This window comes from Lygodium microphyllum, chromosome 12 (assembly GCF_053477565.2).
Source record: "Lygodium microphyllum isolate KBCC chromosome 12, Lygodium_microphyllum_v1.1.10, whole genome shotgun sequence".
Taxonomy (NCBI): domain Eukaryota; kingdom Viridiplantae; phylum Streptophyta; class Polypodiopsida; order Schizaeales; family Lygodiaceae; genus Lygodium; species Lygodium microphyllum.
In genome coordinates this window covers 11539026-11683204 of record NC_141146.1, presented here as the reverse complement: position 1 = coordinate 11683204, position 144179 = coordinate 11539026, and the positions used below count along the sequence as shown (strand labels likewise).

Below are 144179 nucleotides of genomic sequence, written 5' to 3'. Positions count from 1 at the left end.
ACTGTCAAAGCATTTGTTCTCTGATTCAGATTTGCTATATATATAGGCAACTAGACATAGTCATACGAGTACAAAACAGTGCATATCCAGCAAGTACAAGTGACATAAATTTGCTCACAGATTGTATACAACCAATAAACTATCAAACCAAGATGTATTTCAGCCCAAGAGATCCTCAAGCCACTTCATACATATGCCACTGTGTGTAGGGATCAATACATAACCATACGGGCATTCACAAACTCTCTATCTTCAAGAAGTAATGTCAAAAAGATGCCAATACATTGTCAAAGCATTTGTTCTCTGATTCAGATTTCAGTTTTTTAAGAGCCTTCAATGCTCATAGCATTCAACAATCATATCCCATACCATATAACTCCCTATAGGTAACAAAAGGCATGTATTTCTTCAAGTCAATGAGTGTATGATGATGACAGTTTTATGACAATTTTCAGCCTGTCATAAAATTTCAGATCTGAATATTTTATCAGTAAAATGCAATCCAAATGCATCAAACTCAGTACATATGATTCCTGAATGAACCCTCACTTCAGTAGAGCTCAAAATGCTCATCAAATGGCTTCAATGCTTCAAAGAGTGATTAGTGTATGCTGCCCTGTTTCAGTTTACAGCAACCTGCCTTCAATTTTAGATCTGTACTTCAGTATTCTAGCTCATTTATCAACTCCAGACCAAGCATTGACATGTCAGATCATTAATATGTCTTCCCAAGCAAGCATACAAGCTCTGGATCACTCAAGTAGTGATTTATGTCTTCAGTAGCAGCAAGAAATGACCATTCAAGATCAGGCGCAAACACGCCAGCAGCCCTAGGGGTTTTAGCAGCAGGTATACTCCACAAGGATAGTTGATGCTTGCTCTTGAGTGCTCAATGAAGCCTCTACAATGCTTCAAACACGCCAAGACAACCCTCTTGTATAATGACAACCCAAAATGACAAAATGCATACCTTCACAGATACAATGACTGCCTGCACAATGACTGCCTGCTTCTCTTCAACCACTGCCTTGAGTCTTCAGGCTATAGGTCTTTCTCACAGTTTCATGCCTTCAAGAGCCCATCCATGATGGCTCTGATACCATGTTGGAAGAAAGAGGGAGAGAGACAATGTAATGGAACAACAACCTAACCTTCAGGTCATTCATCATCTTTCATTATTTCATAGTCTACTAATATAACATAAGTGTATACAATAGTACTAAGGTCCATAGGACCATAAGACCACCGACTTATTTAATGTCCCACACTTGCTGATACAGCTGGACACAACTAATGTCAGTCATACATACTGACAGGAGAGTAATGGGAGCTTGATATTCTAAAAAATTATAGAAGTGTGCTTATGCTTACTTCAAAGAGGACATCCTTGGCTTCGACTTGAACAAAGAAGTAGGTCAATCGGAGCTCCCTAGCTCAAGTTACGAGCAAAATAGTGAGTGGGGGTCTAACAAGACTGCACTTAGCCATGGCAGGAAACAGGGGAAAAACTAAAGCAAATGATGACCTCCAGCAACAAATAAGGGATGCACGCACCCCGAGGGCTGAAAATAACCCTAAGGTGGAAGATGAAGATTACTTTCATGACATGGAGAGCCTCAGCACGCTCACTAACACCCTCAATTCACATGAGACAATGCATGTTGAGAGGCATAGAGAATTGATGGAAGGCATTGGTCAAATGAAGACCATTATGGACACCATTGCTACCCAGCTCACTAAGTGGATGGAATTCCAAATGAAAGGAAAGGAACATGAGGATAGGTCGGGTATGCATGTTGAAAGAGTGACTGGCCCATCAGTGAATGCAGTAAATATGAACTCCCAAGGTATTTTGGGGAGAGTGGGTATTCCTAACAACACTTTTGAACAGGAAGAGCCTTCACATAGGCAAGAAGAGCCCATGAACAATGCAATGAGGGGTAATTTCCAGCCATCGCAAGGGCCCATGGCATCTATGCAAGTTCAGCCATCTTTTGGCAGAAATTACTCTAACAATGGATCATTTTTGGGCAGCCACATGGATCAGCCTCAGTTTGGATATATGGGACAACCACCTAATCATGAAAGAGAGCTGAGAGAGACAAGCTTATTTTCTCAAATTTCAATGGTCAATTGTCATCTCTAGCTGAACTCGAAGAGTGGCTTTCCGAGCTTGAGGATTATTTTGGCATCTTGCCCCATAGATATGTGACCAAAAGATCCATTTTGCAACCATCCACTTGGAAGGATTTCCACATACATGGTGGAGGTACATTAAAGGAGAAAATCAGCAAGTAGACTCATGGAAAGCCTTCAAGGCACTCATGGTGCAAGTATTTGTCTCATCGGTGGAGAAAGAAAAGCTTTCCCACCAATGGTATGGCCTTGAACAACGAGGTCTTGCTGTTAGAGAATACACCAATCAATTTCTCAACATTACCATATATGTTGAGTCGATTAGTGATGATGCCAAGTTACACAAGTATGTGCATGGGCTGGATCCCCAACTCTCGACTGATGTTTCAGCTCAAAATCCACTAGATTTATTCAAAGATATTGAGTTGGCTGAGAGGTACTCTCATAAGTATCACCGAGATGCTTCATTTCATCATGGTCAGCAAAGAGGGGCATCTTAGCCAGTGTTTGGGCAGCAAAGAGGACCTATGTAGTCACATTTTGGGCAGCAAAGAGGTGCTCTAGGGCCAGGACAGTTTGGGGCAAGTTATGGTGGTGGTAACATGCCATTTAGCACTCCTGAGATCCACACATACCCCACTATTAATGCCTCAAGACCACAAAGTAATTTCAAGACAGCAAACCACCCGAGAATGGATAATAGGCAAGGGACAACAAGAATAAAAATGCTTCAGCCTTTTGGCAATCCAAAGTCCATTCCCATGGATTTGTATAAAGAAAGAAATGAAAAAAGGCTTTGTTTCCAGTGTGGCGAGAAGTATACAATTGATCATGCCTCAAAATGTGCTTTTAGAAATGCTAAGGCACGGGTTCACAGCATGTTGGTATTTGAGGACTCATAGGAGGACCCTGAGGATGCACATGGTTTTATGATGACTACTAAAACGGATGATGCTGATGAAGAGTTTGGTCAAGAAGAGTTCTTTGACCCTGCTGACTCTTTTCCTTTTGACCCTTGTGGTCGTATATCATGGGAAATGGGTGGAAAGAATGAACCACATGCTGCCACTATTTATACCATATCTATAGATGCTTGGACAGAATCCAGAAGCCCTAATACATTGTGTATTAAGGAAAAAATTCATGGAAAGGATGTGTTTATACTTGTAGACAATGGTACCACTCATAGTTTCATTAATAGAGCAGTCATGGAAAGTTGAAGTGTTTTCCCACTAATTTACAACAACCATTGAAGGTGTAAGTTGCTAATGGGGATGAAGAAATTAGCACTCACGTATGCCCTGTTGTTTATATTCAGCTTGCTGAAAATTTTGGACAACAAATGGATTTAATTGCATCGGAAATGGGGCCTATAGATTTTGTCTTGGGTTGTGATTGGCTGAAAACATTGGGCACTATAACCATGGATTTTTCCTTGCTGTATATGGAGTTTGTCAGTGCACGACAGCTCATTCACTTGCAGGGAATTCAAAACAACATTGAATTTCAGCTCATTACCATCAAAAAAACTCAAGAAAGAGTTTAAGAGACGGTCCCAAATATTTGTATTGCTGTGAAATCAAGAAAATTTAGATAAATCCACTAAAACAATAAAGAATTCAGCATTGAGAGCTCTTTTAGAAGAGTACAATGACCTCTTCCGAGTACCTAGATCACTACCCCCTAAAAGGTCGGTTGATCATTCCATAGACCTCGAGCCTCAATCAAAGCATGTGAACAAGCCACCTTACATATTGGCTAGGTGTGAAAGAGAAGAAGTTGCCGAACAAGTCAAAGAATTATTGGACATGGGATTTATTGAGCCTAGTTCTTCACCATATGCCTCCCCTATGTTATTGGTCAAAAAGAAGGATGGATCTTTTAGGATGTGCATAGACTACAGGGATCTTAATAAGGTCACCGTGAAGAACAGGTACCCCATTCCACGCATAGGTGACTTGCTAGATGAGCTCAAGGGGGCTAAGTACTTTACAAAGATAGATCCGCATGAGGGCAGGGGATGAGGTCAAAATAGAATTTCGGACTGATGGAGGGCTTTATCATTTCTTGGTTATGCCTTTTGGGTTAACTAATACACCGGCCACCTTTTAGAGCTTAATGAACAAAATACTTTAGCCCTTTATTTTCAAATTTGTGTTGCTTTGCCAAGGAGACAAAATGTTCTTTCATGCAAACAGAAGTGGAATACTTGGGGCACATTGTTAGTGAAGATGGAATTAGGGCTGAACCTAACAAAGTGCAATGTATAAAAAACTTGCCCACACCCTCAAATACCACTTCACTTAGAGGATTTCTTGGTCTCTCATCATTCTATCGCATATTCATTAGGCATTATGCCACTATTGTAGCTCCCTTTGATAGGCTTAAGAAAGAGGCCTTTTTCTGGGATGCCATAGCTGATAAGAGCTTTAATCAACTCAAGGAATCGCTTATCTTAGGTCCCGTCTTGGTATTCCCAAATTTTTTGAAAGAATTCACCATTCAGTGTGATGCCAGTGGTAGAGGCATAGGGGCTGTAAGCATGGGGTTATAGAGTTTGAGAGCCGCAAACTTGTTGAAAATGATATGACCATGAATGTATATGACCAAGAGATGTTGGCCATCCTTCATGCCATTAAGAAACGGCACCACTACTTGTATGGCAGATCAGATTTAGGGTCAAGAGCAACCATAGGGTCCTCAAGTCTTTTCTCTCTCAGTCTAATGTGTTTCAAACAATGCACACGGGTAGCTACATTGCAGAACTATGAGTTTGACATTACACACACGTGAGGAAAAGACAATGTAATTGCTGATTCGTTATCTAGAATGTGGGCCTGTAAAGTTTTAGCCATCATTGAACTTCATAATGATTGGATAGAAGAGCTTCAAGAGGCCTATTTGTTAGATGTTGATTTCAGCCACATTTTTCGGAAATTACAGCAAGGGCATGTGGAAGAAAACTCTCCATATCAGCTTAAGAATAGTCTAATGGTTTCAAGGCAAGATTGCCATCCCATACACTTCTCCATTCAAGAAAAAGATCATGCAAGAGATGCATTCCTCGCCTACAACTGGTCATTTGGGCATATTTAAAACCTATGACAAGATTTCTAAGAGCTTTCATTGGAAGGGCCTATGGAAGGACGTAAAAGATTTTGTCTTGAGCTACGTGCCATGTCAGCAAAACAAGGACAGAACCTTAAAACCAGCTCGTTTACTTCAGCCATTGCCTATGCTCGAAGGCAAATGGACACACATTACTATGGACTTCATTACCGGCCTACCGGTGACCACAAAAGGATGGAACAACATCTATGTAGTTGTGGACAGGCTCACCAAGGCAGCCCATTTCATTTTTATGAAGACTCAATATAATGCTTCTCAAGTAGCCAGCCAATTCATGGAACATCTTTTCAAATTATATGGCTTACCACAAGTCATTGTGCATGACCAGGATGCTAAGTTCATGAGTAATTTTTTGCAGGTATTTTTTAGCTCTATGGGCACTCAATTAGCCCCTTCCACTTCTTACCATCCACAGACTGATGGCCAGACAGAGAGGGTTATCAAGTGTCTAGAAACTTACTTGAGGCATTTCTGTCATGATGTGCAAGACGCTTGGGACTCATGGTTGCATTTGGCTGAGTTTGCCTATAATAACTCTACACACTCTAGCATTGGAGTTTCACCTTTTGAGACATTGTATGACTATAAGGTGCCCATTCCCATGGTTATCTTCAATGATACAATAAACCCACAAAAAGCAAGGAGGAGTTGGATAGAATGTAGGCCTTACTTCAATAGTGTAAAGTCAACTTGAAGAAAGCTCAGGATCAAATGAAGCTTTATGTTGATGACAAAAGAACGGATGTTGAGTTCCAAGAAGGGGATTTGGTGCTTTTGAAGGTGTCCAAATCCCAATATGCCACCCTTAAGGATGGGTCGAGCAACAAGTTAGCTCACAGGTTCTATGGGCCATACCGGATTGTCAAAAGAGTGGGAGACTTGGCATATCGGTTGGCATTGCCCCCATCCATGAAGATTCATAATGTCTTCCATGTGAATCAATTGAAGCCCCTCATTGGATCATCAGTGGATTATGTTAAGGAGCTACCACCGATAGATGAAGAAGGCATCATTCAATACATACCCGAGCAAGTCATAGGACAAAGGAAAAAGAAGCTTCGCTCTCGCTTCATCATGGAATACTTGATTAAGTGGCAAGTTTTACCACTTGAGGAAGCTTCTTGGAGGCCATCTTAAGTTTTGGAAGAGTTTCCATACCTACTAGAAGCAGATTTGGCTAAAATCTAGCTAACTATGGTCGTGTTTTCTCTCAAATTGACTACAGACAACTCTTTGTTTCAAAGCAGATTTTATTATGTACTATGGACAGCAATGGACATCATTACATGGACTGAAAGTACTCCTCGCGAGCTCCATTTTGACATATGGCACACCCTAACCGGATTCTTCTACAGAAAGCTATGATAGATTTACTACAGCAGGTCCCTGTAGTAAAAAACAGCTTGATGTCCACTGTCTACAACTTGCATTTACTCAAGATGTTTGGGTCAAATTTTCATTTTTATAATTCCCCAATAAGGCCCATGTATCATACATACCCCAATGACCCATCATACGCAATAATACCTCTTCATTCATTAGTATACCCTTGTAATAATGCAGCAGAGTAGTACTCTGATCTGCTCCTGCCTAATTATCATAAGTGCCCAAATTGTTTTGAGGGCAAAAACCTTTGGGTGAGGATGGAATATAAGAGAGGGGGATTTAATAATGGGCAAATACTAGCTACGCTGGTTGGTATATAAGGTGTTAGGGACTTGAATTTTGAGCATCAGATAATAATACAAGTCTCCTTTCATCTTCACTTCTCTCTCTAAACTTTCATGGCTTCCTTCTCTCCCTTCCTATCTTTCTCTCTCCTTTCCTAGTATTTCTCTCTCCTCATCGCTCTCTTTCTCTCTCTTCATGGAGTCTCTCTCTTCTGCACTCTCTCTCTCTCTCATGTCCTCTTCTTGACACACATGTGTGCACACACACACATATGATCACATTTTATACCAATTGCACATAAATCCAAATATAACTTGGAATTTAAAGAAACATATAAACCATTACCAACTTAACCACAACCCATAAAAGATTGGTTTCAAGCCTTTAGATTAAATCACCTTGTTTGCAACAAGGAACAACACCCTTAAATGTGTGCACATACACATCCTTGCGCATTTTGTACTAGTTGCACATAAAACCAAATATAGTTGAAATTGAAACGAAACATATAGACCATTACCAACTTAACTACGACCCATAAAAAATTGGCTTCAAGCTTTTAGATTAAAGCATCTTATTTGAAAGGAATAACACACACATATACACATACATCGTTGCACATTTTAAAAAACCTTACAAAATAATGACACTAGTTCAATGGAGATAAAATGTGATATGGTTAATAGTTTGATATCCAAGTTTATCATGGAATTAATCACAAAATAGCTATCAAAGGTTCATAAAAATTTCTCAATGGTTCTAGTGACTATGAAATTTTCTAAGCGTTACCTTTATTAAGTGCATTATGATAAGCATTGTGGTCTATGATGTAAATATTAAGATATGATTATTTGCACTCATAAACCTCGTGTATGCATTAGAATACTCACCAATGTTTGACATTTACTAACTAGAAACAATTTATAGATACAAAATCTTCACCATAATATAAAACATGACACAGTGCAAATAGTGAATCTCAAAACTTGAAAAAACTATCAATCATACAAAACAAATTGTGAATGAGACATAGACATGAAATCTTGGAATAATTACTCCTAAAAGTTAAAATCAATTAACTAACTTAATCTATAGGCAAAGATTACGAGTCCCATTCCATGGAGTATAGAGTTTTACGAAGTTGCCAATATTTTCAAGACATGTTTAGATTCACAAGTCATGGAAACTCCAAAAACTGATAGATTGTTTTACAAAATGCAAGTAGAGATTGTAAGAGTCTGGTGACTCAAAAGGGGTGAGCTAAGATAGGACCAAGCTATACATAGAGTCCTAAATAAATGTGATAGTCTCAATTCTCTCAAAAATAAGCATCAAAGAGAGACTATCACATTTATTTAGGACAAAAATAGATGCACCTTTATTGATGACTAGGATATGCTAATGTTTCCACAAGCATCTCTTAGTGCTAGCAGAAGTTGAGCCCAAGAGTGTTGTTGATTGGTCCTAGTGTGTTGGTAAAATCTTGGATGTGGAAATGGAGAGAGTCCTTGGCACCTTGCTAAAATTAGCTTGCCCTTGGATAAACCATTCATTGAAGGGGAGGTATTATTTGTGCTGAAGTCTATGAAGAGGGGAACTCCCTTAGCATTTATAGGTTTTAGGTAGAGCTCTATCTTGCTTTGCAACTTTCAAGATGCATGCTTCAAAGATTTGACTAGCTCAAGTTATTGGACCATGAGTACCTCAAACCTTTTGATTCTAAGAATTGTGTATATGTATGTATGAATACAAGAGTAGATGTAATGTTGAGTAATGTGTGTGTGTGGAGGGGTGTGTGTGAGTCATGTATATGAGTATGTAAAGAAGGAGCAAGGATAAGTAGTACGTGACATGTGTCTATATATGTACTATGTGTATGAGTACATATGTACATGTGGAAAATGTTTATGTATATATCCCATTACTTATAAATACTATGGTGAATTTAATATATTTCTTTTAATATTTGTTTTGCATGAATGGAAAAAGAGCCTCCAAAATCTTGATATACCTTGGAAATGTTGGCGAATAAAAAAAATTGGAGTTATAACTCAACCTACTTGAGTTTCGAAAAATATCTAAAAAAATAAAAGTATATCCATTTGGCAACATATAGCCACTAAAATCATCTATGTTAGACACATCTTTTTAGAGTGTCCAGTGAACAAGACTTGTTTAGAGTAGACCTCACACTGTATTGGATAGATGACATAGTCCACATCCTAGAGAATGGATTGCCTGAATGACCCATAGAAAAAGCTAGGTTAAAGAGAATAACTTTGAAGACCCAACCCTATCAGTTGATTTCCTATCAATTATATCGATTAGGAAAAGATGGACTCTTAAGGAGATGTGTCTATGAACACAAAATGCACGATGTGCTCATAGAAGCACATGGTGGGATTGTTGGAGGACATTTCAATGGAGACACCACAACATGCAAGGTGCTCCACTCTCAGGGTATGGTGGCCTATGCTATTCCTCCATGATGCAACTAAGCTTGTGAAGCATTGTGATGAGTGCCAATGGAACAAAGTCCCTATTCGTAAGGACAAAATGGAGTTGGCCCTAGTGATCACATGCCAATCATTTGAGAAATGGAAAATTGACTTCATTGATCCAATTAGCCCTGCGGCATAGTACTCACAAGCGAAGTACATTATTGTTTCCATAGACTATCTCATCAAGTGGGTGGAAACTCGAGCAACTTGCAAAAATGACGTTGGGATTATAGGCAAGTTCCTTTGGGAGAAACTAATCTCACGGTTTGGTTGTCCATAGAGTTGGTTAGTGACCAAGACATACACTTCATGAATGAAGTGATTGGTGACTTGTTATCCACCTTCTTGATAACCCACAAAAAATCCTCATCATATTATCCTCAAGCTAGTGGTCAAGCTGAATCCACAAACAAGATCTTAGTGAATGTCCTAACAAAGGTAGTCTCTGCTTCATGTAGTGATTGGAACAATACGCTCATGGTAGCTTTGTGGACATATAGGACAACCTATAAAATGGTCGTAGGATAGGTCCCATTCAAATTGACCTATGAAACTGAAGAGATTCTACCAATGGAATTCTTTGTTCCAAGCTTCAGAATAGCGGTTCAGAAGAAATGGGAGGTCAAAGAAGCATGGACAAATCATTTGATAGAGCTAGAACGCCTATCAAAGACTCATCTCATTGCAACCCCTGCCCTAATCTGTGAAAAGATGTGATGCAAGAGTTGGTTTGATAAGCACATCAAATAACAATACTTCAAGCAAGGAGACCTAGTCTTATTGTACTCTATTAAGGGACACTAGCAGAATATGAAATTCAGGGGATTGGGACCTTTCAAGGTTCACAATATCATTAGAATAGACAATGTAGAACTCAAAACCTTAGAGGGGGAGGGCATAGTCTTTTTCAAAAAAAGTTACATTAAAAAGTATTATCCTCCGTCATATCGACTCCATGAACCTCCAATGATAGAATCACCAATGAATGTGAGGGTTGCAACTATCACTAAAATAGAGGATGAGGATGATGAAGCAATAGCACCAGCCTACGTGCATACAATAGTGAACGTTCAAAAGACATACACCTTTGATGCTCTAATTGATGAGGGAGTTGACTATAGTATCTTAACGTATGATCATTGGACCACTATTGGTCAACCCCAATTGCAACCAACCAATGCAAAACTGAGCCCATTTGGGAGGCAGTCCTATCCACCCTTGGGAAAGTGCAAACTAATGGTTTCAATCAAACTAAGAGCCTACCCATCATCTTTTAATTACTATCTAACAAACAAAGTATTGACAAGGAATCACTATTGGGTCATGTGTTCAAAAAACAAGTCCACTATAATGTTGACTATGACTTGCAACACATTCACCTTTCCATAGGAAATGTCAGAATAGTAACGGCTTTTAGCAAGGGCACCACAGCTATCCAAAAGCCTATAGTGCCATCAGTAGTTAACTCTAGTGTCAACCTTAAGGAGGGGGGTAGTGCACCACAACGTACACCCATTATGAAGTTCCACTAGCATCTAAACACCACACCCAAAGCTACAGATCCAACAATCAAGTGGGTTCTCAAGCATAGACCATAGCCTCACAAAATTCAATCATTAATAATTCATAGTTTTCATAACTCACACTCTTGAACTAAATGGAAGATTTGTCACTCCTATGGTACACAAGTAACTAGGCCATGCTACATCCCAAAAGTCTATTGCATACCCAAGGTTACTATGAAGGTAACACCTTGGTGTGGATACCCAAACTCACAAGTGGCATGTACACCCCTCAATCCTAGGCTCCAAAAAATAGTGCCCAGAAACATAAATCAAAATAGGGTAAGAGACAAGCCAAGAGGAAGGGTGCTCAATCCATGAGTGCTCCAATGGTCTATCAACCAAAAGCTCAATCAATCGTCGTCGGTGAGCAACCAATCATCAATGAGCTCCCATCTAATAACTCTGATGTGATCACCACTACACAATTTGATAGAAAAGCATCAATGAAATGCAAACCCAATCAACTTCTCAAACCATGGTCACCAAACCCGATGAGAATCCCAAAGTAGAAACACCATGTACCAATCTATCCTATCCAATTAAACCAAAGCCACTAGTAGACCTTAAGCCATCACAACAATGATGATCCATTCTTGAATTAGCTTTCAACATGGCCATGGACACAGGAGGTGACATAGTAATGTGCATCCGATGATTGGACTCAACTTTCACATTGTTTGCTAGAAGTTATGAACGCTTAGACCTAGGCCTACTTGACAAACACATAGCAAATGAGGTATGTTCATTGATGTGTTCTTAAGAAGAATACAAATTCATCTCCATAAAGGCTTCCACCATTGCAAAAGAGTCAATTGCTAATGAAATTTCAAGAGAATTGGCATTGAGCCAATGCTTAATCACATCCTTCAAAAAGAGAAAAATTTCCATGCCACCATAGGAACTTGTTGAGCTCCAACAGTTAATTGAATCTGAGTCTAATCTCTTGCATAAGTGGTATACTTTGCGCATTTAATGGGAACAAGAGGGTTATTAAATCATGAACAATGTGGAGCAACGATGTGCCATCAAAACTTTCGAGTGTGACCAAACATATGTGGCCCCAACTTCATTTAGGGTATTAGGAATGAAAAGAAATCGACCATTAGAAGACAATATCATGCTACATACCTACTTGTATAGGATCTAACAATAGAGAAACTCCACATTGCAAGCCAAATCAACTCAAGTGACCTCTTGCTTGATGTATTGACTTATATCACATGTGGGCTATCATGTTAGGATATGGACTGTGGTGTAGCACTAAAGTATAATCCAACCTTTTATGACTGGCTCTTGAAATAGTGAGGCATACCAAGGATGCACTAAAGGCCCTTACAACTTTACTTCCACAATTCTAGGAAGGTTTTTCATCATTTCTAAGGGGAGGGGGTAAAGTGGAAGGTGAATCAAAAGTCAAAATTGGAGTTGAACTTCAAAAGAAAATGATGAATTGAATTTTTTTATTCTTTTAGTAAAAATTCTCCATGAAGTTCTTGCATGGAATGTATGGATTGATTGATGTGGAAATTTTCAATTTTTGGTTTATATATATTACCATTTGATAGTATTTCTTTCTAATCACTTTACCTTTTATGCAAGAAATGTCCTTCAAAGAGAGAACTCATTATGGGCTGTTGTATGGTGACAGGAACCCAAATGATAAGGCAGCAAGATAAAACCAACAAGCTCCCATTCTTGGAGAAAGAACATAAAAAATATAGCTTAGCCATTGAGACAAATGTGCTAGCAACAGTTCTAAGGGCAACAAGAGGAGAATCCTTAGCTAGAATAGTGGAATCAAAGGGGGAAAAAACTGCATCCAAGGCATCAACTATAGGGTTTGAAGGGGTGTGGACGGCCATAATACAGGCCATAATACAGGAAGTTATGGGGGAGATAGAAAGAGAAGAAGTAGCAGAGGAGACCCCTGAATGATCACTGACCCAAGAAGAGAATTGCTCTCCCACTCCAGTGAGCCCTCCCGCTTCATTCTCAACAAGGAATTTGGGGGAGGAAGAATGCAATAGAGGTAGAACAAGCTACTAAGAATAGAGAAGCCAACCGCCTAACTTAGCATCGAGAAACTTCAAGTGAGAGAACAGTTAGTGAACATGGGGAGTAGGGTTCTGCACCGTCAAGCCAAGGAGAAAGAAGAAGAATCATGTTGAGAATCCCAAGTAGAAAGACCGAAACTATAACAAAAGGGGACAAAGACGTAGAAATCACCTAAGAAAAATCAAGGAGACTAGAAGAAGAATGCAAAAACAAGCAGAAGGAAGAAGATGAGTGCTTTCGCAGAGCAGAAGAGGAGTCATAAAGATCTAAAGAAGAAAATGTAAAAAGAAACAAGAGGAAGAGGAGGAAAGGTTGAAAAGATAAGAGGATGAGCAGATAGCTCTTGCCATTGGAAGATCAGCATAGCAACCCTCTCGATCTTAGGATCTAGCCATGATGAGTCCCACATGTGAGGATGTGCTTAGCACAAGTGCTGTCGCAGAAGAGGCAGAACAAAGGCCTATGGTAGTTGGCAAGGGAAAGGCTCCCATGCATACAATCGCATTAGTCATGGCACTGATAGCCACGTCAATGATGCAAGGAACCACATAAGGGGTAGTCACCAATTAGAGTAATGTCATGGCTTGGGTGTAGTATCTCATAAGCAAAGTGCAAAAGCTTGCACTTGGACTAAGCGAAAAGGAGCTCCACTCTCACAGGAACCAAAAGGCCAGCCAGTTGATGTGGAATTATGCCAAGGGTCGAAGGTACCTTGCCTTGAAGTATCTACTACTTATGTTTCCTCAATAATGTGCAACACAAAAGATTGTGATGAGCTAGTGAAAGAACTTTAGAGTCAATATGACAAGATGAATGAAGAAATAAAGGCCACACTTGTGATGAGCTAGATGAAGAAAGGAATGCCTTTGCAACCTACCGACTAGAAAAAATGAGGTAGATGAACATAATAACCAGGGAAGTGATGGCATTAAAAGAGGCCTTAGAGGCAAGGTAAGGCAAAGAAATTCTAAAATACCTGTGTGATAAAGAAAGGGAGAGTTGCATTACTCTAGAGGCATAATGCACTCTCGCATCTTAGGACAAGAGATGCCTTGAGGAAGAGGTCAATAGCTTGAAGCAACAAAGAGAATAGCTATCCAAAGAACTACAAGAGGCAAAGGCACATTGTGAGAAAGAAGCAAGGAGAAAGATGGCAAAGCTACACAACCAAATTCACGTAGCTCTGCATGAGCAGGCCATCCTAAGGGAATAACTAGAGCACCAAAATTGAGAGAAGGAACAAGTGAGTATATTATGGTTAGAGCAAGAGCAAGTAATCACTATCCTCACACAATACCAAAACCAAGGATTGGAGAAAATGAAAGGGAAAGTGGAAGAATGAGTAGCTAAAAATGATGACATGATTAAAGAATTAGCTTACTACTTGGCACATTCAAAGAGTGAATGCATTATGGCAGAAAGCAAAGCTGAAGCTATTGAATTAGAGATGCTTGCGCAGTAAAAAACCTTATTGAAAATGGTACTAAATGTCACCTAAACAAGAGAGGAAGAGACGATCAATGGAAATTAGAGTTGGTAAGGAGAGCACTTAAACATGGACTCCATACTAAGGTGCCCCCAACTTAGGTGTGGAGGAACAAAGAGCTCATTTGATCATGAATGGATTAATCATGTAGGAACTTTGGGGAGTAAGAGCTGAGAGAGCCAATACACAAAGAGGGGCCAAACTTTGAGCAAGACCATGATGAGGGAGAGCAGCCGCATGAACTAATTCCCCCATTGCAAACACAAGAAAGGTGAGGAAACCATGCCCCCAAGAGAATGGTGGAAATGAGGCATAAGAAAAGAGAATGGATAGAGCTAGAACAGATAAAACTCCAAGCCAAGCCACAACAAGTTCCTAACATGGCCATTCCTCAAGGAGAGGAGTACGATCCTATAATCGAAACAATGAACTTATAGTATGAGAGTAGTGGGAGAATCACAACCAATTCTTTGAATTTGCCTTCACCTTCCCTCAAGTACTAGAAAAAGTATTATCTCCAAGGTAGTGGAGGAAGTGATAAAGCGCTCAGCAAGGCCATGGAATCAGACCAGAGAATTAACATCCCACAATGGGAACCTACTGACTATTGGGAGGACAAGGTGATGGAGGTGCCCAAGAAAGTGGAGGGGTATGAAGTACAACCAAAGTAGCGAAGAAACATTTGGAACTATAACTAAGATTCTTGGATAGATTCTATAGCACACTACCATGCAAGAGGAATAATCCTACCTACATGCCCTATCAACAGAGAATTGGAGTTGATTTTAACCAAGAGGTGCATGATAGATATGATTTTGTTAAGATCTACAATGTAAATGCTATGTCTCTCTAGAGGAGTGCTTAATCTTCATAGAGATTGGACCTCTGCCCATCCATAGCACACTTCCTCAAGGAGTTCTCTTCTTGCCCATATCCTACCTTCATCACCACTTTAATTATCTCTGCCTCTCTTGATAATCTTACTAAAACAAAAGCCTATTGTAGAGGAAGAGCAATTACCACCCCTCTTTTTTGACATTAATACAGGGATGGATAGCTACATAATAATCCACCTCATGATGAGAGCCCCCCCTTGTTAGCGTTCTATATGATCTTATTAGAATATATAAGTAATAGTATTTTTACTTGGTGCAACCATCCATTTTTGTCCACCACACCCCTCAATATGAAATTTAACTTGAAGGGCTATATGCAAAGCTGACCTTTCCTAAGAAAATCCCTCAAGTCTCCCTATAGCTTGACCTTTGCTTATGAACATGATTCCACTTAACATGCTTTCTTGTAACAAGAAATTTTATACAAAAAATCCATCCATTTGTACTCTATGAGTGTCACAACCATTGCGCCTAGAAACCACCCTAGCCTCTCCCCCACTTCATAACTTAGGGCACACCAAGGGGGCAGGACATTTTGATAGACATGTCTCTCTAAGTCACACAACATCACCCTTTACACAAACTGGGTCCTCAAGTTTGGAGGAACAACACCTTAGACTATGGTTCAACCCATCTCCCTAAGTCATACACAACACTACCCTTTACATGAACTGGGTTCTTAAGTTTTGGACAACACCTTGTTTTGACTCATCTCCTAATTCCACCATCACTTGCATAGTACACTGCAAGAGCTAGGTTCTCAAGTGTGGGACAACACCTGAGGCTTGCCTATCCATCTCCTAGTTCTACCATCACTTGCATAGTGCACTGCATGGTAAGGTAGACACATCCCCTATTAGGAAGTGCGCTCATTTTTCTTTTCAAGTACATTGTGCAGTGGTGCAGCAAGCCAACAACTGCAAAGGCCTTCTTCAACCACCAATATATCTTTGATATCAATAACCTTAAAACCTACTTCACAAAGCATCTCCAATATGACCAACCTCTCCACAGGAACCAAGAACCATTCGACACCAGCCCTCAACATCTTCAGCATGTACCATCAAGTGCCATGGGACAAACACTCAACTAGGAGGTGGGTAATGTTAACCCTTGTCAAACCAAGATGGAAAACTCATTGGAAGTGGAAGAAAATCCTAAGGCAAGAAGAAGATGGAGGACAAAGGCGCATAAGAAAAATTTGAAGACACAAAGTGCAAAAAAAAAATTATAAATGTGAGAGGGAGGTGTACAAGAATAAGCGCACCTTAATATTTTTGCAAAAAGAGCACCATGCACATTGTAATTTATTTTGTAAAAAAGTGATGGGCTTTCTCCTATGCAAGTTATAAAGAATAATAGGCACATGTTAAGACCATGCTAATGGGAAAGGAGGAGGAAAAAGTGTGGAGGAATGGACAAAGGCTGGGACCAAAAAGGGGATGGCCATCCAAGGAGGAGGTAAGGCATATATAAAAGTCAAAAAGTGAATGAAGAAGCTCATTCTTTGGTATGTGGCCAAACTTCCTCTCCTCTTTTTTCTTGCTTTTTGCTTCATTATTGTATATGAGAGAGGGAGAGAGGGAGTAAGAGAGAGAGAGAGAGAGAGAGAGAGAGTGTGTGTGTGTGTGTGTGTGTAGTGAGGGACTATGGAGAATCTCTTCTTCTCCTCTCTTCATATTTTCCTTCTTCTCTTCTCTTTTCTCACATGCATGGCTATGGAGCTTAGAGATGGAGTTTGCTTGAAAGTGCATCTTGGATTGTGGAGCTACCAATGGGTTAGTGGAAGATGGTGATTCAATCGGATTAAAGATAAGATCACTGCATGTGTATGAGAGAGTGTGCATGGATATATGAGAGGTAGGCATAGCTCTCAACTTGAAACACTTGAAGCAATAAGTGGTCCGTGGGTCTTGGTAGTGTGCTTGTGAGAGTGTTTACACCTTGATTCTTATGAGCTCCTAGAGATAGTGCTAGTGGGAATTGACCCAAAACCACAATCGACCCTCGATCCATCAAATTCGAGTGTGATGATTTCTTAAAAATTACAGATCTTCTATGAGCTTGGAAATGAAGGAACGCAAATGCACTTTGTGCCTTAGTTACAAGCTGTTCTGATAGTGTTTTGACTTTGATTTAACATACAACCAAGGCCTCAGAAGCATGGAATGTATTGAGAAGTCAGTACAAAACATGAAATCAAGCAAGGATTCAAAAATTGGAGAATAAACTAGTAGCATATAAGTTTTCTAAAGGAGAGATTGTTGAAGCATTCATCACTCGGATTAAGAATCTATGCGATCAGATGGCTAGCATTGGGATACAAAAGACTGGAGCTAGCTTGGAGGTGTCTTCCAATCTGTCCACCAAAGTTTGATGGATTGGTAAATACCCTTGATACTTAGGAGACCTCAAGCTTTGACTTTTGAGGATTTTTGTACATTATTAATGGAGGAGGCTCCTCTACCAAAAATGATGGTGACAAAAAGAAGGGTGGTAAGAAAACTCTCAAGGAGAGTGTTTCTACTACAAGAAGAAAGGACATGCAATTGTAGATTTTTGTGTAGTATAGAAGGCAGATGAAAAGAATGGTACCCTTAAAAGTAAGGGGAAGGAGAGAGTCAACATGGCTAAATCAGAGATGAATTTATTCATGGAAACCATCGAGAAAGTGTGTTTTTCGACACAAGAAGAATCTACCACTCATGGGTGTTGGATATGGTGATGCATCCTCTTACATGACCAAAAAGAAATGTCTAACTCTATGTAGCCTCTACAAGAATCCGTTCACTGTGACAATTGGAAATGATGCAAAATGCCTTGCTACAGGCACATGTACTATTGCCTTTGTTGTTGCAAATGGTGAAAACAAAAAGCTTTCAAATGTTTGTATGTTCTAGAAATTAGAAGAAATCTATTGTCAACTAACATAGCTGATCTTGGTCATGAAGTGAGATTCAACAAGACATGTGCAAAAATTCTTGACAGTGATGGCAAAGTTGATGGTAAAGGAGAAAGGAGGAACAACTTATATGAGCTAAGTGCTCTTACAACCACCACTAGAGTGGACACAAGTAAGATTTGGTATGAAAGGTTTGGACACATTGGATTTGCCGTTTTGAACGAGATGCATAAGCAAGGTATGGTTTCTCACCTACTTGCAGTTTTATTGAATTGAAGGATCCATGTGAAACTCATGTGATGAGAAAGCAACAAAGAAAGTCAATCCCACAAGAAAGCAAGAATAGAGCAAATGATCCTCTAGAGTTGGTACACGTTGACTTGTGCGATAAGATGCCTACACAAGCCTTGGGAGGATCTTCTTATTTCGTGTTGATCATTGACGATTACAATAGGAAGATGTGGGTGTACTTCTTTCGTGATAAGATTCAAGCTTTTGGTCAATTTAAAGAATGGCTAAAACTTGTTGAGAATGAAATAGGGAAAAGTGTGAAGAAATTTAGAACAGATGGTGGTGGTAGATTAACTCAAAGGATTTTGAAAACTTTTGCAAGAGCAAAGGGATCAATCGTCAATTGACAACATCTCATATACCTCAATAGAATGGTGTTGTGAATGCAAGAATCACACCATTGTGGAGATGGAAAGGTGCATGCCAAAAGGCAATGGATTATCAAACCATTTTTGGGCCAAAGCTATAAATACTATAGTCTACATTCTCAATCGAAGCTACACAAAGGCTTTCAAGGGAAAAACACGTCATGAGGCTTACATTGGTAAGGAACCATCTATCTCACATTTCAGAACTTTTGGATGTGAATGCTATACACATGTTCTTGATGAAAAAACAAACACGTTAAAACCAAAAACCAAAAAATGTATCTTCTTGGGTTATAATGATGAGCAAAAAACTTACAAATTGTATGACCAAGAGGCAAAAAAGGTCGTAATGAGCTGTGCTATGCTGTTCAAGGAGCATCCGCATACAATGGGGGAGGAGAAGGTAAGTTCTTCCACTTTATCATCAAGCAAAGAAGTAGTCCACTATGAACTTGTCCCAAGAGCTACCCTACCCTTAAGGAGGAGGAAGAATCATCTTCAAATGATGAAGTGAAAGTTCACCAACCTAGCATCACACCATCGAAAAATCCATTTCCGCGATGGGTGAAGTAGCTCCATGACCAAAATAATTCTATGCCCACATCTACTAAGGAGAAGCTGGATGGACCAAGGAGGTCTCAAAGAATAGAGGAGCAAAGAAGGGCTTTTGCTCACATAATCAACATGGTCTTGATGACTAAGATTGTGAGAGAAGTAAAGGAGCTAGCTCACTTGGAAGAAGCACGTGCGGATCCAACATGGAAGTTAGCTATGCAAGCTAAGTATGACATCATCATGAAGAATGACACTTGGGACCTAGTGGATGGGCCACCAAAGGAGAGAAAGATCATTGGCACCAAGTGGGTCTGGAAAGTCAAGGACAAGGCTGATGGAACCTTAGAAAAGTATAAAGCCAAACTTGTTGCACATGGATTTTCTCAGGTTGAAGGGTTTAATTTTCAAAATTCATTTTCTCTAATTGCCAGAATGACCACTTCACAGTACTTGCAGAGTAGCCATCCACAATAAGTGGCCAATTTACCAAATGTATGTTAAATCAACATTCTTGAATGGTGACCTCAAGGAGGAGGTGTACGTGGTTCAACCACTAGGGTTTGAGGCCCTGCATTCTAAGAACAAAGTGTATATTAAAGAAGGCATTGTATAGGCTGAAACAAGCCCCTAGAGCATGTTACAAGGAGCACAACAACTTATATATAAGTTTTTTAGATTAAACTTCAAAATATGTATCTCAGCTACTAACTTGTATGTCTATAGGGATGGTGAAAAGTCTATAGTTATTGCACTATATGTGGATATTATAGGTGACTATGAAGATATGATTAACTAAACTTGAAAGGCATTGAGATTCATGTTTGAAATGATAGACTTGGGCTTGTTGCACTTTTGTTTGGGGATTGAAGTCTGCTGGCAAGAGTCAAGAAAGATCTTCATCTCTTAGAAGAAGTATACATGGGAGATCTTGAAAGCATTTGGTATGACTGAGTGCAAGGAGATAGGTACACCTATGGAGGTCAATGCAAAGTTATCAGTTGAGGATACAACACTAGCAAACATTGGGAGGTATAGGAGATTGACCTACTTATGCAACACTAGGCCACCAGATATTAGTTTTGTGAGAGTCATTGGAAGGCTAGGATGCAAGTGCTCAAATACTTGAAGGGAACTCTTGATTATGGTATCACATATAGTTTCGGTACTTCTCTTGTGGGGTACTATGATTCACATTAGGCAAGAGATAGTGATTCTAAAAAGTCAGTTTCTAGTTATTGTTTTTCTTTAGGTTCAGGAATTTTCTCTTTGATTAGTAAGAAGCAACCAATAGTGGCATTGTCTTCTACCAAAGCAGAGTACAAGGTAGCCTATTTTGTTGCATATGAAGTAGTATGGTTAAGGAGAATATTATGGCATATGGGAGTGCAAGATGAAGATTTGACTATGCTAAGGTATGACAATTAGAGTTACATCCCCATTGCCAAGAATCCAGTGTTTCATGCATACACAAAACATATAGAGATCTAGTATCACTATGTGGGTGATTTGATCAAGGATGGGATAGTGGAGCTAGTCTACTGTTCAACAGAGGAGAATGGAGTAGATATCTTCACCAAAGCACTCTTAAAGGATCTACTTCAAGTTCATCTTCAGAGACTTGACATTGGGCCAAGGAGTTAGTTCACGTATAGGTGAAATTTGAGGGGGGGTGTAAGATATGCTCAATGCCCTATCCTCATAAAGTGCCACAAATGATCCATGATGCTCAAAATTGTAAGGCCCCCATTATGCGGAGAAGCCATGTGTGAGCCTAGATAGGTCCTGACTTGTATGTAAGATGAGCTCTATGTGATTGTATGGCCAAAAGGTGATTGTTGCGGGTCTAGCCTTTGAGTTAGACAAAGTAGTTAAAGCTGGTAGGAACTTGAGGCACATCACATCAAGTTGCAAGGTAAGAAAGTTATCAAGGACCCTGGGTTTGAGGGCCATGAAAGTACCTTCACATTGGAAGCATATGGGATAGAGCCATTTTTGTATTAGCTTGTTTGGAGTTAAAGAACATTTTTATTCTCCTCTTATATGCTATGTACTCTCTTTCTCTATCTCTTACTCAAATTCTATTCGCTGCACTGTGTAATCTTTATATGGACTTCATATATCTCAATATATGTCCCCGGCTGTATCCAAATGAGGTTTCTTAGGTATCTACATAAGTTAATTCACAAGTCTAATAACATAGCTTAGGTTTTACCTTATGATGGTCACATAGATCAAACTCCCTATAGTAGAGTTTTTATCTCATCCCCAACATCAACACTCAACTTTGCATTTTGATCCAATAGCACTAAAAGAGGCTCACATGCCATCATACCATACTTGGATAACATATCCAAGCCATATATCCTCAACACATCTAATTGCCTCAATACCAAGAAAGTACCTTAGTTCACCCGAATCCTTAATCTCAAACTTTTACTTCAAAAGGCCCTTGACATTAGCAATCCCACTATCACTATTACCTACAATAATCAAGTCATCCATACGGATGACTATGACAACCAAACTTACACCCCCTTTCTTCACGTAAAGTGAGTGATTTATATCAAAAACATAAAATCCAATTATGAAAATATACTCTTTGATCTGGTTAGACCATGCTCTAGGTGTTTGTTTTAGCCCATAAAGCATCTTCTTTAACCTGCAGACATATGTGGGATGCTCTACATCCTCATAACATGCTGACTACTCTATATACACCTCATTATGCTTTATTTTATAGATCCACTAACAAAAAATAGCTTTTTTGCATTTGGGCAATGGTACTAGATCCCAAGTCCTATTGGTCGCTAATGCATCTATCTCCTCATCCATCACTGCAACCCAATGAGTATGGTAATAACCTCCTCAAAAAAGTGGGCTCAACATCCTCAACTACCTTACCATAGAAGCATAATGGTGAGTTGCATAAACCTCAAAACCAAATCTTCTAATAGGATATCTCACCTTGCTAGACCTATATACCACTAGATCACTCAATCAAGTCTTTACAATACCATGTGCTCTCTATACACCTGATGTCCTGACTGAAGGAATACCAGCATTATCATCCAAACTCTCTAAGCCACTAGAATCACCATCAATAATTGCATGACTAGTAGATGCATTATTACCATCTTACACTTTCTTCTCTTTGTCATTATTGCAACACTAGTAGATGCACCTAAAGATGTGGGATTGCTTGTTAGTCTCCCAGACCAAGGACTAGATGTAGATCTATCACTAGATGATATCTTTGGTCCACTAAGAGTCTATGATTCTTTCTTTTCTATTTGCACATGATTATCATGGTCATCAACATCATCCAATGCATCTCCACTAGATGCATGTCAATTGCTCATCTTTAAAAAAATGGCATCCCCGCTGCTTACTTGAAACTCACTACTAAGAGGGTTATAATAGCAATACTCATTCTACTCAATATAGTATCCAATGAAATTACATTTATCAATCTTGGGGTCTAATTTCTTTCTTAACTTATCAAGCATATGAAATATGTAATATAACTAAATACTTTCAAGTATGATACATTAGATTTTTTTGTGTATTAAACATTCTTTAGAAGTCACACAATGAACTGTAGCTCTACAGAATATATGTTCATAATGTAGACAACAGTATGAATAACCTTAGACAAAAATGCTTGGGCATATTCCTTTTAGCCATAATACCCATACAACTTCGATAATATATATGATTTTTATTTCTAGAACCCCATTTTTTTGTAGAATATACCTATATGTAAATTATTGCTTTATCCCATGAGATCTCAAAAAATTGTTGAACTCATTAGAGATATATTCTTCCCTTCCATTTGACCTCAAGTACTTAACCTTCAAGCATGTTTCTATTTCAATAATATCCTCGAAAGTTTTGAAGTGCTCAAATACTTCACTCTTTTCCTTCATGAAGTATATACCAAGAGTTTTCTAGAGCAATAATCAATGAATGTAACAATCTACTTATACCACCAAGAGATACATTCTGGGTAGGCCCCTAAACATCTGTGTGCAAAACATCAAGTATATTCTTGCTTACATCTCTGCCATGCAAAAATGATTACCTTGCATGGTTCCCAAACTAATATGATTCACAAACTTTATGTAATTCTACAACTTTTAATGTAGGCAAACAACTCTTTTGATTGCATTAATATCAAACCTTTGTAGATTTGTATGCCCAATGCATTTGTGCCATATTTCAATGTCTGCAACTACACCTTTGCCTTAAGCATATATAGTGGCATTTTTAGCAAGAATTCCAGCATCCAAGGTAAAAATGCAACTAACTCTACATTCTTTTACAATCAATGTGCACATTATTAAAGCCTCCAACAAAGCATCCCTTTACATTAAATTTAATATGTAGTCTTTGCTCTATCATTTGACCAACAAATATGGCACATATGAAATATCTGACAAATACTTTGTTTGACTGTCATGGACAAATGAACTTTTCTAATATGTGAAATCAGATGAAACGAATCATCACCCATCTCTACATAACTTGAACTTTGTAAGTCTTACATCTCTCCAAACAATTTAGTATGGTTGGTTATATGATTAGATGCACTTGGATTAATATATCATACAACATCACATGTCCCCTTTCTTACAACATCATTCATCAAATGCAACATAACAAAAAATTACTCATTTTTATCAATATTTTATCTTGAAGATGATACATGATTACCTTGTTGCAACTAGCCACTACAAATGTCATCCTTCTTATCAAAACAATGGGTTGCAATATGACCTAATATTACATAATGATGATAAACACTACTAGAATTATTAGAACACTATTCCTAGGGGTGCACCTTGTAGAACATGTAAGATACCACATGGGTGGCCCTAGCCTTCATCAATTTTGTCATATAATCCATGGCCATAATAATGTACAAGCCTGCAATATTAAGAAGATGGGATGATAAATCCCATGAAGCCACCTTTTCCAAGGATTTGCACTTTGTTGTTGGTCCACTAAGGTGTTAGATTGGCCTTCAAGAGTTGAGCTTCTTGATGAATATGGAATAGATGAACATCAGAGAGTTAGTCATCAACTCCTATAGAATTTTTGCCACCACTAATCAATTGTGATAAGTGGTCTGCCATGAACTATCGTTTTCCTTTCCTTATAACAACATAAAAATAAAATTCTAGTAATAAGATAAGCCAATGAGCAATGTGGCTTGTAGCATAGGGTTTGTTCACAAGATAAAGTAATGCTTGATGGTCCACAAAGAGCATAGAACATTGATAAGACTTCACATTCTATAGTCAAATAATTCATCTCAATCTCAATGAGCTATCAACTAGCAAAACTCATAGGGAAATCCATGTTGTGTTCATCGAGCTGGCACAACACTACTCCAATTGCAAGCTTGGAGAAGTCAACATATACATGAAATGTGATTATCTAGTTCGGGGCTCTTAAAATAGGTGATGCCATGAGATCCTTCTTCAATGCTTTATAGACAGCTTAGCATTCCTTTGTCCATGCCTAAATGACTAGTAGCTTATAAATTGGTTGAGCAATTACGGCATAATTGAGTACAAAACAACAATAGAACCTAGTATAGTCAGGAAACATTAGACCTCTTTTGGATCGATGGGTGGAGAGAGGTGCATAATAACTTTAACCTTAGCTATGCTAGTGCAAATTCCATTTTTTGATACAACATGTCCCAATATGATGCCATGCTTTACCCAAAATTGGCATTTTAGAGGATTCATGGACAAGTGATACTATTGACATCTCTCAAAGACAAGTTGGAGCTTCTCAAGGTTCTCCTTCTAAACTAGAATGGGCACAAAGATCATCCCCACGAACACCTTGATCCATTTCCATAGCATGTCCTTAAAGATACTGCACATGAGTCATTAGAAGGTCACAAGGGGATTACTCATCCCAAAAGACATGACAATATATGCAAATATTCCCCACTTAGTGGTGGCAAAATGCAATTTTTGTTCTATCATTCGAGTGGACTTAGACCTAGTTATATCCTGAAAATTGGTCTAAGAAGCTATAAGCATCCTTTCCTACTACCACTCACTCAATCATATAATCTATGTAGCGTAAGGGGGATAATGATCTTATAATGTTGTGGCATTTAATTTCTTGTCATTTATGCATACTCAAATTTGGCTATTTTTCTTGAGAACCACAACAATCAGTGATACTAATCAGTATGATCTATTTCATATGTGAGTATTGCTTTTTGCAATTTCTCAATCTCTTTCTTGACATAATGAGCATACGAGGATTCGTGGGATATGGTCTTTGCTTGATAGGCTTGGCATCATGCTTAAGCGAAATGGTGTGAGTAAGGACTTGAGATGGAACTCCCTTAAGGTCAGAGTAGCTCCAAGTGAAAACATACTGATATTCTTTCAAATTTTGTTTAATCCATACTTCATCCTCTTCATTGAGGCCTTTAGCAATATATATGGGTTTAGGGGATTCCCTAGGATATGCTATATTCACCTCTTTGTTGGTCCCTCAATGGGTTCACTTGATATTTTTTCACACTTAGCTCCAAGCAATACGATTACTTGATCGCTTTACTTAAATTTTGTGAAATGTGAAGAATCCCAATGTCCTTAACTACCATATTGTATAATAGATCTGGTTGTTACATGCAAAAAAACAATAGAATACATATCTCATCATTCTCAAATCCAAAATCAGACATAACCATAGAAACATTGCTTTTAAAACACTTCATAACATATGTGATGCATAGAGTGTTAAGATGTCAAGCTCAGCAAATCACTTGGTTTTTTCTAACTACGAGATTCTGATGTAGTGTTGTTGTGTGTCTTGTTCTTCAAGCATTTTCTTTGCAAATGGAATGAAAGTTTGGTTTTAGACTGCACTGATTGGGTAGGTTGGAAAATTTCAAGGTCAAAATTGCTATCACCTTGTGTATCAGAGTCAAATCTTGCTTTGGTGGTCTCTTGGACTTTTTGGTTATTACCACTTTTTGCAAGAAATATCTCACGGTTTGGACATGGATTATTACTATGATGTCCCATTTTTTCATAGTCCAAATCTTTAAGATATTCAAGCCACAATTTGGACATTACTTTGGCAACCCCAATATCAACGAGCAGCTAAGAGGGCTTCGGGTCCAAGTAGATTTTCTCAATGGTGCAGCTATCAATGTTGTAATCTCTAGTGTCGAAATTAGAATCTTCATTGTTTTGAATTGATGGGTCATCCTCATAGTCACTTAGTTCCTCAACATCAACGCCTTGGTCTTGCATTAGCAAGATGAAAATATCATTGTGGAAGTTAAATAGGACTTGGTGCAAGTTAGTCCATCACCATATGGGGTGGGTAATGAGCTCTTCAAAGATAATCAAATTGGTATTATTTGATTTCGAAAGCATGGCCACCATTGGCTAAGGATATTATGCAATGGAGCATGTCTATTGTTTGATTTGGATAGCCCTTGAAAGTGGTGGTGGTTGAGTCAAGGATCATCATAAAAAGGGGCACTAAAACAAATTCTATTAAAGGTTCGATTATGAGAGCTATAGTAAGTGGTGCGTATTTTTGACTCAAGTGTTCATGGACCAAGTGATATTCTAATTCCTCAATGAATGTCAATTCAAGGGTTGCAAGTATATGTATCCAATCTTGCTCATCTTCAAGGGAGGGAATGTATTTGGTCATTGGGTGTTTGGTTGGAGAGTCATTAGAGTCACCTTGTAGTAGTGCAAAGATATTGTCCAGTTCAATGGGAAATGCTTTCCAAGTCTCCATCTCAATGTATACTACCTCCTTCTAATTTCTAAGGACTAAACCATTGCCCCAATCATCAATGAGATGTGCATTGTGCATCCAAGGTTGATCGAGCAACATATCATAGTCTACACTATGATAACAAAGCTCACTTCAAATTATACTCTACCAATTTTGACTGGCCAATCCCTTTAGACTCCCACAGCATTTCATAAGGAGACGATCTCCGCCACACTACAAACACTACATGTTTTGCCGATACACTTTTGAGATTTTTAGGGAATTTGCCATCCTAAAAAATTCCTAATGTTTTTTTACATCGGCCATTAATTGTAACATCTCTTTATTATTTGTATGTGTTTGTCCCACATACATAGCTTTCTAGATGGGATCCCGTTGTTTGTTTGTCCCTATTGTGCTCTCTATGAAGGTCATCCACATCATTGATTATAGATTGATTTAGATCAAAGGTTTCAGCTAAGGTCTCATAAATCCTTTCATCACGGATGACTTTAATGAAGGGTTTTGTAACTGCCTCGGGTGAGGGTCTCTTTACTAGGGATAAGCGTTTAAATAGGCTCTTGACTTTAGAGATGTAATCTCTCATGCTCTCCTCTTTGTGTTCTTCTACCTTTATTAACAAGATAATGATATTATCTCCATAACTAGCATCAACAAAACACTTGATAAGCAAATATTTTAGTAGTATAAAGGAGGGGTTCTTTGTAGCATCTAGACCTATGAACTAGGTGCACCCTTTTTCACCTAGGCAAAGCCCAAATGCTTATGCCTGCTTGATTTCACTTAGGAGATTATTTGACTCATTAAATTACTCAAATTTCTCAATGGAATTGTAAGGGTCATCACCAACATGGTATTTGTTTGGCTACTAAAGAAATTTTAGCTTGGTCTGTATGGGTCGGCGCATGTTTCCTATCTGAAACAAAATGGTTTATGTGATATGAATTCCAACCTAGAGAATCTCTAATGGATCAAATAGTCTTTGTTGTACCAAATAAAAGAGAGAGTCTTGTGATGAGCCGGTTGCTCCTACGTTGAACAACATCCTATGGATACTATTCATTTATGCTTGCATAGTGGCAGTCTCATTATTGAGATCAACCAAGCGGTTAAGGCCAAGCATTCTTTGCCCCTCAATTCTATTAGCTTCCATTATAACACTAATAGCTTGCTAGAAGCTATCAATTGTGGCTTAGAAGTCATTAGAGCTAACTCATGAGTTATCCATACCACTTATGGCAGTCCTCGTCCTCTCCAATTGACTAGATTGATTATGTGATTAATAAGGTCGTGCACATGTGTATTTCCTACGTCAAGAGTATGTCTAGGGCTTGGGTCCATGTTGTTGATAGCTAGAATATGGAGCTCGTTACCATTTCTTAAGTGCATGCACTCTTGCTTAGGTTCTAGTCCATGGGTTAAGAATGTGCAGTGGTAGCTATCATCCATGTTAAAATGTGTGAGTGCTCTATCAGTTTGTTTTGTTCTTTTTTTTGTTGGTTTTGTGGTTCTTTTATTATTTTTTTGAGTTTTTTTTATTTTGAAGAAAATTAAAACAAATATTCCTTCCAGAACACTCCCCAATTATGATGTGCAACTTGCAAGTGTACTTGTGGGTGTCGTGCAAAAGGTAGTTGTGGGTTAGTGTAGTGTTGTGCATGTTCCTAGGTATGTAGTGAGTCTATAATGATCGTTCATGGTTATGTGTGCAAATACCTATGTAAGCACAAATTCTCACAAGGATATAAAAATGCACATATGCAATCATGCATATGATGCTCGCTCGTATTTACTTAGTGCTTATGAATGCACCTAAGTGCCCATATGTGTGTAGGGTACTATATGTGAATGTGTAATTGTGCGCCTTGAAACTCTAGTTATGCAAGGTGTATGCACAATGTTTTTGGGTACTTAAGGGGTACTTAATGAGTATGCAAGCATCCTCATGTGCAGTTAAGGGATGTATTCAATTGTGTTCACAAGCACATTCTATTATCCACAAACATGCACTCATGCAAAATAGCATGCACATTCATGCACATGTAGATTCTAGTGATTTATTGTGTTCAAAGGTGCACATCGAGTGTGCAATGCATCTAGCTGTACCTATGTTGTTGATGTGTCTCCTACTATGTGTGTAGCAGTTGAAGGGTGCATCTATGTGTGTTAAAGGAAGGTCCCTATTGTGATGCAATGTGAATGCCTTGTGTGTGCATAGGTGTGAGTGTATGTATCACTATATGAGGTATTATGGATGCATTAGGTGCACTAGTTGTTCTAGGATATGTCTAGATTTGAGTGTACTTTCATCTATGTCTAGCCTATGTGTGCTAAGATGAGAAATGCTTGATGGGTGCACAACCAAAGTATGATATGTTTAAGCACATATGCATAAGTTCAACCTAGGAGAGCATCGAGGGTACTAGTGTACTAGGTGCAAGGTGTGTACATAGTCTAGCTATGTGTGGTGGTGGCTAGATGCACGAAGTGAGGGTCTGTTTTAAGGTGAGTGGAAGTGCTTGTTAGGTTGTGTGAGTGAGATGAGCACTGTGGTGGGAAATCTTGGGTGTGGCCTAGATGCAAGGACTTACACTAGCAATTTGATGTGTCTGTGTATATTAATGTGCTTATGTGTGCACTAGAGTGATATGAATGCACGTGTGTGTAGTACTTATGAGTGAAGTTAGGGTGTGCAAGGTGTTTGCAAAAATGTGTGTATACATGTTTTTCACAATTTGTGTATGCATGTGTGGGGCTAACCTACTGTGATGTGAGTGTAGATGTATCTATCTGCGAGCATAGTGTGCATGTAAACATGTTTGTGTGTGGGGCTATAGTATACCTGTGCAACGCTCCACATGCATGTGTGTGCATAAGTCTATGTGCAAGGATGTGTGCACATGCATGTGTGGGGGTATACGCATGGGGTATTGTGTGTATGCTTATGTGCAAGGAAATTGCATACAATTGCACATGTGCAAGGGTATTATGTAAGGTCCTAATTGCAAGCACCTACTTGTGTGCATGCACATGTAGGGGACTATGTGCAAGTGACTACATGTGTGTAGGGGTCCAAGTATATGGGGTTATGTGCACATGCATGTGTGCACATGTGATATTTTATGTGCATGTGTGACTACATGTGTGTAGGGGTCCAAGTACATGGGGTTGTGTGCACATGTGATATTTTATATGCACGTGTGCTTATGAAAGTGTCAGGGTCTATGTGCAAGTGTACAAGGGCTGTGTACAAATGTCTACATGTATGTGTCTATGTGCAAGGGTACATTGTGTGCATGCCTATGTGTGTGTGCCTATGGATGTGCACGAGTGACTTGTGCAAGTGCAAAAGGTTGTGTGTGTTGAGATATCGAGCTCCATTCGTGATATGCCAGGGTGACCGTTGTGCATTTATGTCATCGACTTGTCAGTTGTTGCAAATGCGGTTGGTACACCGCCCATGAATAATAGCTAGATGACAGCTATCATTATCTACTCTAGTTCGTGGCTCAGTTAGTATGCCACCTTAGTTAGTTGAGTTTGGTTTGAGACCCATATATAGGGTTCTTCTATTTCTATGTACTTGAGTTCTTTTTGGCTTACACAACTAAGAAGAGGAAAACTGTTTTCAGCCTCCACCCTTGTGTGTATTCCCCCATTGTGCAAGCAAGAAAGCTACAAGTGAGACTCCTTCCTTCTCTCCCACAATCTTGACCTGGTATCAGAGCCTTATTCGTGGTAAGGAGCTCAAGAAAGCAAGCCAAGTCCGCGGTGTTCTGGTAAGAGGACTAGTGTTGCTTTCATTTTTCTGTTTTGGGAGCAAGTCTCTGCAGGTAGCACATCCGAAAAGTGCAGGAGTGCATTGTCTCAGATTGAGACGCCCTTCGCGGCGTAGCAAGAGGGCAATATATGTTGCGGGAAGGGCTATAGCCCTTGGTTTCTCTGTTTTTTTTATTTGAGGCCATTTCGGGGCCTGTTTTGGAGACGGAAGTTTTCTGCATGCACTCAGGAAAAGGCCCAGCTTTATGCTGTGCGACCACTGTTCTACAGGTCGGTGAAAAGTTACTGTAGAAATTACATCGTATGCCTATGCGCAGAGACATTGAGAGTTATAGAATCATCCTTGTTGCTTGTTGATGCAAAATCGTCACTAGGAAGTGACTGTGTGGTCAAATACCACTTTCGTCAGTTTTGTAGATTTGCCCTTGTGAGGGTGAAGCTGTGTTCTTTGCAGTGACAGAATTTTTTGCAGTGTTCTGTAATGGCGTCTGATTCTCTTTCACAAATTGTCACTGAAAAGCTTGACAAAAACAACTTCCAAGCATGGAAGTTTAGAATGACGAATTTCCTTATGGGAAAAGGATATTGGGAATTCGTTGCAGGAAATGAAGAAGAACCAGTTCTTCCTGATGTTCCCAATCAACAGCAAATGCAGGCATTTAAAGCATGGCATGAGAGAGCCAGGAAAGTTATGTATTGGCTGTCTATTAGCATTTCAAACTCTATGATTGTGCATATTCAAGATGCAAGTACGCTAAAGGAGGCATGGGATACTTTGTCAAAAATGTATAGCATAAATACGCAAGCCAGGAAAATGCAACTCAAGCAAGAGTTGCACAATGTGCAAAGAGAAAATATGAGCATCAATGACTACCACATGAAGGTGAAGAAGATTGCAAATGCACTTGCTTCCATTGGGTCGCCAGTGGAAGATGATGATTTAGTTTATGTGACCTTAAATGGTCTAGGAAAGGATTATGCACAGTTCCAAACATCCATTTCCGTCCATGAAAGATTTCTTGATTTTGAGGAGCTGATTGCTCTTCTAATTTCTGAGGAGCAGAGAAATGGTGGTGCATCTTCTTTAGGAGGAACTTCAAAAGAAGCTGTCTTCTACTCAAATGCTGGAAGAGGTAGAGGTAGAGGTAGAGGAGGCCGATCTGGAGGCCGTGATAGAAATCAGAATATGCAGTAAACTCAAGAAAATGAGTCCTATGGAGAAGGATGTGGTAACTCTAGAGGCAGGGGGAGCCAAAGAGGTCGTGGTGGATGGCAAAGAGGCCAAAATGCAAACAGCAATGTTGAATGCTACTACTGTGGTAAAATAGGTCATATGGCTAAAGACTGCTATAAAAAGCAGAATGACATCATAAATAGAAAACTGCAACAAGGGAATTATGCATCTTCTAGTAGACAGGGTGATGACAGAAATGAGCATTTGTTTATGGTGCAGCCTGTGACAAGTGTAGAAGAAAGCAACGATGTGTGGTATGTTGACTCAGGTGCATCAAACCACATGACAGGTCATGCAGAATGGATGCAGGATGCAAGGAAAATGGAAAAACCAAGATTTGTGGAGACTGGTGATGATACTGCACATCCTATTGTGCAGATTGGAAAAATTACTTTGTCTATGCAGGATGGGAAAAAGAAATACATGTCGGATGTATTTCATATCCCGAATATCACCAAGAACCTAGTTTCTGTTGGTCAAATGGTTGAGCAGGGCTTGCAGGTCAGATTTAATTCTCATGGATGCTTTGTTGAGGATATGAAAAATAAAGGTCGCTTGATAGCAAAAGGAAAGAAGAATGGCAGAATGTTTACGTTGGATGCAGACATGCCTGAATTGAGTGCAACAATGTTTGCACATGGGACCATGTGTAGTTGCAGATATTGATATCTGGCATAAACGCATTGGTCATGTTAATGTACAGCGACATAAATCAATGCAAGCCCAAAATATTGTTGCAGGATTGCCTAAATTCAAGGTTGCAGAAATGCATAAGGTATGTGAAGCCTGTCAGTTTGGAAAACAGGCAAGGAAACCATTTCCTAGACATGTTCAAGAGAGTAAGAAGCCATTGGAATTAATCCACTCTGATGTGTGGACTACTAAAGCTGCATCTCTTGGAGGCTATCATTATTTTGTCACTTTTATTGATGACTATAGCAGAAAAGTTTGGGTGTATTTTATGAAAAAGAAAAGTGAAGTTTTTGGGCATTTCAAAACTCTTAAAGCTATGGTTGAAAAAGAAACAGGCCTGCAGATAAAATGCCTAAGGTCAGATGGAGGGGGAGAGTACCTGTCAAATGAGTTTGCAAGGTTCCTGCAGGAGCATGGCATAAAGCAGCAATATTCATGCAGTCATACCCCACAACAAAATGGAATTGCAGAAAGGAAAAACAGGCATATTGGAGAGGTGACTCCAGAGGAGAGGTATACTGGTAGGAAACTAGATATTTCTCATTTGAAGATTTTTGGTTGCATTGCCTATGTTCATGTGCCAGATGAGTTGAGATCCAAGTTGAATCCAAAAGCTGGGAAGTGCATCTTTATTGGTTACTCTCTGCAAAGCAGAAAGGGTATAGATGTTATAATCCTTCTACTCGTAAGTTTACAATGAGCAGAGATGTTGTTTTTGATGAGATGAGTAGCTGGTATAAACCAGTAAATGTGATTGATGATGTAGATGCACAAAATGGTAATGCTGTACAGAATTCACAGGAGCAGTCACAAAATATTAGTGGACATGGAGCGTCCTTTAGCAGTGGTTCACATTCTTTGCCATGGACAGGCAGATTGAGATCAGGAAAATCTTCTCAAAGCAATGCAGATAATGGTATTCAGGTATCACAAAAAGGAAAAGAGAAGGTAGATCAGCCCATGTTTGATGTGAATGCAGGTCACTCTTATGTGGATGGTGAATCCAGTGGCTCAGAACAGAGCATTGATGATGAGTTGGGTATTCCTTCTATTGTTACACCTGGAGTAAGGAAAACCAGGGATGTTTTGAGAGCACCTGGGAGTGAACCTACTCTGCGCAGGTCTATCAGAGCTAGGTATCCTGTGGATAGGCTGAAATATGATGGATTTACAACCATTCACTATGCCTATATGGTCAAAGTGATATAGGAACTAGAACCCACTTCTTTTGAGAAAGCCATGGGAAAAGAAAAATGGGAGAAAGCCATGGATGAAGAAATGGATGCCTTGGAAGCAAATGCTACATGGGAATTGGTACCTTTGCCTAAAGATAAGAATGCAATTAGTTGTAAGTGGGTTTATAAGGTGAAACACAATGCAGATGGTTCTGTGAATAGATACAAGGCAAGATTAGTAGTCAAGGGGTATGCACAAACATATGGACTTGATTATGAAGAAACATTCAGTCTGGTTGCAAGGATGGCAACCGTAAGAGCAGTCATTGCTATGGCTGCATCAAAGGGATGGTCTTTACATCAGATGGATGTAAAGAATACCTTCTTGCATGGTGATTTGCAAGAAGAGGTCTATATGGAGCAGCCACCAGGTTATGTGCATGATGTTCATCTTGAGTTTGTTTGCAGGTTGAAGAAAGCATTGTATGGCTTGAAGCAAGCACCTAGAGCATGGTCTGATAAGATAGGACAGTATCTTGTCACTATTGGCTTTCAGATTTCCAAGGCAGATTTCTCACTTTATATGAGAAAAACAGAGAAAGGTATTATGCTACTTGTCATTTATGTTGATGATTTAATTATGACAGGTAACAGTGATGAAGATATCCTTCATGTGAAAATGCTATTGAAGCAGAAGTTTGAGATGAAGGATTTGGGAGAGCTGCGTTATTTCTTGGGCATTGAGGTAATTAGATCACCAAGTGGGATACGGCTCTTACAGAGGCAGTATGGATTGGACATGCTGTCCAAATATGGGATGACAAGCTATAAGTCTATTTCAGTTCCTTTGGAGCAGAATGTGAAGCTGAGCACAGATGCAGGTGAGCTTCTGGAAGACCCTACTATGTACAGACGCATAGTAGGAAGTTTAATTTATATGACTATTACCAGGCCAGATTTGAGCTATGATGTTGGATTGGTAAGTCAGTTTATCCAGGCTCCAAGGAAACCACATTTGGATGCGGCTAGACGCATACTCAGGTATGTGAAGTCTACATTGCAGTATGGACTATTTTATGAGACTGGGATTCAGATACAGTTGCATGGATACACTGATGCTGATTGGACTGGTAGTATTTCTGATAGTCGATCTACCAGTGGATATGTATTCTCTTTTGGGAGTGCTGCAGTCACTTGGAGCAGTAAGAAACAGCCTACAGTTGCCTTGTCGAGCACAGAGGCTGAGTACAGGGGTGCAGCAATGGCTACATGTGAGGTAGCTTGGTTGCATAAGCTACTTTATGATATGAATCAGTCTACAGATGGGCCAGTTGTCATTTATTGTGACAACATGAGTAGTATACACTTGGCAAATAACCCAGTCTATCATGCTAGAATAAAGCACATTGAGGTGCATTATCACTATGTGCGGGAGAGGGTTTTACTAGGTCTTATTGATCTAGTTTATGTCAGCACAAAGGATCAGGTAGCTGACATATTCACGAAGGCATTGGGCACAGAGAAGCTGCGCAAGTTCATAGACCTGCTTGGTATGCAGGAATTGGGATTGAGCTTGAGGGGGAGTGTTGAGATATCGAGCTCCATTCGTGATATGCCAGGGTGACCGTTGTGCATTTATGTCACCGACTTGTCAGTTGCAGATGCGGTTAGTACACCGCCCATGAATAATAGCTAGATGACAGCTATCCTTATCTACTCTAGTTTGTGGCTCAATTAGTATGCCACCTTAGTTAGTTGAGTTTGGTTTGAGATCCATATATAGGGTTCTTCTATTTCAATGTACTTGAGTTCTTTTTTGCTTACACGACTAAGAAGAGGAAAACTTGTGTATGTGCACATGTGTTGGTCTATGTGCAAGTGATTATGTGCATGGGTCTATGTGCATGTGTGTGTGCATGTGTGTGGGAGTCTATGTGCATGTATGCACATGCATGTGCATATGTATGTGTGAGGATATATTAGTATCTAGGTGCCAATATGTGCATGAATATATGGGTACATATCAAGATCTTATATGCAAGTTTGGGATGTGCAAGGTATCTATGTGCTAGTCCCAAGGTGTGTATGCAAGGTTACTGTGTGTGCAAGGATATGTGCACATAGTTCTATGTGCATGTATGCATGGACATGAACAGTGGTATGCAAGGGTGCTAGTGCGTGTGCATGGGTATTAGTACAATGAGTCACATGCACCTATGTGGAGAGTGTAAGTCTTAATTGCACATGAGAGGGTTTGAAAGTGTGTAGTGTGTGCAAGTGTCCCAGGAGCATGTGCACATGTGCATGTGTATGGGTCATAGTGTAAGTGTACTAGGGTTGTGAGACATGCACATGTGCACGTGTGTAGGTGTACGTGACTATGTGCGATGGTCTTATATCGACAAATTAGAGACTCACAATATTTGTTAAAAAATCATGTATCTCTCACTACCTTACATTAATTACTCCACCACCTCTTCGGACTCTCCTCTCTCTCCCACCACTATGGTAGGATTATAGAGAGCCAAGTGTTGAGATCCCGAACTCTACATGAGCTAGCATCTAGTATGTGCTTTGTTAGTGTGGCAAGATATTATTCACTCACATGTTAGGTGACTATTGGGACCAAAGATGGGCTGGGACTTTGGCTCTAGGTTTGTAGATAGGCTCCTATGCCCATCAAACCACCCTCATGGCCTCACGACCAGGAGCTTTTGGAGGCTACATATTGCTCTAAATAAATCATGCATTTGTATCGATTTGTAGTCCAATGATTTTTCCCATCCTAACTATGACAAAGGGAGTATCCCATACATAAAGGTGACTAACACCTCATTGCACACATATACAAAGCACCCCCAAGCCGATCGTTGTGGCTCCTACAGCTCTTCTACACCTTGAGAATTGGCCCTATGATGTGCCATCTCAAATATAAAATAGAACCATAACATTGTCCCCTCCTTTTCCAAGCTGCACATTCTAGGAGATATTTTTGTTTCCTCACTTAATCAATCCCAAAAGAAAATCATATTATCCTACATCTCAAGGATTCTCACACTTTCATCGTTAGTCAATAGTTTTAGCAACCAATTACAATGCATCTAGGAGACTTCCTCTTTCTTGATACTATGTATAAGAATGTAAATGCAAGGTGTAATGCCATATAGTGCTCAAACAAATTAGCCACAAATCAGCCAACATGTCACGTGAAAACCATTCTTTCACACCATTATTTCACTAACTTCCTTTCTAACGTATTACTTCATTGCTTAGAAACAACACAAGACTAATCCACACTATTGTCCCTTTAAACTTAAACGAAGTGAGTCTTATAGATCATGATATGCATGGAAATCGGAATTTAATTGATACTTAACTTTTCACAACCCCTTTTTTCCTACCGTTTAGGTTTTGGAATCATGCACCGGTTTAAGAGGATGTTTTTGTCATTTTTCCCATGTAGAAAAGCAGTAATTACACACTTTCACATAAAGATGCAGGTAGGATAAGGCAAATCTTCATGCCCTACCTTCACCATACATCCATACATATATACCTAATTTATGGTAACTTTTAATGCATAACATCAAAAAATCTATTTTTTATGATTTTTTATCATTTATTTTAATATTAATTTTTTTTCTTATTTTCATATTTATAAATATTATATGGATTGTGATTGAGTATTACAATCAATGTAACTCCATAACACCATTTGAAGCATAAAAATCCATGAAATTATTTATTTTTTTACTAAATCACGCATTGCAAGTTTTTACGCTTTTGATATGAATTATGTGATTTACTAGAAATTGCTAGTTATTCTATCATTTTAGACATATTCAAATATTTTCAATCATTTTTTATAATAAGAACAAAAGATTCATCATAAAATTCAATAAAAGATCACTTACTTTATAAACCGCATACACATTCCATCGTATTTCCAAAACAAGAAGTCATTGATGCTCTTTTTACAGCCACCACTGATGTCTCCTTTGCACTTCCTTGTTCCATTCCTTGTATCTCATCATGAACCGATGCCCATTCTCCCTCATCCTCTAAGTCCATATGAATAGTGATTATAGCGAGAGAAAGAGTGAGAGAAAGACTGAAATCTGAACTTTTCATACAATCCATCAAATCTCTTGTTGTTTCTTGCGATGTGGAGTGAAGAATTCAGGGACCTCATCCCAAAAAATTATTTTTTAAATTAAAAAATGGGATGCCAAAAAAATGGCACCCCACCATTCATTGAGTTTTATGATGTTTAAGCTCTTCCAAGCATAGTTAACACATAACTTGCAAAAAATTTGGTTCGATCCCATAGCGTTCATACTATTCGAATGTAGTTTCGATTCAAAAAAAGTGGAAAACGACCTCGAATTTACAATCCAACACTGGATGAGCAGCTTTCTGGCATCAAAAAAATTACCCTGGCCTTGGTCACTTACTTTGTAGGTTTCGGATCAAGTAGCTGCTTCATAATGCTAAACCTTGCAGCCATTAAAGAGGGGGTCAAACTGACTCTGATCAACAAACTGACACATGCATTGGATTCTCGGTGCCAAATTACACCTAGAAAAACTCCAACTCCCCAATTTGTGATATATTCATTTTTTGCCAAAAATGTTGCTTTTACGGCTCACTTGTCACTTTTGCACTCTAAATTTTAGCTCTCATTGGCAACCATGGGATAGGGCAACTCAACCTTCAAACCCACAAATTGATCACAACAAAAACCATAAATAGCATAAGCTGCTTCAATTAAAAATTTTAGCTCTCATTGGCAACCATGGGATAGGGCAACTCAACCTTCAAACCCACAAATTGATCACAACAAAAACCATAAATAGCATAAGCTGCTTCAATTAAAAATATACTGGATCATAAAACACAACTCTCACCCTACCCCTTGACAAAAATCCCATGCATGAATTTCACGAGGGATAGGCCCAACATACAATGAAATTAGAAGTAAACCGCCGAAGTTGTAGGGCATTGTTGAATGCCTTATGGATTTTGGGGTACCAAAGGAAGTCTTGGCTAAAGAAAGTGACCTCTAGGATCTATTCAAAATTGAAACGGCCTCCATTCCATCTTGGTATGTTGCCATAATGCACTATCTATCCATAGGAGAAGATGGAGCCGCTTTGTCGAAGGCTGAAAAGAGGAAAATTGAGCAACAAGCCTTGAAATTTTCCTTGATTGCAAGAACATATATCAGCAAGGGGTTGATTATGTCTATCGCCGATGTGTTATGCTTGATGAGGTTCCATTTATCTTGGAATAGTGTCATAACTTCTCTTGTGGAGGGCACTTTGTTGGGGTTAGAACCCCCTTTTACAGACCTAGGTATCTTATATATATTTCAAGTATATTCATTGTTTTTTTTCTTTTTTTTGGCAGGATTCCTTAGCTACCTCACACTAACATGGATTCTTAGAAATAGTTGTTTAGCAGGCTAGCAAAATAGGGTCACTAGAACTACTACCAAAACCAGCTCTTAGAGTTCCCAATAATGTATTTACATGAGACGGACAACTTCTCAATCCTCCCTAAACACACTTAACCTAACCCTATGTTTCATACCTTGAATGTCAGTCCCCATTAAAAGAAAAATACCCCACATACATATACATATACAGCATAAAGGGAAAGAACTCCTAAAGAAAGGATATCACCTGGACTTGGCTACAAGGAGCTTCTGCGCAACAAGAGGCTCCCTCTAGGTGCTCCATCGAACCTATTTAGTGCAACACTAAAACAAAACCCATTAATGCACCCACACAAAACAAAAAATGTCCCTCTTGGCCTAATGAAATGTAACCATAAATCACACCATTCGTCAATCTACTGCTTGAAAGCAAACCCTTAGTCCCCACATAAACCTTAGTAAAGCAAAAAACTAGACCAAGGGGATGGCCATTCAAGCCCTACACTAAATGCATCAAATTATAAGCTAACCCCTTGCATAAATGGCAAGGAGTGTCTGAAAAATATGCCATTGAATATTCCGATGCATCCATGATAAAATAAGAAGATTTTCAATTGCTACCTGGCAGCTCATAAGCCATACTAACCATGAATAGCCAAAAAATGACATGTTAGCAAGCAGTCCCCACAGTAGCCCTGGACTAAAATTAGGAGGTAATTATAAAAGCCCCTCAAGATCACAGTTAAAAAATACATCTTCAACAAAGGTATAATTAGCTAGGGATTCTACAAAGTAATTCCACTAGTACAGAATCAACTAGCAAGTCACTGCCTCAAATATCTCAAGGATATTCAAGGTTGCACAATGGTACATCCTTAGAACGGGATCCCTCATAGCACTAATAACCAACAAATACCACCACGTCTAGCTAGGTTATTTCCCATAAGCAAGGCCTTGTACTCTACCATGTTATTCATAAAAGTAGTGCCTAAATACACTCCCATTTTTAAAATCACTCAATGACAGGGAATCTTTAAAGACAACCCCTACACTCACATGCTTAGCAAGTCTTCGAGAAGCTCCATCAAAATATAATGTGTAAACCAAAACTTCATTGATATAACTTGCTATAATGATCAACCTAATCGTAATTATGATAGTAAAAAACTAACCTAGAGAGAGCATGTAAGAGAGATACAATTCCTTCTTCCTTAGTAAACTCAATAGGGATGCTAGTAAGAACTCGATGACAATGATGGCAATAGACTCAAATATCTCACGTGAAAGAGACATATTGCCACTCAATAATGTAATAACCCTTACTCCACCAAATCACTTTGCCTTGTGGTAACACTACTCTAAATATGGATACTCAAGATAAGGAATGTCTTTTTCCATCCAATAGTCTTGGTACCCTCTACATATCTAAGTTGGATCCTTAAGAACTTGCAAAGGCACCAAGTCCAAATTAGTCTCTACACATAATAGGGCTTCACTTTATTGAAGTTTACTTTAGTTTTGAACTCTAAGCCTTGCAAAACCGCTAAAAGCACTATATAGCCATGCTTTCCTATGCGAACAAACTTATAAGGACTATCCCATTTGGGTTGCAACTTGCCTAGAAAGAGCTCATGAAAGGCATCATAATATAGGACCAATCAACCCTTAGCAAATTTATACTTCTTAGTTTGAAGGTGATGAAGCTCTTTCATTTGCTTCTTCTCTACTTCCTAATGTAACAAGGCTTGTAACTAGATCTCATCAAGATGTGCAAGGGAAGCGAGCCTTTCTTGCAATGCTTTCTCTTCACCCAAAGAATGAGTTAGAGCAACCCTTACTATAGGCCCTTACTATAGGTAGATCAATCTCCAAAGGTAAAACACACTCTTCCCCATATGCTAACTTAAAAGGGGCATGGCTTATAGCTCTTTTGAATGTCGTATTATAAGCCCAACAGCCACATACAACTTATTATCCCAATCACATTGGAGGTAAAGAAAACCTAGTATCTTTCAAAAAGAGGCCTCTCTCCACACTAAAAAACCCCCCTTGCCCCCACCCACCTTTGATACAAGCTCCATCATATAGTAACATCTAAAATCAATTGATGAACTAGACGAATCTGAGAAAAAGATCAATATACAAATAGATCAATAGTTGATGTAAAAAGTAGTATGGCTTAGACACCCATAATAGGTTTACACATATGTTTCTATCATGTTTGTAGCATGTTTATGAATGTATGTCTATAGTGTCAAAAACCATTTAGAGTGTTGGGGGTAAAGGCTCCTATGCCTAGTTGCCCATGTATTACTACACTTATAGTACTCGCACACCTGTACACTACAGGTGGTGAGCACCCACCATCACTGTCACTTTATTCTTTATTCTTTCAGTGACATTCGTTGTGATTGTTAGAGTTCCCACATCTTGCATTTCTCTCTCTCTCACTCTTGCTCTTTCCACTATAGCTCTTGCTTCCTCTTGCATGCTTCCACTCTGAAATCACTCCCTTCAACTAGTATCAAAGCCAACCATTCGATGATTTTCTTCTATTTTGCTTTAGCTCAAATTTAAAGCTTCAACTTAAGGTTTCGTGGCAGCCACTGTCTATTTCTCTCAAGATATGCATTGAGTCTTTCCTTCTTCCGCCTTGCTCCACTCCGTGCTTGTTAAGGAGCTTCCTAAGGCTTAGTGGAGCCTTGTTGAGTGCTTATTGAGCTAAGGAGCAATCATTTTATATATTTTAAGTGGATATAGAGCATGCTATAGAACTCATGGATAGCTATAGCAACTTGATAGTAGTATTGTATTTTGGCCATAACTTTTGCATATAGTATGGGATTTAGGTATTATACAGCTAGAAACTAAGAGCAAGATGAGAGCTACAAATATTGGCACTCATAGAGCTAATTCTCTACAGTCTTTTATTCTCCATTTCACGACTTTTGCTTCAATGGGAGCTACTCAAGTTTATGTACTGATTGGCACTTGGATGTGCTACAAGCATTTGGTTTATGCAATTGAGCTTGAGCTTATCACAGTGAGACAATGGCACTCATTGACATGTGCATGCTCTCTTTATGTTTGTTTGATGCAGTTACCCTATTGTGGGCTGATTTGATCTCTTGGCTTGGACCTGGAATTTATTTGTCAATGGTATTTATATACTTCTGTATTGAGCTTTTTCTCAGTGGATTATTCATCTGTAAATTCTCTTTATTTACCCTTGAGATCTACCTTGTGCATGATGCATATGCCTATTGCATGTATGGTCTCTAACACTATAGTTGTAACTGTCTTCAATGCCAATTGTTTTTAGCTTCTTCCTTCTTGGTTTCTCACAGTTAGTTATTAGCATATTGCTTCCATTTATTAGAGCATCTTTCCATTTCAATTTAGAGCATTCTATTTGAGGGCAATCACTTAGACTTGACAGTTTTTTGCTTACAATTTGTGAACAACTCATTACTTTGGTAGTATCTCCAGTCTTCCGCTTGATTTAGTAGTGGTTTTGGGGCTGATTTGTAGGGTATTACAATAGTCCGATTAGCTTGCCCTTCTTTGTGTTTGCTTGGTTTGGTTGTGGCTAGTGATTCTTGCAGCAGTACTACCTTTAATATTGAGAAATTAGATGGATCAATTATAGCTATTGGAAGACCTAGTGGCAAGTTTAGTGCAAAGTTGCAGGTTAGACCACTAAAAAATGTAGGTGCCAAACCTAAAAACATTGCAATCGAGGATTTGGATGAACTAGATGAACTATGCAAGTCCATAATCATTTTATCACTCTCTAAGTAGGTTAACTACAATGTTGTAATTGGAAATTAGACTACATATGAGCTTTGGACATAGATTAAGAATATTTATGACAAGCAAAGTCCTACATCTCAAATGTATTGGCTAAAATTGTTAATGGACCTTCGCATGAAGGAAGAGACTTCTAAGTCCACATACTTGAATTAGTTTCACTCCATCATTAGCTATTTAGCTTCGCAAGAGATTGAGTTCAAGGATACTTTGCATCATTTATTTCTACTTGGTACTCTACTTGAGTTGTAAGACACTTTCCATATGGCTCTATGTGCTAAGGATAGGCTGAAATTGGAGGATGTTGAGAGTGCCCTCTTGATAGAAGATGTGAACAAAAATAATGTGGATGCTTCCCCTTTTTTGGTGATTCCTCATGTAAGATTACCCTAGGAATCTTGTTATTGCACATGGTGCTAAGTCTAGTACCCTTTATCCTTTGCTTGTATTTGCGCCAATTGTTCAACATGTATATTTTTGGCATCATCACCTTAGGTACATCTTTGAAAGAAATGAAAATGCTTAACGATTTGTAGTATCTTCTTTTCCTAGACTATAAGTGTTTTAAGTCTTATGATCATTATTTATGTAGCAAACAGACACATAGTACACATAAAAAGTCTAACATGAAGTGCATGGATGAGCCTTTGGCTCTCATTCATTCAGATGTATGTGTTCCCATGCCTTATCAGTTGTTAGGTGGTGCCAAGTACTTTGTTACATTCATTGATGATTACTTACATAAGGTCTTGGCTCACCCTATTAAGTAAAAATGAGATATATTGTGTACCTTTCACCGTTGGCTTGCTCTTGTTGAGAACTAATTTGGGTATAGACTAAAATGCCTATGATAATGGGGATGATTATGTCTTGAAAGCTTTTGAATAGTTTTGTGATGAGCGAGCGAGGTATTAAGTGTCAGTTCACTGCCTCTTACACCCCTACCCAAAATGGTATTGCCGAACTCATGAGCAGGATGATTCAAGAGAGAGTCGACAATATTCTTAGCGAGGTAGGCTCACCATAGCACTTTTGGGCTGAGGCAGTTGCTACAACTATACACTTGATTAATGAGTCCCCTTGCATTGCTATTGATTGCCAAGTTACAAAGGAGGTATGGACCAGGAAACCTCCATCATATGTCATTTGCATATCTTTGGTTATGAGGCATTCTACCATGTTTCCAAGGACAAGTGCAATAGGGTAGATCCTAAGTCCATGAAATGCATATTTATTAGTTATGGGGATGTAAATGAGATAGGATATCACCAATGGGATCCGCATGCTTATAATATTAGCCATAACCATGATGTCACTTTCCATGAGGAAAATATACATAAGTAGCTTGAGCAGGTGGTTGAGGTAAGTAGGGTGATCTTTCAAGATGAGTCTCCTACTCCAATACAACTAGCTAGACGGTGTGCAGCAATAGCAAAGTAGTTGATGCTCCAATGATCCAAGCCCCACCTATTATGCAGGATCAACCTACTTTGATATACTCTACTAGAGATAGACATCCATCTTTGAGCATTTCATGCCATCCATGGATTATATTATGGTGAGACATGTAAGTGAGCCTCTCTCTTATGATGAGGCCATGTACAGAGATGATAGTCACTCATGGGATAGGGCTATGTAGTTGGAGTTTGACTCCTTATAGAACCGTATGCAGAATTTGGTTCCTTTGCCTAGTGGTAAGAAGTCACTGCCATGCAAGTGGGTAAACAAGCTGAAAAGTATCCCTAGATTCCCCAAGCCCACTTATAATTCTAGATTGGTATCTAAGGGTTTCAAGAAGAAATATGGTGTTGACTTTGATGAAGTCTTTTCTCGTGTGATCAAAATGGCAATCATATGCTTGGTACTAGCATTGGTTTCTCAGCTAGATCTGGACTTTTATTAGATGGATATAATGATAGCTTTTTTACATGGGAACTTGCATGATAATATCTATATGTAGTAGCCTAAGGGCTTTGAAGAACAAGACGGGGAACACCTAGTGTGCAAGTTGAGAAAGAGCCTTTATGTCCTTAAGCAAGCACCTAGGGAATGGTACCACAATTTTGATTGCTTTATGCATTCACAAAGATATAGCCATAGTGCTATTGATTCGTGATTATACACGAAGAGGGCTCGTGATAGTAGCCTTATGATTTTAGTACTCTACGTGGATGATATGCTTATTGCTAGGAGTGCTCATGATGAGCTCAATGCCTTGAAAACCTAGCTCAAAAAGAGATTTTAGATGAAAGACATGGAACCAGCCTCTCATATTCCTGGGATGTGCATCATGTGTGATCTCTCTAAGGGGACTCTTTATCTATCATAGAAGGAGTATATCCAAAAAGTCCTTGAGCAGTTTCATTTGCAGGCTGGTAAGCCTACTAGATGTCCTCTACCTTCTCATGTGAAGGTTAGTTAAGTTGATTGTCCATATTCTAATAAGCAGAAGGTTGAGATGGCCAAGATCTCTTTTGCATCCACTGTGGGCAGTTTGATATATATCATGATAGGCACTCGACTTGACATAGCATTTGCGCTGGGAGTTGTGGCATACTATATGGCTACACCAAACAAATAGCATTGAGATGCCATCAAGGGTATCATGAGGTACCTGAAGGTCACAATAACTATATACATATGTTATGGTGGCCAAGATACAGGAGTCATGGGGTACATTGACTCTAATTACACAAGGCATGTAGATAATAGGAAGTCTACCTTTTGGCTATGTCTTCATCTTTCCTAGAGATGCTATTTCTTAGATGTCCATGGTGTTGAAATGCATGGTCCTCTCTACTATTAAGGTTGAGTATATTGCAACCACTAAAGCTTGCAAGGAGGCTCTCTAGTTAGGTCAACAGACCTTGGTATTACTGATGTGGTCCCTACACTGCATTTGAAATCTATGAGTGTATTTAGTTAGCCAAGAATCTCATCTTCCATGCGAAGACCAAACACATTGAGATGCATTACCACTTCATCAAAGAGGTCATTGAGGATAGGTTTGTTGACATTGTCAAGATCTCAACCAACCAAAATCCCATATATCTACTCACGAAAAAAGGTATCTCTACAGAGTGTTTTGCCTTTCTTAGGAAGTTGATGGGTATTGGATGAGATTACGTCTTTCCTCGTCCTACTATACTTATATGCATTTTTACTTTGTCACTTTTTTATTGTTCTCTCTTCCCTGGGGGCACATTTGCCTTTAAGTGGGAGGTTTTTGGTAGTAAGGGCATCTATACACAAACAATACCTACACACATGTACACTGTAGGTGGCGGGCACCCATCACTATCACTTCATTCTTTATTCTTTCAGTGATATTTGAATACAGAGAAGGTTAGTCATACATTATGACTGTTGGAGTTCTCACATCCTCTCTCTCTCTCTCTCTCTCTCTCTCTCTCTCTCTCTCTCTCTCTCTCTCTCTCTCTCTCTCTCTCTCTCTCTCTCTCTCTCTCTCTCTCTCTCTCTCTCTCTCTCTCTCTCTCTCTCTCTCTCTCTCTCTCCACTTCCACTATAGCTCTTAATTTCAGTCACATGCTTCCAGTCCAAGATCAATCCCTTCATAGAGCTTTATGATGTTGCATTTACAACTACATGTAAAATATCATTTACAACGTGTTAAAATAGGTCATTTATACAATAGCTTAATAACATGTTTAACAAAGTTTTTACATTCTCTAATATAGATAATTCTCTTTATGTAGGTATCAAGTAGTACAAATTAAGAACCCTAAAGAATGAAGAGCACCATGGATCTAGATTATTCAAAAAAATAAAAAAAGTTGTAAATGACCAAAACAAATATATGCAAACCATAGATTCTCAAGACATTGAAAGCGAAGCAAACCTTGAATGTTTTGAGCAAAGGTATCTCTCTACAGCCTTGGGTATGAGCTCCAACACCTGGTAGCACCTTGGACTGGCTCTCTTTTTCCCTCTCCTACTCCCCTTCCCTTTGCATATTTGCTTTTTGTTTACTACGAAAGTTTTTGTTTTTTTGGCTTTTTAGAATGCCTAATTTCAATTAAGGTATTTTAAATCATTGTACCTTAAAAGCATGTGAAGTAAGCATTTAATTCATTGTTTAAAATCACATTTTATGGCATGTTTACAAGAGCCTTGAGGGGGTTCACTCATAAGTGTGTAAGCATCTCATGTGGGTTCAAAAGGATGGATTTTTGAAGTATCAATTGTATACTTTTTAACATACAAAAGGGCACCATATAAAGAGGTTATCGACATATTAAATTAAAAAAGGGGTGCTTTACTTAGAAAAAATCACAAATAATGATATATTTAAATAGGCCCTGAACACACACGATATTAAGGATTTGCATATAGTACATCCCCCAAGATAGGAGCGACTTTTGTTTTCTTTGTTTTGCAAGTGTAACTCATATAATATTTGCAAATTTTAATATGTCCACTTAAGTGCATCTTGCTTTTGCATCTCTACTTCCATTCTATTGTAGTATTGTAGGTAGCCCTTGTGATTATTTTTTTGAGATAATCAATGCCTTTAAGAGTATTTTCAACAAAAACATGGTTGAGATATTATAACCCAAAAATGCCCCATATAGAGGTGTGTAGCTTGGATATAACTTAAGCATTATATCCACCTTTTTGATTTCTCAAAATATCTTAATGTATTTAATAGGACTTTCAAATATCATTGGGGAATTCACTACATATAAACCCTCTATATCACATGCATTCAAGGCTTATTAAAATATATGCTTATCTATTAATTTTTCCTTTTTAAAAAATAAATTGTTTCTCTTCAATCTGTGAATGATCCCTTTATATGGCACCCTTCTATATGTTTCAAAATGTCTAAAATAGGTATTTTAAAAATCTCTTCTTTTGATCCTACAAGAAATATCGTGTGTGTTTAAGGTTCATTTAGAAATACTCTTATCTATGAAACTTTTGCTAAATAAAATACTTTTTTTTCTAGTTAATCTATGAATAAAACTCTATACGGCACCCTTCCATATGTTAAGAATGTGTAGAAATTGTTGTGTTAAATTTTCCTTCTAACCCACGTGATATGCTTACATATTTATAACTAATCCACCCAATACCATTTTATTGCATTCATAATATCATGGTTCCTTTCTTTAAATAAATTCTAAAATTTCTTGACTTTGGTACCCAAGAAGCCTTACTTCCAAATAGTTATATTTTTTCAAAACTCTAGTTATCCATTTTCACATTTTCTTGAAAGTACATGCATTATTTATAGAACCATAAGAGATACCTCCATCTTAATTAGGAAATATAGTGATGTGATCAAAAGAGACTTCAATTGATATTAGTCAAATACTTATCAAACTTTCCTTCAATGTCTAGATGTATGACATAAAGACAAAAGCTTATTGAGATTGGCATAGTTAGGGCCTGCAAAATCTACCTTTAGAATATCATTTTCAAACCTAGAAGATGTGGAAATCAATTGCATAATTCATATTGAAATCAAGCTACAATGCTCAACGAGAATTCAATCCAACCCTTAATCCATACAAGAGTATATCTAACAATAATACAAAGAGAGTAGAAATTCATTTTAACATAAAGGAAGTTTGCGTAAACATTGAACACAAATATTTGCTTGATATATGCATCATTCTTCACTCCACCTTCTCTTGCATGAAAAAAATATTCCCTCCCCAAAATCTTCATTTTCTCTAAAAGCTTCAAGTTCCCTAGTAATCCATTTCTTGTAATAGATGGGTAAACATAGCAAGGCTATACAACTACATTGATCTTGTTGTGACCAATCTTAAGCCAGTCCACCAAGTCAAAGATTTACATACTTATCGTTTTCCCTTCATCGACATGGCTTTTGAACCTTTGTATTTCTAAAAATTTTCAACCTTGTTCAATTATCACTATCATTCTATGTTTTTCTATTTTAGAATGGTTGGCCATTGAGCAACCTTCATGAAGCAATAACAATATGGAAAGCTTACTAGTTTGAGCATAGCTCAAGATGTATTTATGATTGAGTATTCTAGGTTTTTCTTTTCCATTGCATTATTATTTTGCAACTATGTACACCTTGATGGACAATAACTACATGGAGAGGCTATGAGCTTGGTTGTTTCTCATTATTATTATCTGTAAGTCAAGCAATGGTTAAGTCTTTTTTCCCCCTTATATTTGTCATTTAGTTTGAGTATCACATCAATACATAGAGAAAATAATGGTTTATTTTGGTTTATAACAAGAATAACTACATTCTCATTTTGTTAATTTCATCTTCTTACACATATGCCACTTGAATGGAGAAGTCCTCGTTTAATTTATTAAAAATTCCAAAATATCACAATTATGCTTTTCACATAATTGTGGTACCTCAAATTATATGTTATGTGAAATTTGAGATAATGTTTTACTCCAATACTAGATAAGATATGTTGATATAATAATACATTATTAATGGCAATAGGATAACCTCTTTCCTATGAAAGTTGTATGTTTTTTAAAGGTTGTATCTTGCTTATACATGACAATGGGATAGATGGACTCTTATTCTTTCAAGAGGTCCAAGCTTACTTCTAACTTCAAATAACTCTTACATAATTGGCTAGTACTCTAGCTTCAAACCATCTATGCCTCTCCTCTCACTCCCATGAAAGTAAGAAGTAAAGGTAGAATATGAAGTTGTAGTAGACTAATCAACCCTTACCTTCTCACCATTGTAGTCCGAATTGAAAAGTTTTGGTGGCCTCATAATCCGAGTGGTGCTCCTCAAAGTTGCTACCTCACCTTCTTCCAGTGGTGGCAAGCTCTTGCAACTCCAAGTTAAGAAGAAGAAGAAGAAGAAGAAGAAGAAGAAGAAGAAGAAAAAGAAGATAGAGCAAAGCTTCTCCCTAACTTGTCCCTCCCTCTCACACTCAACTCTTCCTCTCACTCATTACAATATATAGACCTAATACCAAAGTTTAAAGCAACAAAATTAACCAAATAGAATGTTATTTTTGCTATTAGAAAATCATTGCTATATGTATTGGTAATAGCATTGGTATATGCATCACTATATTCATCACTATATAGTGATGCATATAATGACACACATATAACGACACTAATAGTGACCATTGTGGCAAGATTTGTGATAATAGTTACAAACAAAAAAAGGGTAGCAAGGCAAGAAGCCCTACCACCCTTCTAGCCACATGGGACCAATATCCTTCCATAATCCATTTACAAGCAAATATACAGCTAAGTTTCAAAGATTTTACAACATGGTTTGCCAAAAACAAGTAATCCATAGATTGAGTATACAAAGAAGTATAATGATAGCATCACAAACATAGTACTACATCAAGTGATAGGGAAGAACAATAATAGGGAAAATGGTTGCGAGCTACATACAATGAAGGAAAAATGTGTGTATAAAGAAAGCTAGATACAATCAATCGAAAAAAGTATGTATGGAGCTACCAAAGCTTGGCTTGTTTTGGGTCTTGTCCACCAATGGTTGCATGGTTGTATATTTCTCTTCTCTCCTAACTTCTTAGGGGGAGGACTGTCCTTTCTTTTAGGGGCCCTCTATGTAGATTGGTTCTCAACATCTTGTTCTTGCTTTGCAACCCTATGTGGGAAGCCTCTCACAAAGTTTCCCATTTCATGATAATGGTGACAGGAATCAAGGAAAAAAACAAACTTGACATCGACTCTGATTTCAAGGCCATGGGCTTCTTGAACTTCCAAGAACTCTAGTGTTTCTTTCCTCTTATTCCACAACATACATGCTTTCTTCTCTACTCACCCTGTATGTGTGTTGCAACAAGTAGATACAAAACCTTGTTGAATGCTTCAACCAACACATGCACTTCACTATCCATCCAATCAAGGAGATCAAGTAAAGTAACCCACACTAGGAGTTCATGGGATAGGGTTTCAATAGGAGAGGAGTCAAAGGAAGCATGTAAATCAAGTTTCCCTGATAACCCACTGTTGATCCCACTATCCAATTCCTTTCTTGCTTTGAACCCACCAATGCAAACAAAAAACCTTTACCAATGAATTTGAATAGCTGCAGTGGTGCCCTTCCATAATACATATGGAGAAACCATCTCCCAAACTCCTCCTTCAAGGGTATTCTCCACATAAAGAAGAAAAAGACGCAAGCGGTTGAAAAATATGCATACCTATGCTTGAGCCGTTGGAGTGATAATGCCATAGGTGTCTTGAGTACCTTCTTTTAGCATTGGATTCGTGCCCTCTTCGTCTTTAAAATTTTTCTGAGCTCTCATTTGACCCCCTTTTTTATGGGCTACATGTCAACCCCCTTGTTCTTCACCACCAATAGGTAGTCAAGCTCCATAGCTTCTACATTCTTTCCTAGCTTCTAGGACAAGCCATCCTGATCATTCAGTTTTTCAAGATGGTTGTCATATCCACTATTAGGCCATGTGGCAGTACCTACAAGTAAATGCAGTTAATGCCCTTAATAGGCATTTAGATCCCGCATAACTCTCTCCAATCACCTCAATTCCAAGGGTTGAATTTTACTCCAATTTTTGCTAGATGAGTGCTAACCCCATGGCACACCACATTGAAGTAGTAGCATGGAATGTAGATTTAGGTGTCATGGAGGTACATGAAACTCGATAGATGGGAAGGTGAGATGTGGAGTGGTAGATGTTAATAAAGGACATATGGATTGTCATTATTTATTAATCCAAGGTGTTCCTTATATGTATCTCAAGGTACATATAAAAATAAAATGTCATGCTTTCCATAGGGTGTTCCCATCTAATCAAATAATAGTGATGATTGTGCAAGTGCAACTAAGAGATGGTTCAAACACCAGGAGACCAACACTTCTTAGGTGTGTTCCAAGCTCCAATACTTGGGGTGTAATGGGATAGATGGATACAATGACTTTTAGTGTGACAAGTCTATCAAGCAAGCCCATGATGTCTTTCCCTTGATGTGCCCTAAAGTTGTGTAGTGGGGGAAAGAGTTAGAGGTTTAGAGATGGAGTTGCCTGATCAAAATATATGGTATCTCTAGATTGAGAGTCATTGGGTATAATGAAGTGCGCATCTATTCTAAAGGTGGAGCTTTTGCGCAATTTTATAGTAAATTTTTAATTTTCTCTTTTTTTCTTTCTCTGATGAAAAATATCATATCTCAAGGAAGGGTTGTAATTTTTGTGACAAGTAGATTCTACTAAAGATGGACTCCTTGAAAAAAACTTGCATATAAAAAGATGGCTATGGGAAGAATATATCTCAACATTAGGCAAGCCTACTATCCACCATGTCTTCTAGTAGCTCCAAATCTTGCATATAAATAGATGGCTATGGAAAGAATATATCTCAACACTAGGCAAGCCTACAAGTAGATTCTACTGAAGATGGCCTACTTGAACAAATCTTGCATATAAATAGATGGCTATGGGAAGAATATATCTCAACACTAGGCAAGACTACTATCCACCATGTCTTCTAATAGCTCCAAGAATAGGGATGGAATAAGTGATTGTTGTAACCTTCATCGCACCATAACCACTAATTAATTGAAAATCCAAAGAACAAAGTTTGCATAAGGGAGAAAATAGAGTGGTGCATAATAGGAGAATGGTTGCAATAGTTTGGGTAATAGTCTAGTCATGGTCAAGGATAACCCCAAGTTTCTAAATTTCTTCCATAAGTCATCTACAATTGGAGTTACGTGTGATGTTCTCTTGAAGGAATTCAATAAAGTAATATGGAAAAAATTATGAATTCGCCAATGATGAGGAACAACCAATCGTAATGCATTGTCACATTAATTTTATGTAAAATACTAAGTAGCCCATAATGTATTGGGGGGTCTAATGTAACTTTAGAGCCTTTCAATGGATTTTAATCTCCTTTTTTCACTACAAAGCCCTAATAAATCATTTAAAAATCTATGTAGGATTGGTTGACTTTAACAACTATATCCTAAATGTAGGCTAAGATAGATATGTGGTCTTGTTCAATGAGGTCGTTTAGCATAAGAAATTTTAGAGAGACTAATGTAGTAGCCAAAAAAGGCATAGGTCCTTGATAAAATGAGTAAAAAATGTATTGGATATTTACTTCATAGGTGTTAAACTATAATCCAAAAACTAGATAGTAGCTATGTAATATAAATATGTATAAGCTATTCTTGTGTCTTCAAACATGTGTATTTTAGTAAGCTATTATTGTGTCTTCAAACCAAAAATATATATTGTACAAAAAGAAAAATCGAAAGTGTTGTTTTGATTAGAAATGTTGGGGGTAAAGGCACCTCCACCTAGCCGCCCATGTATTACTACACTGACAGTCACCGCCACTGCACACTACAGGTGGCGGGCGCTCGTCACTGTCACTGAGTTCCCATTTCTTGTCTCTCTCTTTCTTGCTCTTGCTCTCCCGCCATAGCTCTCGAGTGCAAGCTTTGATCCTTCTCACCTTTCAAGAAATATAGCTTATTAAAATTTAGTCAATTCTCATTGTAAGATCCAAAGGATACCTTGTAAAGAGTTAGATATTGTTGGGCATAAATCTATAAGCCCAATAAGACCTCTCCCTCAGGCATCATGTCACCTCAAGATTTCATTGATAAATTTATGGGATTTGGGTTTCACACTTGGCAATCAAAAATGATGTATCTTCTTATGCGGAAGATCTTATGGGACATTATCATTGGGAGAGGCACAACAAGCTTAGGAGAGAAACATGAAGAAAGCAATGAGAAAGCATTGAGATGCATAGCAACAAGCTTAGGTGATGAATGCATGCACCACATTGATGGTATTCTAAGTGCAAAGACAGCATAGGAGGAGCTCAACAAAGTCTTTGGTAGCAAATCCAAGCATTCCAAGGTGAAGCTACTAATGCAAATTTATATTCTGAAGTTCAGCCCAAAGGAAGATCTCACAAGTTTCCTAAATAAATATAAAGGCATTAAACAATAATTGGCTATTATGAAACAAACACTAGATGAAGATAAAGCCAAAGCTATTTTATTAGCAATATGTGATCTAGATGGTTATCAAAACCTAGTTGAAACATTATCTAATATGGAAGATTTTAAGCTACATAATATTGAATACTCATGATAATGTCTTCATCACTACAAGAAATTCAAGTCTTAAATGCAATCATTGTGAACTAACTAATCATGAAGAAAAGATTTACAAAAACAAAGGTAAACATCAATGTACAATTTCTAAACGGTTTTGCCATTTCAAAAGGGAGTGCTACTCCAACCAAGCAAACTATGCAGACAAGATGCTTCAAGATCATGATGTATTTAAATCAAATGAATCCAATAATGTATCTCTGTCCAATGGACACCTATTCTAAAACCCAAATTTTTAATGTCCACCAATGGCACCAATGATGTAGCCAAGGGGACAAAACTCCTATTCAATCAAATGTCGTTTGCACATCTTATTTTGTAGGTACATCCCTGATGACAATGGCAATTTTGTTAGCATATTTGATCCCTTATTTTGATGTACATCAGGTGTGGTAGGTACATCCCTGATGACACATCAAGGGGGGGTTTGTTAGCATATTTGATGCATATGTATGGGAACTGGGATAGATAAGAAGAGGATAAGAATGATGAGGTGGCAGCTAAAGAGGTCACACACAAATCTATGCAATAAGCAAAGAGGAGGAAGATGAGCATAATTGAAAAGCTATAAAACAATGCACACTATCAAATCAATCAAGTCTCATGCATACTATCATGGTCTCATTATTGTTTTTATTATTTTCCACATAGCTCACTACTCCCTTCTTGCTCAACCATGTTTGATAACAACTCTATTGATATTGTTTTCGAGGTAAAATCATTTTTTGAATAAAATCAATTATTTTACTTCCCTTTTCAATCTAACACGTTTAAATGCTAAACAATAGAGAGAGTAATATTAGTATCTTATTGATTACTTTATTAGAGTAGACTCAATTCAAGATACATTCCTTTTTTGTTAAAGAAAAATAAGCATATTGTTATTTTTGAAACTAATATCATTTGATTAATAACTCTTATTCAAGGTCAATCTCACCAAATCATCATGATCATGTTCTTGCAGATATGGCTTATACAATAGTCACCCGCACATAGCCCTAATCATCATTAGGATGGAGTTGTGTCAAGTGCAACACAAGGGTAATATAAAGTCAACAATAGACACATGAGCTCACAATCATGGCTCATTTATGAGGATGGCAGTCTGTGCATGAGTATGTATGTGTACTAGTGTGTGCATATGTATGTGTAAGTGTGAGTGTGAGTGTGAGTGTGAGTGTGAGTGTGAGTGAGTGAGTGAATGAGTGAGTGAGTCAGTCAGTCAGTCACACACACACACACACCCTCTCTCTCTCTCTCTCTCTCTCTCTCTCTCTCTCTCTCTCTCTCTCTCTCTCTCTCTCTCTCTCTCTAAACCTGCATCTCTACCAAAGTGGCTTTGGGTGATACTATATGACACTTCTTTCAACTATAACAATGTGTTTCTAAAATACTTGTTGTGGTGTGAAACCATTATGGAGTAGTCAACAAATCCATTGTCGCATATTTTCTGACAACCATGGAGCTACACATAACTTTGTATTGAAACCACCATAATCATACTCATGACAAATCTTTCCATTGATATATGTGTGGCATTGCTCTATATAATTTATCCTAGAAATATTGGGTCAAAGACATAATCTATGTACATAGAAGTGGCATCTATAACCCACATGTTGTGGGCCTCCTTTGACATTAGGATGCTTTGGATGTCTTGGATGTATGACATTGTTTCAATTATTGCATAGCCCAAATGCACACCAATAGCTAAGGTGCAAGATTTAAAAATACATTGATTAGAAACTAAAATAAAAAGATGTGGATTGAAAGACTAAAACTCCAAGGGAACAATCAATAATATAGCATATCAATTCCAACTATGTGCTCTTGGTTGGAACAAAAGAGCTTCCTTCAAGTTCTTTGCGACTAAAGTGAGTCATAAAATTTATTGGAGTGCTCTTGTTCAAACTCTCCTCACCATGAATAAAATCTTGAATGTGATGCCAAGGAATGCATGCAATAGATAAGGCTTTAATGTCCATGCTAAGATCCATCAAAGGGACCAAGGGGTTGACATTGAATGTTCAATGGGCAACTTGCTTCTTCCATTTTAGTACTAGCTATCATATATAGAAGATAGCTTGAGCATGAAACAAGGATGTGGTCTTTGAATTTTCATGCATGTAAGTCTCAAAAATTATTCTTATTCCTTTAACATATATGAATTTCATACACACGAGTATGTGATACATGCATATTTCTTTAAGCAACATTTGCAATGTCTAGACAATCTTAGAACAAAAAGATATATTAGAACTGGATAGCCATGCTTTCAAGAAGTATCCTCTTTGGATGAACATTTTTACATCAATTACCTTTGATTCATAAACATAACTATGTGGTACTTACATGATAGGTCCAAATAATACAAATGGAGAGAAAAAAAGTGGTACTATATTATCATGTCAAGTTACATCCATTGTATCAATGGGTATCAAGGTACAAAACCTAATTTATATTTCTTATCACTATGCAATCCATCCACAAAAGGGCATACACAACAATCAAATTTGATTGTACTATAAATACGGTTTTCAAAACCTTACAAGAATGTGCTTCATGGATTTATTTGATTGAGTGGGCAAAAGTAGATGCAAGATAGTGATAACCCCCCCTTTAACTTTTCAAGATAAATAAATAATTCTAGCAAAAATACCCTAGTGGCAATGGGCATGTAATGAAGAAATGGTGAAGATAAGGTAAAAGGCCCGCAACCCAAAGCCTAGAAGCTTCCACTTCTGATTTCTAGCAAAAACACCCTAGTGGCAATGGGCATGTAATGAAGAAATGGTGAAGATAAGGTAAAAGGCCAGCAACCCAAAGCCTAGAAGCTTCCACTTTCGATTTTAGCTCCACGTATAAACCAAAGGCGTATTAAATATTCCAATTAATAATTCTTAAATAGATTGTAATACATTTACTAGCCCCTTGCTCATGATGTACATACCCTAAAATAGACTCAAACAAGAGGCCAATTCATTGATGATAAGCAAGTTTGTTGGCTATTGTGGTAAGCCCAACTATTGGCTAGTGGACTTAGCAGCAGGAGTGGCTAGCTGTTGGCAACACGAGCATTGACATCTCTCTCTCTCTCTCTCTCTCTCTCTCTCTCTCTCTCTCTCTCTCTCTCTCTCTCTCTCTCTCTCTCTCTCTCTCTCTCTCTCTCTCTCTCTCTCTCTCTCTCTCTCTCTCTCTCTCTCTCTCTCTCTCTCTCTCTCTCTCTCTCTCTCTCTCATATATTGAATATTACAACATCTTGATCCACAAACCCAGCTGATCACAATCATCTTAGTGTGCAGATCATCCGGTGCCCAATCACAATCATGGGTGGAGAAGAAGTTTTTCATTGCAATCATATGTGAGCTTGTAGACATGAAAGGAAGTAGGAGAACTAAGGTGCAACCACACCTAAGCAATGGACCTCAACATCTTCACAAGAACGTAAGGAGAAAAATAAAGGAAGCCCAAACACATATAAAAGAAAAATGGAGACTAGATAGCTCCAACGGGCATCCTCAGCCACCAAGGGCAAATAGACCATGCATGAACAACTACACAATATATTCAAATTTTACACTCAGTCTGAATAGAATGCAACACCATCTAAAGACAAACACAAAGGTTAATCAACTCAACAACCTTGACCTTAAATGTGATAACAATAGCATTGCATGAAAGAGCCATAATTCTAATACACAATCGACATCTGGTAATGCAGCTAGGAGTCTAAGGATCTGCATTTAAAAGGTTGTGGTTATAGGCGTAGACCTGAAAGACGATGAGATAATACCCCCTGCCTATCTCATAGTCAAATTTAGTGCAAAGAGAGAGCATGTCATCGATGCTCTCATCATCAATGAAGGAGCAGACTTTAATATTTTGACCTATGAAGCATGGACTCAAAAAGGCCAACCAGAGCTTACATCGCCAACCAATGCAATCCTCAATGCCTATGGGAAAAAACCATATTCTCTCCTAGGAAAATGTATAATTCTCACAACTATCAAGATGGAAGTTCTACCCATCTTATGATATGTACTCCCAAGCCTAAGGATATAGGAAAGGAAATACTCCTGGATAGAGCTTTCAAACTAGCAATGAAATGCAATGTCGATTATGTAGTGCAAGTAATACATTTGATCCTCCCAAAAATGTGAGAATGATCACAACTTTGAATAAGGATGATCTTGTTAGTCCTCAAGGGAAAGGTAAGAAGTAAATCTATAACCCAAAAGAGATGTCAACTAGTGAGAAAAGTAGGGAGACACTTGAGGACTTGCTTTGAGCACACAATAAAGAGGGAGAACTTGTCAACACAATCCCTCTTCAAATGAAAATTTTAGAGAGCTATACCAAGGATACAAGATGGACCTATAAAAACCATAGAAAACCACAAAAATTCCAAACCTTGTTGGCAAAGACATCGGCGGAGAGTTAGTACATAGTGATGAATTCCACAATCCCTTCTACTCACTCAAGGGTATTATCCAAGAAATCATTGGTTGTGGTTGCCCAAATCACCTACAAGACCACCCACGGCTGTCTCCTCAATAGAAGAAAAACAAACCTAAACATTAAAAAAACCTTAAAAGGAACATTGGAGGATGCAACACAAACTACAATGCCTAAGGACAAGCCTTCCATAATTGAATGGGATAAAGCCCCATAGTCAACAACTAAGCAAGAATAATTGTTAGCACTCATAATTAATATGCCTAATGAAGGGGAGACAGTTGAAAGACTAAACTCTTCAAAGCAAGAGGCATTTGAATCACCGCAACCTAGCAATATCGCTCAATATGACCTAGGGAAGCCTCATGAGGAGACAAAAGGAATACATATCCCTAATGAGCAATCCAGTTATAAATTTGCCAAGCTAGGCGAAGGCACTAGATCTCCTAAGCTCACACCTTCATTATCCAAGAGAAAGAAGAGAAAGGAAAAGAAACAACAGCAACAACGAAAAACCACTACTGCAAAAGCTACAAAAATCAAATCCAAGGAAAAGAGCGAGTATAGCAACAAGCATGGCCACTCTTTCACTTTGCCTCCACATGCCTTTGCAATGCCTTAATGAGGAAGGAGGTCTCCTCTCACTTTTTCCATCACCCTCTAGATTATATGCTAAGATCAATGTAAGCTTGATATCTAGTTGGGAGAAGAAGTCTTGAGCCTCATCTACATCAAGATCCCCTTTAATTGTAGTAACATAGCTATAGCACTTCTTCTAGTAAAAACCAACATATAGCATTTGTCATCTTAGTCTTCAAAGCTCTTCCTTCCACTTGATTAGCAAGATCCTCGCAAGCACAAGTATGATATACCTCATTGCTAAAGTCCTATAGGCATGGTCACATGATCAATAACCCATTTATAGTGCATGGATAGAGGATAGGTTGGTTGTATACAATCTCTGCATTTCATTGAGATGATGAATACATTTGACAAATGCTGCATGATTGAACATATTGTGAAACATCTTTATTCATCCCCTTCCACCAATACCTCTCCTTAAATATTTTCAAAAGTAGCCTAGACACCTCTATAATCAACCCAAAGACTATTGTGCAATTCCTACATATTAACTGAGTGGCCCTATCACATAAGATCTACAACGGAGAACCTATCTTCTCCTTTGGATGCTTTCAAAGGAACCCATCCTTCAAAAAGTGACCATATGATTTCCTTCTTATTCTTTTCTACCTTTCATCAATCCATTCATCTTTCTTTGACAATGCACTCAAGTACTAGCCAATTTTTAGCCAATCTCCATCATATAACATTTCTTGAAACATCTCTAGAGCTAAAACATAACATTTATAGTATTTTTCCTCTATTATCCATGCTTTTTCTATTGCTGTAAACATGTTTCTTGCTACTATACTCACTGTTACAACAACTATAGCTTGTTAGTCATTCTACTATGGCACATGTATTAATTGTTGTCCTTATGGTTATGACTATTGTACCTACATTTACAACAGCTGTCAATGCATTTTTAGCTACAAATTCACTCTCATCATCATCGTTATCATCTCATCTTCATCCTCATACGATGCCCTAGATAACATTTCAACCATTGGATTGTTTGTTCCTACAATATGCTAAAACTCAACATTTAGAGACTTGATATATACAATCCATCTCAACATGGCAATATTTGGAGTAGCACAACATGTAATCATCCCAAGCAACAACAAACAATCTATCTCAATGAAATACTCTTCATCACATTCAAGGGTTGTAACAACACCTTATAACTCCCTCTTAACCTTCAGATATCTCCTCAATCTCACATTTAAAACCTTCACTCCAAACCTGAATACATACATGTTTCCCTCATCATCATCTTGACCTATTGCCCAACCAATGTTAATAGGGCTCATATCCAATGTAATGACAATGGGTCTTCCATTTAAGTAGTCAATCTTCCTTAATGTTGGCTCAATCCTTGATAAATTCTTTAATTTTCTCATTGCCTTATTGTATTTTCTACCCCACTGGAATTTTGGCCCCTGATGCAATAGCTAATAAAGGTCATCAACCACAAGTGCAAAACACGATATCCAAATGAGGTAGAACACACATGCCCCTAGAAATCTCATTACCTTTGAAATGAAAGTGCAATCTCCTACATCCTCTTAATCCCATTAACCTTTATTGGAGATGGCCTTCTACCATAAGGCCCACACATATAACCAACAATCAACACTTTTACTCCAAAGACAGACTTTTGACCAAAAAGAGTTATATGAACCTCTTCTAGTCTGGCCAAAATCTACTCATAGTCAACAATGTCACTAGAAACAAACTTCCTACAACCTTGCACATTCAACTCTTTATCTTTATCATTCTCTGCACACCCCTTAATAGGTATATAATCCAATAAATGCATAGTCAAATGCATGATATAATCCCTCAAAACCTTGTTCATAGCTACTATCATGTGTGCCACTGAATTTGTTGCCCCTTGAGGAAGAGAACATATATGCACTAACCCCAAGGGTGTTTTCATTGTGGTACTATCCTTGCTTTCCAATGCCAACTAAACTTGATCATAGCCTAATAACAAGTCTCCTATAGAATAGATTGATTTTCCAGCAAATGCTTCTGCAAGTACATCAACCATAGGACTTGCACCAACATTCAAAATGGTCACCTTGTTAACTAGTTGCATATGATAAATAAATCTCAAACTACCATTCTTCTTTGGTACGGTAAACCATTGATTTGAGTATGGAGCTAATGAAGTCCAAAATATTCATTCTTATATTCTCTTTCAGCAAATCCATAAGCTTAGGTAAGCAAGCTTTTAACACAAGTATTGGCCATAAGTTCCATGGTATGTGTGGGATGGTAAAATAACCATTGTATCCATAATACCTAGATCCACATAGCCTATTTCACATTGCTAAAATGCAAAAGCCTTGCATTGCCTAGATATCATCTCCTCAAAGTATGTTCTCTCTGCACACAAGAGAAATCCATTACAACCAATCTTCATCTCTTTCAATGATTCCATAGTAAATTTGTGCCCAAACGTCCTTTGGATCCCTTGAACTTGGTTGCTTAAACACCAAATCATACATTTCATCACTGTCTAGTGGCAATGGTACTACAATCAATTTCACTTTCTTATCCATTGTTTAATACTTATTTCAACCCTTTCATTTAGACATAACCCTTCTTGCTTAGCAAACTCTTCTAGCTCTTGAAACATGTCCAATGAGAAACCTTGTACTACACTATTCTTAGTCATATTCAACTTTCAACATTGCTAAAATTTCAACCACTATATCCACAAAGTTTAGTCCATCAGGCATGCTAGCAATGCACTCATATGTCTGCTGTCAATAACCCATGCTTTTTAAGCCCTATATACATACAGTCTTTCAACTCTAGACTCAATCCTTCCAAAAAATATGGAACTTGTTGCTGTAAATTCTGTAAAACTATAGAAGAAAGATATGTGCCTACAACAAGAGGGAAGAGCTTTCTCCACATAGCACCATTGTAGTCCCGCATTACAGCAATGCGCACTAAAAACCCAGTTCGTTAAACTCTTTTGTGTGTGGTGGTAGCAAAGAATCCCTTAATATATCTCTATCCTTGGGATGATTCATACATACAATCAAGAAATAGATAGCTCTTTTCCCATCTTTACTTGAAACTTGAGCATAAGCAGATCCATCATCCAACACTTTTGTTTCCACACAAGTAGTAGTGATATATGGCCATCCCAAAAAGCCCAGATAAAAACTATCATGTATAAAAAATGTTGATCTTCTTGTACATCACCAATAGTTACCTCACATTTGGGCAAGCTATACAAAGAACCCCTGAAGATTTGTTTGTTACTCGCATCCTCTATCCGTGATCACAATAAACAGCCATGTGTCATTTTCATACAAACTTCTAACTATCACATTCATCTTTGAGCCATGGTCAATAAGTGCAATACATGAAATCTCAAGCTCCCAAATTTTCACAATTTTTTGTGTTGTTCCTCAAGCCCAATGATTATGGGTGTAATGACTTCTAGGACTCAATCTTGAAATCTCATCATCAATATAATGCATCTACCTTACTTTCCTTGTGCAATGGTGTAATGTAATACTTTTTCAACCATTATATCAACTTTAATACCATCAACACAGTCACTTTTTTAGCATCAGCAAATTCCAAAACAACACCTATATCATCCTCATAGCCTACCTATATATCCTACAACCCAATCTCATTTTCCTTTTGCACCATAGCATTTGTTGCCTCACCAAAAAATTGCATTTTCCTATTTTCTGATATCATCATGAAATTCTCTTTTTGCAATAGCAAGCACTTTCCCAAGAGTAACTCAACCCTAGGATTTAAGATGCGCTCTTCAAGCACTTTCTTCAAGTTGGTTGTAGCCTCAATATTTGATTGCATTTTGTATCATGGTCGTTTTCTTTTTTTCTTCCAATCCTACTTTTTCTCTTGAAAGGGCTAGCATAAGCCTTAGGCAAATCAAGATTTCCTAGAGTCATGCTCTTAGAAGTACTTGCATTATCATCATTCCTTGTTCTTCTCTCTTCCATAGTCACATGTGTGTTTTGCAACTTGGCCACATAAGCATACACTAAAAAATAATTAACCAGTGATTCCCACCCTATCATCTCACAAATGGTTTTTTTCTACACTAGCTAAATCAACCCTAAATACTTTACTATTTTCAACTATGTGCATTGCATGAGCCCAAATCTCTACTTTGCCATCATAAATACGACTTTCAAGAGTCTCTTCAATTTGTAACCCAAAAGTGGAAGCTTTCATAGCCACATATGCATCCTAGCAACAACCATATCCTCAAGTATTTTCAACATCCCACCTTTCTCGAATTTCAGTTCAAGTGGAGGACCTTTGTCTCCCTTGAATGAATTTTTCCTTCTTTCCAAAATATTAGATTTCTTTCTATTGCATCCCAATACAAGCCACACTCTTATCACTCATGCAAAGGCCTATTACACCAAATGCATTGACGAACAAATCCCTCTCTGATTGGAAACCTAGGGGCTGCAACCCACCCCTTTTTATCAAGCTTCACAACCTTAAGCTGCAATTCCCGCAGTCCTTTGAATAGCTCTTCCGTAACATCATCCTTTACACGAGGTACAACCGTAGATACATGTTTCATTGCAAGTTCTGTCACCTTAATAGAGGCTATGGACATAACCCCAAGATGTAGTCTGGACCTTCTTCGTTGCCTCTTAACAAGAACAAAAATAGCATCTTTTATATTCTGACAGTCGACTTCGACCCCAATTATGTCATTTCGTCTTCCAAGAGCTCTTACAAGCTCACTTGCAAGGCACGATATGCAACTTGCAAAAATAACTCTTATCTTTCAAACCTTTAGAGCGTGATGGTCAAATCTATCCAACTGCTCATACATGTGCTTAAATTTGCGCAAGAACTTTGTGACTACAAGTCCTTTCTTAGGCTTAGTCACTCACTACATGAAAGTCCGCTAAGTAACCAAGCCTGCATCCTCAATAAAAATTATTCTCTTAATGCTTTTTGAATTCATCCCAATCTATACCTTTCATATACAACTCAATCATGCATATTTTCAATTTATATATTGTGAGTCATACGAAATAACTGCTCCAAGTAATCGATGCAACCCAAAAAAAAACCATCTTTTCAACATACATGTTTAGATAGTCCAAAACATTCTAATCATCAAACAATTTCAATTGGCTTTCAACAACCTTCAAAGCCTTTGTAACCATAGATTAGTGTTTCATATGCACTGACAATCTCACATCACCAAATGATCCTATAAAGGAACACGAAGCATCATCCATTCTACAACCCTTTTAAGAGCCTTCGTGTCGGATTTACCAAATGTTGGGGAAGATTAAGTCAAAGGAATTACTCACATGGATTCAAAGAGAAGAGTTACAAAGAATAAGGATAAGGAAGTTTAAGAAGAAAGAAGAGAGAATGTATTTGAGACACCAGAAATTAACTATATTAAAGTCCTTGAATTAGATATTCATCAACAGAGAAAAATCCTTACATACATATATTTGAGACGATAGCTCAAACTCTGTCTACTAGGATGATAGCCCAATCTGAGTCAATGGCTCGGATAGTACTCTTTCTACATCAAAAAATCTAATATATAACATCTAATTCTAAGCATGGACTTCATAAACCAAGATATAACCGAAAATTCACTTAGCATATGTCAAATACTATCAATGAAAAATGATTCCAATTGAAAATTTATATAAGAAACAAGTAAAACCTTCTATTTGCTTCAAACACCAACTTCAACCTATTTTTTACTAATTTACAACAAAAAATCTTCAAGCTTATGATGCCCAAAATTCAACCAAAGACGACTCGTCTCATGTACAAAGCATCTATCTCGTATACACAAGAAGATGATCCATGTTTTGAACCTTGTTAAGCAAGAGAAGTACACTAAAGTTTGTTACATCAATAACCCTCTTACAACCTTTCTTAGAGTGCGCCACAAACAAACCCTCCTTTGAATCACATAGAGCAATAGGTAAAGAAATCCCAAAATCTGTCCACTATTATCCTCTTCTCAAGTACACAAAATTACTTGAGAACAAGCACGAAAAGTATACACATTTGGAATTAATGTGGATAACAATAGTGTTGTTCTTGTTTTACTCTATTTATAGCAATGAACCGCTATTATTCAGCCCACAAAAACCCTCGTATACATTAAAGATTTAGCTCTCTCTTGCTTCATGATGGCCTCAAGTATCCCTCCTCTTCACCATGATAATAGCTTGATTTGCCCTTCCCTTCTCTTGATTCGAAGTCTCTCTTTCCCTACAGGTTTGTGCCTTGTTTTTAGCATGCTTTAGTCCTGCAAATTTCACAATATCCTCCTCCTGCTAAATATGAGAAAAAATACCAAGTAAAGCACCCCTTTGTTCCCTATGTAAAGTGATTTCTAACTCCTCTATATAAAGTATCATTATATGACTTAGAACCATCTCACATACTTGACATATGTAAAATCTTCCTAACAAGTCCCTGTAATGCCCAAACTCCTCATATTGACAACCCAACAAGTGTCAGTAGGCGTATCAGTTAACACGATACCACGTGATAGCTTTTGAAAAGAAAATGCTCAAAAAGAAGAAAGGTAGAGAGAGATTGTATCCAAAGATAAGTATGAGATATTATGGGCTCTTCCAAGAGTTGGAGAGGATCAACAATGTTGCTTATAGGCTCGTATTGCCTCCACACTAGTTGATACACAATTCCTTTCATGTGCTTGTTGAGGCATTTTCATGGTGATGTGCCCAAGAATACATCTATTAAAATTTAGCTAGAGATTGAGGAGTTGGTTGAGATATTGGTACTCCAATAGATCTTGGCACACAAAGAGAGAAAGATCAAAGGTAAAGTTTCCAAAAGGTGCTTGGTGGAGTTTCAAAATCATTCACCAATGATGCTAAATGAATGGAAGAGGATGACTTGGGAGACCAACCTTAATTGTTGCAACTTTACCTCCAAGCTTTTCAATTAGATCTGACTTTGGATGGAATTGAGTTAGGTCTGAGGGCAAGGGTCCACAACGTTGCTCAATGCTCAAGGTGGAGGGAGCACTTCCACTCCTCTAGTGATAAACAACTCTCGTGTATCATTGATCTCAGATGTATTCAACACACCTAAGGTACTATGCTGATAGGATGTCTCCCATGAGGCTACTATTAGGTGTATTGGAGACAATAGTGTGATATACAGATTGGTATGTTCTCACTTCAGATCTGAAACTATACAAATGTATCAATATGCATCACTGTATGATCATCACAGATTTATTATCACTTGCTGGTTTTCAATAAATGATCATCAGTTGTTAGTGATATTCAACATCTTTTATGAACATCAATATGTTTTATGAATGCCATTGAAAGTTTAGCCTTAGTTTATACTCAATTTTACCTTTCCTAGAGTTGTTTGGAAAAAACCGTTGAGATATAGTAATGAGAGATGAATTCTATTGGTTTCTAGTGCAAATTTTAGATTCTTTATGGATTTTATTTTATATTTTTTACAACCTAGATTAGCATGGTTAAGCAACAATGGCCAATGTTGTTTTATTTTAACTATGATGCCTTTTGAAAATTTCAAGTGTAATATGTTTTTACTTTAGCACATTCCAATGCAGTTCAAGATGATTATGAGGATTTCAAGGGGAGCATCTCTCACAAGGACATACAATTTTAACATTTTTCCTAGCATTTGATAAAAGAGTTAATCAAATGTGCAAATGTGACTCACACATACGAGATGTAAATTAGTTATTTAACAATGTGCAACCTAAGAACCCAAGATATATGTTCAAAAGTTGTAAGCTATATATGATAGATACTATAGGAAGTACCTAGTATTGAATTTAGCGTAGAACATTTAATTAGCCATAAGTGTCAATAATGACATTAGGAATTACTTAGGTGATTACTTGGGTGATAATTGGTCTAACCATTTTAATTGTTGGCTAGTCATTATTTTTATGAGCAAGAAATAATTCTTAAGTTAATTTTTAAAATTAATATTTTACCTTTTAATTAATAATTTAACAATTACTAAAAATGGATTAGAGAGGCTACCACTTCAACGAATGCAAGTGAAAAGGAGATGGAACATTGAGAGAAGTTCATTTCAATCTGTGGGAGTTCTCTATGTGTGTGTGTGAGAGGTAGGTTTATGCATGTAGTTCACAAGCTACAAAAGCCATCAAGCAACCCTAGAGCAATATATGAAAACCCTATAAGATCCTAGGATAACATTTGACAATTGGAGAGACTCTCTTATAGCAAGCAACTCCAAATTGGGATTTGCAACAACCATTTTAAGCCTCCACACAATATGTGATTATAGGAAATGCACTCCAAGACAAGGCAACAAACTTATCTAATCAATTTTAGCAATGAGATTCGAAATTTTCTCGCTATATCATTCTCTCACATCCTCCAATCATTTCTCATTCTTTTTCAATAATTTCAAATAAATTCAACCATTGGAGATTGAGATTTTTACGGATCCCTATTATAAACCCTAATTCATAACAAAAATAAGAATTTGGCAACCACCTCAAGAAGTGTACTCCAAAACTGAAGGCCTAGAGACTTAAATCTTAATCATAACATTTGGGCAATGTCAAGGGATTTAAGTGATCATTCAATAGCAAACATTTGAGACTAAATTATTATCCAAGGAGCACAATTGAAAACCAATCTCCGAGAAAACTAAGGGGCAAATTGCTTTGAAGGCTTGCTAGTCATTTATGACAAGAAGAGACACTTGGATTTATGAGTGTGCAACGAAAAGGAACCATGAACATAGAGGCAAATAAACAAAGAGAAACTGCAAGAAAAAAAAGAAATCTGCACTAAACAAGGAACAAATATTAAATACAAAAGAACTGATTTGTCCCTACACATATCACAATGTCATCAAGGGTACCAAATCAAACAAACGATGATAGCAACACCGAAGACGGAGGGAGATGATGAAGTTTGAGTGTGCATTTGCCAAAGGGAAAACTAAAGAATGCCAAGGACTAGCCAACTACAAGGACTATATAGATCCAAACCCCTAAAAATTTGGCTAACTACATGTAGGCCCTAAAATGTGATTGACCAATATTTAATGCTAATAAAAATATTAAACAAGCATTTAAAAAATCTCGACAAATATGAACAATGTCTAACGGGTAAAGACAACCAGATATATACAAAAACTACTCAAGAAATGCACACAAAATTCCAACAGGAGAAGAAAATGCATTGAAAGACAATAAAATGACTACTCTAGAATGAGCTACCTTCTTCGTCAAAACAAGTGACAAACAGATCATAGCTCGTAAAGTTCTCGTACTCGAACTAAGGCTCCCAGACAAGAGAGAACAAGACATGACAAACATGATTACTAACAAGATTAGCAAAGAAGACTCTCAATATACTCAATCCATTTGCAATACAAGATAAAGAAATACCAGGAGGGACACCAGTTTTGGAACCAACAAGCTATTCATTGTCCAAGATTAAGTGGTAAATTGTGCATTTCAATTCATGTGCTTTAATTCTTACTGCAATTATTGATAAATCAAGTTATCACCACCCTCTCTAAGGAGAAACATTGGTTTCAATGCATCTCTAAGGTATATAAAAGGATGTTAATGCATCTCTCTCTCTCTCTCTCTCTCTCTCTCTCTCTCTCTCTCTCTCTCTCTCTCCTGCATACTCATGAGAGCCATGTTATCACTAATGCAACATTGCTTCTAGATTGGCCCGTCGTAGAGAAACTACTAAAACAAGTAATTTCAAAAATGAAAAATGTAAATCCCTAAGCCTTGATGGAATCTTGAGTGAGTCCTCTCAAGTTAATAGGGATCTTTGTGCACTTAATGTTGTAAGCTTACTAGCGAATGTCTAGCATTTAAAGATGTGCCCTAAATAGTCAACAAAGAGCTAATCAAGCTTATTTCCAAGTCAGTAGAGGTTCTAGCCCGAACTAAGACCAATACTTCACAAAAAAGGATTTGCCATTGAAAATGACAAAGAAAGGAGATTATCAAGGAACTTTGGAGTTTGAAACAAACAAGATAGTGTTAAAGTATTAAAGCTATAAAATTGTTTCAAGGAAACCAACATGTGGATTAGAAATAAACTTGCACCATCACAACTCAAAACATGGTCTATCAAAAAGCGCTACCTAGATCCCTTTACCTAAATCCCCTTTATCTATTAAGATTTTCCCATCATTTTCCCTTTTCCTTAACTTTCTCTAGGATTTTGAAGAGTCCATCTTGTTAAGTTAAGATTTCTTTCTTCTAAATTTGTTATCATTAATTTATTGATTATGGTAATTTTATTGTTTTATACTATTTTACTATCTACAATATTTTATGTATAATTATTGCTTGTTCTATATTTAACAGATAACACTAATGTTCTTAACAATTACGAAAGATACGCTTTAAGTCTAGTATCATTAAGCTACAAACTATTATATAGGCAATTAATTGTAACTAGACTCACGGGAATTCAAAGACTGGTTGGACATGCCAATATACCATATAACCCTTGAATTTAAAGGGCATAATCTCTTGTAGAGCGAAAGATTTTTTCCTACTCATGTGGTATATAAGAGGGGAAGAAGAAAGGAAGACTCACAATTTTGTGGGTTCACAAGGCACCGCCTTTCTTTTATTTATGCAAATGGATCAGCAATCTCCGTTGCTTTTCTCAGAACATGTCCTTTTTCATTGCCCTGATCGTGGAATTAGCGAGATTAAAGACTGCTAAAGTCTGTATGCATGAACAGTCCTTTATACGAAAGAAGTGTGTGTCATGCCTGTGTCTTGGAGGCGACTGGAAACGATCTCTGAGGTGGATTGATTGCCCTCCCCCAATCCTCTTTCCTTCGTTGTCTGTCACGAGCCAGGCAGAGCATGTGGAAGGCGCTAGAGCAAATACCTCTATGTTAGGAGAAGATTGATAGATAGCCAGCCACATGGAAAACGCATGTCAGAGATAGACACATGCTGCAGCTCAAGGCTAGCGCACACATTCAGTGGGAGGCTGGCCCTGCCTGTTCCATCAGAGTTCGGAGAGATCCATAGGCAACCCAAAAAAAAAAAAGTTATTCACCATACAGGAGGGTCTCAAGTCAGCACACTGAATGGAGGACAGCAGAGCTTAGCTTTGCCCAACCTCCCTTGCAGGACAATCCGAGTGATAAGACTCCAGGAGAAGTCGTAGAAGCTTGATCCCTACCTTGCCTAGTCAGATTTTCAAGAGTGGCCGCCATGGATCTGGGAGGACCGAGCTTTGGATGAGCTGGACTGGGATCCTAGAGAGTGGAGTTGGCTTGCCTCATCAGTTTAACAGAAACCAGTGAGCTTCTTTGCCTATATAGCACAGATCGACAGATGATTACGATGCACGATGATGTGAACCGGGCCCCCAAATATAATTAGCCACACCTTTTCTGCAGAAATTAAAACAAAAGAAAAGCATACGTACATTCCACAACTGCACAAAACAAAAGCAAGAGAAAAGCAGACATATATAGTTCACAACTGAACAAAAGAGAGCAATAGAAAAGCAAGCAAACTGAACTGTATGCTTGACAATTTGCAACAGAACCACCTTCCACAACATGGACAAGGAAAAGAATGAGAAATGTATGATTGATAATTTATAACAGCTCCATCTTCCGCCTCGGGGACAGGCAGAAAAGGGGGAGGGGGGAAATGATTGACAGTTTCTAGCACATCCCATGAATTGTCAATATACTTACTTCTCATCAAAACCAGAACTTTTAAGACAAGTGCATGTCCTTCCAGGACATCACAAGAAGGGGCAACGGTTCACAAAATCTAGGAAAAATCAGTTCCAACCTCAGCATTCTCATTGAACTTCATGAGGCTGATTTTGAAATCCACTTTCATCGATCAACTGCAAACAACAATCTCATCTCACATATCACAATGGTCAAAACCAATTAACACGACAACAGTTCAGAAACAATAATCTTCTATTAAGTAAAGCTTACAACCTGCATTTTCTTTGACAGCAGAGATTTATGGAATGGTTATTGCAGTTTTGACACAGAAAATAACTAATACATACCAGAGATCCCAACCTCTCATATGCTTCCTGCACTCGAGGATCCTCCTCATCTTCATATCCCACTTGAAGGATTCTAGGTCCATTCACTGCCCAGAGTGCCCTGCGCCCACCCTCCTGTTTCCATCATTGCAAATATGAATTTGATGATAAATATAATGTGTTTGGTTTTCCCAGTCTTTCAAAGTCAGAATATCAGACAACATAAGAACACGGATGTCTTAATATTTAGAATAGTTGCCACAATCAAAACAAACGTCAATTGGCATATGGCATGCATGTTCAGTCCAACAGCCCCAAGTGCACAAAAGTGATCCTGGAAAGAATTACAATGAGGGAAAGTGAACTGCAGTGAACTTTGTCTAACTTGATGTAATTTAGGTCCTCTACCTAAGTATGCACATCAACCGTTATAACAGCATGCCCTTCTGGGATTAACAGAGAGACTAATGATACTTGATCCCATGCCTCTATGTGCATGCCTGTGCCATAAGATTTGTCAGAGATGGGGTGAATGATCATGGGCACATACTGTTTTCCACCACCACACAGAATTTAAAAAGAGGAGAGTTCTTTCAAATTTCCAATCATACAATTCATCTCTTCCTTTTAAGGGTTCCAAGAAAGATTGATTTCAAGTCTATTACATCACAATTCATAATGGCTTCCAAATTGAGGATCAGCAAATGTGCCAGCTTATCTTTTGATAGCAGGGGACAACTTTGTTCTTATCCTCTAATGACGGATCAGTTATGTTATCTGATGACATCTCCCAAATAATGTAAAAATCCCCAATGGGCTCATTTTGGATTTATCCTTTCCTTTTACCCATCCCTATCCACTGGAGCAGGGTTTTTACAATTTGATCTTTGTACTTCATGATGAGTTTAATCCCTTCCCGCACTAATATTTAACTATTTAAGTAAAAATATGTGCAGCTTACACAAAAGCAGCACTGACACATGTTAGTTCCATCTACATGTCTCAAGGTCCCATCCCCCTTCCTAAGAGTATCATTCAATTACCCACTACAGAATGCTATTGGGAATCTGAACGTTGTGGTCAATCACATGAGAGAGACAGCCTCTCACACAATTCTCGAGTAGTAACAAATTTACAAAGAGAAACTTACATGCAGAGCAATAAGGTACAAAGCTTCTGCAGCTTCAATGCGTAGCTGAGGGTCTGTCTCTGGCTCTCGCTCATGAGATAATGGACTGGCTAATTCAAGGGGCATTTTAGAAGTATCCTCCTCACAATAGACCTTTGAAAAAAGCCAAAATTTCAGTTGAGCACGACATATAGAATTGGACCATCAGCTCCTCAATGAAAATACACGTTTTTCCTTATTTTGAATATCAGAAATGTAAAGGATGAAAACCTGTGTCCCTGCAAGAGGTAACAGAAGTGCAGGCCACAAATATTGGGACGCAAGAAGCAGACTAGCTAAATGAGTTTCAGCCTCAAAACAGCAATTCCGCACAGTACCTGCCACCTGCTATCCATAAAATGAAAGTTAAACCTGATATGCTATATCAACAACAGGAAACTATGCTGTTCGGCATACTCAACTCTATCTACATTCATTGTAAGATACTTCCCTTCAATTCCAGCAGCCACATGCTACTTCAGCTCAATTACCATGTCAGGAAACAAGAACAGTGACAATACACAACAAGGCAAACAATTTATTTTTACACAAAACTCACTCCTTTTCTGCGGACTGTGCTTGTAGAGTCAAATTGAGGAAGGATCTGCTTTAAAAGGCCTAATTTAGCGTCCATCAAAAGCTTCCTCCCAGTTTCAAACTTGGTTATGTTCACAAGAATAGCCGAAACATGTTCATATTGATCCTCTGATCCTGCAATAGAGCACTTTAAATTAAGATATAAGTACTTGGCATTCTAATCAGGAAAAGCTGCTAATTATCATTTCGCAAGAATTAAAACAAATACAACATGGTCTCTATGTGGTAGTGGATCCCATTGTAGATCGGGAACAATAACATCTGGATCAGTCATGCATGGAGATGTTTTGCTCATTCCCAATCATTACTTTTGACTAAGAGTGGTACAGAAATCTAATAGGCCAAAAGCATATGAAGCTCTTGTGCAAATGAAGAAAAGGTGATAAAGCCTATGTGGACCCAGTGTGCATTAAAGCACATGTCCATTCTTCCTTGTAGTCTGATGGTGCTTCCCCTAGTGGAGCTCCATCGCAGCAGCTTAGACTCCTCAAGATGACATGACTAATCTGCAAAGTTAATGGAAGGCATGTCGATAAGTTACAACACCTTCTACACAACCTTCACACCTAGTTGTGACAGATATCCACATATTAGGCCACAGCTATTGCCAAATGGATTTTAGGATGCCACTGCACATCCTTGACAAGAGCCCCCTAGAAGGTATGGCCACAAAATCTAAAAGCCAATTGCATTGAAAGTGTAGAAACAAGGGAGGAACGGCTTAAACTAGGGAACAGGGACATAGGTGGAATAGGATATAAAAATGTGGCTTCTATCTATTAAACGGCTTTCAGCTACTCACTTAAAGCTTGATTCCCATGAAAACCCCCCACATCCCCCCGGGGATCAGCTTCCATCACTACCAAACACCCCCTTCCTGTCCCACTGCCACCTACATCACTCACTGTCACCTGCCTCTCCTGCCACCGACCCCTCCTGCTGTTGTCCGCCTCTTCTTCTCCTGCCTAGCACCCCCTCTGCAGCTGTCTCTACCGTGGCATGTCACCTGGACCAACACCCCACCATACCTTGCTTGCTGCCATATCTGGTGCCTGCTTCAGCCACATCGTCATCCTCTACCACCTTTCCCCCCACTCCACCCTCCACTTCCCCACCCCACCCCCCCCCCCCCTCTTTTTTTCCTCGGAGTGTCACTTTGAGAGAGTGAAATCTTGTCTTGAGGAGGTGATGGGGCTCACCATTAACTTCTATGGGTAACTTTTTCAGCAGGGACAGTCTTGGCTCAAGAACTTCACTGCAAGGAACATGGCTGGGACCGCATCCTGCCCTTGGTGATGACAAAGATGGAGAGGTCACTCCTCACACTAAGGTGAAGGTTCTATTGTTACGAGACCTCCAAGAGAGCACAAGTGTAACCAGCCTTCCTTCTCGGAGAGGTGGTAATGACCTAATTAATCAACAACTACAACAATTAATTGATTGCATAATATTGAAATGCACAATTTACTAAATCTTGGACAATGGACAGCCTATGAGCCCTAAGATTGGCACCCCTTGCGGTATTTCTTTATCTTGAATTGCAATCTGGATGAAATACACTGAGATTCCCTTAATCTCCTTCACTCTCCATATGCCTCTTGTTGTCATAAATGAACAACTAGCCTCCAAACCGATTTGCCCCTTGGCTTGCTCTGGGATTGGCCTTCAATTGAATTCCTTGGGTGACAAATTCAACCCCAAATGTTTGCTAGCTGGATGGCCACTTGAATCTCTTGAAATCACCCCAATTTCAATGACCAAAGTTCAAGTCTCTAGACCTTGAATTACTAAGCATGCTTCTTGAGGTAGGTGTCAAAACGCTAATTTCTACTATAAATTAGGGTTAACAATAGAGATTAGTAAAAATTCCACCTCCAATGGCTGAATTTTCTGGAATTGTTAAGGAAGGATGAGAACACGCTAGAGATGAGAGAGAATGCTAAGGAGAAAATATTCAAACTCCATCATAAGAAAATAAAAGAAAACAGGTGCTCCCCTCTCTAGCCAACCATGAAAGCTGTCTTCGTTTGATGGAACATTGCTAGGCTGAAACAACCCTCAAAGTACTGTCAGCTATATAGTCTTTTCTAGGCATGTCACTAGCTCCTAGAGGGTCTCCTATTGGCTGGGAATGGCCTATCAACTATTGCAGCAGCAATGGTAGCCTTCTTTTTTTTTTCGTAATGGATGTTATATTTATAAAATACTAAACGACAAAAGAGTTACAAAAGTCATAGCAAAGATGCAGAGGAAATTGCCATATGCCAGGGAACTAAGTCCTCCCGAGGGAGTAAGTCAGAGTGCCGAATGAGATCTATCTGCCAATGCAAGAGACCTTTAAGCCTAGCAATATGTCCCTAAACATTAGAGGCTGAATCAAAAAGAAAAGCATTATGAATGGTCCAATTGTGCCAACAACCCCAGTATCTAAGAAAGTGAAACAAGATCTTCATATGCGATTGTGCCGGTGTGGGGTATTTGGGCCGCACAAAAACCCAATCAAAAGGGCTTAGCGAGAAACCAACCACTGCTCGCCAAACCGCTGACAAGAGTGACCAGATTTTCTTAGCGAGAGGGCAAGAAATAAATCGATGACGGGCCAATTCCACACTGGTGGTGCAAAAGAAACAATTGCCGTTAGAGATTCAACGCTTGGAAAGGGCTGAAGCAAGAGGAAGACCACCATTCATCACCCTCCAAAGAAAGACCTTGCATTTGAAAGGTGTCTTGTTCAACCAGCCCTCCATCACAGTTACCTTCTACCATGACTGAGATTTACGCAATCCCCATACAGTATTAGCTTTCAATAGTAGCCCTCTCTCTCTCTCTCTCTCTCTCTCTCTCTCTCTCTCTCTCTCAAGAGTGAATGGAAGATGTTTCATGAAAGACAGCCCCCCATACAAATTACATCAACAGATACTTGGCTTGACTATGAGAGACAGCTGTATGACCTGCCACGACAGCCACCTATGCAGCCCCCACAAGCTTATAGACCAACACAATGGTCTTTCTTCACATGGAAAATGGTTAGGGATGCAATTTATAGATTACAAAATGGGAGGGCACAGGATGAGGATGGACTAGTAGCAGAACTTTTCTCACATGCTTGCGACATATTAGCACATATGTTCAATAGAGTAGTATGTGAAGGTTTCCCTATAAGTTGGTCAAACAGCACTATCATTCCGCTATTTAAAAGTGGTGATCCCCTGATTCCTAGCAACTACAGGACTATCATGATCGGTCATACTTTGGCCAAGATATATGGATCTATATTGGAGTATGAACTCAGTGAGTGGGCTGAAATGCAAGGCAAGAGAGCACAAGGACATGCAGGTTTCAGACGAAGATACACCACGCTGGATCATATTCTCACACTTAGAGCCATTATTGAGGAGGGTCGAGCCCGAGACAAGAGGATCTATTGTTGCTTTGTAGACTTTCACAAAGCTTTTGTAGACTTATGACATCTTTTGAGGCTTACTTTGGGACTAAGCCTAATGTCTCTTATTTCAGGATCTTTGGGTGTGACGCCTATGTGTACATCCCAAAGACGCAGCGTGACAAGTTCGAGGCAGCTTCCCGACGACAGGTTTTTGTTAGCTACAGCTATTTGATCCCGTCAAGCGGGATGTCTACACGAGCCGAGATGTACGGTTCGTGGAAGTTCCGACCACAAAGGGGGGTGAGGACCACCCCGTCCTTGGAGATCCAGGGGAGAGTTGGGCTCTCGAGACAATTTCTTTGGAGCCAGAGCCTCTTGATGGAGATTCTTCTTCTGATTCAGAGTCTTACCTTCCACCAGCCACCCCAGTGGAGCTTCCGCAAATGGATGTTCACGAGTCTTCAGTAAATGGAGAGTGACGAGGAGAGGTCCAACCTCAGTCTGACCATTGGCGGAAGGCTATGGAAGCCGAGTTGGAGGCTATTGAGAGGAATGGCACTTAGTCCCTTGTGCCTCGTCCCTCTCACAAGAAGGTGATTGGCATCAAGTGGATCTTCAAGACCAAGTACATTAGCAATGGTTCTTTAGACAAGCACAAGGCTCGCCTTGTTGCTAAAGGTTTTGCTCAATGCCCGAGCATTGACTTCCATGATACTTCTGCCCCAACTACTCGTATGGTGACTATTCGAGTTGTTCTTGCCTTGGCTAGTCATAGGAGATGGCTTGTCTATCAGTTGGATGTAAAGTTGGCCTTTCTCAATGGTGACTTGCAAGAGGAGATCTATGTAGAGCAGCCTCCTGGCTTTGGATCCTCGGATGGAAAATTTTACAGGTTGAAGAAGGCCTGGTATGGCCTCAAGCAAGCACCGCGTGCATGGAACGAGAAGATTAACTCGTTTCTTCAGTCAAAGTTGGGCTATCGGCACTCCCAGGCCGATCCGCAGCTTTATATGCACACTTCCGAGGCTGGTTGCGTTGTTTGTATTGTATGTTGATGATTTGATTCTGACAGGGGATCATGCACGAAAGGTCCAAGCGACCAAGACAGCTTTACATCAAACGTTCAGGATGACAGATTTGGGGCTTCTTCATTTCTTCTTGGGTCACGAGATTTATCAGTCTCAAAGGGGGATTTTTATCTCTCAGCAAAGGTACATTCAGGAGCTCTTGGTGACTTTTGAGATGGAGACTTGTCGGACCATTTCTACTCCTCTGGATCCGAACTGGAAGGCCACTTCACACTCCGATTCTCCCTTGACGGATGCTTCCCGCTACCGTTAGTTGATTGGATCATTGATTTGGCTACTCAACACTCCTGTTGATCTTTGTTTTGTTGTGGGTCTTTTGGCGGGGTTCATGAGTGAACCAAAACAGGTGCATTGGCAAGCTGCCTTGAGGATTCTTCGGTATTTGAGGGGAACCTCTGACTTAGGGATTTCTTATCCAACAGATACTGATGCTTCCGATCTTGTTCTTGCCGGTTGGAGTGACTTGGATTGGTGGGCTGGCGATGTGGACCACCAGAGGTCTACTACAAGCTACTGTTTTACCTTGGGTACAGGTGTTATCTCATTGAGCAGCAAGAAGCAACCCACCATAGCCCTTTCTTCTACTGAGGCAGAGTATCGAGCCGCATCTTCTACCACATGTGAGGTTGTGTGGTTTTCAAGATTGTTGGAGGAGCTTGGCTGCCCCCAGACTCGTCCTACTCTTCTGCGGTGAAACAATGAGAGTTACATTGCACCTTGGTACGGAATCTTGTATTCCATGCCCGGACGAAGTACATTGAAATCTAGTATCACTTCATTCGGGAGAAGCTTTTGGATGGAACTATTGATGTGGAGTACTGCAAGACGGAGGATAATCTTGCAGATTTGTTCATGAAGGCGCTTTTCCAGGCTCTTCTTCGGAGACATGCCAGATCCCTCTATCTTTTGACCTGTCCACGATCTAAAAGAGGGTGTTAGAGAGTCATTTCCTGGACAAGCAAAGTGCCACGTCAGCGCAGAGGAGCCATGTCAGCAAGCAGTACAGTCGGACACATGCCACGTCAACACAGTCGGGACAAGAGGAGTCAGACTGTTTTATGCAATCGACCTATTTTTTTGGTCGTTTTCGTGGTATTTTTCCACTACTATTTATAGCAATTCCAATCCAGCACTTTGATCACATTCTAGATCTTGAGATCTGACAGAGACAGCCTGCTGTGACTAAAGGCACGTGGGCTACAGATCGAGGTCCTCAAGGTAGAGATAAACGCAGATATTTTCTCTGCACCCGTGTATATTTCTACACTCCTATATAGCATACTACATAGCAGATTTTCTATGTTTCACTGTCTTCTCTCTCTCTCTCTTCTCTTTGTATTCACTCTCTCTCAGTCTCAATCCTACGCTTCTGCATCGTTGCACTTTGATAATCAGATCACCTTCGACAAATGGAAATTTTGTAAGGGCTCTCGTATTGTTGCCAAGGGCTCCAAAAGTGATACTTTGTATCCTATGCATGTATCTAGTGTGCATGACCATGTAGTCACCATAACCGAGCAGCCAAGTGTTTCTTTGTGGCATTGCATATGGGACACATAAGTCAAACTGGAATGAAAGTACTCGCTCGCTTGGGTTATTTGCCATCTTTGAGATATGCTGATTTTGAACAGTGTGATCATTGTATTTATGGTAAACATGCTCAAACGTCACATAAAAAACCTATTTCTTTAAAGTCTTCACCCTTAGAGTTGGTAAATTCAGATGTATATCAAATGCCACAATTATCTCTAAGGGAAAGAAGTACTTCATTACCTTTGTTGATAATGCCACATACAAAGTATGATTTTATCCAATCTGTCGCAAAGACAAGGCACTAGATAAATTTCAAAATTTCTTGGCACTTGCTGAAAATCAGACCAACAAGACATTAAAATGCCTTCGCTCTGACAATGGTGGGGAATATGTATGCAAAGCCCTTCAGGACTTTTGTGACAGCAAAGGGATTAAAAGAGAGCTCACTACCCCTCATAATCCCCCCCAAAATGGTATTGTAGAGCGTATGAACAGGACCATTCAAGACAAGGTCCGTACAATGATGTCACATAATCTTTACCCCATGGATTTTGGGCAGAGGCTATTATGATAGCCGTACACTTGATTACTCGATCACCAAATAGGTCTTTGGGGGGAAAGTCCCTCAAGAAGCGTGGTCGGGAAAGCCACCTTCGTATGCTCACTTGAGAGTGTTTGGCTGCGAGGCATTTGTGCACATTCACAAGGAAGAACGAAGCAAACTTGAGCCAAAGTCCTGGAAATGTATTTTCCTAGGATATGGTGATGAAGGTGAGACGGGGTATCAATTATGGGATCACGAGAAAAGAAAAGTAGTACGCAGCAATGATGTTATCTTCTAGGAAGATCGCATGCACAAACAGCCCAAAAAGACACAAGAGGTCAGAAGGGTTCTCTTCCAGGAGGATGTACCAATAGGACAGCAAAGAATGTCCATTAGGCAACAGCAAATACCTGCTGTAAATGTTCCTGAAAATGCAAGAAATGATGCTGAACATAATCACCAAGATCTTGCCCGTGATGTACCACAAATTGAGCAAGAAAGAACATGTACCTTTAGAACAACCAGAACTAGCTATACAGCACGTTGCTGAACTAGTAGAACAACAAGTTGTTAATGCAGATTTGCACGCTGAACAGCCAACAAATCTTGACCGAAATTATACTGAACATGATCACCAAGATCTTGCCCATGATGTACCACAAATTTAGCAAGAACATGTACATTTAGAACAACCAAAACTAGCTATACAGCACACTGCTGAACCTGTAGAACAACAAGTTGTTAATGCAGATTTGCAGGCTGAATAGCCAACAAATCTTGACCATTGGGTCCGTAGGTCAACCAAAGTGCAAAGACAGCCAAATAGGTTCGTTCTTGGGGTAAACTATGTGGCTGATTATGTCATTAACAGATTGTGGTGAGCCGTCATGCTTCCAAGAAGCAATGAACAGAAAGGGTAGTAAGGAATGGCACAGAGCAATGCTGTCAGAGATGGAATCTCTCATGAAGAATGGCACTTGGGATTTGGTGCATTTGCCTAAAGGGCAAAAAGTGCTACCTTGCAAATGGGTTTACAAAATGAAAGTCACTTCTGGTTCTCTGCCAAAGTACAAGGTGTGTCTAGTTGCTAAAGGGTACAAGCAAAAACCTAGAATTGATTTTGATGAAATCTTTTCTCCTGTAGTCAAAATGACTACTTTGCGGACCATCTTGGGCTTGGTTGCATCTGAAGACATGGAACTCATACAAATGGATGTAAAAACCACTTTCTTACATGGTGATCTACATGAGGAGATCTATATGCAGCAGCCTAGAGGTTTTGCTACAAAGGAGAAAGAGCGCATGGCATGTAAACTCAACAAGAGTTTGTATGGGCTGAAGCAAGCGCCACGAGAATGGTATCATAAATTTGATACATTTATGCAATCTAAGGGATTTCATCGTTCTCAAGTTGATCACTACTTATACACCACAAAGGCAGTAGATGGCAGTCTTATTCTCTTGGTTTTGTATATGGATGACATGTTGATTGCAAGCAAGGATGTTTATGCCTTGGACTCCTTGAAACAAAGTTTACACAATAGCTTTGAAATTAAGGATCTTGGTGAGACCAATCACATTCTTGGCAAGCGTATACTCAGAGACATATCAAACGGTCTTCTTTATCTGTCACAGCAAGAGTATGTCATTAAAGTTTTGCAGCGTATCAATATGGACGAGGGAAAGCCATTGGTGTACCATTGTCTCCATATGTGAAACTTACTGCAAATGACAACCCTACATCTCATGATGGAAAGGCTGAAATGGCCAAGATACCTTATGCTTCAATTGTTGGTAGCTTGATGTATACTATGGTTACTACACTTCCTAACATTGCATTTGCAGTGGGAGTGGTTAGCAGATACATAGCATATCCTAGCAAAAAGCATTGGGAAGCAATGAAGGCCATCATGAGATACCTTAAGGGCACAAAGGATTTGTGTATCTGCTTTGGTAAGCAGAAGTCATCTATTGTTGGGTTCATGGATGCAGGTTATGCTGGCCATCCTGACTACAAGAAGTCTACTTTAGGATATGTGTTCACATTCACAGGTGGAGCAGTCTCTTGGATATCCAGGGTGCAAAAGTGTGTTGTATTGTCTACTACAGAGGCAGAGTATGTGGCTGCCATTGAGGCATGCAAAGAGGCTTTATGGCTTTCACGTCTTCTGAGAGAGCTTGGTATTACAGAGGCTCCTATCCTCCACTCTAACAGTCAGAGTGCTATCATGCTAGCACGGAATATTGTCTTTCACGCAAAGACAAAGCACATGCAAGTGAAGTATCACTTTATCCAGGATGTACTTGACAACAAGAGCATTGAGCTTGTCAAGGTACATACAGATGATAACCCTGCAAACCTTCTCACGAAGGGTCTTCCAACAGAGCGGTTTGCTCATTGCCGCTAGATGATGGGGGTTGGATAGTATATGTATATTTCAGCTGTGTACATACATAGACTTAGCTGATTCTTTTCTCTTCCTTCACGCACGTTGCCTTAAGGTGGGAGGTTGTTGGGAATAAGGGCTTACTATGCCTTTTTCAGTGTTCGGGTGTAAACACACCCTTACACTCTTGTACTTTAGATACTATCTAAACCTAAAAAGTGGTACATTCATCATTGTACCAGATACCCATTGTGTCGTGCTTACACTCTTGTGACTTACTCTTTTCTACTGCTCTCTGCGCGATATCTAACACTCTCAACCTCAGCTCACTCAGTCTCAATCCAGCAAGCTCCAACAATTTAAATCAGTCTTAAAATTCCTCTCCCTCTCACAAATCATCAGCTTCCAAAGGCCTAGAAAGACCCACATTTTGGTCTAAACCAACAATATCAGCTTGCTGCCCATGTTGCGTGCCTTGTCCAAGATCAAGCATTGTCTTTTTTCCACCACTTCATGAATTTTTCAGATTGAGAGACATCTCCTTGCTTGATCCCATCTCACTATCTAAAGACATTCTTGTTGTAATGCTCAACTAAATATAATTTCAGCACTACAACATCGCATCTTTTTTCCATAGCATGAAATAAATATGTCAAGTAAAGGCATTGCTGCTAATAGTGTATATCAATCTAGAGATGTGTGGCCCAAAAATCATGGTTTACATAAGCTCGACCAGAAAAGACCATTCCAAGTAATCAAAGGCCTTATCCAAATCTAACTAGACAAGAACAACCCATTGGTTGGAGTGTTGCACATAATCAATGTGCATCTACATATTCAATATATTGTGCAAAATATTCCTGCCCTTAATGAACCCCATACTAAGAGGAATGCACAATGGAAGGGAGATGCTCATGAAGATGATTAGCTAGGACCTTTGAAAATATATTGTACATAGAACCCATCAAGGAAATCGGTCACCAATGTTTGAGCGTTAAAGGGCAAGGGGTTTCAAGGATCAACTCCATAACGCCTTCTTGGCTCGTTGAAAAGAATGCAGCTGCAAGTGCTTAGTAAGATCAGCGAAGTGCACAAACAAGGAAGCCAAGAAATCATCATCTGGAGACTCAATTAATAAAGAATGCACTAAGGCCAACAATTCTGCCACAACATTCATACATTGCCTGCAAAGAGAAGCATGGCAAATCCCATATTCTTCAGCAATCCTCTACACATTTTGTGCCAATCACTCAAAAGTGGCACTACCCACATATGGAAAGTCCAGGAAAAATTTGTCAAGCAGCTATCCTAGTTAGCCACTGAAAATTGTATGACTCGAAAAGGAGGAATTGCAATGCAAGGGGAGCCTATACAGAAATTCTGCAAAGGGAGTGATAGGCTGGCCAAGTATTTCAAACCACAATGTGAAGTGAGTAGGTAATGCATACTGCTACAATGCCTCATCTCCAAAATCTCTGGCAAGAAAGCATCATCCTGCATAACATACATGCGATCCATACAACTCCATGTCACCATATGCTATGCTGAATGAAAGGTAAATCCCAAAGAAAATGGGCAAAGCCAAGAACAGAGATCCTATTTAAGAACAGTCGATGCAAATTCATCCCAAGCACTACATTCCAATGCACCCGTCACTGGGTGCTCATAGGTAGACTTCGAGGAAGTAACACACATTAAAATCTCCCATCATTGAGCCTAGTCTACCAAGGAACAAGTGAGCCCATAAACTGAGACGAGGCAAGGAATCATTCTATGCATAGAGACCCACCAGCCATAAAACCTTGCCATCAACCATAATTTTAATCACCAAAAAACAGCCAAATACATCATTTTTCACAAGAACTGGTTGTAATCTCTAATGAACAATCATAAGGACACCATAATAGTGGATTGTGGCACTCCCAACATAAAACAGTTGAAATCCATGACATTCGACAATCTTTCCAACATCATCATGACTCTCTGTGCTCAACAGCACATAAGGCATCCCATTTATTCTCATGCAAAACATGCCACATGTCGTGTTGTTGCTACAAGAGCAAATCCCACGAACATTCGGAGTGGCAATCTTCATGCACTAAGAAAGCAAGATGAAAATTATATGTGAGGCTGATCTTGCCTTGTGTTGACTTTTTCAGCTAACTTTTCAAGTACACAAAAAATCAGCCAATATCACAAAAGCATTTTGCCCCTGATGGTCAAACCTAGATGAAGAGGGCTTATCCTCTTCATTGTTGAGCTAAAAATGCATTAGCGTGACTTACACAGCCCTAAAACATGCTTAATTAATGAAGAAAATCTCTTATTTTAAAATGAAACACGATCCTAGATAGTAAGTGTCCCACATGCAAAACCCTAATTTAGGTGCCCCAAACATTCTATAAATAGGCATGCAACTCACCACTCTCCCTTGTTTTTGTAGGTTTTAGGAGCTGTATCTTTGCTGTCCACACCCCATTCACAGAGGACATCGCAATTAGAGCTTCCCCCAACCATCTACTACCATTTGGCGCCTGATTTCAAACTTCAACGATTGTCTGCAGCCTTCATCGAGTTTCCGGGAGCTGTTGCCTACAATTTTCTGCTACGTTTGATGATGACGTCCACATTTGGTGCTATCACCATCAGTCTGAAACTGTCACGCCGATCTTCTCTCTCCTCTGAGTGCTGCATTTTCAGTTTCTGGCTGCCGCCCTAACATTCTCTCACCTCTGTCTGCTACCTTTGCACCTAACAGCTATTATTCACATTTTCTCTCCCCTCAAGTACCTACGTTTTTAGTATTTCTCTCTCTTGCACAACTATCTATATCAGATCCAACCTTCCTTGGCTGCAATTGCTAGTGTTCGACACATGGAGGCTGCCTTTGCTACAATTCGGAATCCGTTTGGAGAACAACACACTCTACAACTCATAACCTCTGCTTGATCCCAGAGATACAAGACTTCAAGGTTCAATATTCATTGCATAGTGTGTTTGCCGCATGAGCAGTATATATTCATTATTCATTCACTTTATTATTCATTGTGTTCACTATCTCTGAGTAACCTTAACCCTAACTGTGTTTTGAGTTTATTAGTCTGTGCTTTGTCGTACAATTGGTTTTGTGCTTTTTGAATTTAGAGCATTTCTTCACATGGCATCAGAGCTAGGTACTCTTTGAGAAACCTTGGCCTTTGATCGGAAAGCTCATTTGCAAAAGCAAGAAGAACAGAAGGGTTAGATGACTTCGAACACATTCACAATACCACTCAAGTCTCCACAGCCAAACATGGACAGAAACAATCAGAAGTGGACCTCTCAACTTGCTATTGTCCAATCTGAGATGGGCGAGGAACCATTGGACTACCATGGAGTCCACAAACCATTCGAATTTTTGCCGCTAAGCATGATCTCATCCTCATGCATAGGGCTAGGTTGAAGGTAAGCCTGAGTTTTCTCCTTTAGATTCAGTGCACAGAACTAATGATCTTGCACGACCTTCGGAATCTCCACTACAGATCGGCCATCTGCAAGTGGAACTTGGCTCGGATTACACATCACTTCCATAGTACTTTTCTCCAATGCCAAGTACGAACCCTATTATTTCAGATTCTATGTCAACTGATTCTATTTTTTGTTGGATCGGAAGATGCTCAACTAGAAGGAACTCTTCAAAACAAGCTTTGGTTTGTGAGTAATGAGAAAGAGAGATATTTCTTCACGAACTCAAAACTAGATAAGAAGCTAAAAGAAGAACTTGTAAATATTCCTACCCTTCCTTTTCCTTCAAATGATTTTATTCCTCATGGTCAATATGGAGTAGGTGCATCTTCATCTAGTGCATTTAATGGACAAAACGAACAAACCATGTTTCCCACAACATCCATCATAAATCCATTTGGACTTCCACCCATCCCTCTCTTATCTTCTGTTGCACCTTCCTTTCTGCTTCCATTAAGTGCACCACATTATCCACCACACACCACACCGAGGGGTTCTACACATTAGGCACAACCTTTGGGACCTCTACATACCCATTTCCGGATAGTGTACCTGTGACAAAGGCTCAACCTCCCACACACACACTTTCAAGTTATCCCTCCAAGAGTGCATCCCAGACATACTCGAGTGTAGATCATTTGGTATTGTAGTTTGTCTCTACGGTGTTACCTAGTGGACCATCTGATCATTATGTTGTGCCCCAGTCGACATTTGGACAAGGCTATTGTGTCCCAATGTCTCCACCTACACATACGGTATCATATGGATCTATGTCCATTTTGGTACCTCCGTAGCAATCGCTACTCATTGTACATCAATAGCCTATTTCTTCTACCTATCCATCTTTACCCCCTCCTCCTTCTTATCCACCACCACCATCTTATCCCATCTATCCACCTTCCCAAACACCTCAAGGTTCTAGCTCTTCATCTGCCAAGCATGCTTTTAATGAAAAGATTCGTTTCAACGAGTCAAACTACACTACTTGGTCAAATTTGATGAGGCATGTCTTAGACTCTCAGAACCTATGGGATTTAGTGTAGGGGTTGAAACCCCAACCTGATCTCACCCTTATTCCATACGAGGTCGTTCGCTCATGGAAGGCTCGTAACGCCTCCACTATTATCGAGCTCATACAGGACTTATTCCTTGAGTTTCACTCTCAACGTCAGTATTTCAACTTAGCATCCAAGCGTTCGAAACACTTGCTTGACCACTATGCAGCTCGGAATAGGATTCATCGCATCAATTTGAATCATGAGCTCCAAAATTTCAAAGTCATAGACATAGATGACTTGATAGTCAAGTTGGCTGAGTATCGCCGTCTCCTCACCGAGTTCTCAACCACTAAGGCTCCTAAGTCCTCTAACGATCAATTTACCCTGTTTCTTAACAAGCTACCAAGAAAATATTTTCATTTTTTGCACCATGTGATTTCATAACCTCAAATGCCCACATTATATGAGTTTGAGTGTCAATTGTTGCGTTATTCGTGGTTATTCGATCAATTTTATAACATGTCCTCGATAGAGGGGCCTCTAGTTGCATCTTCTCAAAGGGGGCAACAAGGCAAGAGCACACAAAACTCGAATCAAAATCAAAATCAAAATCACAACCACAGTAGGGATAGTGAGTCCTAGGTAACCAATCAATCTACACTTAACCCTGGATGGTAAAATGTACCGAAAAATAATAGATATTGTCAACATTGTCAAAAGGGCCATTATGATGAGGAGTGTCGATCTAAGGCAAGAGGCACACAATCAAAATCCAAAAATCAAACCCCCGCACCCTAGTCGGGTAACCCCCAACAAGAGAAGCAGGGTGATATCAACCTTAGTAGGGGCAATGGCAAGGCCAAACCCACACTACCACCGGTCAATCATCACAATCAGCAAACTACTCAACTCCAAAGGGTTTGTCTGACTAGTCTACAGCGGCCCCTATCGTCTCCTTATAGACATCGGGTGCGAGTCTCATTCACATCAACGAGTTGCCTCCTGATGAGATATGTGCATATGCCCACTCATCTTCTAGACAGTGGAGCTATCGATCTCATAACTCCTAGAGCGGACATAGTGTAGCCTGTTGGGAATAAAGGCTCATCGTGCCTTTTACAGTGTTCCGATGTTAACTCACCCTTACACTCTTGTACTTTATATATTATCTAAACCTAAAGTGGTACATCTCGTCATGGTACCAAATACTGATTGTGTCGTGCTCTCACTCCTCTTGCTCTCTTCTTTCTACACTCAGTCTACATAGCACTTAGTCTCGATCCTAGCTAGACTATCAAACTGATATCAGGGCCAGTTACAGGCGAGCAGCTGACAGGTCGACACGCAACGTGCAGGACCGCCGGCAAGAGAGCTTGGTCAGGCACAGGCAACAAGTCACGAGTCGCAAGTTGACACCACAAGCCACAAGTTGCAAGTCAACACGCAACGCAGGCTCTTCGGGCGTAGGCAACAGGTCGCGAGCGACATGCAGCACAGGTCCATCAAGTCGCTGATCTGATGCAAGTCAGACGGGTGACATGAAAGCAAGGCCAACAAGCGGGAGACGGCGGGTCCTGGTCAACGGCCCATTCTTTTTTTCCTCAATTTTCTTAATTTCTTCCATTTTTTCTTTCTCCCCTCTCCCGAGCATTCACACACACAAGCACGTGCAATTTTCCCCAAGGAAATTCGGGCTTTTCCCAGATTTGGGGACTTCAACGCAAGACAAGACAATCTAACTCAGAAATTGCACATTTTGTCCACATTTGCCATAGAAATTTTGAGGCTTTTCACATTTTGGTGAAATTTCTTCAATTTCACTAAAATTTGTGCACTTCGGACCCAAGAATATTGAGGCTTTTGCAAAATCCCTACAATTTGTGTAACAATTGTTTGGTATATGCACTTGGGTACATGTATTGATTTCATCTGGACGGATTTCCTTCTGAAATTTTGGGACTTTTGATCAAAATTGTCAAATTTGGGCCCAAGAATGCTTTTGGAGCAGAAATTTCATTGAAATTTTTAGGGATTTCACATGTAATTGGCGCCTTGGTCTCTAAATGTGTGAGTAATTGCTTGAGGAGTGCAGCAACAGACACTCTCCAATTCTGAAAATCTACTTGCAGATCTGAAATTTCTGCAATCTCGGGATTTTCATTGTTGGTTAGTACTTGCAATGTACCATGGTTACTTGTGTGACATTTGGGCTTGCATTTGGTGACTTTTTTAGTTAATTTAGTACTGCAAATTATGGCTGGAAACATTGACAGTAGCAATCTTTTGCACATCAAGAAGCTTGAGGGTGCACATAATTTTGCAATATGGCAAAAGCAGTCCTATAATGTCTTGGTGCAGAAGAAACATGTAAAGCCCATCAAAACAAAGGGAATAACACTAGCAGACATGGAACAAGAATAGTGAGATGACTTGGATGAGCTTGCCTGCTCTACCATTGAGCTCACAGTGTCAGACAACTTGCTCTTTAATATTGAGAAGCTAAATTCAGCATATGCAATGTGGCAAAGGCTTGAAGAATTATATGCTCAGAAAAGTGCAGCCAGCAAGGTTTATTGGCTGAAAATTTTAATGGACTTTCGCATGAAAGAAGATACAGCCATGTCCGTACATTTAAATGGGTTCAACTCAATTTTCAGTCAACTGGTTGCTTTGGATTTCTATATTGATGATGAGTTCAAGGCTACTTTCTTGCTATCCATTTTGCTTGAAAGTTGGGATACCTTCAGGACGGCTTTCAGTAACTGGAATGCTCAGCTGTTATACTCTGATGTGGAGAGTTCTTTGCTGATGGAAGAACTCAATAGGCAAAATAATTCAGCAAACAAGTCTTTTAATTCATTGCACACTAGAGGCAGATTTCAGCAAAAGGGCAGTTCTGAAAATAGAGCACGCAGCAAGTCTCATGGCAAAAATGTGGAGTGCCATCATTGTGGCAAAAAAGGGCACTACAAACGAGACTGTTTTCAATTGAAGAAACAGAAAGACAAAAACAAAAACACTGAAGACAACAAGGCTGAGAAAAAGGACAGCCAACCTCCAAAGAAGAGCATTGTGAAAATAGAAGAGGCCAATGTAGTCACTCATGAGAATGACAGTGATGGTGATATACTTTTTGCCGCTTCTTTGAGTACACATGCATTGATTGTAGATTCTGAGGGTGACATGCACACTTTGATACTTGATTCAAGTGCGTCCTTTCATGTCCATGAGTGGTTTTTTTTACTACAATGGTGGTGCACGTGATGTTGTCCACATGGGGGATAACTATGTATATAAAATTGCAGGCATTGGCAATGTGAAACTGAAATTTCAGCATGGCTCTGTGTTTGTTTTGCATAATGTGAGACATGCACCTCAGCTCAAGAAGAGCTTGATAAGCACAAGGCAACTAGATGATGAAGGCTATCACACCACCTTCTGGGATAGAAAATGGAAAATTTGTAAGGCCTCTCGCATTGTTGCCAAGGGCTCCAAAAGTGATATTTTGTATCCTTTGCATGTATCTAGTGTGCGTGACCATGTAATCGCCATAACTGAGCAACCAAGGGTTTCTTTGTGGCATAGCTGGTTGGGACATGAGTCAAACTGAAATGAAAGTGCTTGCTCACTTTGGTTATTTGCCGTCTTTGAGGTATGGTGATTTTGAACAGTGTGATCATTGTATTTATGGTAAACATGCTCAAAGGCCACATTAAAAAATCTATTTCTCTAAAGTCTTCACCTTTAGAGTTTGTACATTCAAATGTATATTAAATGCCAGGATTATCTCTAGGGGCAAGAAGTACTTCATTACCTTTGTTGATGATGCCACACACAACGTATGGATTTATCCAATCCGTCCCAAAGATAAGGCCTTGGATAAATTTAAAAATTTCCTAGCACTTGCTGAAAATCAGACCAGCAAGACATTAAAGTGTCTTTGCTCTAACAATGGTGGGGAGTATGTGTCCCTCCAGAAGTGTGGTCGGGCAAGCCACCTTCGTATGCTCACTTGAGAGTACTTAGCTGTGAACATTTATGCACATTCGCAAGGAAGAATATAGCGAACTTGAGCCAAAGTCCTGTAAATGTATTTTCCTAGGATATGGTGATGAAGGTGAAATGGGGTATCGATTATGGGATATGAACAAGACCATTCAAGACAAGGTCCATACAATGATGTCACATTACCTCATGGATGTTGGGTAGAGGCTATTATGACAACTGTACACTTGATTAATCGATCACCAAATTTTTTTTTTTGGGGGGGGGGGGCAGGGGGGGAGTCCCTCAAGAAGCGTAGTCGGGCAAGCCACCTTCATATGCTCACTTAAGAGTATTTGACTACGAACATTTGTGCACATTCGCAAGGAAAAATACAACAAACTTAAGTCAAAGTCCTGTAAATGTATTTTCCTAGGATATGGTGATGAAGGTGAAATGGGATATTGATTATGGGATCCCGAGAAAAGAAAAGTAGTACGCAACAATGATGTTATCTTCCGGGAAGATCGCATACACAAACAGCCTGAAAAAACAAAGGAGGTCAAAAGGGTTGTATTTCCGAAGGATGTACCAATAGGACAGCAAAGAATGCCCGTTAGACAACAGCAAATACCTGCTGAAAATGTCCCTAATAATGCAAGGAATAATGCTGAAAATGATCAGCAAGATCTTGCCAATAATGTACCACAAATTCAGCAAGAACAGATGCCTTTGAAACACCTAGAACCAATTGTACAGCATACTAAACCTTTAGAATAGTAAGCTGTTAATGCAAATTTCCACGCTGAACAGCCAGCAAATCTTGACCATTGGGTCTATAGGTCGACCAAAGTGCAAAGACGGCCAAATAGGTTTGTTCTTATTATCAATTATGCTGTTGATTATGTCATGTTGATAGATTGTGGTGAACCGTCATGCTTCCAAGAAGCAATGGACAGAAAAGGCAGCAAGAAATGGCATAAGGTAATGCTGTCAAAGATGGAATCTCTCATCAAAAATTGCACTTGGGATTTTTTGTAACAACTCTAAAGCAATGGAAGGGGGCATTTATATGCAAGTGCAAGTGGTGTTAGAACACTTGGGATTCTAATTATCATTCAGTGTGTTGTCTTGCTTACTCAGTTTACTAGATTTAGATACATTTTTACAGTTTTTTAAAATTAAAATTAGGGCAACATATGATTCAGCCCCAAGGTGTGAATCATACTCCAATCATACTTTCATACACATCCGCATATGACGCATGATTGCCATATGAAAAAACAATGATTGTCCAAGTGGCACCATTGCATCGCATTCTGCATGAGCATGAATACTTGCATCATCCTTTGCATTACCCCATGCATCGACATTCTGTTCATGTAAACATGCATCTATGCGTATTTATCCCTTTTCAATCACCCTTAGAGTGGTCACTCTGGATCCACCATAATCGTGGCATTGAGCATGGTAGTCTCCAAAGGTAATTTTTCCTATGCTTGCCCACTAGCTTCGCTTGTCTTGCTTGCTTACCTGTCTTGCCTTGCTCTTCATAATTGGCACACACACACCCCCCCTTAGGAATCCCTAGGCACTTACCCTAGTAGTGAGTGGGATTGTTTTGCTTATTGTATGAAGGTAGTGGGACTATCCATCCTCATTGTATGAAGGTAGTGGGACTATACAATAAGCAAAACAATCCCTAGGCACTTACCCTAGTGGTGAGTGGGATTGTTTTGCTTATTGTATGAAGGTATTGCCCACTAGCTTCACTTGTCTTGCTTGCTTACCTATCTTGCCTTGCTCTTCATAATTGGCACACACACACACACCCCCTTAGGAATCCCTAGGCACTTACCCTAGTAGTGAGTGGGATTGTTTTGCTTATTGTATGAAGGTAGTGGGACTATCCATCCTCATATTCCCGTACTTCGAGGCACAGTGACTCAATGGGACGAAAACTTATTTGAAACCATCACTTAAATCTTTTGAATAAATCGCACCAAAAGCCCAAAAAAAAAAACCATCAAAAAGTTCATTGTTGAATCCATCCACCTTTGCAAGTCTTGGTAGGCCCCTGGGCAACTGATGAGCACCCTTGGTCCGATGCCCTAGCCTCTTTGGGGTGATTATAGAACCCTTGTGGACCTTCCAAGATCCACCACCAAAGGTAGTAAAATATCCTCTTGCATCAAGCTACCCAACTAACAATAGACTTTCCTTTATACCACGTACATATCTACCTGTAAATCAACTCTCAGTCGTTTCCAAGGGCCAAGTGAATGCTATCTACACCCTCTATCTCACATGCATAGTTGTTGCCCAAGTAAACCTTGCCTAGGCAACCTACAGTGTATTTTAAAAAAGACTCCAAAGAGGGAGTAACATGAAAAGAGACACCATTGTCCACTATCCATCATCGGAACAACCCATCTTGAGCTAAAAGGAAAGCATCAATTACCTCCCCCTTTTTAGTAATGTGCATATCACCTGCTGCCATAATATCTACATCATTGCATGAGGCTACAACAAGCATCTCTCCAGTGTCAGAGAGCTTTTCAATGACCGCACTAGATGCAACATTTTCCTTTGCAACTTCTATAGAGAAAGAGCTGTCATCATCTTTGTTGTCATCCTTCTTTTTCTTTCCTTTCTATTTCTTTCTTTCTTGTTCTTTCTTGTAGTACCGACAATCGGGCTTTTAATGCCCTTTACGCCCACACTGATAGCTGGTAACATCCTGCCGTTTGCCCTTGCTTTTACTCCTACTTTTGCCTTTACTTCCTATATTACCCCTCTTCTGTGACCTGTCTCTAAGATAATAGACTAAACCACTGCTTTCTCCACTAGACTTTCTTCTGATCTCCTCATTGAACATAGAGCCCCTAACACCATCAAAGGTTAAATCAAGGTTGTTGCTTAGTGAAACAACCAAGGACTCCAAACTATCAGGCAAAGTCATCAACAAGAAAATAGCCTTCATTTTATCATTAAAAGGCTACAAACCAGAGTCCTACAACCAACGGACTCAAAATCCCTATGAAAGCACTCAAATGCTCCGATGCTAGCTTGGACTCATCCAACTTCATGTTCACAAGCTTGCGCATCAGATACACTTGATTCACTGGAGTTGTATTTTCATAAGTGTCCATTAACTTTTTCCATATGGCATAAGCCGTATCAAGATGCTTAATGTCTATAAGTACACCATCAGACACAACCATTTTAATGTATGCAATGGTATTCTTGTTAAGTCTGGCCCAATCCTCATCTGTCATAGCTACAGGCTTGGTTTTCAAGAGAGCATCATCACAATCCTTGAGAAACAAAATGCCTTGCATCCTATCCTTCCACAGATCAAAGCCAATGCCATCAAACCTCTTGATTTCAAAAAGGGATTTAGTGTCACTACTGCTAGAAGCATTAGTGGCAGTTATTCAATAAAGTGCCAAGTAACAATGCTGTATTTTATAACGATAAATAACAGGCTGAATATTCAGCTAATTTCAGCCCAAAATTTCAGGAAATAAGAGCAAGATTTAATCCAAATACACGTACAGCAATAGAAAGAATGACTTTCATCAATATAACTGAGATTTCAGCATATATTTCATGCATACATCATTGCAAGGTGACTCCCACTTCAGCAATATCACCAAAAGTACATTTGCAACAATCCAAATCTACAAATGATCACTAAGACTGCTGCACCATGAATATTCAGCAATACATCAACTCAATAGGAGCTGCCTAACAGGTCAATTGCATACATATGTGCCCAAAAGCACTTCTGATACACAAAAAACACCAAAATTCTCTTCAATTTCTCCAAAATCTCACAAGTGGCAAACAATAAACTTGAATTACACTACTTATAGCACCAAGATTGCTTCAGCAATGTCCCCAATGTGCATTTCACATTTCATACATCAATTTTGCCAAAATTCACAAATTTCAGCAAAAACCCCAAATTTTCACTGACCAATCTGCCCCAATTGCATTAATACATGTTCTCAAGAGCATAAAACTGTCAAATTTAGTAAAATTTTGCAAAAGCCCCAAATTTCTCGGGTCCAAATGTGCAATAATGTTAGTAAATTCAGCTTAGTTGAGGAAAATTTTACAGATACATGAAAAGCCCCAAAATTTTCAAGGCCAATGTGTGCTTGCTCTGCAATTTCTAGGTCCAATGTCACTATTATGCATGAATAGCATCAAATCTAGGAAAAGCCCCAAATTTTTGGGCACAAATTTGCACAAATCTGAGAACTATGCTTACACATGCGAACCCATAATATTGAGTAGGGACCTGCCTAATAAAAATTGAAAAAAATTTATGAATTTGGTCTGAGAAGTACTGACGTGACCAGTGAGATGACTGCAGCCACATCATGTTGACTGTCGAGTGCTGCCGCCAACTTGCCTGCCACACTGGCACAAATTTGCACAAATCTGAGAACTATGCTTACACATGCAAATCCATATTATTGAGTAGGGGCCTGCCTAATAAAAATTGAAAAAAATTTATGAATTTGGTCTGAGAAGTACTGACGTGACCAGTGAGATGCGGCCACATCATGTTGACTGTCGAGTGCTGCCGCCAGCTTGCCTACCACACTGTCTCCTAGTCTCAATTGCTGGACGCCTGCTACCACGCTGCATGTTCTTGCTGCCATGCTGGTCACGATTGTCGCCTGCCTGCTGCTTAAACACGACTAACTGTAGCTAACTACCGCCTAGTCTACCTGGCTGCAAAAGTGACGTCCTACCTCCTCCTTCGTGCGTGCATGCTGGAATTGACTCGCACTAGCCTCGAGAAGCGCGTGCACCTTTGCTGCAACTCTAATACCAATTTGTTGGGATGAGAGTGCAATGGGAATGTGAGACAAAAATGGAGCAGGAGCAATGTTGAGTGTGAGAGTGAGAGAATCCCAAGAAGAGTGTACCAACTCATCACGGTACACAAAGAATAAAATGTATTTATATGTTAGGGTACAAATAAGGGTGTGTTCTATGAAGAAAACTCAGGGAGAGAAGAACACAACTCTGAAGTGAATGAATATTGTAAATGAATGTAAGAGTATACAGATACTCAAGGACAGAACAAAGTATCGGAGAGTGACGTCCACCAGGGATGGATCCCAAGTCTGTGACCACCAATCAGAGTGTGGGATGGAGAGGATGCAGCAAATGCAAGTGTCACGAGGACCTAGGACATCAAACACAAGCTAGAAAGGTGTGGAAGAGGGCTGACAGTTGTCCCTTGATGAGGAGGAGCTGTCCCCTGATGGAGAAAGCTATCACCTGGAGAGAAGACACCAAATACAAGTTGTAGATGCAGTCGCCAGCTGTGCCGCCATGTGATCAAGAGGTCCAAACACAGCAGCAAAAGGCCGCCTGATGAGGGAGATGGGCTGCCAGCTGTCACCTACACACTGGAGGTGCAAACGCAACAAAGGGAAGGTGTGGCAGCAGTCACTAGGACTAGACAGCCACATGTGTGTGGACTGATGGCTGTAATCTGCACACAAGGGTGAGAAACCTGCACAAAAGGAGTTGAGGCTGAATGGGGGCAGCTTGTCTATTTATAGATGTTGAAGGGTGCCCCAAAGAATTAGGGTTTTTGGGGGACTACTGAAACTCTCTCGGACCGCTCCCCTTTTTAGGGTTTTTCATTAATTAAGTGTGTTTTGGGGCTGTTTAAGAATGCTAATCAGCTGAAAAGCAAGCTCAACTGTGTACCAGATCGTCACGACACAACGAATGAAATGTATTTATATGTTAGGGTACAAATAAGGGTGTGTTCACACCCGTATAAGTAAGTTTATACACACAGACCCGGAGGGACTTTACACCCAACAATAGAAGTCAACCACCAAGGGATCCAAGGCAACACCAGGATCCTAGCTCTGAAAAAAAAGGATGACTCCATGCTCATAAAAAAGCAGAAAAGAAAAGCACTTTTGTGTGTCAACATGAGTGTCCAGGATGTCCTCTTCACCACAATTTGGAATATTGCTATGGTTATGTTGAATATATTTACCCAGCAAAGAGTTAGCAAAGTCTAGCAGATCGTTCCAATCCAAGTCCTCGGATCAATCAGAGTGATTAGCAACCTGTGCGTACAAGTGCAGCATAGACTCGGAAGGGATAGGGTTCTCAGAGATCGTCATGGAATGATCTGCATCATGTTTATTGCATTTCACAGCCGGCTCTGTATCAGGGCATGAAGCCATTCCCTGTGTACATGCTACTATTTCATCTGTCCCTCAGAGTCCAGTCCCAAGGCATCCATGACCTGATCAATGAAAGTTGTATTGAGCTCAGGCATGGTGACAGGGTCAGCCACCTTAGCCCTGATCAATCACTCCGGTGAGGACACAGGTGTTTATTTGAAAGTATGATCTGCATACACCCACTGCTGATCAGCAGCACCACAGGACTGCCACTGCACTGCTGAGTTATGACGACTGTCCCACCTGTTGTTCCAAAATGTGCTCAGAATGACCGGAAGGAGGCTGCACCAGTATGCAGATGAAGGACAGGTTAAGCAGACCAGGTCTGGGCCCTGTTGCAGGTCTCTGCACAGGTTTATTCGGCACTTGTCCATGCAAACTGGTACTGGGCTTGTGCTTATCTGAAGGACTGCTCACCTAGCTGTTCACATGCTGCGTATGGACTGTGCTCTGCCTGCAGGTCTTGCACACTTTCTCCCTCTGCGTGCAGGCCTCTCAGTCCACAGGTCATCTCTCTCTCTCTCTCTCTCTCTCTCTCTCTCTCTCTCTCTCTCACAAAAAAGGGCCTCCAAGGATCTGGGATGAGGTGAGCTGATGGACTCAGACACAAACACCAACTCCAAGAGTGCATTGTACCTGATCCCACACGCAGCAGTGGCAGACCACCAAGGCTGGAACGCAAGAAGCAAACCTCCTGGAGTCAAAACACAGGTAATGGCAGCCTTCCAGGAAGCAGCAATGGCACCACATCAATCAGAGACTATGGTAGCAGGTCTAGGGCTGCCAAACGCAGTAGAAGACAGCCTCCAGCAGCAGCAAACAGTCTGAAACAGCAACCTTGACAATGGTAGAGGCTTGAGCAGCAGCAGGTTCTCTTGGCGATAAGGATAGATGATGGTGAGCAAGGGTGGAGGGTAGTTGTGCAAGAATGGAGTGTTGACATAGCAGTAGGTATGATCAATAGATCCTGGCTTGCAGATTCAGCTCCAAAGTGAGAGAAGAATTGGTGGCTGTCTCTTACAAGTCCAAAACAATTTGGGATGCCATCAAAACAAGGTAAAAGAGAAGAAAAAGAGCTGTGCAGCTTACCCCTCCTCAGTGAGGATTTGGAATCTAAAACCATAAGTGGCACTAGGGTTAATAGAGTGCACAGACTGTACAAACAACAAGACTAACAAATACATGCTCAGATGAAGCAAAATGAAAAGATACGAAAGTGAAGGAGCAAGCAAGGTGCAAATGAATGTATGCTCAAGGAGCAGAGAAAGCCCAACTGCAATGTAGCCAGAGCAGAAGAGAAGGTTCAAACCAAACACAAAAGCATCCACAGCACAGCATCTAGGGTTGTGGGGGTGCTGGAGGAGTTGGTGATGCCACGAATCATCGGGAGGAGTGTGATGTACTCCAATGGATCCCAAGCAGAACAGCCACCCAGTACCCAAGTATCCGACTGCATGTATACCTGAGTGCACGTGAAATCAGTGTGAGATGAACCTATCAGCTATGCAGCAGAAAATGACATCAAAACACAGGTGTCTTTAGCTGGAGTGATGATGATATGGCAGCCAATTGGAGCTGTATTTTAGGGAAGTAAAACAACATGGCTATCTGGGACAGCCACCAATACAGATCTAGTGATGTGGCAGGCTATAGGAGATGTCCATGATGCAGGAACAGCAGCATGCAATAGCAGAGACATTCACCAGGGAAACAAGGTTGATCACTAGAGCATCAACCACAGGTGGCTAGTTCTACTGATAGAGCAGGCAGAGCATGGCAACATAGTGGTCATTGAAGGCTGGCGATGAAGATTTTATAAAAATGGAATAAGTGGGATGAAGAGAGGCTTCCATTGGCTCCTTTTAAATAGAGTTGGGCAGTGTGAAGAACTTTTTGAGTTTTGCCTTTTTAGGGCTATAGAAGATCTGAATACATGGACCAATAATTGAGAATTAATTTTGACCTAACATCCTCCCTCTCTTTCGTCCTCCAAAGATAATTCAGTATAATGTAGCGCAGTCAACCTGGAAGCACCAAAGTTCCACTTCTTTTTATTCAACATTGTCACTAAATTTGACATTCACATCCCATGTCCAAACATCCTCATCTAACATAACACTGAAGAAGAAGGTAATCCAGCATCTTTCTCAGAATCAAGGCTAAAAGAGAGCTTTATCATGTTAGGAATATGAAGTGCAATAGATTTTGGAACAATAAACAAGCTGACAGAATGGAGAAATGCCAGAAGGATGTGAGAAGCAAAGTAGTGATGTCAAAATACAAATAGTTTTATCCCTGTATGTATATACTCGTGTGTAATTCAATGTCCAGATATTTACAAAGTTGTGTGTCACGTCAAACAATGAATCCAAGTCCCAAGTCCAATTTTTAGGACGCGTGTTCAAATCAAAAAACATAAATGGTACAAAGTTTAAAGCTTGATGTTAAGACTTTTTAACAAGAGATTATCTGGACCCAGTACAACTCCATTTATTACAAAGTGTCAGTTTATTGAACATATCTACAATCCAAATTCCAACCAACTATATCACACAGCAGCTGCCATTTCTCTAATCACAAGAAGGATCACCACAACACAGCTCAAAATTCCCATAAATGACAGACTTGTCTTCCTAAAGGAACTAAAAGAGCCACAGAAATTCACCTTCTTCACAAGGCTTCACAAAAAGTCTCACAAGCTTCCGCACGAACAGACCTTCTAATTTGTCTGACTCCTAGACCTTGCAGAAAACATAGGATTTATTGAAACATCCCTTCTATCATTCTTTGGCTTAATGCAAACCACAATGTAAGCCAAATGCACTCTGAAGTCCTAAACCTCACCTGTAGCAAGCGTCTGGCTCCAGATTCTAACTGTGTCAGATTGGCAAGCAACATGACCAACAACCTGTTTATCGATTGTCCTGGTCTTCCTAGCAGATCCATCGCTTGTTCTATACCTCCAGATATAATGATTGCCTCAGAAAACTCAGGCTCTTGAGAAAGATTCACTAAAGCCTCTGCAGCTGGTTGGGAAAGCTCCTTCAAATCAAAGATCTTCATATCAGTTGTCAGAGTTCGATATTACACATCTTCTGAGCCATAAACACATCTTAACACAAGATTCAACCACAGTTTCATAGACTTAGTTTAGTAATCAGTGCAATAACCCTTGCATGCAGTATAAAGTTAGAAGAAAATGATGGTTAGCACACTGAAATGTTTGAAAGAGCACTATGCTTTTGTCATTTGCAGGCATACTGAGGTTGCATGATGAAAAACATAAGTGCCTTACTTCTATTTTATTTTTTAATGTCCCATTCCTGGAATGGGGCCTTCCCATTCCTAAGCCATTTCCCGTTCCCATTCCTCATTCCTAGTAGCTATGATGAGCATTAAGGGTTATTTGGTTTGGTGTGAAAACAAGAATAAACAAGCAATGCCATTTTCACAAAACACTTCACGTCTTTGTGAATAAATGAAGGGCATGTACTGTCTTCAAGAAGCCTTCAGATAGGGCAAACAAGTGACCATAGGTTGAAGATGCCTCAAATCCATTATATGTTCAAAAAAAGAAATTCACATATTTTGGATAATTATGGCACCTCATATGTGGGAACATCTTGAATCTTCCAATAACTCCACAATTATTTACACCCATATCAATGTCAAGAACAAGGAAAATTATTTCTGGTCAAGCTCAACACCACTATTGTGGATCTCACTTGCAAACTAAGAGTAAATGAGTGATAAGAATTATCGAAAGGCCTGCCTTTTTCAAAGAACACAATGAAAAAGAAAATTAGAAACAATTGTAACTTGTAAGCAACATTTTGTTGCCATAGAAATAAGAAATAATGCTTGAAAATATTATGAGAAGCAAAAGAAAGGGCTAATCCACTCCAACATTTGGGCAATATATAAATCAAAGACCAAGCAACATACACTTTATGTTTATCAAACAAAGTAAAGTTTCTTACCCCACCTTATGTGAGTCGCAAGGCATGTAACATGAAGTGTAGGCATAGAACTCAAAGGTTCCTATGTTTTTAAGACTTAAGCTATTGATCATAGGCATAGAACTCAAAGGTTAGTATACTGTAAAACTTAAGCCACAGATTAGTTAAGTCTTAAATTTTAAAATCCTAAAAGTTTCATTTCTATTAGTGAAAGAAATCACTAAATGAAAATTGCTTTTTTAACAATCTCATGTAAAATACAACATGAAATTGCATGTACTTCCAACGTTAAGGGCCATCAAATTGTGGACCAAATTATATAGGGCATGGGGCTAACTAAAATGCAAGTGCATGAAACTTAGCATTAAAAGGCTATTGAAAAAATGAACTTGACATTACAAAAATGGCAATACCATAAAAGGAGGATGAAACATCAAACTTAGCAATAGAAAGATGGATGAGTCCCATGAAAAAAAGGCAAGCATTTAAACCATTCAAGTTGTACTGATAAGTAAAATAACTGACAATGGATTGTGGTGTATTAAATACAAATAATTATCATAAATCTTAATATAAATAATGGATCACAAGTAATTGGGGTCTTAATACATAATATACAATGCAAAAAATTACATAATTTTTAAGTAAATCTCTATTGATTTTGATGATGCATTAGAAAACATTCTTGTTTACATACTTTGGACCATTGCAATGTGTCAGAGTGCAGCGGTGCGGAAGCGTAAGACTGAGAGAGAGAGAACGCAGAGAGAGAAGGGAGAGAAAGAGACAGTGTACACTGAAGATCTGCTGTATAAAGAATGCTGAATACAAAGATATACACGGGCGCAGTGCGCTGGACTGCGTGTCTCCACCTCGACGATGCGACCTGCTGTCCACCTCGAAGTCTGCTGCAGTCTGCACTGTCTGCTGTCAGAAATCTGCGAACAGAGACAGAGATCTGCACGGCACCGGTCTGTAATCTGCGACAGAGAATGAATGACCAGACTGCTGGAAACATCGACTATAAATAGTCGAAAAACTGCCTGAAATGGGGCGCCAGAAAATAGGGCGCAGCCTGAATAAGTCGGCTGCATTAAATGCAGCCGACTGGGCTGCTGACAGTCGGACTGCCACGTGGCAGTCCGACTGCACAGTCCGACTGACTGTGCAGGCTATGATCTGTCTAACACCCCCTCTCAGAGCCTGGACAGGGCAGAAGCCTGAGGGATCTGGAATGTTGCCGAAGTAGAGCCTGAGGAAGCGCCTTCGTAAACAAATCCGCAAGATTATCCTCCGTCTTGCAATACTCCACAGTGATGGTCTCATCTAGAAGCTTTTCTCGGATGAAGTGGTACTGGATCTCAATGTGCTTCGTCCGGGCATGAAAAACAGGATTCCTTGCCAAGGCAATGCAACTCTCATTGTCACATCGCAGCAATGTAGGACGAGTCTGGGGGCACCCAAGCTCCTCCAACAGTCTCCGAAGCCACACAACCTCGCATGTGGTGGAAGACGCGGCCCGATACTCCGCCTCAGTAGACGAAAGGGCTACCGTGGGCTGCTTCTTGCTACTCCAAGAAATAACACCTGCACCCAAAGTAAAGCAGTAACCTGTTGTAGACCGCCTGTGGTCCACGTCACCGGCCCAATCCGAGTCGCTCCAACCTGCAAGTACAAGATCTGACCCATCTGTCCCTGCGGGGTAATGAATCCCCAAATCAGACGTCCCCCTCAGATACCGAAGTATCCTCTGAGCAGCCTGCCAATGCACCGTCTTAGGTTCACTCATGAACCCTGCCAAGAGCCCAACAGCAAAACATAGATCAACCCTGGTGTTGAGAAGCCAAATCAAAGACCCTATCAACTGTCGATAGCGGGAAGCATCCCCCAAAGGAGAAGCTGAGTGGGAAGTGGCCTTCCAGTTCGGATCCATAGGAGTAGAGAGGGCCCGACAATCATCCATCTCAAAAGTCACCAAGAGCTCCTGTACATATCTCTGTTGGGAGAGAAAGATCCCCCTCTGAGACTGAAAAATCTCATGTCCTAAAAAGAAATGGAGTAGCCCCAAATCCGTCATCTCGAACGTCCGATGTAAAGCTGACTTTGTCTCCTGGACCTGCTGTGCATCATCACCTGTGACAATCAAATCATCAACATATAATACAAACAGCACACAACCATCCTCGGAAGTGTGAACATACAGCTGCGGATCGGCCTTGGACCGCCGATATCCCAACTGAGTCTGGAGGAACGAATCAATCTTCTCGTTCCAAGCTCGCGGGGCCTGCTTGAGACCATACAGGGCCTTCTTCAACCTGTAGACTTTCCCATCTGAAGAACCAAAGCCAGGAGGCTGCTCAACGTAGATCTCCTCCTTCAAATCACCATTCAGGAAGGCCGACTTCACATCCAGCTGATAAACAGGCCATCTCCTATGGCCAGCCAAAGCAAGAACAGCTCTAATGGTTGCCATACGAGCTGTAGGGGCAAAGGTGTCATGACAGTCAATCCCTGGGCGCTGGGCAAAACCCTTAGCAACAAGGCGAGCCTTGTGCTTATCCAAAGTACCATCACTGAGATATTTGGTCTTGAAGACCCACTTGACTCCAATCACCTTCTTCTTCGGGGGACGTGGCACAAGTGACCAAGTGCCATTCCTCTCAATAGCCTCCAACTCAGCTTCCATAGCTTTCTTCCATGGGGCGGACTGTAAAGCCTCCTTCACGGAGGTGGGCTCTCGATCCTGCATAACTCGGGACATCAAACAATAATTGGAGCAAACAAGCTCCGAAGAATGCGCCTGGTGCCTCCGTGACCGCCGCGGACCATCCTGCGGTCCCCACTCCTCAGGAACCCCCTCGATCCCTGAATCACGGAGTGTGTCACGGGCCCAGCGAGGAGGAGGCCGAACCTCCCCTCGTCGTTCTCCATCAGTAGAAGACTCTGGAATGTCCACCGGTGGTAACTCCTCAGAAGGATCCGGTGGAACAGTAGACTCTGTGTCAGAAACAGAATCATAATCAAACGGCACAGGCTCCAGTGGAACTGTAGAAGGAGCCAAACTCTCCCCTGGATCTCCAAGAACGGGATGCTCCTCCCCCGTTGAAGAAGCCGGAACCTCCACAAACCGCACATCACGGCTAGTATATACATCCCGCTTGACGGGATCAAAGAGTCGGTAGCCTTGGGACTGGGAGCTGTAGCCAACAAATACCTGTTTGCGGGAAGCCGCTTCGAATTTGTCACGGTGACCTTTGGGAATGTGAACATAGGCATCACACCCAAAGACCCGAAAGTAAGAAACATCTGGCTTCGATCCAAAATACGCCTCAAATGGAGTCATCCCTTCCACGGCCGAAGTAGGAGATCGATTAAGGATGTGGACTGCAGTAGCCACAGCCTCAGCCCACAGAACCTGGGGGGTCTGTCGGTGCTCCATCATGGTGCGCGCTATCTCGATCACACTGCGGTTCTTCCGTTCGAGAATACCATTTTCTTGTGGAGTATTCGTATTGGCAAACTCCTGGTGAATTCCTCTATCTGCACAAAACCGAGCAAATTCATTAGAGACAAATTCACCTCCCTTGTCGGATCGCAAGGTCTTCAACTTCCGGCCTGATCGGTTCTCCTCAAAGAGAAGCCAATCCTTGAAGTGCGAGAAAGCTTCTGATTTTAGTGCCAAAAAATAGGCCCATGTCATCCTGCTATAGTCATCCACGATCAGCATGAAGTACGAGCTCCCACGCAGGGACTCATTCCTCATAGGGCCACATAGATCCGTAGATACTAACTCCATCGGTGAAGTAGACCGCCTAGAAGCGGTGTGGGGAATGGCATCTCTATGCTGTTTCCCCCGTATGCAGGAGACACATGGCTGCTGGCTCACCACTATATCCGGCAACCCTCGAACAAGCTGTCCCCGTGACGCCTTCCGAAGATAGTCATAGTTCAGGTGACCAAACCTAGCATGCCATAATTCAGACTGTGACTGTGAGGTAAGAAGAAGAGTAGAGAGGGCAGTGGAAGACTTCAGTTTGTAAATGCCGTTCTCCTCATATCCACATGATAGAACCTTCCTCGACTCATGATCAAGGACTCGCACTGTAGAACTGTCAAACTCCACCAGAAGACCAAGGGAACAAATCTTATGGACTGAAAGGAGATGGTACCCCAATCCTGGTACATGCAAAACCTCTGAAGTATGGGTGCCACCTCGTCCATCCGGAATAAGCTGCATCTTACCCCGACCTGCAATAGAAACAGAAGAGCTGTCTCCAATGAGAACCTGCCCACGCGAAGGTCGCAGCTGGGCAACACCATCTGATGAAGGAGTCATGTGCCGTGAGGCACCACTATCAATAATCCACTCTCGAGATTGGGAAGCCGCCATCGCAGCATCAGAAGCATTCGGAGAAGCGTCCTCAATGACAACTAAATGTAGAAATGCAGCTGATGAGGGTGCAGCCACCGCTCCAGAATCCTTGGTGTCCTTCTTCTTGGTGTCCTTCGAGTCTTTGTCAGGGCAATCCTTCTTCCAATGGCCAGTCTTTCCACAAATATGGCATGTGGAGTCTTTGTCCTTGTCCTTCTCCTTGTCCTTCTTGGACTTGTTATCCCCCTTCTTCTTCTTTTGGTCCTTCCCCTTCTTCTGAGAGGCTTGACCTGTCAACGCCTCCGTCTTGGAAGCATTCTGTCCCTTTAACTGTTCCTCTTGGTCCAAGACCATAGGAACCAACTCCTCCCAGCGAAGAGTAGACTCGCGCCCTGAAGCAATAAGGGCAGAGTAAAATGTACCGAATCGTGGCGGCAACTGGGACAAGAGTGTAATCGCCATGTCTTCGGAGGAGATCGGCTTCCCCGCATTCTGAACCTGCATCTGTAGCTGCCTTAGCTTGTTAATGTGTTCCCTTAGCGAAGAAGACTTATTGACGGACAAGGTCCGCATCTGAACCTCCACAGAAACCCTCTTCATCAGGGTCATCCGATTGTACATTTGATCAAGCTCCAGCCATATCTCACGAGCCACCGTCAAGTGCTCGATGTGAGCGATCACGGCTGTAGTGCATGATAGAAAGAGAAAGGATCGAATCCTGGCATTCAGTTTGTCCCAATGAGACTGGGCCCTGGCCAACTCCGTACGAGCATCGGAAGAGAGTTTGGACTCATCTCTTACCGAGGGCCGGTCAATATCTTCCTGTACCAACTCCGCCAAATCATAGGACTCCAGAATGGCCAACATCATAACGCGCCAAATGCGGTAGTTGTCGCCGTCGAGCTTCTGATCTGTAGGAAGAGCCGGTAGGACAGGCACCTTCCGGTCCATAATCGCCTGGAACTCCAAGTCCATCTCTGTAGACATCTTTACCTGCAATGCCTTCTCAAACGCAAAAGCAGCCCCCTCTGACTGAGTAAACTCAGCCTGCTAAGGCTCTTCAGCGTCCCGAAGCTCCTTCACCCGCCGGAGGCGATGAAAAAGCAAAACCTGCACTTTTAGGTTGAAAACTCAAACTTTCTCCGCGACAAACAGCAGTAAACAGCAGCAAATCCACCACCTGTACTCCTTTCCTGTGCGCCCACACTCGTTTCAGCCTTGTTCCAAGGCGCAGCCCTCCTGTCTGCCCTTAAACGCAAAAAACGCAAATTTGTGTCGCGATGGAAACTCCTCTTCAGGTTGATTCTGCGCTCAGTCAGCCCTCAAACACTGCTCTGATACCATGTCAGAGTGCAGTGGTGCGGAAGCGTAGGACTGAGAGAGAGAGAACGCAGAGAGAGAAGGGAGAGAAAGAGACAGTGTACACTGAAGATCTGCTGTATAAAGAATGCTGAATACAAAGATATACACGGGCGCAGTGCGCTGGACTGCGTGTCTCCACCTCGACGATGCGACCTGCTGTCCACCTCGAAGTCTGCTGCAGTCTGCACTGTCTGCTGTCAGAAATCTGCGAACAGAGACAGAGATCTGCACGGCACCGGTCTGTAATCTGCGACAGAGAATGAATGACCAGACTGCTGGAAACATCGACTATAAATAGTCGAAAAACTGCCTGAAATGGGGCGCCAGAAAATAGGGCGCAGCCTGAATAAGTCGGCTGCATTAAATGCAGCCGACTGGGCTGCTGACAGTCGGACTGCCACGTGGCAGTCCGACTGACTGTGCAGGCTATGATCTGTCTAACACAATGTGACTGTGCATGGGAATTTGCATACTACGAACCATACCAAAATACATTTTCCCATACATTGCATGCAATATAGCTGCATTTCCCTCATGCGAGCATTACTAGCTGCATTTTTTTCTCATGACTAGCACTATATGGAGCATTTGCATGACCAGCATTAATACCACTATTTCCAAACACAATGGGCTGCATATATGCACTGCCAAACTTGCCACTTTGTGCCCCAACATCATGCCAACATTGCTATACATGAGATTATGCATATTACCCAGTCGTACCCGCATACATTGGGCCTTGCACACCACACATTGGTTGCTGCATACCATAAGGAATTATGCCATACATCTCTATATGCAGTCCCTAACTGGGCCATAGCACGGAAACTAGTCCACCACCAAAGTACCATGGCTGCCCCATCATTGCGTGCATGCACTACTATCCAAAAAGCATTGGATTGGCACTTCCAAGTTAGCCTTGAATATGCATCAATCGTCCCACTGGCATCATTTGCTTATGCTCACTACTTACATTTGGAACATCATGCTACAATATTGGCTCTTCCTTCAATGTTGCCGTCCCAAAGCTCTTGAAGACAATTTCCTCTTGCCTTTGTTGCCCAGCTCTAAGGGGTTCTGGTCATCAAATCTCTTCCTCTTGTTGATTAATCAACCTCTATCGGCCTAGAAGGACCCATATTTTGGTCTAAACCAACATTATCACCTTCTTGCCTATCCTCTTAGCCTGTCCCAAGATTAGGCATTGCATTTTTCCCCAACACTTTGTGAATTTTCAGATTGAGAGGTATCATCCCTACTTGACCCCATCTCACTATCTAAAGACATTCTTCTCATGAATTTGTTGTACCTCTGCTTCCGTCACGAGCCCTACGGCTCATAAAGATGAAGAAAGCGATGTGTTGTCATTCTCGTTGAGGCAATAATATCTCCTCAAGGCCTTCAGTGATGGAGAAACCGGAGAAAGCATTATAGCTTCCCAAGAGGAAGGAGTCTTAAGACATTGTGAATTAGTTATGTATTGCCCATGTATCTTGCACAAGCCAAGCCTCCATAATAGTTGCAAGACACTCTTTAGAAGAGCACCAACTCTGCCACCATGTGAAGATATACTAGGATTTGCAAGGAAAAGACACAGAATGTACACACATGACTAAAACACAATAACAAACAAAAATACAAAAATGCAATCACAGAAAAAAAGTGAACTCTAAAGTAAATGAATGAATGATATAAATAAATGAATGAGTGGTAGTGGAGGACTAGCTGCAGCCTGGTGTGACTTGCTAGCTCCATGTGTCTAAGATATTAGTGCCATCTGGTGAGCTAGTGCCGAACTCTATTGTGGTGGCTGCATGGCCTAAGGGAGGTTGTGCCGTTCTAAATGGATGGACACAGCTTGGGCAAGAAACCTAACAAAAGCTGCAAGAGTGGATGAAGAAGCTGAAAATGTATCCGTGTGTATCATGTGACCGCAACTTGGATGGAAGCAAGCACCTAAGGCGGGGCCGGGGGTGTGTGGTGGCCCGTGGGGTAGGGTGGGTGTGGGGTTGGGTTGGGATCAATTGCATGAAGGTAGCAATGGCAATGGGCCAATTGGGTGATGGTGGGACAAGTAGGGTGGGAATGGTCGATGGTGGTGATCGAGCAAAGGGGATGAGTAGGACCGTGATCAAGGACTAGTGGCAAGCATGGAGTGGTGAAAGGCAGGACTAAGGGGGGCAAGTAGCAATGGTGTGCAAGGGGTGAGTGGGTGGGTAGTAATAAGGAGCAAATATGTCGTGCAAGGTCAAGATGGTGGGCAACCTGGCTGGGAGATGACGGGCTGCAAGATGTCACACAAAAGAAGCAGAGGCAACTAAGCTAGAGGATGCAACTAAGCTAGAGGATGACAGGCTGTGCCACATGCGGTAGAAGCAGAAGCGACACCGACAGTCAACAAGAGGCATTAGCATCGTGCATTTGTCAGGGGGCTGTCACATCGGCACTATTTCAGTCACCATCGCAGAGGTCTAAACCCAATTGGCATCCTTGTATCACGTTTGGACATTCGGGGATTGGATGAGCCTCAAGTTGAACCTACGACAAATTTCTATCATGAATTCCCCTATAACGAAGAACCATATCAACTAGACAGAGGAGATTCAAGATGAGCTTGCATCTCCAAGGAAGATTGTGGCTTCAGAAGACCTTGTTGTCACACTTCTATCACATCTCCCATCACCAAAGTATGGCATCTTCTATATGAGTCTTCTCACCTCTTGCACACCAGATACTATCGCTTAGGAGAAACTTGTCCCTATGTTGATAGAGCAAGATGCACATCGAGCAGATAGATTCTCACGGAACCAATGCACAGAGCCAAGCTTTTGTGGCATCATCATCCAGTAAAGGACAGTAAAAAAGTCCAAGAAATAAAAATCATCGTCTAACTCAAATACAAATACAGAGGGGAGGCTCAAAGGCTACCCCAACTGTTCACACTGTGGAAAGACCTTCACACCATGTGAGTGTGTGAAGTGGAAAGGAACAATGAACACGAAGTGAAAGAGAAGAAGGAGACAAAAGGAATGCAGTGAACTGAAGATACAAAACTGACAGAAATCTGAAAGATACAAGGCTGGTCTCAGTCAGCCCCTGCACGCAGATGAGAATGTCGGTGAAGGTGCCACATGGAGGCAGGAGGATGAGGAACAGAATGACGAGGAGGGCCGGCACAAGAAGAACTGAATGTCTGATAGTGGAGGGGCAGGCAGCCATAATTAGCAATAAATGCTGAAACTGGCCTACCAGCATTCAATGCAGGTCAGACCACCATAAATGCCTAAAAATGCAAAATGCACTGCATTGACTGCTGTCCATCTGCCTAATACAATCCGTCCTGCCCTAGGCAATAAATGCCTGCCCTTAAATGAGGGAAGCAGGCTGCCTGGAGTGAAATTCTGGGAAAGGCCTCCACCTAAAATGTCTGGGACAAATAAACTGGCGTGGAAATACACTGTTAGAGCTCCTAATATCCTCTCACAGGCAGGAGATGACCATACATAACACACATGACTGCTGACAAAACCATGATCTCAGTAAATTTGGCACTTCTGATGTGAGAAATCGCTACGGAAGTCGAGGAGACAATGGCAAAGACTGATAATTTGGTTATGGAAAAAGGAGGCAATCACTGACCCTTTATCAGACCTCACCTAGTCATCCAACCAGTAGCCTGCATTCTAATTTCTGACTAGTCAGTCGCTCAAATTCACCCAGCTTGCCCATGAACCAGCCCACTGCCCACTGCTGCTTGTGATTCGTTCACCTAGTAAAGACCATGTGTCCTCAGTCTGGGCCTATCTAAGAAATGACTGGGGTGAAACAGGCAGCACCCAGGTCCAGAATAGCTTATCCATATCACTTGCTTTTCTGTCAACTCCTTTTGACTAAAAAAAAACCTTATACTTTGATGTATTGTCTTGAAAATGCTCCCAAAAATCTTGTGTTCATCTTTTGAAAGCACAAAACCAAGATGCTGGCCACAACAGACAACCTTCCCTAGAGCAGGATACTGCACAGGAGCGTTCCCAAGAGGACATGAACCACAAAAACATGTAAATCACCATGGCGTCTCTACCAGCTGCCAGGCATGCTGGGTGTATCTTAAGTGTAGAACAACTCACACCAAGCACCATCGATATCTTGCAGTTTGACTACGTTTCCATTGGCCTTGGGGTTTTACTATGTCAAATGTTGCCTACAAGAGGTGGCCTCATTGGACTCCTTCGTATTTGACAGGGTGTCACTTCCATGCGCAAGCCTACTAAGAAAGCGTCTGTATGCAGCTATCCAATGCAAGTTTGGAAAGGTGTCATGTTGTGGCAAGCACAAGCCTTGGCAAGACTAATACTTGAAGTTCACCCTCATGGCAACCTGCAAATTTTGGAAATTTTCCCTTTCAGATGTAAAAAGCGTAATGCATGAAGCGGTGCATTTGATAATCTGACTGACTCAAGGAAAGAACTGTGATTTCTTAAATAATATCATTATCACTCGATGATTCCAAACAGGCAAAAGCATACATGATGAATAGACACCTGCTTAGATAATAGTTCACGCAACAATGGGCGACAAAGTGTACTGGCTCTGCTTGCAAGGGTCTTCAGACCTTCTTCAGTACCAGTCAAACCTTGGACAATATCTACAGCTGCTTTCTTCACCTGCAACATTGGAAGCCCCTGATTTCAACAACTCTATTACATGCACTAGAACATGGAAGTTAAAATACACATAATCCTGTTCTACATGAGCTGTATGACAGAGAATACTCTAAAAAAGCTACATTGTGATGCACACAATGCAAGAATGCTTTTAATCATGTTGAATGTCAGAAAAAAATTTAGAGGGTACAAAATCAAACCTTGTAAAGATCACATATTGCTGAATACAATGTGAACAAATAAGTAGTTCCAATACCAATTAACTCAAATTTATACATACTGACAAACATTAAAAATGAATTAAATACAATTCATTATTACAAATTTCAAAATAGCAGTGGAATTTATATTAAACCATAGAGTTTGGTGAAATAAGGTTTCTCTTTTCTTGAATTGCCCAAATCGTGCTCCCCTACCATTCTTCTCATTTCAAATGCCAGCTGTCCCAATAAGGATCTCACGCATGGTGGTCCCACACAGTGTGCGGACCGATCCACAAAGTATGATCCATACAGTACCGTACTATATGTATTCATACAATTTCGTACAAAAGAGGGGCCTTTTATGTACAGAAGCTTTTGGCTACCTTTTGTTAGAGATTAGTCGTCCTTGGACTAGCATTCTCAGGCTGCACTTGGTACAGTCAATTCTCTTGGGCACATGCGCACTTTCCTATCAGTTTTGGACATTTCAGCAGTCACCAAGTTGCAATCACCATTTACCACGCAGGTCGGATAGGAATCAGGCAGGCACAAGTGCCACGTGGCAATCAAGAGGCAGATCGCTGATTATTGATTAATTTTATTCAGCAGTCAACAACCTTTTTCCTGCAGGTCACGGCCAGTTTGCTGGCTGTCCTCGTTATCTATTTGGCCCATTTTTTGCTATTTATAGCCAATTGGCTGCCTGCCCTCATCGCTTGTCATTCCAGGTGGTGGAGAGAGAGAGCGACTTGAGGAAATACTTCAACAACCTATTTGTATATCTGCCTTCTTCATTTCAGCATTCATCAACTGCAGATTTCTGCTTTCCTCTCTTTTCTCTCTCCCTCTTCTCTCATGCTCATTGTCTTTCAGCATTGTCCATAAGCTTCCACATTAACTGCACTCCGACACGGTATCAAAGCAGTGTAGAAGGGCTAACCGATCATGAGCAGACCTGATTGGGAGGATTCTTCGCAATATAAGTTTGTGTTTTCAGCGTTTGGAGGCTGAGGCGAACAGGTGAAGTACAAAAAAGGAGCGAAGTTGCTGTTTTTTGCAAGTTTTTATTGTTGGTGAAGGAGAAAAGGCTGCATTTTCAGGCTTGTGGAGCAGATTTTAAGTTTTCATCACCTCCAACAAGTGAAACTCTTTGAGGACGAGCAAAGGAAGCCCACTAGCACTGTCCACGAAGTCAAAGGGGGCTGCCCTTGTTTTTATGCAAGTTATTCTATTTACAATGTCTACCAAACTTGACACAGAGTTTCAAGCTATTATGGACCATAAAGTCCTCACGTTGCTAGCTCTTCAAATCAAAAGCTCGATGGAAAAATTACCGCATTTGGTGCATAATGATGCTTACCATACTGGAGTCCTATGATTTGGCAGACCGAGGCTATAGACCATCCTACATCACATGATGCCTCTAAGCTTTCTACAAATGGGAAAGCCAAATTGACATTGGGACAAATTGAATGCCCGCATCCATTCTTTCCTCTCTCTCTCTCTCTCTCTCTCTCTCTCTCTCTCGCACTCTAGACATCATTGTTCACATCAAGCACTTGACCGTGGCTCAAGAGATACGGTTGGAGTTTGAATGAGGACTTTGAGTCCCAACAAGTCTTCTTCTATGCAAGAGCATGTCAATAAGCTTTGGTAATTGCAAATGCACGTCAACAACACACAAAAGGTGATTACCTTCAAGGACGTGACGATAACTCTTCTATCACAATTGCCACCCTTATTTAGTACATTTTATTTCACCTTGATTGCTTCAAGGCGATCAAAGACTCTCGAATGGGAAGAGTTGTTTCCGATGGTCTTGGACCAAGATGATAAGTTCAGGGTTAGAACTCTCCCAAGTCGGAAGCTTTGACCACTCAATCTTCCCAACAAAAGGGAAAGAACAAGAAGAAGCAGCAGCGGGATGAGAAGTCCAAACAAGACAAAGCCAAGGTGTCCACTTGCCACATCTGTAGCAAGGCAAGTCATTGGAAGAAAGATTGCCCCAACAAGGGCAAGAAGGACACCAAGAAGGAGAGGACTACAAAGGACTTAGGAGCAATGGCTGCTCCTTTAGATGGTGTTGCCTGTATTCGTTCCTATATTCGTTCAATGCACGGGTAAATTCTCATTGGTGACAGTTCTTCAATCCTAATCGAAGGCAAGGGTGATATGAAGCTTATTCCAGATGGGCAAGGTAGTGCCCACCATCAAAGGAGCTCTATGTGCCAGGTCTAGGGTATCATCTACTTTCCATGAGCAAAGTTTATGCTCTTGGTTTAACAATCGAGTTTGATAAGGGTAACTCCTAAGTTCTTGATGGAGCGTTTCAACAAGTTCTTTGTGCAAGACATCAAAAGAATAGAGTCTACAAGATACAATCTTCATCCACCTTTTCTTATCTTCTTCTTTCTTCACAAACTCAAACTGAGCTTTGGTATGCTTAGTTTGGCCGACTCATCAACTACGAGTAACTTCGAAAGGCAGCTCATGGTCAGCTTGTGCGAGGATTACCAAATATTGAGGTAAGCCACCCACCATGTCTATCTTGCATTTGTGGCAAGTAGCATAGAGATGTTGTTCCCAACAAGACTTCACAATGGGCTAAGGAGCCCTTGGAGCTTGTTTCAACGGACTTATGTGGACCGATGAGGATGGAATCCCTTAAGGGAAGTTTGTATTTTATGTTAATTGTTGGTGATTTTAGCAAGATGATGTGAGCATACTTCTTAAAGCTGAAGTCGAAAGCATTCTCACATTTTAAGGATTGGTTAATCTCATAGTTGTCAGGTACGAAAGATACAATACGGTACAAAATGGTACCTTATGATTTTATAAGGTATGGTATAATATTAGTACGAAAAAAAATTAAGATGATTTTTTAAATAACAAAAACCATAAATCATTAAATGATAGATCATAGAATACATGTTTAAAGTGGAAATAGCCATTTCATTACAGAATAAGATGAATTCATGAGGGTGACCATCGCGGTCGCATGGGCTGCACAAAACATGCGATACAGCTACAGTCTAGTATATCTGATACAAAAAAGAAAGAGACCTATGAATCTATGATGAGGCATCACTATCATCATCATAATCAAAACCATCTGAGTGCTCATCAAGAGAGTCTGAAGATGACTCCTTAGCATCGGATGATGAGACACACTCATACTCATCCTCTCACTGATGAGGTTACCATCATCATCAAATGATGGCTCCCTAGGTGGCGACTGTGTAGGCAAGGGGGAAATGTCATCATGAGGCACAAGATGTGAGCTACTAGAGCCCTGCCTTACATATGTCTGCAAGCCACTCGAGCCACCCCTCCTCAACAATGGAGGGCATCGAATGACCATGCCCCTGCTACCACCTACTCGAACTCCTCGCCCACGAGCACGCTAACTGCGAGTGTCACAAGTATTTGTTGTTGTAAGCTCTCTATAGAGCTCTACAAAAATCATCTCCTCCTCGTCTACCTCCTAATGTATACTTAGAAGAGTGTCGCCCATCAACTTGAATGTATCAACATTCACCTACACAATGCAGTGATGCACATAAGATTGTAAATGCTAAAGTCTAAATTGTAAAGTATTAACTTCAAAATTCAAAGTTTAAAACAACAAATTTTAAATGTTATGGTTAAGTGTTTAAACTTTACTTGCTTCAAACTATCCATGCTCATCATAGCCCTCATCATGTATAAGTTAGTGCGGCAATAGACTAGCCGCTCTAACTGTCGTATGCTAAGCCGATTGCGAATCTTTGTGTGAATGAGAGAATAGGCACTCCAGTTTCTCTCACATGCACCCAAAGAGCAATCCTGGGCAAGGACCCTCATGGCTAAGGGCTAAAGGGTCTCCAATGCGTTGGCAAGAATCTCCTCCGTGATATTTTGAGGGATCTCCTTGCATGGAGCAACTTGCCTCCCCCCCCCCCTCCCCCGTCTTGGAAAGATGTTGGAGAAGTCGAGTTGCACCACTTATATAGCGCTTCCCGCAATACTTGCATGTCCAATGGTGGGAGTTGGACTTCTTTGTGTCCCTCTCCACATGGATCGCGTGCAAATTGAAGGCCTCGTGCTTCTCACGAGTCATGGTGCCGATGACGAATAAAGAGGCCACAGAGAGAGAGAGAGAGAGAGAGAGAGAGAGAGAGAGAGATGCTTGAGTCTGGACTCTTAAAACTTGAGTCTTGAAAGTTGAAAGGGAGGGAGACTCAAGAGGCCCGAGGGTTGGGGTGAAGTTGAAAGAGCAAAAGTGTGAGAGAGGGAATGGGAGATGAGAATGACAAATGCTTTGACAGGGTGTGGGATAGAGGGGATGGGAGATGAGATTTGAGAATGGCAAATGCTTTGATGCGATAAAGAGGGGATGGGAGATGAGAATGACAAATCACAAGTCCATTCAAGATCCAAGAGAGGAAGATGAGAATGACAAGTGCTTGTTGCTGAATTGGTGTGGAAGCATGGAGGAGAGGAGCACCTTTTGTAGATGAGAGAAGGGTCAAAGTTCAAACAGTCAAAGAGGAGTCAACGGTCAAAGATGGTTGCCAACTGAAAGGAATTCAAAGAGGGCTTTTTGGGGGGGGGGGGGGGGGGGGGGGAGAGGGATGATGGCTGGAAAAGGGCGTGGAATGAGGTATGCAAGGCTTTCCATCCCCCCAAAAAGTGCCTCGTAGGCAGGCGGAATGAGCAGAAGTAAAGGTGGGGCCGCAGGGAACACGGGACGTAGGATGCACAAGCGAAGTGGCCAAAAAGGGCCCAAAATAACGTATGAATACATACCGTACAGATCGTATGGTACGAACAGTACTGTACGTCGTACAGAGACAACTATGGTTAATCTTTGAGAAAAACAAATCTGGTAAGAAACTCAAGACTCTATGTTTGGACAAGGTAGGGGAGTTTGTCTCCCATGAGCTAACTTGTTTTTGTGCAAATCGTGGCCTTCACCAAGAGTTTACCAACACAAATACCCCTTAGGAGAATGGCATATTAAAGAGGAAGAACCACAATATGATCAAGATAGCACGGACTATGATAGAGCATCGGCAGACATCTCAATGTTTATGGGTTGAAGCAGTGTGGCCACCACTATTCACATCCTTAATCGATCCTCTACATTGGCCATGGTTGGTATGACATCTTTTGAGGCTTACTTTGAACAAAAGCTGCATGTTTCTTATTTTAAGGTGTTCAAGTGTGATGCTTATGTTCACATCCTGAAGAAAAAGAGCCTTTCAATCTGTCCATATGCTTTTATATTTGTTGCACTCTTAACACCTTTCAGATGACCGAGTGTCATACTATCTCTACTATGGATCCACATTAGATAACTTCCAAACATGTTGATTCACCAACAGTAGATGCTTCCAAATGTCGATAATTGATTGCGTCTTTGATATGGCTTCTTAACACCCAGCTTGATTTGCGCTTTCCAATTGGTTTGCTTGCAAGGTTTATAAGTGAGACCAAGAAGGTTCATTGATAGGCTGCCTTGCAATTTCTCTGGTTTCTCAAGGAAACCCCTAGCCTTGGCCTACTTTGTCCAACAAGTACAAGTTATTCAACTTTGGTGATTCAAGGTTGGACAAACTCAGCTGTGATGTTGATCATAGGCAATCGACGACATGCCATTGTTTCCTACTAGGTGTAGATATTATCTCTTGGAGTAGCAAGAAGCAATCAATTGATGTCAGTTGTAACCAGCCTTCCTTCCGTGGATGGGTGGTAAATCCCTAATGCCTACTTAATTACAGCAGAAAACAATTAATGCAAATCTGAAAATACAAATTTACCTACTGATCTTGGACAATGCACACCCGATTGGCCCCAAAAATCACACTCCTTTCAGTATTTCTTAAGCTTTATTGAAGAAGAAGTTGATTTACACTGGGATTCTCCCGATCCTCTTCGCAATCCAAACTCCCCTTGCTGTCCAAAGTGACTAGCAAGTCTTCAATCTATTTTGCCCCATGATTCAAGCACTTAATTGGCCTTCACCCACTTCATAGACGATGGAAATGCCCCAAATTCAATGGTTGGCTAGTCCTCCACCTGAATTTAGCTAAATTTCATCTTCAACCTTGTTGAATCTAAGTCTTGGAGCTTCCAATTTCTGGCACGCTTCCCAAGGATGCTGCTAAACCCTAATTTCTGCTGTAAATTAGGGTTTACAGCTAGATAAATTTGCAATTTCTCAGCCTCCAAGGGTCCAAATGCTGAGATCTTCGGAGCAAGGTTGTGAAATGGCTGGGAGATGAGAGAGAAAATTGTAGAGAGAGAAAATTCAGAGTTTTGTCGCGAAGAATGACTGAAAATCAGTCAAATGCAGCTGCTGCCCTGCCACAACAGCTTGTAGATGCAAAGAACTGAAAAAAATCAATCATTTACTACTGTTGCCCTGTCTCAACAACCTATAGATGCTATCACCTACTATTGATTGGTCTTCTCCTGCCCTTGGCTGCCTCAGAAGGTCCTCTAATGGCTGCAAATCAGATCACCAGCATCTCCTCCCTCTCTCTTGCAAGCTGAATACCTAAAAAATGCCTCTCTAGCCTCTAAAGACGTTTTCCGGCCTTAAATGGGTATTTTTTACAAGTGGCAACCTTCCCAAATGGTTTTTCCAACATTAGTCATAATTAAATATTAATTTTCAATCTTTAAATACTGAAAATTAATCGAATAATTATTTCGATGCCTTGAAAAATGATCTAACTGGCCAATAATTAAATTGGCTAGGCAACTTCCATTGCCAAGTGTCTCTACGCCATCTTTGACCATTAAATTGGCATTAGGTACCATTAAACACCACTTCTCTAATGTCACTAACTCGCACTTATGGCCAAATGAATGACCTAGGCCAACACCTGACACTAGATACCACCAAGTACCTGTACGGCATAACTTATAGCAACTTTTGCATTTCGCATCCCGTGATTTCTTCGGGTCCCGAGCTCGTAAATTTACTTTAACCCCAGTTGCACCTCACATGTGCAACATTTACTTAATCATGTGATTAAAAATTAATCCACAGGTTAAGTGAGGTTTCAAAAATACATGTCCTCATGACACCAGTCTTCAAGAAAGGCTGAGTGTTGAGCAACGTCTTCTACCACTTGTGAGACCGTATGGCTTCAAAGATTGTTAGGTGAGCTTGGTTGTTCATAGCCTCAAGCTACCACACTTCTATGTGACATTGAGAGTTGCATAGCCTTGGCACAGAAACCAGTAACTCATGCAAGGACAAAGCACATAGAGATCCAATACACTTCATCTAGCAGAAAATCACTCACACACACACACACACACACACACAAAATGAAAATCCTTTCTTGTGTGCTCCTCGTCATGCTCCTGGTTGCTCCTCAACATCACCTATCTACTGCAATGTGAGACAAGGGGAGGGGGAGAGAGAGAGAGTGTGTGTGTGAGAGCAGGCATGTGGTGGGGGATAAGGGGGTGGATGACTAGGGGAGAGAGAGAGTCTTAAATGTCGGATGCATGGTGGTCAAGGAGAGATAAAGTCGTTTAATTTTAAAACTTGAAAATTGTAAGGCGATGAGGCTTGGGTGTATTGTAAGGATGCCATATAAGATTGGTGTTAGCATAGGTAGATTCATGGATCATTGGATGGGACCATTGTTGTGGAGTATTGTAAGATAGAGGATAATTTGGTACATCTACTTACCAGGGCACATCCTCTAAGCCATTCGTCGTTAACATTTCATATCCCTCAGCCTCGTGCCACATCCAAGACCTAAAAGGGAGTATTAGCAATTTGGGCACCTCTTAGATGAGCACTGGCTCAAGCAAGCACAATACGCAGCATTGTGGACACCGAGGCAAACAAGTCGAGCAGCCTACAAGGCATCATGGGCAGTAGGCAATAGGCAATAGGCAACAGACCAATCAAGCAAACACCTCAGGCAAAAAACAAGAGCGGGCAAACACCTCGAGCAGTAAACAAGAGCAACGCAAGCAGCAAGCAAACACCTCAAGCAGCAGACAAGAGTAGCACAAGCAAGTGTAATCAGACTGCCACATGGCAAGCAGCCCAATCAGCCTCGTTGGCTGCATTTAATGCAGGCCAACTAAATGTTTTGCCCTTTTCTTTCCTCCTACTAATAGGCACTTTCTACCCATTCTCTCGCACTTCCATTTTGTGTAGGATGAGAGTTCTTCTAGCCGTTTATACGTATACAACCCATTGTATATACTTTGTGAAACCAGTGTTCCTTCTTGGATAGGGTGGTGAATAACCCGATTAAGCACTGATTACGACAAGCAATAAATTTACATAAACTAAAAATACAACTGTTACCGCTTAATCTTGGATGTTGGTTATGCTTGTCCAAGGAACTATCAACCAAATACTTGGTCTTAAAAACCCACTTCACACCAATCACCTTCCGCTTCTATGGACATGAAACCAACTCCGGAGTCTGGTTGCACGCAATCGCATCAAGGTCCTCCTACATAGCATGGCTCCAAACATCCTGTGCAAGCAAAAGCCTCATCAATTGTAGTAGGTGTTGTGCTAAGAAATGCACTTAGCCACTTAAACGGCCCCAAAACATGCTTATTTTAGGCTTATTTTAGCCAAAACCCTAAAACGGGGAGCAGATCGAGAAAGTTAAGTGGGAGAGGATCTAGAACCCTAATTTTCTATAAATTGGCAGCCAGCCCTCCACTCCAATCTCGTTTTTGCAAGTTTCAAGTGTTACCAGCTTGCTGCCCACACCCCGGTCACGGAGGACATCTCAGCCCTTGCTGTCCATCACTGTTCCCTACAGTCTGGCGCCTATTTCCAGCCCTCCACACGCTAATTGCTGTTGTTTCTGCCTGGCGACTGACTGTTGTTCATCTGCGCTGCTGTCGTACAGCCTGCCACGCCAGCAAACTGCTGCGTTTGCAGGCTCCAACTGCTACCCTGACAATTTTCACTCTCCTGTCTGCAATCGCTGCAGTTTTTCTCTCTCCTGCAGGCTGCCTTGCCTACGTTTTCAGTCTCTCTCTCCTGCAGGCTCCGTTTTTAGTCTTTCTCTCTTCTGCAAGCTGTCCTACCTGCGTTTTCAGTCTTTCTCTCTCCTCCAGGCTCCGTTTTTAGTATTTCTCTCTCATGCAGGCTGTCCTGCCTGCGTTTTTAGTCTTTATCTCTCCTGCAGGCTCCGTTTTTTAGTCTCTCTCTCCTCACTGTTGTCTGCATCAGATCCAGCTTCTCACTGCTGCATTTGCTGGTGTTCGACATCCGGAGGTTGCCTTGCTGCGATTCGGGATCCGTTCGGAGTACGACACACTCTCCAGCTCATTACCCCTGCCCTGATCCTAGAGATACAGGAATTCGAGATTCAATATTCATTCACTGCATAGTGTGTTTGCTACATCGTATTATTAGTAGTCATATCATTTCATTTATTCACTGTGTTCATTGTCTCTAAGTTACTCTAACCCTAACCCTAACTGTGTTCTTTTTATCAGTCTGTGCTTTGTCGTACGGTTTCTGTTTATGTTTCTGTATTAGGGTATTTTTCTTTACATGGTATCGAAGCCTGGTACTCTCTGAGAAACTTAGGCCTTTGATCTGAAAGCTCTTCGCAAGAAGCAAGAACAGTAGGTTCAAATGACTTCGAACACATCAACACCGATTCAGTCTCCAGATCAGCCTTTGCCGAGAACCGAGCGAGAGTGGGCCGATCAGCTTGCTCCACAAAGTTTCGACGTGGAGGGAGAAGCATCTGAGTACATGGAAGAAAAGATAGGCAAGTTGACCTCTAAGGAATACAAACTGATCATAGCCTATTGACAAAAAAAGATTGAGCAGCTCGACCGAAGGATTGCCCTTCAAGAAAAGCTTCTAAATGAAGGTATGTATGGATTTCACTCTTCAAATATTGCGCGTAAGTTTGATGATGTTGCAAGGCCGTCGAGACCTCCATTAGGGATGGGCCCCCCTCTTGGAGAGTAAGATCCAGAGTATGTTCCATTTTTTCAGACTCTTCCGTCCTCTCCGGTGCAAGGTACTTTTGATTCGTCTTTTGTGCCTTCTTCTTTTACCTCTTCTGTTTTGCAATATACTGATAGAGATCATGTGGAAGAAAGAGTCCAGTCTGTTGACTACGAAAAAGGTCCTCTAGAGGACCAATTCTTATATGTTAACACACGTCGCAGGGATTATAAGAAAAAGCCAGGTAACTCTTCTTCTGTCCTTTCTTCTTTTCCGTCTACTTCACATAATCAAATTGACCTCACTTTCAGAACCTACCCACCCCACCACATTTTTCCGCTACTTCACCACTTCCATTTACACCATTTACATTTCCATTTTAGACACCTCATGTCGCACCGCACATCACACCGGGGGGTTATGGAAACATAGGCACATCCTTTAGGACCTCATCCTTCCCTCAACCGGGTGGTGTTCCACCTACCTCATACACACTTTCAGGATCATTGCAGCCTAGGTATCCCACTCAGTCTCTCCTGAGTGTGGATCAATTGCCTCCACAGTTTGCCTCCATGGCATTGCCTAGTGGACCTTCTGGTCATAATGCTGTGTCCCAGCCTTACTTTGGGCAAGGCTACTGTGTCCCAGTGCCTCCACCTACACCTGCACCTTATGGAAACATTCATGTTCCAGTCTTAGGCACAAGAACCAACTCTAAAACAACCATTTTTACCAAAGAGTCTATCTTTGGATTCATAGGCTTTATCCAATTATGACTATCATCCCTTGATATAGCATCAACATAGTAAGAAGACTCTCCACAATCTGTAACCATGAAATAAACAAGAGATGGTGTGTATCTTTCTAGTGGTCTAGAGACTTGTGAAGCATCTCAACATTGGCTCAACTTGAGCCCTTCGTCTGTGTCGTCGGACCAGCCCGTCCGACTCCCAGGATAGGACCACCCGATTTCTGGAGTCGGACCGTCTGACTCCGAGAATTGGACCACTTTTTCCGATCCGATTCCCAGAATCGGATCACTCCCAGAATCGGACCACTCCCAGAATCGGACCACGTGTCCTAGTCCCAGATTTGGACCACTGAATTCCCAAGTCCTCTGACGATCAGGTCACATTGTTCCTAAATAAACTCCCCAAGAAATACTTCAATTTTGTGGAAGGAATAGTTTCAAAGCCTACCACGCCTACATTCTATGAATTTGAGTGTCAGTTGTTGCGTTACGCATGGTTGTTCGATCATTTTCATATGAATTCCTCTTCAGAGGGGGCTCTTCTTGCTCATTCTCAGAAAGGGCAACAAGGAAAGGGTAAACCAAACCAAACCTCCACTCAAAATCAAAATCAAACTTAAAAGCTAAATCAATCTGGGGATTCTCAAGGAAACTCCCAGTCACAACTCAAACCTGGGTGGCAGAATGTACCTAAAAAGAATAGGTATTGTCAACATTGTCAAAAGGGTGGCCATTTTGACGGCAAGTGTCAATCAAAGGCACGAGGCACAACACCAAAACCTAAGTCTCAGACCCCCGCCCCTCGGTTGGGCAATCCCCAATAAGGGAGGCAAGGTGATGGCAAGGGGCAGTTTAAAGGTCAGACTCACACTGCCACCGCACAGTCATCTCAGTCGACAACGTTCTCAACTCCAGAGGGCTTGTCTGACTGGTCTGCAGAGGCCCATATTGTCTCCATAGAGACATCAGATGTGAGTCTCGTCCACATCTGTGAGCTGCCTCCCGACAAGGTTACTACAGATGCCCACTCGTCATAGCCGAGCACTTCAACTCCAGTTTGGATTGTGGACAGTGGAGCTACACATCACATGACTCCTATAGAGAACATTTTCCGTACCCGAGCCCTTGCAGCTGGGCGGGTCCGTGTAGGAAACAACTCCTCGGTCAAGATTCAGGCTCAAGGTTGCGTCAATTTTGCCACTGACAAGGGTTTGACTTCGCTCAACAATGTATATCATGTCCCTCAGCTTGGGGTGAACTTGTTATCTGTTCAGCAACTTTGCCGGTTGGGGCGAGCAGTTTTCTTTACAACGACCACAGTCGAGGTCCTTGACTCTCTGACTGAATTAGTGATTGCTCGCAGTGAGGCACAGTCTAATGGCCTATACCACATGACACTTTCTGACCGAGCCGACCGCCAAAGGCTCCGTGTTCCATAGCTTCCAAGCCTTAGCCACATCTCGGGAGCCTGCACACAATGAGCGTCTGGCATTTTCGCTTAGGGCATCTTGGTTATGACTCATTTTATGAGTTGTCACGTCGTGAGCTAGTTGAGGGCCTTCCACGCCTGAAGCTAGCTCGAGATGTCTGTAAAGCCTGTCAGCTCGGAAAGCAGCACCGTACCCCATTTCCTCAGCAGTCTACACATAGAGCTCAGGAGCCTCTTAGATTGATTCACGTTGATCTTTGTGGACCAACATCCACTACTGCTTTGAACGGCGCACTGTACTTCTTTTTGATAGTGGATGATCATTCTCGATACATGTGGATGTACTTCCTCAAGCATAAGTCAGATGCTTTCACATTTTTTTCTGCTTGGGTGCTGTTGGTTCATAATCAACTCCCCCTCTCAGAATGGAATCGTAGAGCGTAGGAACCGCACAGTCATGGAAATGGCACGCTCTATGCTGTTTGCAGCAGAGCTTCCTGAGCGCCTTTGGGTCGAGGCTGTTAACACTTCGGTGTACATCCTCAATTGGTGCCCAACTGCGGCTCTTCCTCAGAAGACCCCGTATGAGGCATTTTTTGGCTCTCGGCCTGTTATTTCCCATTTCAGAGCCTTCGAGTGTCATGCGTACACACACACGCCTGATGACAAGATAGGTAAGCGTACTCCCCGAGCTGATCTCCTTATTTTTGTGGGATATTCCTCTGAAGCGAAAGCCTATCATTTGTTCGATCCTCGGACAAACAAGGTGATCGTTAGGCGGGATGATGTTTTTGACAAGAGGGATACCCTAGGACAGCCCTTCGATACACACCTATCGTTCTGTTGTAGGAAAACTTCTTTGGTTAATTCACACTAGGCCAAATTTAGCTTACTCAATTAGCATACTCAGTCAGTATTTCACAGCACCTAGGATGTCACATTGGATTGCATGTCTTTGTGTGTTGCGTTATTTGCGGTGTACTTTTTCTTATGGCTTGACATATGGTTCTGGTTCATGTTTGTAGGGGTACACTGATTCTAATTGGGCAAGAGATCCTGACACCCGGGTTCCCATGGCAGCTATCTCTTTACCTTGAGCATGGCTCCCATTTCTTGGTCCAACCGTAAGCAAGAGATGGTGGCGGCTTCCACGGCCGAGGCTGAATATCAAGCTCTCTTCGATGGCACCACCGAGGCCATCTATCTGAGGAGTTTACTAGCGGCGCTTCATTTTCCATGTGACTCTCCCACAGTTGTCTACTGCAACAACCAGAGTGCTATTGCCCTTGCGGGCAATCCGATCATCACACCACAGACACGGCATGTGGGAGTCCACTTCCACTTTTCCAAAGAGCAGGTTGAGCTAGGTACTATTTGCCTAGAGTTTGTGCCTTCATCAGATAATTTTGCAGATATCTTGACCAAAGCAGTCAACCGGCCGGTTCTTCAAAACCTGCTAACCAGGATCGGCTTGCGTACAGCCTCCCCTACTTCTTCAGCTTGACAGGGAGAGAGTGCTTCCCTCTTGCTTTCCCTTCCAGTTTGAGAGGGGGCGGCTCCTACTCTTGATCGTGACAGTGATGATGCTTACAGTTTTTTAGACATTACATTCACTTATTCTTTTGTATTGTATTATGGGCATTTGTAACTTCATCCGCACTATCAGGATGACCTGATTGTAAAAGGACACTTGGACAAGTGAACACTTTCCCTGCGAGGGCATTGTCCCAGTGGCACTGTTGCATAGCATATTGCATGAGCATGACATCTTGCATCTCCCTTTGCATTACCCTATGCATTGGCATTCTGTTCATGTCAACATGCATCTGCGCACATTTATCCCTTTTCGGTCTTTTGGAGTGGTCGACTCTAGGATCCACCATAGTCATAGCATAACACATGGCGATTCTCCTAAAGGCAGTTTTCCTACCCTTGCTTGCTTGCTTGCTTTGCTTGTCTTGCTAAGCCCACCGTTTTTTTTTTTGCCTCTCACATATTCAACACATGATTCGCACATACACTCACTTTTATCATCCTTAGGCACTTATCCTCGTCAGTGCGAGGGATTGGCTTGCTACTTTTGTGAATAACTTGGGTTTAAAACTCTCTTTATCTTTTCATATCTGTCCCTTAATCGGCCGCTGCCCCTATATTACTTATGTATTTTCAAAACATTTTTTTTTTTAAAAACAAAACAAAACAAACAAGTCCATTGTTGATTCCATCCGCCTTTGTAGGCCTTGGTAGGCCCTTGGGCAGCCGACGAGCACCCTTGGTCCGATGCCCTGACTTCTCTGGGGTGATCACTTGGGCTCCCTTAGTAAGATATCCATCGCCTCTGTAGTCTTGGTAGGTCACTGGGCAGCTGACATGCACCTTTTGTCCAATGCCCTGGCTGCTTTGGGGCGGGGCGCCTTGGGGTAAATCAAATTTTAGGCTGGCCTACTTTTCTCGCCCTATTTTGGGCCTAAGAGGGGGTGTTGAGCTAAGAAATGCACTTAGCCACTTAAACAACCCTAAAACATGCTTATTTTAGCCAAAACCCTAAAGCGGGGAGCGGATTGAGAAAGTTAAGTGGGAGAGAATCTAGAACCCTAGTTTTCTATAAATTGATAGCCCGCCCTCCACTCTTTTACAATCTCATTTTTGCAGGTTTCAGGTGTTACGAGCTTGCTGCCCACACCCCGGTCACGGAGGACATCTCAACCCTTGCTGTCCATCATTGTTTCCTACAGTCTGGCGCCTGTTTCCAGCCCTCCACACGCTGATTGTTGTTATTTCTGCTTGGCGACTAACTGCTGTTCATCTACACTATTGTCGTACAACCTACCACGCCAGCAAACTGCTGCATTTGCAGGCTCTAGTTGCCACCCTGACAGTTTTCTCTCTCCTGTCTGCAATCGCTGCAGTCTTTCTCTCTCCTGTAGGCTGTCCTGCCTACATTCAATCTCTCTCTTGCAGGCTCCATTTTTAGTCTTTCTCTCTCCTACAGGCTGTCATGCCTGCGTTTTTAGTCTTTCTCTCCTACAAGCTCCGTTTTTTAGTCTTTCTTTCTCCTCACTGCTGTCTGCATCAGATCCAGCTTCTCACTGCTACGTTTGCTGGTGTTGGACATCCGGAGGCTACCTTGCTGCGATTCGAGATCCGTTTGGAGTACGACACACTCTCCAGCTCATTACCCCTGCCTTAATCCTAGAGATACAGGAGTTTGAGGTTCAATATTCATTCACTGTATAGTGTGTTTCCTGCATAAGCATCATATTATTAGTATTCATATCATTTCATTTATTCACTATGTTCATTGTCTCTGAGTTACTCTAACCCTAACCCTAACTGTGTTCTTTTTATCAGTCTGTGCTTTGTTGTATGGTTTCTGTTTATATTTTTGTGTTAGGGTATTTTTATTTACAGTAGGCTCATGATCTGGAGAATCCATGACATAAGAGCATATTTACACAAAGTAAACTTTCCTACTGGGCCTAATATCTTGGCTGATCTATGTGGGTTTAAAGATGTTTCACGAAAGTGAGTAACACCTGCTTTCTCCATGAGCGGTCAATACCAACAAGGAATGGTGATAGACTCATCCTATTGCGAAGAAGACCAAGAGGCCTCTAGTACCTATAAAAAGGGGAGAAGGGGATGGAGGGGGAGGAATCGAGGATGAGGAAGGGATGCCAATAGGTAACCGAGAAGGAAGGGATGGAGCTAATGGTGGGGGAAGGAAGGGGAGGGAGGGGGGAGGGATGTGTGTGGGAGGGTCGGTCACAAAGAAGAACCACCTACACAAGAAGAACCATCAATGGCATCATTCCTTCTTACTAGGTAAACGTACATCGCCCTCATTGAAAGAAGAGGGCTCCTCCACAAACAACTCAAGCCCCCCAAAAGACGCCTAAGGGGATGGGGAGGGAGTAGAAACACTAGCGATGAAGAAGGAATAGAGGAGCCATTAAGAATGTAAGAGGAGTAAAAAGGGGAGAAGGGGATGGAGGGGGAGGAATCAAGGATGAAGAAGGGATGCCAATAGGTAACCGAGAAGGAAGGGATGGAGCTAATGGTGGGGGAAGGAAGGGGAGGGAGGGGGCAAGGATGTGTGTGGGAGGGTCAGTCACAAAGAAGAACCACCTACACAAGAAGAACCATCAATGGCATCATTCCTTCTTACTGGGTAAACGTACATCACCCTCATCGAAAGAAGAGGGCTCCTCCACAGACAACTCAAGCCTCCCAAAAGACGCCTAAGGGGATGGGGAGGGAGTAGAAACACTAGCAATGAAGAAGGAATAGAGGAGTCATTAAGGATGTAAGAGGAGTAAAAAGGGGAGAAGGGGATGGAGGGGGAGGAATCGAGGATGAAGAAGGGATGCCAATAGGTAACCGAGAAGGAAGGGATGGAGCTAATGGTGGGGGAAGGAAGGGGAGGGAGGGAGGGAGGGAGGGATGTGTGTGGGAGGGTCAGTCACAAAGAAGAACCACCTACACAAGAAGAACCATCAATGGCATCATTAGAGGCTGAAGCCTCATCAAAGATAACATCCCAACTCACATCAATCTTTCGTGTCGACAAGTCGTAGAGCCTATGGCCCTTCATGGTCATGCTATAACCTACAAGCTTCTTTGACTTTGAGTGAAGTTTGTTGTCTCCTTTCTTCTTGTCCACACGGACATGAGTATCACACCCAAAGATGCAAAAGTGGAATGCAAAAGGCTTCTTCCCAAATAAAGCCTCATATGGGGTCTTTTCTTGATTCCTACAATGTAGAACTTGGAGACTTATTGCAAATATGCACTACTATAGGAATTGCCTCACCCCAAAGGATATGAAGTAGACGCCAATGCTCCAAAATCGATCAGGCCATCTCAAGCATGGTCCAATTGCCATGCTCCACCACACCATTCTCTGATGGTGAGTTCACATGGGAATACTCCACCCAAATGCCGTGATTCCTACAAAACTTAGAAAAAACGTTAGAGCAAAACTTGCCACCATGGTCAGCTCTAACCACCATGGTCAGCTTGTACACCCTGAACCTTGAAAGACATTTGTATTTCAGCAAAAAACCTTTAAAACACAAATATTGATGATGATCAGCAGCTCTGAAATGATGCCATGAAGACAAGCGATAGTTGTCAATAGGGTGCCTCAGCAGTAGAAGGCTGGACAGCACTCCACAGATTGTGATATCCACTAGTAGGGGGACAATAGTGGGATGTAGGCGTCAGCTGTTGAATGAAGATAGACTATTCATGATAAGAAAGCAACTACGCAGCCCATCCATTTATAAATGAGAAACCAACCAAAGTTTGTGGCACAAACTTTGTGGCATTTTGAGTTTTGGGGCTGTTTATAATGATCTTATTAACGCCAAATGTGTAATGAGCCTGTTTTAGCTTAACAACACCCAAGTCCATTACAACAGGATCTCAAAGGTCGTTCTCAATGAGAATGACAGTAGATAGAAAATTTGGCAAGCCTTGAACATTCATGGAGGGTGACTTGGCTAAAATGGCAAATGAACTCCAACACATCAGTACCTTGCTTAGAGCTCTATGAGACTAGAGTCGGCAAGTCTCTTGCACAGCGTGCTTAACACCCGAAATACTTGCTTAATTCTGTGACAAGATAATATAAGGAAATTTGTAGTCCAAACTTTTGTGGCTTAAGTTGATACCTGTAGAATGTGATATGTGTGACCGATAAATTACTCTCTCACCTCTAGAACGACCAAACTTTTGTGGCTTAAGATACAAATAGTGAGAAATGGTTACAAACAAAGTCACATGGAAGCTCAATCTCCAAGTGTATGTGCAATGTAACTGGAAAGGTTTTGCAGTTCCGATGAGGAAACTGGAAACGACAGATGCTCTTCATGCTTGGCCTACTAGTCACTCTAAGGTAACAAGAGGCTATCAAAATGGGGAAGAAGTACCTGATCAGATGGTGAAGAGAGAGTAACTCTTATCAATTCACAAGAGGCTATTAAAAAGGGGGGAAGGGGGTGGGGGGGCGGTACACCTGATCAGATGCTGACGAGAGGAACTCTATCAATTCGTCCAGCTCCGTCGCCATCTTGTCTGCGTCGTGCGCACGGTAGAGAGGGAAGGAGAACGAAGTTATTGCGTCTCTAGACGTCTTTAGAAAGAAACAGTTGTCGTCGAGCAATCTCTTGCACAGAAGCGTGTCAAGGCAAGGCTTTAGGAAAGGGCAGCAATCTGCCTCGTTCCCAGAAGTGCGAGTGTTTGCTCACAATCTATACTATTAGTTAAGGAGAGGTCGGGGCCAGGTGCCACGTGGCAGCCCCCACCTCCCCCAAAAAAAAAAAGAGAATGCAGGGACGGGTGCCACGCGTCCAGCACCCGCCCCCCGCAAATATCGCGCCCACCCCGGCGGCGAGTCTAGGCGTAGAGCGTCTAGTCAAAAATAAATGGAAGGGTTTTGCACAATATAATAGGGCACTCTATGTGCAATGACGTGCAAACACCCCCCGCCCCAATCAATGTATGCTTGTAACAAGTGGAACAAACAAATGACACACTTTGTGTGATGTGGCATCAAGCAATGATGGAAAGAGAGATAGAGAAACACAAAGAAAGAGAGGTTTATCTGTTGGGCAAGAGGTCTGATATTGCACGCACTATCTCACCTCAATAAAGCCTATGAAATTTTAAAATTGCAAGTAGTTGATGCTTGCTTTTCTCACAATTCATTTGCAAAGTGACACCTACCTTACACCTTCATATATCCCTCTCATGCTTGTGTTGTGTTGGGACCATAACTTGAGTATAAAACCACATATTTGGAGCTTTGGATGTTTGTTTTACTAGGGATAGACCTTCACAAGACAAAAAATATTCATATAAGGAACTAGTTATGGAGAGTGGATTTCTTATGCTATTAAAATATCACCTCTCAAAAGAAAGGATATCCTAATGCACTAGAAAGTTGTTTTCAACAAAGAGTTTACTAGCTAGGCCCCTATTGTGGGTGCCTTAATGATTCAAGTAGAGGTTTATATTTATGTAGGCAAGCATTAGCTACATATAGTTCAAGATTGGGGCATCCTAGTCTCAAGGAGGGCCCTATGGGTGTATTTGAGAGTAGATGAGGCCATTATTGGACTATTGGTCATCTATACTGGTGATAGCTAGCAATAGAGAATACAATTTTGAAGCACCTTGGCTTAGTCTCTACACTGAGTTGATCACTAGATAGTAGTTGGGGGGAATTTTAATATGATGTAGCCTTTGGAGGACAAAAGGGCAAATGCATCAAGATTATCATAGAAAAAGAGATCAAATCTTATCTTCTAGATTAGGGGACAATAGCCCTAATTCATGATAGAGTTCGGTAGGCTAGTTGGCTCTCTCCAATTCCCCAAAGGGGACTTCATGGTTGGGGCCAAGGTATTCTCTTGTATTGCAAGTTTTACATGGATGATTGGGCCTATGATAGAGGAGACCTAGTTGAGAGTGTTCCCAATGTCACTTTATTAGGTCATGCCCCCAATGATATCGATTCTTTTAGAGGGAGTCAAGGGAACCACTACTCGTGTAAGAGTTCCTACTCATTTGTATTATGATGATGATCTTACGGAGGTCATTGACAAGTTTTGTGGGACAAGGCCCTTTTCATCTAGCAAGGTACCTAGGGACTTGGACGAGTGCCTGCAACAAATCAACTCTTTTTCGTAAAGAAGGCTAGGACTACGAGAGAGGGTCTCCCAAAGAGATAGAGCTTCATTTGGTAGCACTTCAAAGATAGAAGGGAAGGCATCCAAGATGCAGGTGGATGGTTGAGAAGATGCATGTTGCCAAAGCAAAGAAAGATGCTATGGAGATCATATCAATGTATAAGTGCCATGAAAAGGCTTCTTTCCAAATTAGATAGGGGATGGAGTAAACAATAATCTTTTTTGCACCACAAATGCTAAATACTCCACATTGGGTGACCATAGATTATTATACCACCCTATTGGGCTCAATGACTAACCTCCGAGTTTTGAGAGAGATACAGAGGCTATGTGGCAGAGTACCAAGAAAGTGGTCATAAAGAGTATCAATAGATGTTGGAGGGCCCCTTATTAGAGGATAAGCTTCTAGAGGCTTTACTGACCTTGCCCTCAAGGAAGTGCCCAAGTGATGGTGGATTAGACATGGCCTTCTTATTGAGGTAGCGAGACTTGGTCAAATTTTGGTACTAGGAGACATACCATGAAGGTTGTTAGAGGGATTGAATTCACCTCATCCCAAAAGGAATTGGAGATAGATTGGAGATTACTGAGTGGAAACTAATCACTTAGCTTGAAATAGCATATAGATCCTTGCTAAAGCCATCAATCTCAAATAATCTCTTATGGTACAAGCTTCATCCACCCTACCTAGACAAGTTTTGTTCAAAAAAGTAGCATCCTTGACAATCTTCTGACCTTTTAGGAATCCATGGCTATTGCACAATACAAGAGGCAAGACCCAATTGTGTTACTTCTCAATTTTGAGAAGGCTTATGACAAAGATGGTTGGGAATTTTTTGAGGACACACCATGCTAAGGATGACTTTTCCAAAGCAATGGATTGAAGGTGCAGCAACTCTTTATGGTTCTAGAGATATAGATTTAGAACTCAAAGGTCAATAGACAAGGATGCCCCTCTTGAACCTTTTCTTTTTCCATTTGTAGCAAAGGCCATAAGCTCTTTTCTAAGGGATAGATCTACAGGTGCCATTGGCATTACGCTTCCCATCCTAGAGTTTCAAGAGTTGTTGGATGTAGAATTTGCAGTGTTAAAATGCGTGGATCTAGAGCATGGCAGCTATGGAGGTTGGAAGATGAAGACTAAGTTCATAGTGACATGGATAATGACTAGACCAAATGTCACACAAGTGAATTAGGTTCCAAGATAGATTATTTTGGGCTCATAAACACAATCTTGTGTAAGAGACTGGTAATGACAATGACACTAACTGAAAGCACACAGCATCATGATATTGCATTCATCATCTAAAAGTGATAGTCAAGTACAATGCTTTATAGAATTTGGGTTGTTCCACTCTCCTCGCTATGTATATGGGATTCAAGACATCTCTTCTTGGAGCATACATCATTTATCTATTTCTCAACACCCCCCCTCAAATGATGAGTCCCTACACTTGTTGGCTTTTACCCCCCCTACATGGTGACATGGCCCGAGAGACTAGCTCATAGGCAACCTAGTCAAGTTAAACCTTGAAACTTTACATCTTTTGGCAAGGGTTTTTTTTACAAACCAAATCCTTTAAGGGAAAAACATATGAAAGATACAATGAAAATTCTTTAAAACAATCTATTAGAGTTATTGATGGTAGCGAAAGCATCATCATCTTCTTATTCTTCTTCATTCATTCATGAACTAGTTTTGGTGGTGATCATTCTGCATCTACTCTACTTTTCTTGTGGAAAGATTCACTGGCTGTATGGCCACTCTTGCCACAGTAATGACATATAATCCAATCCTTGTTGTTGTTGGTGCTAAGTCCTCGACCACGGCCTCTTGCTCCATAAGTGCCCTTAGTGTACAAGAGACTATTGTTGGTGGTGTGTTCCTTTGTATCCTTGTTTTTAACCTTGCTTTCTCCATCAAGTAGTGAGTGCTCAATATCTTTAAGTGAGAGACTTGGAACATTACTTAGGGTGGACACAATATTCTCATATGGATCCTCTTTTAAACTTGCAAGTAATACACCTATTGCTTCATATTCATCAATATTCTTCTTAAGAGTTGCAAGCTGGGTTTTTAGGCTCTTGAACTTGTTAATGTGTATGGTTATGGAAGGACTATCTTTTATATCTAGTTTATAAAATTGCATGAGTAAATTTACATTTGAATTCTTTACTTGGGTACCAAAGATCCTGTCAATTTCCTCCCAAGCAGTTCGAGCATCTCTAATGCCAGAGATATGATGTAGCACATCAACACTTAGTCCCCAGGCAATGATACCTAGTGCCTTGTTATTCATTTTCTTCCATTCTTTGTTTTTTGGTGGAGCTACTGCAAGGATCCCGCTTTCCGAATCTTCTTTCTCGCCATCTACATCACCTTCATCATCTTCAAAGAGATCCTAGAGGTCTTTCCTCATGAGGTGGTACATGGTCTTTTCCTTCCAGGCATGGAAGCCTTCTCCATTGAACTTTGCTATTTGTTCGAGCTCAGTCATTTTTTATTAGCAGCAAATCAAGCCAGCAAAAGAGTTGTAGTTCAATGTGTCAAGAGACACACAAAGATCATTGTCAAACTGACACTAGTTGAGTATCAATGTGGGGGATACTATTCTTTGAGCTTAGTGTTGGATGTCGATGCTTGAGGTCTTCAAATCTTCCAAGGTCTCCTCTCCTTGGGTGAATCTTACTGTGGACTTTAGTGCTTGTAGCTTAGTGATTAAAATCACTGTTGATAGCTTCAATGAGAAGAACCAATGATAAATGTCAAGCCTTTGAGGTTTTGGCTATGGACTCTTTAGGGTTTCTGATAGACCTGACTGGTTTTTTAATCACAGCAACTTGTAGAGGCAACCAATTGATGAGTCCTTTGATGGAGAGTAAGCTCATTAGCCCACCTTTGATTGCCCTATGTTTGTAAGGAGAATCATGGCCTGTGTGCGCAACAGCAGCAATATGACCGAAGGAGGCGCAGTTTTGGATAGCGAGGATGAATTTCCGCAATGCCAGCTTATAGAGGGGCTAATTTGAGCTGTGACGTGGTACAGATAAGCGCCCTAAGGTATAGAGGATATGTCTAGAAGAAAGCTTCAGTAGATATTACCTAGTTTGGGAGATCCAGAGGCTCCAAGGTAGGTAGGTACAATTTTGACTATGGCTGCCACAAGGTCAAGTGGAGATGGAAGTGAGAAATGAGACCATGAGCTGGATTTGAGCTGACCTGAGGTTAAAAGAAACTAAGAGAGTAGAGAAGTGAGTTATTCCATGCTCAGCTGAGCTTTGATACCATGTTAAAATGCATTGATCTAGAGCATGGCAGCAATGGAGGTTGGAAGATGAAGACTAAGTTCATAGTGACATGGATAATGACCAAGCCAAATGTTACACAAGTGAATTAGGCTCCAAGATAGATTAGCTTGGACTCATAAACACAATCTTTTGTAAGAGACTAATAATGACAATGACACTAACTGAAAGTACATAGCATCATGATATTGCATTCATCATCTGAAAGTGATAGTCAAGTATAATGCTTTATAGAAGTTGGGTTGGCACAATTGTTTGGTTGGATAAGGATGAGGAGAACTTCAAGGCCTTTGTAGCCAATATCAATATCTTTTGTAGAGCCTTAGGAGCTCTTACCAAGTTGCACAAATCTTGTAGATTTTGGATTTGTGACAGTTAGTGACCATATTGGAGGTGACATGAGAATTTCACTCGGGTCCATTGGGAACTCCAGTGAAATGCCTTAGTTGTTACATGTGTATTGATATCACTTTTGATAAGTACCTGCTCTTACTCTCAACCATAAAGAAGAATCTATCATATCAAGGTGCAATGATATTATTACTAGTAGGGATGGCGATCTCATTGCATACAAATATAGTAGCTAATGAGGTTCTGCTTGCTATCGTGTGGTATATTATCTCTTATTCGTCCTTCTCTAAGTTATGCATTGGCTAGGTGAAGGACATCATTAGGAATTTCATTGACCCAAATAATCAAGGCCAAGCACATACTTGCTTGGCATCCGTACATACTCATTCACATAGGCCCACTTGATATCTCCATGTTACACAAAGTAAATCAACAAAAAGTAGTTCTAAAGAAGTATGGTTAGGAATTTAATGGAGCATACAATACAACACTTGTTGCAAATAGACAAAAATTTACTACCCACAAAGTGTAATGTTGCATTGAGAACATCATTGAAATATTTTTCATGCACGAAGGCTATGGATCGAATACAAGCAAGAGCATGCCAAGGAAACAATATCATGGAAGATAAAGAACCAAAGTATAGTCACTTTCTCTGCTACTACTAAGGCTATACAAAACCATCTCTAACATAAATACAGAGGCTATGTGGATTGCAACATACACAAGGGAACTCAAGTGTCCTATGAAGCTTTTGAAGAAGGTTTATGAGACTTTGCAATGACATCATGGTTGCCATGGATATAGCTTGTGATCTTGAGTAATCAAAGAAGCTTAGACATGTGGATAGGTTGCATCCCAGGCAGTTAGAGAAGCCTAAACATCACTATAAGAAAAAGTGGAGATTGACATGTGCCATATACATGCTTTTACAAACATGTTTACATGTATGAGTGATAAGCGCATCATGCAAGAATTAAAATTTAGTTTTGAGAGAGAGAGAGAGAGCGAGCGAGAGAGAGAGAGAGAGAGAGAGAGAGAGAAAGAGAGAGAGAGAGAGAGAGAGAGAGAGAGAGCGAGAGCGAGAGAGAGAGAGAGAGAGAGAGAGAGAGAGAGAGAGAGAGAGAGAGAGAGAGAGAGAGAGAGAGAGAGAGAGAGAGAGAGAGAGAGAGAGAGAGAGAGAGAGAGAGAGAGAGTCTCCACCTAAGCTTGGCACAACTCATTTTATGCTTACTAAATTGTTTAGGAAGGTTACTACATACCCACCACATCATCAACTTACCTACCTTTTGTCCATACTCGTAAATTTTCTCACTAGAATGAGAAATAGACTTAATGAGTAAACGAGCTCTACTTTTGGTACCCTAGTTGCTGGCACGATGACCATTTCACTAGAAGTGAAAGATTCAAGATCGACCATTTGGTGGACAAGTGTACATGCTATCTAGCCTAAGGATAGGAAAAAGGAAGAAGAAGATATGTGAAGCTTTCATTAAATTGAAATCTTGCACCTTGGATTTGAGTTACATTGAAAGTTGTGCCTAGTAAGCACCTTACTTAGGGCACTTGAGTTATTAATTAGGCCCTAAAGCTTAAGTTTTGTCTAGTGAATGTTAGAATATCAAGCTCCCATTATTCTCCTGTCAGTATGTATGACCGACATTAGCTGTGTCTAGCTGTATCAGCAAGTGTGGGACATTAAATAAGTCACTGGTCTTAGACCCAGTGTGAATGGTCCTACGGACCTTAGTATTATTGTATACACTTATGTTATGTGTGTGGTCTATGAGATAATGGAAGAAAGTGAGAGCACTTTGCTCTTCACTCTTGTCTCTGTCTCTCAATCTTAACATGGTATCAGAGCACCCATGACTGGGCTCTGTGGAGTGCATGCGGGAAGAAGATCTGAAGATTGACCTGCCAAGGTTGAAAAGAGAAGAAGGCCTATCTGCCATTGTCTTTCTGAAGGTATGCATTGGTTTATCAGGTCTCCATTTGGCTCAAGTATTGGTTGAGGATTGTCTGGCTCTTGTCTGGAGCATCTGGAGGTGCCATTGATCACATTAGAGAGGGCATTAATCAGTATGAAGGTCAAATGCTGCTGCTGTGTGTGATTGCGCCAGTTGACATAATGGATTCCCATGGCTTCCTATGAAGGCAATGATCAGTACTAAAGGCATCTACAACTTGGTTCTACTCTTTGGAAGGCACTTCATCACCATGGCATGCTGGTACATGAGCATGAGCTTATCTAGGAGTTCTGAGAACTAATTACAAACCTAGAACAGAAGCTTGAACTGCTGTATACAGAGTATACATAGCATATGCAACACATTGGCAAGAGCTTTGAGCTCCTTGGTATGCTCAAAAGGACCTATTGGAGCACATACATGCTATGTAAACATATGTATTGGATAGTATGCTTGAAAACTGAAGGTTGTTTACAAAAATACTCAGATTTGGGAGTATTTACTTGGTTGAAAAATGTCATTGAATAGGGCAGCATACACTAGAGTCCTCCTGAAGATTTGAAGCCATTTGATGAGCATTTTGAGCTCTACTGAAGTGAGGGTTTATTCAGGAAGCATATGTACTGAGGTTGATGCATTTGGGTTGCATTTTACTGATAAAATATTCAAATTTGAAATTTTATGACATGCTAAAAACTGTCATAAAACTATCATCATCATATAGTCATTGCCTTGAAAAAGTACATGCCTTTTTTGTTACCTACAGGGAGTTGTATGGTATGGGATATGACTGTTGAATGCTATAAGCATTGATATGAGCATTGAAAGCTCTTAAAAACTGAAGTCTGAATCTAGAAACAAATGTATTCACAGGGTATTGGCTGGTCATAAATAGTGAATGCATTATATGACATTGCCTCTTACAGATAGAGTGTCTGCGGATGCTTGTTTGGTCATGTATTGACCTGTACACACAGTGGCATATGTATGAAGTGGTTTGAGGATCTCTTGGGCTGAAATACATCTTGGTTTGACAGTTTATTGGCTATATACAATTTGTGAGTAGATTTATGTCACTTGTACTTGCTGGATATGCACTGTTTTGTACCCGTATGCTTATGACTGGACTGCCACATGTACCAGCAGATATTCTGGAGGGTTTGGAACATGTATGACATGTATACACATTGATTTTGGCCTTGAAATTGCTGCTGGTTACTCACAGTTTATAGTTTTCAGACTATGTATTTACCTTGGTAGTGAGGTTGCAGGAGTTTAAGCTGAAGCAACTCCATAGCATATGTATTGACTGTTATACTTATGAGTTAGATCACTGGTTTGTGGACTATTTTGAGCTATCATTGGGCTGAAATACCCTGGTTTTTTACTACAATTAATTGTAGAAAACTTTCATAAACAGTTGAGGATTGAACTTGGTTAGTCATACTTGTTGGCTTGCAAGAAGTCAGACAGTATAGTGTATGGTACAACATGGCTAATGTAGAGAGGACTGACAACATAACCCAGATAGTGGGGGAAAAGCTTGACAGTAACAATTATGCCATATGGAAGTTGGGCATGGAGAACTTCTTAATAGGGAAAGGCTACTGGGAGTTGGTGACTGGAGCGGAAGCTGAACCTAAGCTCCCAGATCGACCTACGGCTGATCAGAGACGATTACACCGAGCCTGGATAGAAAGAGCTCGTAGAGTCTTGCACTGGCTCTCTTTATGAATCTCAGATGCCATGGTAATGCAGATAATGAACTGCAGCTCTCCTAAGAATGCATGGGACATTTTGGTCAAGTACTATGGCACAACCACAAGTGCCAGGAAGATACAGTTGAAGCAGAAGTTCAACAACATGGAGAGAAAGAGCAGATCTATATAGGATTATGTCACGGAGGTTAAGGCCATTGCAGATCAGCTGGCATCTGTTGGTTCACAGGTTGAAGATGAAGACATGGTTGCTGTGACTTTGAATGGCTTGGGGCCTGAGTATAAGTCTTTTGACACTTTTGTGTCTGTGAGAGCTGAAATGCCTGATTTTAATGAGCTGGTTGCATTGCTTATCCATGAAGAGGTTAAGCTTGGCTTGGCTACATGATATAGCAGTTCTAAAAACAAGGATGCATTTTTCTATTCCAATCAGTGCGACCGTGGCAACCGTGGTAGAGGCTATGGATCTGGCAGAGGAGGCCAACAGAATGCATCCTATGGCAATAACAACCAGCATGTATCGAATGCAAGAGGTGGTGGAAACTTTAGAGGCAGGGGGAGATATCGCCCTAGAGCTAGAGGCTCCTGGCAACAGCATCGTCCATCTGACAATCCGAACAAGGATAAGGATTTTCATTACTGTGGGAAGTATGGTCATATTGCCAAGGACTGCTGGAAGAAGCAGGGCAATCAGAAAGGCAAACAACATGGACATTTTGCTACGTCTAGTCAGGCAGATGATACTTTAGGAGATAGATTGTTTGCCATGCAGTATGTAAAAGACAGAGTTGCTGAAAAATGCACTGATGATGCAGTTTGGTACATTGATTCAGGGGCATCGAACCACATGACCCCTCACGGTGATCACTGATATGGTGGCTGAAAAACAGGGCTATGTTTGTATAGGTGATGACACGCAGCATAGCATTGAACATAAAGGCAAAGTGCCACTTGTGGTTCATGATGGCAGAAAGAAAAATTTGCATGATGTATTGCACGTTCCTTCGATTACGAAAAACTTACTGTCTATCGGTCAGATGATGGAGCAGAACTTGCAGGTTAGATTCAATAAGCATGGCTGTTTTATTGAAGAGTTTGGCAATGGATACAAGTTGATAGCTCACGGTCACAGGAATGGCAGAATGTTTACTCTTGATGCTACATTGCCAGAGCTGAATTCAGCTATGTTTGCCCATAGTTCTGGCACTATCAGAGATTTGAAAATTTGGCACAAGAGAGTGGGGCATGTGAAGTTGCAAAGGCTGCAAATTATGCAAAAAAAATAGCTTGTTACAGGTTTACCCAAGTTCCAATATTCAGATATTGGTCATGTATGCAATGCTTGCCAGTTTGGTAAGCAGTCAAGGTTGCCATTTGTCAGGCATGTAAGGCAGAGTACACATCCATTGCAATTAGTGCACTCTGATGTTTGGGGGCTAGCCCATAATGCATCCATGGGAGGCTCGAAGTATTATGTGACATTCATTGATGATTACAGTCGCTATACTTGGGTTTACATTCTGAAGACCAAGGATGAGGTGTTTGCTGTTTTTCAATAGTTTAAAAAGCAGGTTGAAAAGGAATTTGACTGTTATATCTCTTGCTTGAGATCAGATAGTGGTGGGGAGTATGTGTCAAATGAGTTTGACAACTTCTTGGCTGAAAATGGCATTCGTAGGGGGCAGCTTACCTGCAGCTACACTCCTCAACAGAATGGGGTAGATGAAAGAAAGAACAGGGTCTTGATGGAAGCTGCTCCTGCCATGATGAATGAGAAGAAGATGCTACTCTATTATTGGGCTGAGGTTGTTATGACGGCCATGTATATCTTGAATCGGACTCCCACTGTAGGTATTCATGAGATGACACCGTTTGAGAAGCTATATGGCTATAAGCCGGATGTAAGTCACATGAAAGTCTTTGGCTGTCTTGCTTATGTGTATATTCCAGATGAAAAAAGGAAGAAGTTGGATCCAAAAGCGCATAAGTGTGTTTTCATTGGATATTCGTAGGAGAAGAAGGCATACAAATGCTATGATCCCTCTACTAGGGAGACCTTGGTGAGCAGGGATGTTATTTTTGATGAGATGGGTTCTTGGTATGTATCACCGGCTATAGTGCCATTGGATATGCCTTCCACTCATGTATCTACAATTGATTTGCAGCAAAGCACTACTATGATAGGACCTAGTAGTCAGACAATATCCCCATGGACAGGGAGATTGAGGAGCTCACCATCCACTGACACCAGTATGTCAGTGAGGGGGAGATATGATGTCTTGGACAGCAAAGGAAAAGAGAAAGTTACTAAGGATGCATATGGTATGATGACACCTGGTAGAATGACTTCTGGATATGAGTCTGCTGACACTTTAGATAGTGAACTTGGTATTCCGACTGTCTATAAGCTTGGCGCAAGGCAGAGCAAGTACATTCCGCCTCATGAGAGAGGGGAGCGCACCATAGCCTAGACGCTCACAGAGGGTCAGATACCCTGTTGATAGGTTGACATATAGTGGCTACACAGCAAAGCATTATGCTTACATGACAAAAGTGATGGAGATCAAAGAACCAGGTACATATTCTGAAGCAGTGGAAGATGAGAACTGGTGTGCAGCTATGGATGAAGAAATGAATGCCTTGGCTGAAAATAAGACATGACACCTTGTGCCACTGCCTGAAGGAAAAAAGACCATTGGCTGCAAATGGGTCTACAAAATCAAATACAAGTCGAATGGCAGTGTGGAAAGGTACAAAGCCAGGCTCGTTGCTAAGGGATATGCCCAACGGTATGGACTTGATTATGAGGAAACATTCAGCCCTGTTGCCAAGATGGCAACCATATGCAGCACTGTGATTGCTTTGGCTGCTGCTAGAGGCTGAAAATTATAGTAGATGGATGTTAAGAATGCATTTCTTAATGGTGACTTAGTAGAGGATGTCTATATGGTTCAGTCAAAAGTGTATGTTCACCTTGATTTTCAGCATTATGTATGCAAGCTGAAAAAGGCACTGTACGGGCTGAAGCAGGCTCCGAGAGCTTGGCATGTTAGGATCAGTAACTACTTGCAAAGGTCGGGATTTACTGTTGGTAGGGCTGATCACAGCCTATTTACAAAGAAGACTGACAGTGGCTTGGTAGTGCTGGTCATATATGTTGATGATTTGATAATCACTGGTGATGATGACTTGGGCATACAGTATGTAATGAAGATGCTAAAATCTGAATTTGACATGAAAGATCTCGGTGAGTTGAAGTATTTTTTGGGTATTGAGGTAATCAAGGCTGAAAATGGTTTATGACTGATGCAGAAACATTATGCCATGGAAATGCTAAAAAAGTATGGTATGGCTGAATGCAAACCATTGAATACACCCTTGATCAAAATGTCAAATTGGACATTAGCACTGGAGCTGAAATTCAGGATGTGACTATGTATAGGCAGATGGTTGGAAGTCTGATCTACTTGACCATCACTAGGCCAGATTTGAGTTATGCAATTAGGCTCATAAGTTAGTTTATGCAGAAGCCTAGGAAGCCACATTTGGATGCTGTTAGGCGGATTATGAGATATGTTAATTCCACTGTAGATTATGGGCTGTTCTATATGAGAGATAAGCCCTTAAAACTGGTTGGATACACGGATGCCGATTGGGCAGGATGCTCATATGATCGCAGATCTACGAGTGGTTATGCTTTTGGCTTTGGAAGTGGCATGATCAGCTAGAGCAGCAAGAAGCAACCAACGGTTGCATTGTCTAGTACTGAGGCAAAGTACAGGGGTGCTACATTGGCAGCATGCGAGATTTCATGGTTGCTCAAGCTTATGGTTGATTTGGATATTCAGATGGATGCTCCAGTGACCTTATTATGCGACAATCTCAGTAGTGTACTCCTAGCAATGAATCCAGTATACCATGCAAGGACAAAACACATAGAGGTACACTACCATTTTATCAAAGAGATGGTTCTTGCAGGGAGAGTAGATCTTATGCATGTGAAGACTGATGAACAGGTTGCAGATATCTTTACCAAGTCTTTGGGTAAAGACAAGTTTAGTAGTTTCAGACAGCTACTTGGAGTTCATCAGATGATTTGAGCTTGAGGGGGAGTGTTAGAATATCAAGCTTCCATTATTCTCCTGTTAGTATGTATGACCGACATTAGCTGTGTCCAGCTGTATCAGCAAGTGTGGGACATTAAATAAGTTGGTGGTCTTAGACCCAGTGTGAATGGTCCTACGGACCTTAGTACTATTGTATACACTTATTTTATGTGTGTGGTCTATGAGATAATGGAAGAAAGTGAGAGCACTCTACTCTTCACTCTTGTCTCTGTCTCTCAATCTTAACAGTGAATAGCTATGATTCATAGTCAAGCCATTAATCAAAAACATGATTTGATTAATAAGAAGTTGGTTATTAATTATTAAATGTGATTTGATTAAGGAGAAGTTGGTTATTCATTTTGAAATTTGACATTAGCTATTTAGAGCTCTCTCTCTCTCTCTCTCTCTCTCTCTCTCTCTCTCTCTTTCTCTCTCTCTCTCTCTCTCTCTCTCTCTTGCAATAGTCCAAGTTTGGAGAGTTGTAATAGCAAAAAGAGATGCATGCTTGCTAACTTTTTCATGATGAACAACAAGAGGAGAACGTTTTCCATCCATCCCAAGGTTGGATAGCTAAGAATCAATCTCTTTCTTCTTCTTTCTCTCTCTCTTAGATTGTGCAAGCTATGTTTTCCAATAGATTTCAAAATTATGGTTTCTTGTTTACAAAGTGCATGACTTGCTAGAGTTTGCAAAAAGCAATCATTTTGGGTGTGGAATTGCTTGTTGTTGAAGATATTCCAAACAAAACCCCGATTTGCACCTTGTTTTGCACCACTAAATTATTGCCGATTTGGGGCAGATATACTAGGGCAAATATATTCAAGCATGAAGATTGAATTTTCTAGCCACTAAAAGCATTACATTTAGCATCCAACCTCAAGGCAAATGCATGCCAAAGATTAGGGTTTATTGACAATAGATCTATAAATCTAAATTTCCAAAATTTTAAAGTGAATTGAAGGTGCATTGGTTAAGACAAAGCTCTAAGACTATTGGGACAATCAAAGCTAATGCTTCATTTGATGAATCTAATAGGTTTGGGATTGAGATGAGTGCAACCTCAATGATTAGAGTATAGAAGTAATGATATACCATGGATGCATTTATCAATGTATATTGGTCAACATTGAGCGATTACAACTCTGTAACTAGAAGATGCA

The 144179-nt window shown here is 40.6% G+C and overlaps 1 protein-coding gene across 3 annotated transcripts; it reads right to left on the bottom strand.

Moving 5' to 3' along the window:
- Nucleotides 1–71256: 71256 nt before the first annotated feature.
- LOC148027453 (ARM repeat superfamily protein) lies at nt 71257–130098 on the bottom strand. Of its 3 annotated transcripts, none has more exons than XM_087689148.1 (9): nt 129891–130098; nt 111402–111539; nt 100027–100224; nt 99848–99917; nt 73486–73637; nt 73158–73271; nt 72909–73040; nt 71780–71893; nt 71257–71605 (listed from the first exon to the last, which is right to left on the bottom strand). In XM_087689148.1, exons 1-9 carry the CDS (start codon nt 129942–129944, stop codon nt 71558–71560), a joined length of 1020 nt encoding a protein of 339 aa, XP_087545274.1. In that variant the 5' UTR covers nt 129945–130098; the 3' UTR covers nt 71257–71557. The 3 variants fall into 3 exon arrangements, with proteins under 3 accessions (XP_087545274.1, XP_087545272.1, XP_087545273.1); XM_087689146.1 differs by lacking the exon at nt 129891–130098 and adding an exon at nt 128685–129388; XM_087689147.1 differs by lacking the exon at nt 129891–130098 and adding an exon at nt 128685–129384 and having other exon boundaries at nt 111417–111539.
- Nucleotides 130099–144179: the final 14081 nt, after the last annotated feature.

Coding starts and splice junctions, on each gene's coding strand:
- LOC148027453 (XM_087689146.1), bottom strand. CDS start 128,771: ATGGTGTGGTGGAGCATGGCAATTGGACCATGCTTGAGATGGCCTGAT. Junction 73,272..73,485: donor GCACAGTCCGCAGAAAAGGA/GTGAGTTTTGTG, acceptor TATGGATAGCAG/GTGGCAGGTACTGTGCGGAA. Junction 71,606..71,779: donor ATGAGAGGTTGGGATCTCTG/GTATGTATTAGT, acceptor TGTTGTTTGCAG/TTGATCGATGAAAGTGGATT.